General features: G+C 39.6%; 6 protein-coding genes across 11 annotated transcripts; 3 read left to right on the plus strand and 3 right to left on the minus strand.

The window, feature by feature from the left end:
* Positions 1-10,840: 10,840 nt before the first annotated feature.
* On the minus strand, positions 10,841-23,237 carry LOC117482806 (transcription factor E2F3-like). 3 transcript variants are annotated; one of them, XM_034130995.1, is made up of 7 exons: positions 22,980-23,237; positions 20,526-20,637; positions 16,902-17,142; positions 15,985-16,116; positions 14,983-15,097; positions 13,560-13,728; positions 10,841-11,389 (listed from the first exon to the last, which is right to left on the minus strand). In XM_034130995.1, exons 3-7 carry the CDS (start codon positions 17,045-17,047, stop codon positions 11,127-11,129), a joined length of 825 nt encoding a protein of 274 aa, XP_033986886.1. In that variant the 5' UTR covers positions 17,048-17,142; positions 20,526-20,637; positions 22,980-23,237; the 3' UTR covers positions 10,841-11,126. The 3 variants fall into 3 exon arrangements, with proteins under 3 accessions (XP_033986886.1, XP_033986885.1, XP_033986887.1); XM_034130994.1 differs by lacking the exon at positions 22,980-23,237 and adding an exon at positions 21,022-21,167; XM_034130996.1 differs by lacking the exons at positions 20,526-20,637; positions 22,980-23,237 and adding an exon at positions 17,282-17,300.
* An 8,763-nt stretch (positions 23,238-32,000) lies between these two features.
* LOC117482851 (major histocompatibility complex class I-related gene protein-like) lies at positions 32,001-43,329 on the plus strand. Of its 3 annotated transcripts, none has more exons than XR_004555930.1 (8): positions 32,001-32,171; positions 36,762-37,028; positions 37,723-37,998; positions 39,926-40,228; positions 40,471-40,566; positions 40,772-40,824; positions 42,808-42,841; positions 43,114-43,329. XR_004555930.1 is itself a non-coding variant. In XM_034131077.1 (6 exons), the coding sequence occupies exons 1-6, from the start codon at positions 32,111-32,113 to the stop codon at positions 40,798-40,800; spliced, it is 1,032 nt and encodes a 343-aa protein (XP_033986968.1). In that variant the 5' UTR covers positions 32,001-32,110; the 3' UTR covers positions 40,801-41,062. The 3 variants fall into 3 exon arrangements, 1 of the variants encoding a protein (XP_033986968.1); XR_004555931.1 differs by having other exon boundaries at positions 40,772-40,819; XM_034131077.1 differs by lacking the exons at positions 42,808-42,841; positions 43,114-43,329 and having other exon boundaries at positions 40,772-41,062.
* A 418-nt stretch (positions 43,330-43,747) lies between these two features.
* Positions 43,748-49,983, minus strand: srfbp1 (serum response factor binding protein 1). Of its 2 annotated transcripts, XM_034131076.1 has the most exons (4): positions 49,886-49,983; positions 48,326-48,802; positions 46,094-46,603; positions 43,748-46,024 (listed from the first exon to the last, which is right to left on the minus strand). In XM_034131076.1, the coding sequence occupies exons 2-4, from the start codon at positions 48,797-48,799 to the stop codon at positions 45,191-45,193; spliced, it is 1,818 nt and encodes a 605-aa protein (XP_033986967.1). In that variant the 5' UTR covers positions 48,800-48,802; positions 49,886-49,983; the 3' UTR covers positions 43,748-45,190. The 2 variants fall into 2 exon arrangements, with proteins under 2 accessions (XP_033986967.1, XP_033986966.1); XM_034131075.1 differs by having other exon boundaries at positions 43,748-46,603.
* A 2,314-nt stretch (positions 49,984-52,297) lies between these two features.
* On the plus strand, positions 52,298-59,306 carry LOC117482912 (keratinocyte differentiation factor 1-like). Its single transcript, XM_034131149.1, has 4 exons — positions 52,298-52,497; positions 55,304-56,170; positions 56,637-56,723; positions 58,273-59,306. Exons 2-4 carry the CDS (start codon positions 55,324-55,326, stop codon positions 58,350-58,352), a joined length of 1,014 nt encoding a protein of 337 aa, XP_033987040.1. The 5' UTR covers positions 52,298-52,497; positions 55,304-55,323; the 3' UTR covers positions 58,353-59,306.
* Positions 59,307-61,205: 1,899 nt separating this feature from the next.
* nudc (nudC nuclear distribution protein) lies at positions 61,206-72,062 on the plus strand. The gene is made up of 9 exons (XM_034131183.1): positions 61,206-61,398; positions 62,105-62,182; positions 62,266-62,469; positions 63,661-63,744; positions 64,426-64,539; positions 66,210-66,404; positions 68,610-68,693; positions 68,793-68,911; positions 71,798-72,062. The coding sequence occupies exons 1-9, from the start codon at positions 61,324-61,326 to the stop codon at positions 71,847-71,849; spliced, it is 1,005 nt and encodes a 334-aa protein (XP_033987074.1). The 5' UTR covers positions 61,206-61,323; the 3' UTR covers positions 71,850-72,062.
* Positions 72,063-83,836: 11,774 nt separating this feature from the next.
* tbxta (T-box transcription factor Ta) lies at positions 83,837-89,041 on the minus strand. Its single transcript, XM_034131161.1, has 8 exons — positions 88,764-89,041; positions 88,182-88,446; positions 87,499-87,633; positions 87,350-87,411; positions 87,010-87,071; positions 86,292-86,465; positions 84,786-84,909; positions 83,837-84,083 (listed from the first exon to the last, which is right to left on the minus strand). The coding sequence occupies exons 1-8, from the start codon at positions 88,949-88,951 to the stop codon at positions 83,837-83,839; spliced, it is 1,257 nt and encodes a 418-aa protein (XP_033987052.1). The 5' UTR covers positions 88,952-89,041.
* Positions 89,042-144,179: the final 55,138 nt, after the last annotated feature.

Below are 144,179 nucleotides of genomic sequence, written 5' to 3' on the forward strand. Positions count from 1 at the left end.
TAAAGACCATGTGACAGAGAGAGGAATCACTCTCTAATGCTCAGCTACACTATGGATTTCTGCAGATAGGAGCCATTCATTGATCCGCCTCCATCCCATCTCAAAACATCCGCATTCACCTTCTGTGCATTTTCAGAGACGCTTACTTCTTGTATATGTAAATGTTTAACTGACACTTTGAACTCTATACCAATACAGTTAATATTTATTAAGCAAAATGGTTGCTGTGTGCTGGAAGACTCCACACAATCTGTCCATCAGATCTTGCTCCTCTCAACACAGCCTACAATAGACTGCAGATTTGTTCTTGGTTGTCCTTTTCGTACACATCACTGCACAATGTATAACCAACTTAAATGGCCTTCATTAAATGTCAGAAGACACACGCATTGGCTCCAGCTGATATTTAAATGCATTTATCTCAACTATCCCTCTTATTTAAAGCAGTATTTTGTACCCTACTCACCAAATCATCAAGTTAGACTCTCTGTCCCCTCTGCAAAGAAACCTATTGTCAGAAGAGCGTTCATGTTCAAAGCCCCAACAGACTGGAACACTTGACCTGCTGCTGTTAGATCTCTTGCATCATTGGGTATGTTTGAACATTATCATCTCACTTTCAACTGGTCTGCACTGGTTATTGATTAAACTGTTATTGATTAAACTGATATTGATGAAACTGGTATTGATGAAACTGGTATTGATGAAACTGTTATTGATGAAACTGGTATTGATGAAACTGTTATTGATGAAACTGATATTGATGAAACTGTTATTGATGAAACTGATATTGATTTAACTGATATTGATGAAACTGATTTGCTCGACTGTCTCTCAAATTGTAATGATTGTATGTATTACTTGAATTTGACTTAATAGTGGTTTTGCTTTTTGTTTATGTATGTCTGTAAGTTGTTGCTATTGTCGGGACCCCCTTGAAAACGAGATGGTTTATCCCAATAAATAACATTTCTATATATTAAGCAATTAGTTTTAACTTTTCTTGATGCTGTTCAAATGGAACTAAATGCACACAATATCTGTTTGTTTTTGTATTACTGCACACATTTTATTCCATTCTATTTCAAGTTAAATACTGTTATATTTTACTATATTTTTTAATGTTATTATAGTTTTTTCGAAATAGCTTTTTATCTGTGTTTTTAATTTTTGTTTTACTTTAATGTATGACACAAGTCAAATTCCTCGTACGTGTCAACCTACCTGCAAACCTGTTCCTGATACCAATACAGTCAATATATATGAAAGAAAATGGCTGCTGTGTGCTGGAAGCAGCCACAAAATATATCCATTAAGCAATTAGTTTGAACTTATTGATGTTGTTCACATGGAACTGTAGACAGCCGTATCAATGGGGGAAAAGAGCTGGTAAAGCATTGAAAGGTCGGCTTTTATTCCTCTTGTTCTCCTATTTTCTGTGTCATTTTATTATGGTTTTAAGTTTGTTTTGTAATGGAGCTGCATGGATGTTCCTTCACGTTGTATGTATGTAAACTGTACCGTGTTGTACTGTGTTTCTGTCTTAAATGAAAGATTTTTCAAGTGCAGATTCTACCTCCATTGCAGCACGTCATGAAAGGTTGTCAAATATATCCCAATCCAAATAAGCTATCTCCAAATTAGGGCTGTGCAATTAATCGTATTTTAATCGCAATTACGATTTTGGCCTGCCACAATTACGAAAACAACATAATCGAAAAAAACAATTATTTTGCTTTGCATATTTGATCTAATTAATTTTGGTCTCATTTATTTGTATTTATCATATTTTTATATGTTTAGTAGCTTGTGGAAGTGCGCTCCAAAATATTTGTTGATCTTTTTTATTGGTATTTATTATTTTGATATTATTTATTTAAATGTATAATTTATTTAATTTATTATTAGTTTTTCAGTTGAATTATACGTTCAGGGTAATCAACAGTTAAAAATATACTGTTCAAATTATTATTTGTATTTGTTTTAAAGTTCAATAAATTGATTTTTTCAAAGTCAATGAATAATCGTATTTAATAATCGTGATATCAATTATTGACCCAAATAATCGTGATTATGATTTTTGCCATAATCGCACAGCCCTACTCCAAATACTTCCTTTTGTGTCGTGCACATTTGGAGTACAGAACCAGGTTTTCAGTAACAAAAGCTGGTCCTTTGTCCTTGCGGTGTATTCAAGTGAATCCAGTAACCACTCCTTCAGGAATGAAGTGCAGTATCAGCCTACTAGCCTTTAAATCTCTGAAGGCCACCCAGCTAAAGAATGTGAATGTTAACTTCTACCGTACTTAACTTTGTTGATAAGTGTACCAAACTGAAATAAAAATCCACATCCATTGTGACCTCAGGTATCTCTAGAGCTGCCGGTGTGAGAGTGATAAGAGAATGTGCTTTGTGAAGAGAAATGTTTGTAGTTTGTGTGCATGGCAACTATCAATACTTAAGGTCCACTTACACTAGCTTTACAGTAAATATAAACTGTCTGTTGGGGTTTAAACTTCTCCAAGTCTTGCTACTTGATGGCACAACGCTCTCCTGAATGAACTTGAAGTGTCCTCAATGGTGAACAGTCTTGTAGTAAATGTAATTGGGGTATAATCTTCTCCATTAAACCACAAGTCTTGCAGAGAGCTACTTGATGGCACAATGTCTCCTGAATGAACGTAGTGTCCTCAATGATGAACAGTCTTAAGGTCAAAATGCCGAAGCGGTGTAAACAACTAAGTGCTGAGAAAACAGAGAGAAGCTTGCTTTGAGGTATTATGACGAGCACTAGCATGTTTCAGCTCGGGGAAATATTAGTCATTATCTCACCAGCTGAGAGAGAGAGCTGTGAGGAGAGATGGCAAAAGTACACACATCCTTTACTCGAGTAGAAGTACAGATACTCGTGTTTAAAATGGTAAAAGTAGAAGTACTGACTAAACTTCTTTACTCAAGTAAAAGTAAAGAGGGCTTTGAAATGTACTTCAGTAAAAAGTACCCATAACTAGCAGCTGTTTTAAAGAGTACCTGACCTCCCTTTATATTAATAGAACAATAATGTCATTGTTAGCTAATGAATGTTTCCATGCTGAACAACGGCAACATGACAACGTTTTCATTGGTCCCTCTTCTTTAGAGAAGACCAGGAAATGATGGATACACGGATCGTGTTCAAATCAATAGGCACGCAATGACTCTAAATAATAATGATCACGCCACCAAACACACATTCAAACTAAAGGAACCAGCCTGTTTGGAAAATGTGAGAAGTAGAAAGTACAGGTATTTGTGTTCAACATGTGAGAAGTAGAAAGTACAGGTATTTGGGTTCAACATGTAAGAAGTAGAAAGTACAGGTATTTGTGTTCAACATGTAAGAAGTAGAAAGTACAGGTATTTGTGTTCAAAATGTAAGAAGTAGAAAGTACAGGTATTTGTGTTCAACATGTAAGAAGTAGAAAGTTCAGGTATTTGTGTTCAAAATGTAAGAAGTAGAAAGTACAGGTATTTGGGTTCAAAATGTAAGAAGTAGAAAGTACAGGTATTTGGGTTCAAAATGTAAGAAGTAGAAAGTACAGGTATTTGGGTTCAAAATGTAAGAAGTAGAAAGTACAGGTATTTGTGTTCAAAATGTAAGAAGTAGAAAGTACAGGTATTTGTGTTCAACATGTAAGAAGTAGAAAGTACAGGTATTTGGGTTCAAAATGTAAGAAGTAGAAAGTAAACAGTTGTCAGAAAAATAAGTATTGGAGTAAAGTACTGATACCAGAAACATGTACTTAAGTACAGTAACAAAGTATTTGTACTGCACTACTTCCCACCTGTTTCTGAGTAGTTTCACCAGCTAACACTAATCAGTAAGGAAGCTACGATATGGTAATGATGGTCCTTTTTAAAAGCAACATGCTGAGGGAGCAAAGAGGATGACATGCACCAAAGGATTTGAGGCTGAAACGAGCCTCACGGTTTGTGCTTTTCTCCCTGAGGATGCATGAACACCAAATGAGGCGCAGCAGTGGTTAAACTGGGATGAAGTGTTACTTAAAAAGGTCAATCTGTGTGACAAATACCGTGTTTGTACTCTATCATATCAAGGCTGTTCTGGATCAGCAGATGTGTTCAGCCACTCCAGCGTGACGTTGGGATTCTCAAAAAGTCGATTGTTTCACCTTTTTGCATCAGGTCGTGTGAAATACAAATGATGTGCAATATATATATATATATATATATATATATATATATATATATATATATATATATATATATATATATATATATAATATATATATATACTTATACTTATACTTTTACTCAAGTACAAGATCTGAGTACTTAGATCTTGTACTTGAGTAAAAGTATAAGTACTCAGATCTTGTACTTGAGTAAAGTATGAGTACTTATACTTTTACTCAAGTACAAGACCTGAGTACTTCTACCTTTACTCAAGTACAAGATCTGAGTACTTCTACTTTTACTCAAGAACAAGACCTGAGTACTTCTACTTTTACTCAAGTACAAGATCTGAGTACTTCTACTTTTACTAAAGTACAAGATCTGAGTACTTCTACTTTTACTCAAGTACAAGATCTGAGTACTTCTACTTTTACTCAAGTACAAGATCTGAGTACTTCTACTTTTACTCAAGTGCAAGATCTGAGTACTTCTACTTTTACTCAAGTACAAGATCTGAGTACTTCTACTCAAGTACAAGATCTGAGTACTTTTACTCAAGTACAAGATCTGAGTACTTCTACTTTTACTCAAGAACAAGACCCGAGTACTTCTACTTTTACTCAAGAACAAGATCTGAGTACTTCTACTTTTACTCAAGAACAAGATCTGAGTACTTATACTTTTACTCAAGTACAAGATCTGAGTACTTCTACTTTTACTCAAGTACAAGACCTGAGTACTTCTACCTTTAGTCAAGTACAAGATCTGAGTACTTCTACTTTTACTCAAGAACAAGATCTGAGTACTTCTACTTTTACTCAAGTACAAGATCTGAGTACTTCTACTTTTACTCAAGTACAAGATCTGAGTACTTCTACTTTTACTCAAGTACAAGATCTGAGTACTTCTACTTTTACTCAAGTACAAGATCTGAGTACTTCTACTTTTACTCAAGTACAAGATCTGAGTACTTCTACTTTTACTCAAGTGCAAGATCTGAGTACTTCTACTTTTACTCAAGTACAAGATCTGAGTACTTCTACTTTTACTCAAGTACAAGATCTGAGTACTTCTACTTTTACTCAAGTACAAGATCTGAGTACTTCTACTTTTACTCAAGTACAAGACCCGAGTACTTCTACTTTTACTCAAGAACAAGATCTGAGTACTTCTACTTTTACTCAAGAACAAGACCTGAGTACTTCTACTTTTACTCAAGTACAAGATCTGAGTACTTCTACTTTTACTCAAGTACAAGACCTGAGTACTTCTACTTTTACTCAAGTACAAGATCTGAGTACTTCTACGTTTACTCAAGTACAAGATCTGAGTACTTCTACTTTTACTCAAGTACAAGATCTGAGTACTTCTACTTTTTTTCATGCATGCTTCTTAGTTAACATTAAGCAGTCTTCGGCTCTTTTCTGCTGTAACAAAGTACATTTCCTCTCTGAGGGACGAACAGAGGTATTCTGATTCTGATCCTGAATGCACTAACAGCATTCAAATGAAATTGACGACGGGTGTTGTTACAATCTGATTTGGATGCAGTCTAAATGCCACATGGAGAAAGTAGACTTACGTAACAGATATATAAAATGCATTTCAACCCACAAACCTCCCGACTGACACTCCTCACATTTCAAACCCTTCATGCTGTTGCACTTGGTTGCACACGAGAAAAGTGATGGACACAGTTGCATGGAGAATAAAGAGAGCTTGAGAAGGAAATGGTCCATATTTTCTATCCTTCACTCAACATGCCGACCCTCGGTATGAAAGGGGTTGGACTGTCTGAGAAAGAAAGAAAGAAAAGGGTCTGATGTTCACCCACGGATCTTAGGTTTTCAGGGAGTTTTGAAGCATGCTGGAAACACACTGCGACTTCAACTTTAACGATGTAAAGGACTAACTTGCATCAGACTTTGGAGGGAGAAGGCCACCAAAAGGCCACAGAGGGAGGAAGACCAAGAACTGCTGGTAAACTAAACATGGAAGCGATTAATAGCGTAATAAAATGACTTTTCAAATCTCATGCCATCTTTGCTGATCAGGCTATAGGTTGGCTCTAAAATATCTGTTTAGATAAATCTCTAAATTTGGATCATACTTAGGAGAAACAAGGTCACAGAGAGGGCAGCACTGCTCCATGTTTTCCGGGAGGAAGACCAAGAACTGCTATTAAACTAAACATGGAAGCGATTAATAGCGTAATAAAATGACTTTTCAAACTGAAAAAGTCTTCACAATCTTACTCCATCTTTGCTGATCAGACAACATGTTTGCAGTTAGTTTAGTTAAACCTCTTTAAAGTTCTTCAGACAGTTTCTTATTTGCATGTCTGGGTCATCTGTTTATCTCTCCGTATATATCCAGAGTGCTTCACAGCGAAACAAGCGCACCTATCTCTTAAGTTTTCTCCGCACACTATGAGCAACGAGTGATGAATCAAGCTACTCCTGTCCTGCTCTCTCACTATTCATTTCATTCACAAAACCCAAAATATCTCCGCCGCTGCCGATTGGCCAGGAGCGAGCGAACGGCGTGCTCTCAGCGACCAATGAGAGGCGAGTAGTATACTCTCTCTCTCTCTCTCTGGTTTCACGCTGCCTCTTTAACCCTCTCTTATTTCGGTTCTCTCTCTCTTTCCCTCAGTGCATTACAGCAGTCAAAACAATAAGGCAGAGAGAGGAGAGAGCGTAGAGACAAGTCTATATTTTAGAGAGAGAAGACAGCTGGACAACACCATCAAGCGACACTTTCAGAATGGATTTCACTCTCCCAAAACCCCCTCAGGAGTCGAGTCTTAAGTGGTGACTTAGTCTTGTCTCGCCCTTTAAATCCAACCATCTGTGTATTTTGTCCGCTGCTTTTAAACCTTCCAACTGTACGTCGCTTGCTCACAGGTGACGGGGAAAAGCACTCTAAAAAAATGAAACTTTATTGAGCGATTGATTGGCTGATTGACAGCTGATGTTTAACTGTGGGCCCCTGGGAAGGGAAGGGTCTGACGTCAGGACTAATTCAATATGACCCGATTCAATATTCACTTTGTTGTTTTCATCTGCAAATCTTTTTGTGGCACAGAGACACAACAGAAACACACATGAATCAATAATAGCAGTGATCCAGTGACTCTATGAACCCTGCGTGTGTGTGCGTGTGTGTGCGTGTAGGGTTGAATGGGTTTAAAGGGGGTTTTTGAGGTACAACACTGCCATCTATAGGTGTGTCTGTGAACTGCAGTCTGCCAACAGATTACATCATCGTGTTGAGAGCACTGATGTGTTTTTCTAACATGCTGAGAATCAGACAAAGAGAAGCAAGGATGGAGAGAGTTGTATTCTACACATGGAAGATACAAGTGAAACATTTAATAAAGTGTATTTGGACTTAATCTGATAAAACTGTGGATTTATTTCAGTTTTTTTTTACACATTTTAATGAATGGGAGAACATATTGGAATAATCAAAATAAGTAAAAAAAAAATGACTTCTGCTGAAAACTATTTCTCCAGATGTCATCTTTGATATTTAATTTGAATATAACCACAATTACGATATAACAATACACCATCATTCATCATAACTATCCTAAATAGTCCACAAGTACCTTCTTATGTAAATGAATTCTAATCAGGTCAGCCGAACCAGTGATGTCATCCGAAACTGCTTCCTCTGCTGTTGCTTCAGATTACATGTTTTTATCCAAAGGTTGCATACACTTCGTTACCATAGACTTGCCCACAGTACTCATTTGAGTTTAGGTATCTAGTCTAAGTATAAATCGACATATTGACTGGATGGACCCAACGACCTTCTGATTGGTGCTGCATTAACACAGTAAGTGACACCATTTCTTAAGTTATAGACAGACGTTTATCCATTAGAAGTTAGACCTGATCTTCTATTTCAAAATGTAGTTCACTATCAATAATGCCTTAGAGGTTTGGGTTTCAACAAAAGGGTTAGACATTTTTTGTGTTGATTATTGAATTCATTTAGGTCTTCATATATTCTTTCTATTTAGGAATTTGTATTAAATTACATATTCTGAGAATAGTCTTCAGCACTGAATCGATAGTCTTTGACCTCACGTTACACTGATTCTTTTTGTCTATTTTTAAAAAAGAAGTACATTTATCAGCCAAATGAAGGCAAAGAAATCAGCGCCGACAGTTGGGTTAGGGTTAGGGTTAACCCGACAGTTGGGTTAGGGTTAGGGTTGACCCTAACCCTAACCCAACAGTTGGCACAGTTTTAAATATCTTACAAGAATGAGGGTTAGGGTTAGGGGTTACGACAAAGAGGACAAACTGCTCTACTCAAGACGTTATATGTTCCATAACTGAAATAAAAACCTACATATGGGCTAAGAGACACTTTCAGCACCACTGAGTCTGAGTGTCTTTCGTCAAAACCACGTGACGACCAATTCAGAGAAAAGCAGATTCCCAGAAAGAGATGGGACACACTTTGACACAGTTTCTAAAACATCACAACAGAGGGATTCTGTCAGGTTGTGTGGGATCACACTGCCTCCTAGTGGTTACATCATATATTGATATATCACTTCACTGGCTTCCAGTAACTGCTAGAATCCACTTGAAGACACTGGTACTAGTGTGTACCATGCTGTGAATGGATCTGGCCCTTCCTACATCCAGGACATGGTTAAACCGTACACCCCAGCACGTGCACTCCGCTCTGCATCGGCCAGACGGCTCGCTGCACCCGCACTGCGAGGGGGACCCAAGTTCCCATCAGCAAAAACACGTGGGTTTGCTATCCTGGCTCCAAAATGGTGGAATGAGCTCCCCATTGACATCAGGACAGCAGAAAGCTTACATATCTTCCAGAGCAGACTGAAGACTCATCTCTTTCGACTCCGCTTCGAGCGATAGAAGCACTAACAAAGAATTGCTAACAAAGCACTTATATACTAACAAAGCACTGGCTTATCTAAAGCCAGTTGAGTAGCACTTGAAATGTTTTGGCTCTATGAAACCTGATGTACTTATATGATTCTGTTTTCTTCAAGTTTGTATCTTGTTGGTCGAATGCACTTATTGTAAGTCGCTTTGGATAAAAGCGTCAGCTAACTGCAATGTAATGTAATATATTGCAATAACCAGAATAGATCAATGTTATTTCTTAATTTTATCAAGCTTTTTATGTCTATTTAAGTGAAATGTCTCAAACTAAATCATGTAGCTGCGTTTCAACTGCACCATGGTTGTATTATTTATTTATACATCATTTAGAATCAGTAATATTTGTGTGACACAGATTCATTTTGTATTGTATAATAATGTTCATGTTAGAGGTCCCATGTCACGGCCATTTCTACTGATCATAATTCCATTGTTGAGGTATACTAGAATACATTTATATTGTTCAATGTTCCAAACTCACATTGGTTTCTCATACAGCATCTCTGTATAGTATGTGTATTCACTCTCTGTCCTAAACGGCTTGTTGGAGCTCCTGCCCCCCCCCACTCCCTGTGTGAGCCCATTGGCCGTCCGCGAGACAGCGAGACCCAGCCCGAACACACACACACACACACACACACACACACACGCAGCCTGGCTGGGAGTTTGTGTGTGTGCCCAGGCTGAGTTCCGCGGTGTCTCGCCGACCCCACACCAGTGAGCCAGCTCAGTGTCCCGCTCCTCGTGGACAAGTCTGCGGATTGGTCCAAACGTAACGGCTCCGCGGACGTGACGTAACGGCTCCGCAGATTGGTCCAAATGGACCAATCTGCGGCGCCGTTGCGTCACTATACCCGAAATACGTTCCAAAAAGTGAAAGAGAAATCCCCAACGAGGCGTTCTGGGGCAGCATAGACAGGTATTTTCTGTGTTAGAGTTTTACTCACTACAGGGTGTACTTTGAGGGTTTGTGACTCTGCACACCGTTTACATGCAGAAAAAGCTACATAACACACAAGGGGACGGGTAATAACCAGAAAAGCATGTCATGGGACCTTTAAAACTTTGTATTATTGTTTTTTACATCCGAAATAAATCTAATCAAATCAAAACAAAATAATGTAGGAAGTCATTGGTCTTTGTTTTGCATTGAGAACCATCAAATTCCATTGGCCTAAACTATGAAAATCAGATTTAAAGTTGTTTTTAAGATTACTGTATGCATGCTATAATATTATATTGATTCTTTGAAGACTATATCTTCAGATATCAACGTCTGCCGAGATACAAATGGAATAGCTGGTCCACCTTAAAAAGAGCCTGGGTTGTCACTTTGGGGAAAAACCTGTTTAATTTAGTTCAAGCAGTTTGGGCATTTAATTACTTTAATTAATAATTCAGTACATGGTAGGTCTTGCTCTAAAATGGGAGCTAATGGACGGTCGAATTGAACGACTCATGAGAGGCCACAAACTCAGGTGTCATGTTTCACATCATATGCATTATTCCAGGGAATTCTACACAAAGAAAGAGACAGGTTTATGTTCACTAAAATAGGATCAGCAGATGGCTCCAGTTCAGGTTTTGGAATCGATTATCAGGCGAGAAAAGTTGCATCTCTTGCAGCCGAGTCAAGACAAGACATGTGGGTTCTTTGCATTTTAAACGCTTTTAATCAACACTTCTTGAAACTCCAAATGATCAGTGTTTGTTGTGAAGGCTCCTATGTGACGACAACACGAAATGTCCTTTTTTTTTTTTTTTTAATACCAGGGACCGGTCAGAGGTCAAGAAATAGTCCCGTGTTGAGACAGCGACGCTCAGATTCTGCAGAAGGACACTTATTGACTCGAGGAGGGTATAAAAAAGATCTCCTCCACATACCTGAGTGTCAGTAAATCACATCGTCCAGGATGTCAAATAAAATATAGAAATCTCTTCCGTCCGTCGTTTTTTTCCTCCACGATATCCCCGTTTTTTTTGTCTCCAAAATGACTTGACTTCCAGATCAGCTGTTCACAGAATCGGCACATCCATGGGCAAATGGTCCAGTTCAAAGGAAGAGAAGAGGTCAGTGATGCCCTCCTCCTCCTCATTCAGACTCAGGATGTACTCCCCCCTGTCAATGGAGAACGCTGAGGGGGGGGTGAGGGTCACAAAACTCTGGGATTGGAGGGAGGTTTGCATGGGGGAGACAGGTGAGACTGCAGGTGAGTTTAGGGTCATTCCGGACGGCGTGTTGGAGATATTATCGAGTCCCGAGGTGCGGTTATCTTTGTCTGGAAAGATAAAGGGAGTGTGGATAAGGGGGTATAGGGGGAGAACACAGAGAGCGGTGAATGTTTAAATACGCAAAGCAAGTATGAGCAGAGTAGAAAGTAAATACAGAAACCCAAACCCTCTCTACAACATTTGTTCACATCGCTTTTAAGTCATACTCTGAACTCTTTTCTGATGGCTTTATTTTCTTTAATAGCATTCCCTGTCAAATTAAAGTTATCTAAAAACCTACGAATTTGAATGTAATGCTCCATACACTCAGTTCTGTGCTTTACCTCCTGTCTTTCTATGTCAGAGTACCCTTCACCTTTAAGAAGGCATCATGCCGACGAGGAAACAGTTTGAATACAATCACTCCGATATTTTTTTAAACAAATGTGAGCAGAGTAAGGCACGGCACGTTTATTTATATAGCACCTTTCAACACAAGGCAATTCAAAGTGCTTTACACAAATGGGTAGGACATGAGTGGCAAGTAAATACAGTATGGGAAACCCTCTCTACTCGACACAACATTTGTTCACATCGCTTTTAAAATCATACTCTTTTCTGATGGCCTTATTTCCATTTAAAGCATTTTCTGTCAAATGTAAGAGTAAGTACACTCCCTCAGTTCTGTGCTTTTCTATGTTAGAGTACCCTTCACCTTTAAAAAGGCACCATTTTCATCATACGATACGTTTGCACAGATGCCCTTAAACCAGTCTTTTAAGCCGTTAAAAAAGACTCACACTGCCTCCTAGTGGTTACATATATATTGCAATAACCAGAACGGATTCAACTGGAGGTGAAATGGTATGTTAAATCTGCAGAACAATAAAAACATATATAATACATTTGCACAGATTATTCCAAAGCCTTTAAAAAACCAGATGAGGAAAGTGTTTTGAGTACAATCACTCAGATATTTGTTGGCAATTAGTTTGCATCCAACATTGTTTTATGTTACCTTTCTCCATCGCCACTGGACAACTCAAAGTGTTTGCTGAGGTGAGCTCTGTGGGCAACATCTTCAAATATATCTCTCACATGTTCAGCTCATGCAGCTGAATCAAGGACTTCTCACTAATTTCAACCTGCGGCGATAGACCAGTTCACTCTTTCCCTCTCAAAAGCAGAGGCTTGAACATTTATTGAATTGCCATGATACCTTACACCAGGGGTGTCAAACTCAAGGCCCGGGGGCCAAATCCGGCCCGCGACTTCATTTTATGTGGCCCCACAAGAGCTTGCAAAGAATATAATATGTTTATGATACGGTTACTTGCTACTTTACAGAAGCACGTTGCCCATAAACGACATGTCCCACAATGCATCTCAGAATTTGACTTTTTTTGTACAAATATGCCTTTTTTCTTAGAATTAGCCTTTTTCTCATAAATAGATTTTTTTTTCAAAATGTCACTTCTCTTTTTCAAAATGTCACAATCAATGTTTTTCCAGAATGTGGCTTTTCTTTTAAAATCATATTGTGACATTCTTACGGAAGAGACTTGCAATTATTTGCTCTAGACTTCTGCTTTCAGACGTAGTTAATTATGAAGTTATATTAATTAATGATATAGTCTTAAAGTTACAACCGGCCCTTTGAGTGCAACCATAATGCTGATGTGGCCCGTGATGAAATTGAGTTAGACACCCCTGCCCTACACAATGGGATCATGACTGTTCTTTGTTAGTCAACTGCCTCTTTAAGAGTCTTAACTGCTTTTTACACCACTTCTCCTACTGTGGGTTGTAAGGTCATAACCAGTTAGACTTAAATATACACTTATTATTATAGTTATTATTTATCGGGGTTCGTAGTGTCGAATTCTAAGATCTAGATGTGTGTTTTATTACAATTACTATTCATTTTCGTGTTGTTCTTCATATGTCGTTTGTATCTTCTGTAAACTAACTTCAACATCAAATGCTTTTAAGGTCATTATTTGTGGTCTTTTTTTCCCGAAAACTCGCCCAAAAAGTCAATTAAACCATGAGAAATGTCCTGATTTTCCCAACGTCAATGGATATGCGCCTCCCTCTCAAATGTAATACGATAATACTTTAATGGTCAGATAAGGTCTGAAATTTGACTTGCATCACAGCAGCTCCGTGTGTAACATCAACAAAGACAAATATATATGCTATGAGACGGACGATCGGATGTTAAAGTGTCAGACTCACCTTTGGAAGACACCTGGACGAAAGGTGAATAAGGCACGAAGGGGAAGGAGGTCTTTCCGTTTGTGGAGGAGTGAAAGTAGTTCCCCGTAGCCCCCAAAGGGAGGGAGTTTTCAGAGCAGAGGAACGCCTCGATGGGACCCTGAGTGCTGCTGAGGTGAACCTGCAGACTCTGAGAGGAAGAGAAACAAAGGGCTTTTATTAAAGGTCTCCCATCATACTATTTTTAGGCATATATTATAAGTCTCAGATGTATACAAATATATAAAAAACATGTCTCTGAAGTTTTTGCTCAAAATAACAAACAGAAAAGTACTACAAATGTAGTTTTATGTTAGAAAAATATCACTCGGCTCCGGCTTGAGCTTCAATCTCAGGATCCATGTATCTGTGATCCTCTCCAGAATGGAAGTAGTCATCACATACAGAGCATCAACTAGTTCCTGAACAGTGTCCTTCACATGCTGATATCCAAGAGAGGGAGTTACACAGTCACAAGATGGAGGAATACCGGTTCTTCTAGGTACTCATACATCCTGTCATGAACAAAATACATGACAGGATGCATGAGTTTTTTCTCAAAATGTTGGCTTTTTTCTAGAAATCTCAAAATCCTGACTTTTTTTCTCAAGATTCTGACTTTTTCTCTAAAATTATGACTTTCTTAAAAACTGAAAATGATGACTTTCTCAAAATCTCAAAATGACTTTCTCAAAAATATGACTTTCTTAAAAACTGAAAATGATGACTTTCTCAAAAATATGACTTTTTCTCAAAAATATGACTTTTTCTCAAAAGTATAACTTTTTCTCAAAAGTATGACCTTTTCTAAAAATCTGAAAATTATGACTTTTTCTCAAAAAACTGAAAATTATGAATTTGTCTCAAAAATCTGACTTTTCTCAAAAATCTGACTTTCTCAAAATCTCAAAATTCGTACTTTTTCTGAATACTTAAAAATGTTAATAATCCCTCGTCCCCGGCTTGAGCTTCAATCTCAGGATCCATGTATCTGTGATCCTCTCCAGAATGGAAGTAGTCATCACATACAGAGCATCAACTAGTTCCTGAACAGTGTCCTTCACATGCTGATATCCAAGAGAGGGAGTTACACAGTCACAAGATGGAGGAATAGAAAGCAGTATTCAATGTTTACTTCAGATTAGCTCCACGTCAGAAATGAGCATGCTTGTCATATGTCTATCTCCATAGAGGCTGAATCATCATGTTCATCACATAGCTATCATATGCCTCAAACAGTCCTGATGCTCTTCTAGGTAATCATACATCCTGTCATGTTCACAGCTACAGTTGGGATACCTTTGTTATCATGTTACTCTCATATTGGAAGAGGACATTCAGGATTTTCCCATCATTTTATTAAGAAAAGACACATGTGATGGAGTGATTTTGCTGATGTTTGTACCTCCTCTGGGTGGGGAACCTCCAGTTTTGTCTCAGCTGGAGCTCTGATCACGATCACAGTCTGTTCCTTCAGGCTGGGAATCTGTTGGACGTCCTCGTAGGTCAGATAGGCAAACGTGGTCCTCAAGGTTAAGGAATATAATGGACCTGGAGGAGTTTGTGCACAGCAGAGGATACATTTAATAACTAAAGTACATAATGGAAAACAGATTAGAGTAATGTAGAGAAATGAGAGTGTACAGTACAAGAAAAACGCTGTTGGTTTGGATTGGCATTTAGACAAACTACTAACAATGCCTTTGTTACAAGATACTCGTTTTATTTTTTTAATTTAGTCAACATATCCGGGATGCTGAGTCTATTGAACTTTTTAAATCTCAGCTAAAAACTCACCTCTTTGAACTGGCTTTTAATACTAGTTGAACATAACATTTTTACATTTATATGTGTTTTTATATGTTTCTAGTTATTGTGCTTTGTATCATGTTTTTAAATATCGTTTTATTATTTTATTTTTAGGGCTGTCAGTCGATTAAAATAGTTAATCGCATGATGTCCAAAGTTAATCACAAAATAATTGCACATTTTGTATCTGTTCTAAATGTACCTTAGAGGAATATTTTTCAAGTTTGTAATACTCTTATCAACATACGAGTGGACAAATATGCTTTATGCAAATGTTTGTTTATTATCATTTGAACAATGACAAATATTCTCCTGAATGACAGAACTGACAAATATGTAGTTGTCAGTTGTATCTTTAAAACAACAAAATTAAATAATTTATATTCTTAGAAGTTTTTATTTATTTAAAGCTCATTTTTTTATCAATTATATTGCATGTTGATATGGTAAATGATGTTGTGCAGCTTGGTAATTGTGTCATTAGTTATGAAATAAAAAGTTGTTGACAAAGTTATGTAGTGATAGTTGACTAAAGTAACATTTGGTAACAACAACAACAACAGCACAAATTGAAGCTGAATTTCAAAGTAAAGGATATTTCTGAGTGCTCTGGTCCTCATAGAGCCGGTGGACCTGCCTCCTGCAGCTGAGGATCAACTCGTCCAGGATCCTCTCCTGCTCCACCAGATCCTTCAGCTCCACATCTGCTGCTGAGTTCACCTCACCCCCCCCTATACACACACACACACACACACACACACACACACACACACATCAGTCCAGAAACACACACACATCAGCACAGAAACACACACATCAGCACACACACATCAGTACAGGTACTGTACAGAAACACACACACACACACACACACACACACACACCAGTCCAGAAACACACATCCAGAAACACACACACATCAGCACAGAAACACACATCAGCACACACACACATCAGCACAGAAACACACACACACATCAGTACAGGTACACAAACATCAGTACAGAAACACACACCCACACACCAGTACAGAAACACACACACATCAGCACAGAAACACACACACACATCAGTACAGGTACACAAACATCAGTACAGAAACACACACCCACACACCAGTACAGAAACACACACACACCAGTACAGAAACACACACATACAGAAACACACACACCAGTACAGAAACACACACCCACACACCAGTACAGAAACACACACACGTACAGAAACACACACGTACAGAAACACACACGTACAGAAACACACACACGTACAGAAACACACACACCCACACACCAGTACAGAAACACACACACGTACAGAAACACACACACACCAGTACAGAAACACACAGATACAGAAACACACACACGTACAGAAAACACACACACACACCCACACACCAGTACAGAAACACACACACGTACAGAAACACACACACACCAGTACAGAAACACACAGATACAGAAACACACAGATACAGAAACACACACACACACTGCCACTCATACTCACAACCACTCGATGTAGTTCTTGGACTTCTTCTTGATGAGTTTGACCCCCTCCAGGACGTTGGTGACGTCGTAGAGGCGTCTCTTCGGGGCGTTGAGCTCGTGGGCGACGAAGTTCAGATCCACGACGCCGTCATGAGAGCGCCTCATGATGTCTGCAAACCTCCGCGTCAACAAACCCAGAGACGTTTCAAAACGAGATTTCTCGCATATCGACCGGCGGGCTACGGGACTGGTGGAGGGAGCTGGGGAGAAAACAGGAGACATTTATTTGAGATGCTTCCTTTTTAAGAATCTACATGTCTATAAAAGGATACTCAGAGTGTTGACAGAGAGCAAGACAAGAGTTTGGAGAGCAGACTGTTACTCGATAATAAGACACACTTTCGTCTTAGCACGACACTTTATTTCAGCACACCGCCATCTTCGGATATCACATACAACACGTAACACTTCACAACATCCGGTAACACTTCCGGTTCTTCACAATAAAACTCCCAAGTGAACACATTAAACAGAAACAGAAATAGTGCATGTAAGTTAACACATACCTTAGGGGAAAGTTATGGCGGAAATATGGCGAGAGAAAAAGGGAAGTGTACAGGTATTGGGAATCATCAGAGAAGAATATATATAAATGCTACTTTGGAAAACTTTCCACACGAGACTACAAGTACTTAACAATATATAATGAATAGTGGTGCTGGAAAGTGCACATACAAAATATCTCAATCGATTTTAAGCGCAATTTCTCACACAGAGACCGGCGGGAAAACAGGTGACATTTTAGTTTTTATTTGAGATGCTACTTCTTAAAAAGATTTCTAAAATGGATACTCAACGTAAGACATGTTTGGAGTCTATTTAGGTCCAGACTGTTGACTGTGACAGAGACGAGACAGAGTTTGGAGAACATACTTGAAGGAAAAGTTATGGAAAGGTATAAGAGATAATCATAATCCAGCAGTTCACTGGAAATATGGCGAGAAAACCTCTGGGAGGTGATGGGTACTTCCAGAAAAACTGAGAAAAATAAATATAAATCCAACTTTTGAAAACTCTAAACACAAGACTACAAGTCAGCGTTTCCGCCAGGGGGGGCGTCTTGCCGTCGTTTGACGCCCTTATTCAGCTCGGGACGCCCTGAACTCGTCCAAAAATTGTAATAATCCGAGAGAAGATCGGGAGTTTTTATCGCTTGAAATGACGAAAAGGAAAAAGGACATCCCTCTGTTGGAGGGGCAAAGGAGTCTGGTGGGATTCTTTTCGGAGTATTGAAGATCGTTTCCCCGACATCGGCGGTGCCTGCCACAGGACAACACGGAACGTGCGCGATTTGGACGCGATGAGCGGTGCTAGTAGAGCACGCGCGTGAGCTGCGAGCACCAGAGCCTCGCAGCGGAGAAACTGAGGCTCCGTGGTAAACTGTGGTAACATGAAGAGCCGTTTGGGAGCCGGCGCTTTAAGAGAGCCGAGCCAAATGATCCGGCTCACTAACGTAAAAAGACAGTATCAATAAGGGACGGCTCAAGTCAAAATTCACCCGCTCTCGGGGTGGACGCCCTCTCAGCCCTGGTCTGGCGTAAACACTGCTTTATTGATTACTCTCTTATCTACTCTGGCATACGGAGGGTTCACTGGACCATCCTTTACGAAAAGAATAGAGATAATGCCTTCCCACAATTCATTGCGGCTGGATCCATTGAACCGTTGCGTGTCAAAACAACTGGTGTCCAATAATTACACTGCTCGATTCCTCTCCTAATTACTTGTGAACTTATACTACAATGCCTTGACCTCATGACATACGAGTGGTGCAGGAATGAGTCCTAAAACCTGGAAATGAGTTAGCATTGAACCACACACACACAGTGCCCTTCTCTTGCAAGTCTTTTTGAACAGGTTTCCGGTTAGATACCTGAAATAAGGTCTGTGGTAAACACAAGTTGAAGACATAAAGTAGGTCAGTAAATACCCCATTAGTAAATGTCCCACGCTTCTATGTGACCTAAAATGGAGGCTGCTTCTTGCCATGCGAAGTTCTGGGTTTGCCTGCAAAGTACGTCATCGCTGCGCCACTCTATTTTTGACGAAGGTTACGAAAAAGCCCTTAAAACAGAAAACATTTAATTTTATCGTTCATTTCTTCATATTTTTGCTTTTATTGCAATTGTTTATGCATTTTAAAATCAATTGAAATTGCTCTTTTTAACTTAAATGCAGATGCAGCATAATGGGACTTTGGCAGAATTCAAATTGAGGATGTGGCGCAGTGGGAAAGTGCATTGATCTTCAGATCAGAGGAGCACTGGTTCAATACCCACTGCAATCAGCATGTAATTGTGTCCCTGGGAAAGACACTTTACTGTTTGCTGTCATGTATTGTTGACAGTTATGTTTAGTGTTTCCTTCTGTTCTGTTATAACACCTTGTGCAGAATTTTTTGGCAATACTATGTTTAAAATGTGCTCATGCCAATAAAGCCCCTTTGTATTGTATGGTAATGTCAAGTCCCCCAGGTTATTTATCATGGTTCCTACAAAGTTTGAGTCACATGACAGTTTGAGACCCCGTTGGTCGCAGAGGACTAGAACATTGGCTATTAAATCAAAAATAAATAAAGTAATGAATGTACAAAGGCTACTTGTTGGTTATCTGTCGCTACTTTTTAATAGCGGGTAGCTGGCTCCTCCACATGAACTTTTTAATTTTTCCAAATAACAAACATTAATCCTAAGGGTTAGGGTTATTTCATACAAAAAAAGCGCGGATTTCGAGTCTGAAAAAAACTAAAAAAAAGTGGCGACAGATAACCCACAAGTACCGTAAAAGTCTGCAGTCAGCATGTCGTGGTGTCCCTGTGCAAGACACTTGAACACACCAACATTGCACATTTTGCAGCTAACAATTGACATGTGTATGACAAATGTAATGTCAAGTTCCCCAGGTTATTTATCATGGTTCCCACAAAGTTTGAGTCACATGACAGTTTGAGACAAAAATACAGACTGGTATCAAACACGTTGGTCGCAGAGGACTAGAACATTGGCTATTAAAAACTAAAACAAGAAAGTAATGAATGTACAAAGGCTACTTGTGCTTGGTACTTGTATCTGTCACTACTTTTTAATAGCGAAATTGCACATTTTGCAGCTAACAATTGACATGATGTAATGTTAAGTAATGTCAAGTTCCCCAGGTTATTTATCATGGTTTCCACACAGTTTGAGTCACATGACAGTTTGACACAAAAACCTGCAGAAGTACAGGCTGGTATCAAACACGTTGGTCGCATTGGACTAGAACATTGGCTATTAAAAACAAAAACAAGAAAGCAATGAATGTACAAAGGGTACTCGTGAGTTATCTGTCGCTACTTTGTAATAGTCAGCATGTCATTGTGTCCCTGGGCAAGACACTTAAACACACCAAAATTGCACATTTTGCAGCTAACAATTGACATGATGTAATGTAATGTCAAGTTCCCCAGGTTATTTATCATGGTAACCACAAAGTTTGAGTCACATGACAGTTTGAGACAAAAATACAGACTGGTATCGTTGGTCGCAGAGGACAAGAACATTGGCTATTAATTAATAAATAAAGTCATTAATGTACAAAGTCTTACCCTTTCCTCCTGTTTGGGACAGAGGAGCCACCAGTTGTTTGGATTTGGAGGTCCTGTCTCCATCCTGAAGGTCCTGGGTTTCTCCTGCTTCCAGCTCCAGCCTTCTTTTTACCTGAAAGACAACAAAAAAAACATGCTTTAAAAATTGCAATTTTAGACAAACATCTGATTCATCAATCAATGGTTTCAAGGCAGCCATTTTATTCAAAATACAGTAAAAAACAAGTGATTGTATTGACTTGTGACTGAACATGCATGTAGTTGGAAGCATTGTGCATGTTTCTGCATTATATTATATGTTTAAATATTCACCTGGAGCTGGTTAATGGTGGTTTTAAAAGGAGTGTCATTACCTGGGACAGCAGCTAGCTTCTTTCTGCTGTGTTTAGCTAGTTGGAGCAACATTTCCCCATCCCCCTCCCCACGCTCACCAAAAGGCCTAGCATTAGTTTGCTCGTGGACAGAATTAAACCAGTTAATTCAGTGAGTTTCTTACCAGTGTGTTCACAGAGAGACTCGGTGTTTTAAAGCACTGTCAGCCTGTGCAGCATTAATAGCGCAAAGTGTGCAAAAAGTATGTTCCGACAAGGCGCGGTGTGATGCCTCAAAGGTAAAATGACTGTCAAGCTACCGGAAATACAGAAATAGAGCCATGGCTGCAATGAGTCACTTTCAAAATAAAAGCAGTATTTATATTGAAATAGAAATATAGGGCAGTTTTCATGGGGAAATGTATGGAGCTATATCAGGGTCATGAAAAATACAATGATGTATTCAAAATAAAAATAAGTATTTGAAATAATTACTCAGGTTGAATATTATTTTTGATTCAGTTCAGCAAAGGGTGTTATAGTCTGTGTTGTTGTTGTGGGGTGTGTGTGTGTGTGTGTGTGTGTGTGTGTGTGTGTGTGTGTGTGTGTGTGTGTGTGTGTGTGTGTGTGTGTGTGTGTGTGTGCCATCAGGGATTTTGGGCCCCATGAAAAGATAATCAGATTGCTTAATTAAATATTTTTTTCTTAATGTTCTAAAATTGTTTGGGCCCCTGTCAGTCACGGGCCCTTAGAATCGTCCTAACTTTTCACCCCCTTACGGCGCCCCTGTGTGTGTGTGTGTGTGTGTGTGTATGTGTGTGTGTGTGTGTGTGTGTGTGTGTGTGTGTGTGTGTGTGTGTGTGTGTGTGTGTGTGTGTGTGTGTGTCTACTGGGCTCTGTGGTGGTTGTATAGTCTGACCGCTGCAGGAAGGAAGGACCTGCGGTATCTCTCCGTGAGGCAGCGGGGGATGGCGTCAGGTCCACCAGAACAACCTGCTGGCTCGTTGCGGATACGTAAATGACATGTAATGTAATTTCACATTCTAGCACAGTGTATTGCTCTTATACCGCGATTGTTGCCAACTACGATGCTCAACAGCTCACTTAACAGAACTTTGACGCTGGTATCAGTTTGGTTTCCCACCAATCACGGGAGTATTGTTTGTGTATAGAAAGTGTTGAGTTATATTTCTCGCGCTACCTAACATCCATGAAGGCAACATGACAGAGGGAGGCCAAACTACTCGCTGGTAAGCCCCGCCCCCCCCAAGCAACATCAGGGCCAAAAGTTTGTAGGTTGGACCACATGTAAAATAAAATGTCAGATTTTAGGGGAATAAACACGACAATTTCTATTTTCTGCTACTGTATAGTCCACTTGCTTGTTACTGATATTACTGCAATGCTTTATTTATTTTGTATGTGTGCATTATTCATTAACACACATCATAATAAATCAGATAATACATGTTTTTGTATATTAATCAAATCCAGTCCATGAATACATTAAAGCATATGATATAATCTGTATTATTCTGCATTAATTGGATTAACACACCCTTTGCATGGCCTTAATCCAATGGGTGTCAGGTGGTAATATTATGTTGTATTAAGCAGCACAGTTGTTTTAGTCACAGGTGTTTAACCAACCAGAAAAACAACATCTTCCCATCACCTATAGCCTATAATACCTTTTTCCTGTCAAGCATTCATCTTTATTTTGAAGAACGGTTTTGCACTTCCGGTAACAACAATGGTAGCCTCCGCGTGCTTGATGTAGCTAAATGAAGTTGCATTTCGGGTTACAAATGGTGCTAATGTCACTAAAATCACATACATCCTCCTCACCTAGTGTCACTATTTGATAAGAAGCTAGATAACGCTTAATGTTACCCAGCTTGTAACATCATTTGAATAAAATAAGCCTATCGAGAGCGACAACCTCCGACATTTTGACTAATAAACACGACCAAATGCATGATAAAAGGGTAATATTAAGTCTGTTAATGTACAAAATATCTTCCAGGTTACTACGGACAGCTGCTAAGGAATTAGATGTGTACCCACAACAACATAGCATATCAGCTTTCCATCTACTCTCCAAAACGACCCCAGATCCCCTTTTAAATTCCGCATAACGTACCTTAAATTGTTCCTTCTTCAATGTCTGCACTATCCCGGTTATTGTTGACAATCCGGGGGGTTGTTAGGTCATTTGGACCGTCAATCGGCTTGTGGAAAATAGGTTTAATGTCGACGGTGCTACCGATGTAGGACGAAGAAGAAGATCCGGTCGATCTATTCTCGGAACACTCCGCGTTAATATCCACCGAAAACCCGTTTCTCATGTTGTCCCGTTTTGCTTCCACTTTAATCATTTCAAACGATTCTAGAATATATATCCAGCTATCCATGTCCTTCTCATTCATTATTCTTCACAAACTATGTTAATAAATATGGTTTCTAGCCGATATCTGACACGGAGAGAGGATATTACGCGCGAAATTTAAGATTTCCCGGGAATTATTTTTGAATCAGATTTGCATGTATGCTGCTATTGGCTGTCACGCTGTGTGGACCTGTGACGTAACGTTAGCCGACCAATAGCAACACAGCTACTGGATTCTTCACAAAGGAAGTCTGTTCGTCTGTTTTCATCATGGATGTATAATAAGAACGGTTTTCATGATTGAAATAATAATAATAATTTATAAATGTAATTATTTAATGTAGTTTTCAGGGACTAAAGATAGACAAGACAGTATATGATGATCTGAATGACTTTTTCTGGGGTGGAAAGAGATATAAAGCTGTATATGGAATCATCTCTTTTTGGTCAATTAAATGTGTTGTACAAGTGACGGTGGATTAAAACATTTTAGACTTTTCTCTGCTTTTAATTTCCAAACCCCTGCCTCCAGCTCTGAGCTCTCTGAGAAACCAGATCCTCAATGAACCCGCAGTGAGGAGCTTCGTCTGAACTATTCACCTGCTGCCTTGAACTATGTGCAAAATCCTCTGTGATTTTTCATTTGTTGTATTCCTTAAAGGGGACCTATCATGCAAAATGCACCTTTGTACGTCTTTTCTACATGAATATGTGTCCCCGGTGTTCCAGGGAACTCACCAAGTGTCAGAAAACACAACCCTCTCTATTTTCCTCCATACCCAAATCTCTAAAAAAGGGGCTGTAACGGATCTGATAAAAACTGATCCAGATTTGAACACTGTCCTGACGTCAGGACGGTGGCGCTACGGCTATTGGGCCAACTCCACCAATCAGGAGGAGACAGCCACGGCCATTGCCGTTCGAAAGCGCTGGAGACGCTGTAGTGCATATGCCAGGCCTGTAGGTGGTGCTGTTCTCACTGAATCTGCCCTTGGAAAAACAGAGCTAAAAAATGTCAAATTGAGCAAAATGAGGCATGGCTAAAATGCATGATCTGTTTGGTATTTTGAAAAAATATATATATAAATATGCCTTATATAGTTATGGTCCTACACTATATTATTCAAATATAGCATGATAGGTCCACTTTAAATCTCTGTGACACGTTGTAGCTTCAAAGAATAACAAGCGGTGAAAGTGATATGATTTTTCTTTTAAAAGGGACATTTAGTTTGAGAAGCAGGTCAGATGAAGTCTCAAAATCAAAAATAACCTTTAGAAAGTCAATCTATTATACAAATTACTTCATAATCATAGTCGTTAAAGTTGTCTTTTACAATACACTTAAACAAATGAATCACAGATATTTTAAGAATGTACAAATGTGGCTTTAGGGAAATTCACACATTTATGTTACGTGGGGAAATGGATGAAGAGAGTTTTTCAGGATTATGGTGAATTATTGTGGTTTGTATGACATTACTTGAATGTATACTGAGAGGCTGTGGCGCAGTGGAATAGTGCGCTCGCTAATCTTCAGATTATGGTTCACTGGTTCAATCCCCACTGCAGTCAGCATGTCGTTGTGTCCCTGGGGAAGACCTGTGGGGAGTGTCCACAGTACAGAATGTATGTAAATCACTTTGGGTAAAAGCGTCTAGCAAGAGACATGTCATATATTTCCATCTGGTTGCTACGTCTCTAAAAGTGCACACACTCCTAAATATACGCCCCAGTACAAAATGTTGTTTCTCGTTGTGTAAATACTTTGTACATTTCTCTATGTCTGATAGATCATTTAATTTAGGTTTTTCTAAATTAATCAGGATTATGTTTTTGTTTCAAAATATCTTTCTTTGCTCTGTTTTGAACTATAATACATTTTAGCTGAGATCCTGACTGGCTGCTTTTACCTGTCGATGCTTTTCTGCTAGTATTTAGGAATAAGGGACCTTCTTTCTCTTAGTTTTGTAAACTAGACGTTCCTCTGATATTACATTTGTTTTGTACTTCTGTTTTCTCATTAATAAAGTCCCCGAAATTCAAAATTTCTGAGTTCTTTGTAATTTTACTTGTATGATTACACGTATGTGACTGGACTATGAATATTGTAGTCACATTTAGTTTGTACTCTCATTCCTACCATAAACCATGATCTTCAGTTCACTGATGTACTCTGTACTGAAGACTCACTTTGTCTGTTATGATAGTTTGAAAACAGACCTTCAAATTGGCAACTTGTAAGGGACATTTTGTCCTAATGATATAAGTATACCAGATGTAAAAACGATCTGATGTTGGTATGGTGTGCACTAAACCACTGGAGAACTCAGACCTCTTCACTGCATAGAAATGTGTTGAGTATATCTCCTTTAAAAAGTATTTCTCTGTTGGGTGAATTCATTTGAAACATCCTTACTTTTCACTAGGGTTCTGTTGTTGTGTGTGTTTTTAGCCCAGCAGCGGACAAAGATAAAGGAGTCTTAAAGGGTCTAGTGGGAGGTGAAGTGGAGGCGAACTCAACTAATCTGGGCTGAGTGTCAACTCACTTCACTCTCTCTCCTTACTCACACATATCCTTTCCATTCCTGCTTCTGTTTCTACTGGAAGATATTATAGGCCTCGTATCACCACAACAACTCCAACTCTCTCACAGGAGGCTGCTGAACTGCCAGTCTGCTACTCAGAAGAGTTCCTTTCTGGCTTTTCCTCACAACAGTCCCTGGTTCCCTGGCTCTGAGACTTGGACCAGACATCCAGCCCTGCTGCTCTTTCCACTGCGTCTCCTTCAGCCCCACAGAGGAGGTGCCACGGGTCTCCTCATCTCCCCTACATGGGATTTCTCTCTCTACCCTCTGCCACATTTCACTCTGTCTTCTTCTGAATTCCACGCAGTAACAGTAACTCACCCCATTCAATGAATCATTGTTATGGCGGTCTGTACTGAACTTGACGTTTTAAGGATATTTAATATTGTAAATCAAACCAATAAACAAACATAATTATACGGTCAACAAAAGATATCAGAGCTAAGATCGCCACACACACCAGGCGCCCTAAATACCATGAACCATGTGACAATCACCAGAAACACGCATTACAAGTGTGTGTGGTGTTAACAAATAATATTATAACTATAAACTCAGGCTACCACAGCATTGTGGCTCCTGCACTTGCTGTTGTCTGCCGCCCACCAGGTCACTAGGGGAGTTCATGGAGGAATTAGATGTCCTTCTTTCTAACATCCAGGACTCTAGGCCAGCTGCTGCTTCTTCTCAGTGACTTCAACATCCAGACAGAGAAGTCACAAGTCATCTCCTCATGCTCAGCTCACAATGATGCGGGAATATGACTCTGCAAGATGTATGGCATGGAGCACCATCCTTGTGTCTGCCTCCTCATGATGTCAAACTGCTGACTCCTGAGAGTCATTTTCCCACATAATTGTGAGGTCTGATGACACAGATGTGAAAGTACTGCTCATATATTATGCAAGCAATGAAATGTTTGGTTCATCTCTAGTGTACATGCATGCAGGCCATGGAATGAGAGAGAGATATGTCCCCATCAACACCCTATGTGAGAAAATTGGAAAAGACATGTCTAACTGTCTACCAGCATGTCATGCACTCACTGGCTGTGGCACAACCAGTAGTTTGTACAGAATAGGAAAGACAACAGCATTCACCAAACTCAAGACCCATCTCAGCGAGCTCAAAGATCTGGCCCATTTTGGACTCTCTGCCAGCTTGGAAGGATCTTTGCCAGTCGCAAGAGAATTTGCGCTTCTGCTATATGGAAAAAATAAAAAGGAAATTGGACTGATGTGCAAAAAGTTGGATGAACTGAGGTTCATAATTGCATCAACAACAGATGCAGCCTCGGAAAATCTGCCGCCAACAGAGGATGCATTTCAACAACATGTACACAGCGATATGGTGTCACAGCCCGAACCCAAACCCTTGTTATGGAGTCCTGTTGGCAAGGGGTGGATTGTCAGAGATGGGGCCATTCAACCAGTGCTATTTACAAAAAAAACTCAGCACCTAGAGAAGTGAGAGACATTACTCACTTGTATTGCAAAGATGCAAAGTGTGGAGAGAGTGGAAAGTGCCAGTTGGCCTTCCCTGTACTTCCCCTGCACCTGCTGTGCAGAATGTCAAAATGTGTCCCCTAACGTTTCTGAGGAACCTGACATTTAACATTATATTCTAGTATCTGTATACTTGACCTCTCACAGAGTTATTTGATGATTTGTATACTGTACTTTGAATTAAGGTTCCAGTTTCAATAAAACCTGTACTATTTACACCTATGTTTTAGAGGCTTGCAATTTAGAACTAATACACTTTATTGTATTGGGTTACTCTTATTCTGACTATTTGGTGATGTAGTTCAGCCACCTAGTATTTCCCTCTCCAGATATAATGACCATCAGAGTGAGCAGCTTCCGGTTTCGCTATGAGTGGTCGCATTTTCGAGAGCTCCCGCTTTGGAGGTTATTCCTCACGATTTTTTACATATTTCATCCTCCTGACAATATGGATTATGGACTCCTACCTCAACTCATCAATGAGGCAACATCACTTAGAGAAGGAGAGTAGTGAAAGCAGGGATAAAATGAACCACAATGACTTTTACCTTCTCAACGGCTGGGAAAGGAAACACCTCGCTTTTGGAAGTGCAAGCATTCATGCATTATTAACTGCAAACCCGACGCGAAAGTACTTACCCCCGTCAGGCAAACTAGACCGAAGAAGTATGATCGTCTTGGTCTTATTGTTAGCGGGAGACATCCATCTGAATCCGGGCCCGGTGCAGACAAGAAGCCATTCCTGCAGGCTCGAGGAGCTAGCATCACAACTAGCATCACAACTAGCATCTCTTCCGCTACAGCAACAACTACGCGACGACAACAGAGACCATGGAGACAGCGGAGACCGAGGAATCAACGGAGACTTCGACATTCCCCCGGGGACGCCTCGGCAGACAGACACGCATGAGGCAGTGACGAGAGGAAGAGAACCGAGATCCGAGGGAACAAATATCCACCATGTTGTTAGCCACCCTGCTAGCATATCGACGGCTAAAGCTACAACGGAGCCTCAAATTCTCAAATTCTCTGCAATACTCAATGATTTGGCCCCCCTAAGAACAACCAGGGTAAAAAATCGCGCTGAGCCGTGGATGCACTCCGGCATACTGACCGCCATGAAAACCAGAGACAAAAAATGCTCTGAGTTTCATAAAAGTCAGTCAATGCTTTCCAAAAGCACGAGCAGTGAACTCCAGGCCCACGTGACTGAACTAAAAATTGAAAGAAACAGACTAAGAAATGACGTAAGCTCCATGATCAAAACTGCCAAAAAGAATTTCATCAATGACAAAACTGAGGAAAACAAAAATAAACCCCGTGAACTTTGGAAATTACTCAATAACCAGCTTGGCTGCAGTAAAAAACTCAAAACGAGATTTTCAAACGTAAACATAAAGACAGATAACAGGCTCATCACAGACAAACTGGATGTGGCCAAGTACTTGAACATTTTTTTCACAAACATAGCCACAACTCTTGTAAATAAATTACCCTCCCACTCAGGGCTTTTTGGAGTAGATCACATCATGACCTACTACAAAAACCTAGGGGTACGCAAAGATGATTTCAGTCTAGCAAGGGTAACAACAGCAGAGGTACTCATTAAACTGAGCGCCCTCAAACCTAACAAGGCCACTGGCCACGACAATATCCCCTCCAAATTCCTCAGAGACACAGCAACCGCCATCTCACCAGTCATAGCTCACATAATTAACCTCTCCATAAAACAGGGAAAAGTACCCAAAGACTTCAAAATTGCAAGAGTAACCCCCCTGCACAAAAAGGGCAGCAAATTGGACCCAGGCAACTACCGCCCTGTTTCTATACTTACCTCCATCTCGAAAGTCATGGAAAAAAATAGTATATGAACAGGTCGAAAAGTACCTCGCAGAAAAGAAACTAATCTATGAATTTCAATCTGGCTTTAGAACATCCCACTCCACTGACACATGCCTTCTTTATTTGAACGACCACATCAAACAAGAGGTGGACGAGGGTAAATACTGCGGCATGGTGATGCTGGACCTACAAAAGGCTTTCGACACTGTCAATCACCCCATTCTGATTGACAAGCTAAAAGCAATTGGTTTTGATAAACTATCGGTGAGCTGGATGCAATCCTACCTGGAGGGGAGAGAACAGATGGTGGAGGTAAACGGTACTCTGTCCCCCCCCCTCCCAGTGAGCTGTGGTGTTCCACAAGGAAGCATATTAGGTCCGTTACTGTTCCTAATTTATGCAAATGACATGTCATCAGCATGTGACTGCAACTTGTTCCTGTTCGCGGACGACTCAGCCCTGCTGGTCTCTGACAGGAGCAGATTGCAGGTTGAAAAAACCCTCAGCTCCGAGCTCGGCAGAATCTGCACCTGGCTCGCCGATAATAAATTATCATTACACCTGGGTAAAACAGAGTCCATTCTCTTCGGTTCGAAACATAATCTCAGCAAATCCGACGACTTCTCAGTTGCAGTGGGTGACATTATTGTCACAAGTAAGAAGGAAATTACATACCTAGGATCTATTCTTGAGGCAAACCTCTCCTGTGACAAAATGGCATCCAATGTAATAAAAAAAGTCAATCAAAGAACTAGATTCCTATACCGGATCTCCTCTCTGGTAAACAAAAACACCCTGAAAACTCTGGCAGGAGCACTCATTCAAGGGTACTATGACTATGCTTGCACGTCATGGTACCATAGCACCTCCAAGGCGCTAAAAATAAAACTTCAAACATCGCAAAATAAACTGGTCAGACTACTGCTTGACCTTTCATCTAGAACCCACCTCACCTCTGCCCACTTTGACAACCTAGGATGGCTTAGAGTAGACGACAGAGTACAGCTACTTGCAATGGGCCTGGTCTACAAGATCCACTACACCTCTATGGTACCCATGTACATGTCAAAATTCTTCCCAAAGGTCAAGGAATACCATGATCATAACACCAGAGGGAGCTCCACAAATCATGTAAAACCCAGATTTGGCACAAAAAAAGGGGAATACACGTTTCGCAATTATGCCACATCAAGGTGGAACGCTCTTCCCACAACTGTAAAGGAAAGTAAAACTATACTTACCTTCAAAACCTCTCTTAAAGAGCACCTTCGGGGGAAAGCATTGCAAAACTGGCCCCGGTAATGGTACAAATCTCAACCTGTCGTACAATGGACAGCTTCCCCCCCCCATCTATGTATATACTCGCATTTTAGACTCTGTTACTAACTGTATATCTGTAGACTTGGTATGTCTTAAATGTCCGGTTAGGATGTATTAGAACGAAATCTAAAATGAAAATTGTAAATAAGCCATCTGTATGTAAAAAACCACCTGTATGTAAATTGTAAATAAGCCATCTGTATGTCAAATATGTCTTATATGTCTTAAATGATATGATGAATTGGAAATGGGGGACCCTGATGTAAACAAGACGAAAGTCTTTCTCTGGTCTGCATCCCCTTAACAATTGTATGTTTTGAGCTGTACTGTACTGTACCCAATATACAAGCTGTTAATAAACTTTTCAATCAATCAATCAAGCATTCTTAACTTATAGGCTATTATGCCACTTATCCCCCACTTGGAATTTGACTGTGTCAGAGAAGAGGTAGGCCTATGTCTAAAGAAATCTCATTTACAATAGAACTGTACCAGATATTTCCATACAACTACTGGTTAGTGTTCAATAGCACCTAGACAATTCAGTAATGGTATATTTTTTAGGGATTTCTGTTTTTCTGATAAATGAGAGAAAAGTGATTGAGTCCTATGTTCCTCACCAAAAGGTACAATTTCCGTCTAAACTAAAGCTAAGTTTACAGGACTATAATTCAGTATTCTTTTAGGAAGATAATTGTCTGACTATTTGGTGATGTAGGACAGCCACCTGGTTCATACCTCAGCAAATCTGAAGAGGAAAAGAGTGATCATTCTCAAGTTATGGGCTTTCTTGTCACCTTTCCCATTTTCGGCCAATTTGGCTCTTTTTCAGGGATTGGGGTAGTTCTAAAAAACAACCAAAAAAACGTTTTTTCCCCCAAAATAAAATGTGTCAACAATCAATTTAATTAATGGGAGACCCTAAAGATAAGAAAAGTCATTGTTGTCATTTGTTCTACCTCGGGTGGGGTATCTCAAAATCTGAGGGCCCTTCCTGCTAGACTATAAGGTCTGTGTCAAATAACAGACTGTCACATTACTCACTCTAAAGTCAATGGCACACAGAACAGTGAGACCCTACTGCCCCCCCCCCCCCCCCCCCCCCCCCCCCCCCCCCCCCAGACTGCAGGGTATCTGATCTGTAGCTCCCAGAAGATTTATAATAATATATATCATATTTCTGCACCTAAAAGAGACAAAATAGTGAAAGAGAATGGTGCACGGGACACTAATAGTGGTGCAAGTCAAATGTAGATTAAAGTGAACTATACATGTTTTAGAGTAGGATGAGATAAATACTGTTCAGTGGAATCAAATAAAGAACACAGTGTGTAATCCTACAGTGTGTGTGAGCAGCATGAGGACAGAGACAGCAGAATAAAGCATGTCTGCATCTTCTCACTCAGGCAGCACAAGATCAGCTTTCACTTTCGATACACAACCTGAGTGAGCCAGATTTACCGAGAAACACGTGGCGCGACGCTCAGACTGAATTCTCATTATTGGCTCAGACGGAGCTGGTGTTAACTCCTTCTGTGTGTCTCTCTCATTGACATCCCGCTCTGCAGAAAGGACGGCTGTGTTTCTGTGGATAAAGAACCTTTCACACAGAAAGCCTCGTGAGATCAAGATGAAGATGTTGCTGTTTCTGCTTCTCCTGGGAATAGTAGGCCCACACTGCACATCTGCACGTGAGTCTTTTTATTCTTTACGTTGGAACATAAGAAGTGCTTCATGTGTTTATGGGCTGTGTGAGTTTAAAGTGTGATAGTCTTAAATGGTGGTAAATAGTGTACTTTTACTCCACTGCATGTATTTAATCCCTTTAGTTACTTTACAGATGTGGATGAATGATGTGAAATATAATCAAGTGTTAAATCAGACTTTAGTTCCACCTGGAGTAAATTCACAAGCTACCCTGCAGTATACAAAGTCATTCAAACTAGCTGCACCTTTACCAGCTTTGAGAACACTTTCATGATCAATCATTATAAAACATATCATATATATTATTCTGAAATGGACCAATCTGCACAATGACTACTTTTACTGTCGCTACTTTCACTATATTTTGATGAGAATACTTTTCTACTTTTACTTGAGGAACATTTTGAATGCAGGACTTTTACTGTAACAGAGTATTCCTACACTCTGGTACTTCTACTTCTACTCAAGTACATGATCTGAGTACTTCTACTTTTACTCGAGTACAAGATCTGAGTACTTCTACTTTTAGTCAAGTACAATATCTGAGTACTTCTACTTTTACTCAAGTACAAGATCTGAGTACTTCTACTTTTACTCAAGTACAAGATCTGAGTACTTCTACTATTACTCAAGTACAAGATCTGAGTACTTCTACTTTTACTCAAGAACAAGATCTGAGTACTTCTACTTGTACTCAAGTACAAGATCTGAGTACTTCTACTTTCACTCAAGTACAAGATCTGAGTACTTCTACTTTCACTCAAGTACAAGATCTGAGTACTTCTACTTTTACTAAAGTACAAGATCTGAGTACTTCTACTTTCACTCAAGTACAATATCTGAGTACTTCTACTTGTACTCAAGTACAAGATCTGAGTACTTCTACTTTCACTCAAGTACAAGATCTGAGTACTTCTACTTTTACTCAAGTACAAGATCTGAGTACTTCTACTTTTACTCAAGTACAAGATCTGAGTACTTCTACTTTCACTCAAGTACAAGATCTGAGTACTTCTACTTTCACTCAAGTACAAGATCTGAGTACTTCTACGTTTACTCAAGTACCAGATCTGAGTACTTCTACGTTTACTCAAGTACAAGATCTGAGTACTTCTACTTTTACTCAAGTACAAGATCTGAGTACTTCTACTTTTACTAAAGTACAAGATCTGAGTACTTCTACTTTTTTTCATGCATGCTTCTTAGTTAACATTAAGCAGTCTTCGGCTCTTTTCTGCTGTAACAAAGTACATTTCCCCTCTGAGTACTTCTACTTTTACTAAAGTACAAGATCTGAGTACTTCTACCACCTCTGGGGACCATTTAATATCTAAGAAAAGTTATAAATGATACTAATACATATGAGTTGTCCATATAAAATCTAGTTGTTTTCTAAATCCAGAGAAGTGGAACTAAGTGAAAAAGTCCCTGAGTATCCAGGGGTTTGGTTTCTGATTGAAGAGCAAAAAGCAGAAGAAGAAATCATATATAACCTGCTCCCTGTCATTATACATGAATAACAGGGGGTGCGTTTCACTTCTCTTATTTTTCATTTCCTCTCCTCGGTCTCGGTATCACCGGAAGTTGATTTGTCTGCGCCATCTTGAGTATCGTCCCTGTGGCCTTATTTGTGCCGGAGGACCGAGGATCGAGGAGTGATAACGGAGGAGCGATAATCGAGGAACTACCAGACCATCCTCCGGTGAAATCCTCATACACTCGCCCCGCCCCCTTACTGTGTATCGCTCACTGATTGGACGATGCAGCCCATGCACTGATCTGGCTGCTGTCAGACGATCAGCTGTGCGACGTCATCACAAACAGACGTCGCTTCAAGTGACGCTCCGGAGGAAACGACGTCCCATTGCTCTTACGGTACATCCACACAGCAGCGTTAAAAAAAATCTTCCAACGCTTCTGCCCATTCACTTTGAATGGGGTGACGTCACTTTGCCTCACTTTTCGCCAAACTGCATTGTGGGAAGCAGAGCGGAGCTTTCCAGGCATCTCACAGCCCGTCCACACAGCAGCGTTAAAAAAATCTTGGAGGTGGGCGTATCTGAAGCTTGGGGATTTTTTGCGAGCAAGGCACCAACAACCAATCACATGAATCTCCCGCCCCTGACATACGAAGCAAAAAAGTTTGAAGTAAACTGGATATAAACTCCCCAAACAGGCGAAAACATACCACTGTCTCTGCCACCTCCCTCCATGCCTGGCTCCTCCGGTTTGTGTCCCGGTAGGTAAATAGGGACTGGTCATAAAGCACCGGGTGATTCCCTACCGCTAACTTCTCCTCCATGTTTTGGAATATGAGGAAATGACCTGCGGTATGTCTCTCCCAGCATACACGCGGTTTGATTGGCTGCCGCTTCCACCTCAGCTTCAAAAGTTGAACATTGCTCAACTTTGAATCCTGAAAATCCTGAAAATCTCCGCTCGCCTGCCCACAATGCAGTTCGGCGAAAAGTGAGGCAAAGTGACGTCACCCCATTCAAAGTGAATGGGCAGAAGCGTTTCAAGATTTTTTTTAACGCTGCTGTGTGGACGGTCCGTTAGGCTTCAAAAGTTGAGCAATGTTCAACTTTTGAAGCTTCTGAAGCTTTCGGTGGAAGTGTCAGCCAATCAAATCATATGCCAGTACAAGCTCTAGCCAATCAAACCGCTGCTTGTGTCTCAGGGGCGGGAGATTCATGTAATTTGTTGTTGGTCGAGCTTCAGACACGCCCGCCGGCAAGCTTTTTCCAAAGCCGCTGTGTGGACGGGCCGTTAAAACTCATTTCCCTGCTTCTCGTGGTTTCCTTGCGTCTCTCCATGCTTCCCTGGTGGGAGGGACTAGTCGCAGGGAAACGACGCAAGTGAGGGACGCAAGGAATCCATTTAATCGAAGTGAAACGCACCCATAGAGATAGATCTCTGGGAATCAAATCACAATTCAACGAGGTCAACATCAATATCAAGTTCCTGTTGTTGTTGTTTACATGTCTGCTTTACTGTAGTACTGCATACTGAGAGAACATCACACTGATACTGACATGTACTGTGAGAACTATATGATGCTGTTTAGTAGATCCATCAATCAGGAGCTGCTGTTAGTTCTGGATATTCATGTATTACAGATATATGTATCCATGTATTACAGATATATGTATTCATGTATTACAGATATATGTATCCATGTATTACAGATATATGTATTCATGTGTTACAGATATATGTATTCATGTATTACAGATATATGTATCCATGTATTACAGATATATGTATTCATGTGTTACAGATATATGTATTCATGTATTACAGATATATGTATTCATGTGTTACAGATATATGTATTTATGTGTTACAGATATATGTATTCATGTGTTACAGATATATGTATTCATGTGTTACAGATATATGTATTCATGTGTTACAGATATATGTATTTATGTGTTACAGATATATGTATCCATGTATTACAGATATATGTATTCATGTGTTACAGATATATGTATCCATGTATTACAGATATATGTATTCATGTGTTACAGATATATGTATTCATGTGTTACAGATATATGTATTCATGTGTTACAGATATATGTATTCATGTATTACAGATATATGTATTCATGTGTTACAGATATATGTATTTATGTGTTACAGATATATGTATTCATGTGTTACAGATATATGTATTCATGTATTACAGATATATGTATTCATGTATTACAGATATATGTATTCATGTATTACAGATATATGTATTCATGCAGGTGGATGAGCAGAAAGGCCACACTAGCTCTGAGAGATTCAGGGTTTCTCTGACACTTTGAACAAACACTTTATTTTAAACTGAAATGTCCCGCTCCGATAAAAATAAATAACGGCTGATATATTTTATTTTTTAATTCCCAAATATCTTTGATCCAGAAAATATTTGAAGTTTTAACAGGGAATTAGATTTTTGGGTACTTGCAGAATCTTTTATTATCTTAAATATTGGGAGTTTAACTTGAATATAATATTTCACATCAAGAGATGTGTCAGAGAGAGACTGGATCAGAGCTTTGGTATTCCTGATGGTTTTATAACATCATTAAAAATGTATTTTCAAAACCTCAGGAAGAAGAAACATAAGTTATAATTTAAAGTACAGAGCAGAGACCATAAGGGACGAAGTATAACTACAAATCTAATGTTGAATCTGTTGATTCTAGAAAACAATATTATAAAATCATGCAGTGTAAATATTACGGTCTGAGGTTTGTGATTTCAGATTTATAAATGATCTGATAATAAAGACTGTTTCACTACTGATTAAGAAATGATGTCTGTTTTCTATCAATGACATTCAGATCCACTCATGCAGGATTTAAACATTTCATAATAATAATAATCATTTCAAACTCACCAGAAATATTAAATATAATATTTTCCTGAACATAAATGTGTCAATACATTTATTTCTGTTTTAATATAATGCAAAAATAGATTATTTGATGTCTTTGCTGTACTTTTTGGTGATGTGTGCAGGGAGAGAACAGTTCATGTATACTGACTGAAGTAATTCTATTATTATTCTCTTACAGGGACTCACTCTCTGAAGTATTTCTACACTGGGTCCTCTGGAGTCCCAAACTTCCCAGAGTTTGTCACCGTTGGATTGGTTGATGAAGTTCCGATATCTCACTACGACAGCAACACCAAGAGAGTCGAACCCAAACAGGACTGGATGAACAAAATCACAGCAGAGGATCCTGAGTACTGGGAGAGGCAGACTGAGCTCCGTATGGATTCCCAGTTGGCCTTCAAAGTCAACATTGAAACTGCAAAGCAGCGCTTCAACCTAACAGGAGGTTAGTTCATGTTTCACCTTCTACTGATAATTAGTTGTTTATATCTTCATCCTGTACACACACACACACACACACACACACACACACACACACACACACACACACACACACACACACACACACACACACACACACACACACACACACACACACACACACCTCTCACACACACACACACACAGGCTCAGAAGGGTCAGGGCAGCAGTGGCTGTAACCCCGGCACACAGCAGTCTAAACCCAACTAACCCACACCCAGAGATAACAGCTGGAGAGTGAACTCAGTACTCATGTGTGCTCTGTAAACTATTAGTAATAATAATCAGAACAACCAGCAGGAGGTCAATGAGCCTTTGTCTCTCACACACAGTGAGGCTGTTCCTCACCACAGCTTCTCAGCAACATCCCTGCTGCTTTCTGAAAGGACGGAGCAGGAGCCGCTAACGCTGAGAACATGCTGACACTCTGTGAGAAGCTTTACCATGTCAAGAGAAACTCTGTGACCTCGCTCAGAACCTGAGACTCTGAAGGAGGAGAGAAATGCTGTGGAGTTCAGACATGAATCTAAAGATATCCTCTCATACAATGTTTGAATATATGAAATCAGATAAAAGCCGTTCTAACGATGAATAAACAAACACCTGATTAAGGCGGTTTCAAACGTTGTTTCAAATGTCTCTCCCTCTCTCTCTCTCAGGTGTCCACATTCTCCAGAGGATGTACGGCTGTGATTGGGATGATCAGACTGGTGAGGTCAAAGGTTATGATCACTATGGTTTTGATGGAGAAGACTTCATGATACTGGACCTGGAGACAGACTCATGGATCACTCCAACACCAGAGGCTGTCCTCAGCAAACACAGGGGGGGAGAGAACAAACCTAATATGGACCAGTGGAAGTACCTCTCCCAGTGGTGTCCTGAGTATCTGAAGAAGTATGTGCACCTTGGGAGGAGCTTTCTGATGAGAACAGGTAGAGTCACATGACCTGATGGAGTTTCATAAATACCTCCATGTTCATGTATCCTGGGTTTCTGACAGACACATTACAACACATGTCTCACACTGAGTCTCACTCTGTGTCTCACTCTGTCTCACTCTGTGTCTCTCACTCTGTCTCACTCTGTGTCTCTCACTCTGTCTCACACTCTGTCTCACTCTGTGTCTCACACTCTGTGGGTGTTTCTCAATGTCGAGTAAAGCTGCTCCAGAGCCACTATTTCAAGCATACTACGTCATCGAGTGCCGCCGAGGTACTGTTCCAATGTCCAGCATACTTGGAATTCTACCGAGCCCGGCGTACTTCGTTTGGAAAACTTTCGAGGCTGCACATGAGTAGACTCCGCGGTCTTAAAATCCCCACAATGCTTTGCGCACGGACCAATTTCCCCAAATCTGTGGCGGGAGATGTAAGAGGCGGGGCCTCTCATATGACGCACACCTGCACACTTGCTAGCCTGTTCCACTCTTCGTTTTCCGAATGCCAGGAAGTATTCTTGCCTCGCTTTTGAAATAAGTGACTCGGAAGACATGTGCTACCAAGCAAGCGTACTCGACATTGAGAAACACCCCGAGTCTCACTCTGTGTCTCACACACTCTCTCCCTCTGTTTTCTTTCTCTGCTGCATTTCTTTTTATTTTACCAGTTTTTCTGTCTTTCAAGGGGAAATGTTGCAATCGCATCTTTTGTCTAACTAACACTAAACAGTTTATGATTAGTATAACATTTAACTCCTATACAAAAAAAGGTATTATTATGGGATATGGAGACAGAAAACACAATTTTAAACCGAAATACTCATATTTAAAAAAAACTGGAACTACAAAATGTTCGGCATATATCTTTAATAAAGAATGAATCAGTGAATGGTACTATAGCACTACACAGTACAGTGGAGATAATCTAATGAGTTGCTCTTCTACTTATTTTGGGATCAAACTTAATATTCTTGTCAATATAGATTAAGTAATGACTATTTTTCAGATAAATAAATGAATTGTTTACACATTTAAATGTCAAGAAATAGAAAAAAATCTTGATTTAAAAAAAAAGTCTAAAGGCCCGGACACACCAAGCCGATTTTGGCCGTCGGTGGGCGTCAGGCTGACGATGAGCGTCGACACGCCCTACTCAGATTGGTGTGTCCCGCACCGTCGTGTCTTTTCAGCCGTGCCGACGCCTGTTCGGCCGAAAAGGCGTCGGCAAAAGAAATCACTCTGATTGGCTGTTCAGCTAGCGAATCAGTGCATGAGAAGCGAAACGGAAGTGAGGGACCCAAACAAACGATTAAGAAGGCAAATCTGAGATTTCATTTAACTCCAGCTCTCGACACAGGTTGGGGAAAGCCCCGTGAGCTTCTCGCTGTAGAGTGAAAATGGAACGCACGCTATTTGTTGTTTGTTTATATCACGCAGTCTGTTCTTCTTCTCTCGGTGTATCACGCAGTCTGTCTTCCGGTTGTTGCCTCTTTTGAATGACGAATACACACTACCGCCGCCTACTGGTAAGGAGAGTTATTGCCACTCACGCATGCGCAGTTCGTACGTGCTTCTTGGCCGTCGGCTGAAGTCTTTGCGGTGTGTTCCAGTGCGACACATGGCCAAGACGCAGGAGACGTGAGGCGACACAACAATCGTGTTCCGTCTGTGTCAGTTCTTTGGTGTCAGCTTGGTGTGTCCGGGCCTTAAGAGGAAATATTCAACTTGCTTCTTTAATCATAACAACAATAAACATTATTTGATATTAAATTATATAAAACAGAGAAAAAAGTCTTTATTTAACCAATTTCTCTGAAACACTGACTCTGTGTTCTCCTTCAGTGATGCTCACAGACAGTACATCATAACTGCCTGTAGTGATATTACTGTGAGTCAATAACCTCTAAAGTGTGTTTGTGCAGAGATCCCCTCAGTGTCTCTGCTCCAGAAGTCCCCCTCCTCTCCAGTCAGCTGCCACGCTTCAGGTTTCTACCCGGACAGAGCCGCCATGTTCTGGACCAGAGACGGAGAGGAGCTTCACGACAACGTGGACCACGGAGAGATCCTGCCCAACCACGACGGATCCTTCCAGATGAGCGTGGACCTGGACGTCTCCTCATTCCCCGCTGAACACTGGGACAAGTACCGATGTGTGTTCCAGCTCTCTGGGGTGAAGGAGGACCACGTCATCGTACTGGACCCAGCTGTGATCAGGACCAACAGAAGTAAGACTGCATCACAACGCCTCAACGGTTACTAACAATCAACAGACCCTGACAACATGTCATAGTCTCTCTCTCCTGAAACATGGGTCTCAGGGGAGAGAGACTAAGAATGGTTCAAGACAAACCCAGCATGACACCACGAGGAGAAAGGGGCCCTTCAGGAGCCTCAGACCTGATGCCCATCCTGAAGAAGCTTCCTTCCTCCGTTCAGATTGAGACTTCCTGTTGTTTCTGCTCCACAGGGAATCCCCTCCTCCTCCTCCTCTTCATCGGTGCTGCTCTCTTCATCGCTCTCCTCATCGCTGGGATTGTATTCCTGGTTTACAGGAAGAGGAACGGTGAGAGACCAATCAGAAACCTTGTCTCATGAGTTCTCAGGGTTTTTAATGTAAGGCTTTGAGGTAGCAAATCAAACTCAGAGCTCAGTGTAATGTTGATATGGAAAGCACTTGGTGTGTTTTCTACAGGGATAATCAGTGTTGTCTAGTTCCTTGTTGTGTACGGGGCGGTGGATTGAAACACTTTCTCTGCTTTTCCTTTCAGCCAATAGAAACAACTTCCGGCAGCTCTGAGACTGAACCAGCCGGCAGAGTGAGGTGCTTCACATCAACTTTCCACCTGTTGTTACAGAGCTCTTTCTCTGCTCTCAAACCTCTCCAGCTGCAGCATAGAGTTCAAACCCTTCTGCAGAGTGACCTCAGAAAGGCACGATGCTTTCAGAAACGCAAATATTAGAAAAATCAATAACAGCAATTCAATAAAATAGTGTAACACCAATTAGAAACATTCACCTGTACATCAGAAGCAAATCAAATAACTGACTCAGGCATATTTCAGGTCTGCATAAGGAGTGTGTGTGTGTGTGTGTGTGTGTGTGTGTGTGTGTGTGTGTGTGTGTGTGTGTGTGTGTGTGTGTGTGTGTGTGTGTGTGTGTGTGTGTGTGTGTGTGTGTGTGTGTGTGTGTGTGTGTGTGTGTGTGTGTGTGTGTGTGTGTGTGATCTAGTCAACATATATACACACACACACACACACACAGTACATGTATCCTATGTATACATGAGAGAGAGCGCACCAGTGATGGGGGTTGTTGTTAGCATTTGGTGCTAGCTCGGAGCTAACGGAGATTAGAAGCTGTTTCAACAATAAGGAGAGGGAGAGCTCTCTCCTGTGGGACTGCAGGGTGTCCGCGGGGTCTTAAAAAGTATTAAAAGTTGATAAATCAATCTAGCGAAAAAATTAAGGCTATTAAAAAGTATTAAAGGGCATTTTCCAAGGTATTACATTTTGTAGCTAGTTTTCAATAAGTATATAAATTGTCCAAAGAGGTTGTATTCTACAGTCTGCCTGAATGTAATGATTGCGTAGGTGTGTAGTGTGATTCTGTGTAGTTTAGTTATGGCATCCCATTGGGTTTGACGTCATCTGAACAGGACATCGCGCGCTCACTGCTTGATAGCGTGCGAAGCTCCGTTTACGCCGGTTGTTAAACATCGTTATGGGGAAATGCAAGTCTGCGTCCAAATGGTTGGAAGATAAGGAGGGAGGACAATCAATACTGAATATAGTCAATGTGAGGTAAAGTGTGTCGCCAATGAAACCAGTTAAAACTTGAAGTGGCGATGAGGTCTTAAAATGTATGGAAAGGGTCTTAAAAAAGGTCTTAAAAGGTGTTACATGTGACTTCAGGATTCCTGCATATACCCTGGACTGAGAGAGATAGCGTCAGCTCAGTGAGGTAAAGGACTCGCTGAGCGATTAGATTGTAAACTTTAGTCTAAGTTATCTCAGTGGGTCTCAAACGGTTTGGTCATCTAACAAATATTTCCATCTATTTAATATAGTTGTAAAAAATAAGTTTAATAAATCATTCCAATGTGTACTATAGGTCAGTAAAACATAAGTTAATAAATCATTCCAATGTGTACTATAGGTCAGTAAAAAAATAAAAAACACAGTTTGAAAGGAGAGTGATTAGTAAAATATGCATAAATATAAATAACAAGAAAGAATGCAGACTAGGTAAGTTTAAGATAGGAGAGAGGAGTTGATCAAATATGTGTTATTGCTTGTGAGCATATTCTAATGGTTTTTTGATTATTGAAATATATAAAGTTCTGTTTCATATGAGTGTTGAGAGCTGTATCCCAATGTTGTCCTCAAAGTGCCCCAGATTGACCTGAACTGTTGAAACAACATCCACAATATTCCACTGGCTGCTACTTTATTTATCTATTTACCTAATATATCATATTTCAATAACTTGCATATACTCTTATTGCACTATTTCACTTTTTTTAAACAATTTTTCTTTCTGTATTTACTTTTTAATATTTACTTGCACTATATTTTTCTGTTTATCTGTGTTTTGTGTTGCTCTGTTGGAGAAGCCTGTGACACAAGATTTTCATCAGCATATGTTCGTTTGCCAAAATAAAGAACCTTGAACCTTGAATTTAACTTCAATGTAAAGAAATAAATCTTCCCGTCTCTCTCTCCCTCTCTCTCTCTCCCTCTCTCTCTCTCTCTCTCCCTCCCTCTCTCTCTCCCTCCCCATGACATACACCCCCGGACCCCCCAAGAGGATGTGAGGTCCACCCACAAATACAAATATTTGTAGAAAGGCAGGAAATGGAATAAAATCGAGAAAATGTTTCATTGCGGAGGACCCCCTGTTTTGTGTCCCCCTATGGAAAGCCCAAAGTGCCATAATACGCGCGTATTCCATATCCCCCCACTTCTCAAACCAAAGTTACACCCTTGCATGTATCAGTGTAAACATTCAGCTTGTTTGTGTTTGGATCCGGCCAGGTAGAAGCGAGTGATATTGTTTTCCCTTTTTGAGCTTTTCTAAATTAATCAGAAGTATGTTTTTTTATTTATAACATGTCTCTTGAATTGGTTTTAAAACATAATAGTGTTTGTGATTTTGATAATGTTGCTATTATTTAGGGACAGGGAGGTTTTGTGTACAGAGCCAGCGGACTGTGACGTTCTACATACTTTAGTTTGGGGCTAAGAGGTGAACGTGACATGAAGTCGCTCTGCATTGTTAACCCTTTCCTGTCCGTGTTTCACTTTCCAATAAAAACCCATCTCCCAAATGTCCGTCTTCCCATAAACACATTTATTGGTTTCTACTAGCGTCTCAGACACTAGAGGAAAGTGGATTTGATGTGAAACTAAAGATCCAATGGTTTACTGCTTTCTAAAAATAAACAAATGAAAATGTTCTCTAATGGAGGAACATTTAACAAAATAAAGTAACTTTGAGTGATGTATTGATCTCTGTAATGTGTGTGTTATCAGTGTGTGTCGCTGCACTCAGCTGTTCTCAGAGCTCCTGCTTCAGAAACCTGTTGAGGTGAAATCTGCCCGGCAACTGATGACGTTACCATGACGACTGGGAATAATACAGTTCTGTGTTGTTAGGAACATTTAGTGAGGCTCAAACATTACCTTTGGGTTTCCATTGATCTGAAGTCATTTCCATCAGAGACATTTTCACTTACAAACTCAATCACATTTAGAAACCAGTCAATACTTCCTTTATTTACCTTTCCATATTGATCAGAGATGGATTTAAGAGACGGATCACGTTTTGTTCAGCCGGATAATATCCACATGTCTACCTTACTTTTATAATTTTCTAATCATAAATCTATCGATTAGATTTATGATTAGAAAATTATAAGGTACCCATGCGCAGCTTACTTCCGGGTTTTAGGACGCGTCGCTGCACCACTCTATAACGTGTCTGTTTTCACGATAGAAATGAGATTTATGATTGTAATTATTTAATGTAGCTTTCAGGGACTAAAGATAGACAATAGAGTATATCAAACCTGTGTCTACCTATACATTTTATATTGATTATTAATCACATATTAGTAAGGGACAAGTACAGAAAAACAAGGAAACAAATTTCGCTTTAAGATTTTTCTGCAAAAGATAATCATGTTTTTTTTAACCATACATCAATTTCTTCAAATGTTTATTATACGAAATCTGGAACAAAGCAGTGAAATGGCTAACCGGTTTATAAATTAAAGAAACAATTACAAGAAAGAACAACAATATTTCCAAAAGCCCTACCATTACATTTCTAACTTAAGTATTCTCACATCAATTGTTCCTCAAACTGTTGACTATTACATCTAATATATGGTAAAGCATTTCACAGTTAAGAATCAAATCATCTTTAGGAATAAAAATACTTTAATCTGTATGTTTTAAAAAAATAACCTCCAGGTTTGTTGTCTTTTGAGGATGGAAAAAGCCGTATAAAAACCTATAAATGTAATATGCATTTAACCTGATTGTGGAATAGAAACATATCATAACATAACTTACTAAAATGTCCTGACTGATATTGAGATGGAAATTGTGCCAATAATGTAAAAAAAATGTACAAGAGACGTCAAGTCGTTCATAGTAAACTCACATAACACCAGGGCCGTCCCTGGCCAACATGAGGCCCCATGCAAAATTATATGAGGCGCTCTGTTTAAGCGCATAGGTGCACCGCATTTTCGGCTCAGTTGAGGCACCCTCTGCAAGATGAGGCCCCCTCCGCGAGGTGAGGCCACACGCAGTCTGCATGGTCAGCCTGTAGGGAGGGACGGCCCTGCATAACAGTGTGATACATGCTGTTTACTTGCATGCTTCACATCTCCTAAGAAATCAAAGCATCCATATTTTACATTATTATATCATCCATCAAAACGATTTCATAAATATATTAGTAAAATGTTATAACAATGTCAGTCAGGACATTTTATTACAACTGTTGACGTTATGTTTTATTATATCAATCACGTTCAGTGCAAATTATATTACCGTTTAGGAAATGATTACATTCATGGCACAACACATTTGTCACTGAACCAGATATCCCGAATAACGCACGAAAGACGCGAAACCAAAAAGTATTCAGTGTCAATAAACAACAAAATGTTCCACCAACTAATCGTCAAACTTGATCTTCTTGCCCTGGAAAGCCAGGATCTGTCCTTGTTGCTCCTTCCTTTTCCGACTCGCCTCCCAAGATGGATGCAAAGCCTGTTCTGGTGGCTGCTGGGAGAATCCACCTCGCCCTCTTCGGTCACTTTGCCCCGTAAAGTCTCCTCTCCCTCGACCTCTGCCTCTGAAACCCCCCTCTGACGGCTTACTGTATTTGGAGCCTGAATTTCTTTCCCCTCCTCCTCCTCCTCCACCTCCTCCTCCGTCTTCCTCTTGATTTTGGAACTTGGACTCTCGTCTAAAAGCTCTATTTGGACCACCATCACCTCTTGGATTCCCTCGACTCATAAATCTTTCCCCACCTCTCCCTCTCCCTCTCCCTCCTCCAGACGAAGAAAGGGACGGACAGAAAACGGACTGAAACGAGTTCTTTTTCGACTTCAGCCTGGTCTCCAGCTCATCCAGCTCATTCTGAACTGGGTCTGAACTCTTCACCTCACTTTGTTTATGTGACTTCTCCCCATCTCCACTCTTCTGCTTTCTCTTCCTCTTGTATTTGTTCACTTTCCCGACGAAGAAGCCGCCATCGTCGTCGTCGCTTTCCTCCGAGTGAGAGGACTGTTTGTGGAATCGTTCCTCCGTGCTGTCGTCAAAGTACTCTTTCTCCTCATCGTCCGATATCTCTAAATCGCTCTCCACCTCCTCCGTCTTCCTGGTTTCCTGGAGCTCTTCAGGTGCCGGCTTCGTCTCCGGTTTCTTCTCTACAACGTTACTTTTAGGTGTGTTTTTCACATCGTCCTTTGCTTCACTTACTTTGATTGCAGCTGGTTTTACAATCTTAGACTCGGGCATTTCCTTTATTTCCACATCAGCTGAAGGAGTTGCTTTCATGGTTCCCTTTTCAATCTTAGACTCGGGCATTTCTTGTATTTCCACATCAGCAGAAGGAGTTGCTTTCACGCTTCCCTTTTCAATCTTAGACTCGGGCATTTCCTTTATTTCCACATCAGCAGTTTCACTTGAAGGAGTTGCTTTCACGGTTTCCTTTTCCGGCTCGACAACAGCTACCGTTTCAGTGTTTCTAACGATATCCTCCACTTTCTTATCCTCTATGATTTCCTGTCGCTCCACTTCAATATCCTCCTCTACTTTCTCACTCTTGCTCTCTACCTTTTTCTCTGGAGTCTGAGGCGTCACCTTGAGAGGTTTATTTTGTGGCTTTTCTTTAATTGCCTGCTTTCCTCCCTTCATCCGCTCTTCTTTGAAGGCTTTCACAGCAGCTTTGATGGTCTCGATCTTCTTCTTGAACTGAGGATGAGTAGCGATGCGCGCCGTGGCCCGATCAGATATATCAGACTTTGGGTTTTTACACACATGTTCAAAGTTCAGATTCTTCTGCAGAGCTGTTTTGGTCACCTGGGGACAAGGACACCGTTTATAAAGTTAGACATTTTAACAACAACATCTGTACTGCATATTAAAGTACTGCATACTACCCCAGTGTACATTTTGGCAGATATTTTAGATTTAGTCTTTAGACGAAAATAGTTAGTTATAATCACATTTTAGTCCTTTTTATCCTAGTTTTAGTCGATGACAACTCAAAACGTTTCAGTCCAGTTTTAGTCGATGAAAAATCATTACATTTTAGTCAACTTTTAGTCAAAATGTTGCCTCTCTTTAAAGGGGACCTATCATGCAAAATGCACTTTTGTACGTCTTTTCTACATGAATATGTGTCCCCGGTGTTCCAGGGAACTCACCAAGTGTCAGAAAACACAACCCTCTCTATTTTCCTCCATACCCAAATCTCTAAAAAAGGGGCTGCAACGGATCTGATAAAAACTGATCCAGATTTGAACACTGTCCTGACGTCAGGACGGTGGCGCTACGGCTATTGGGCCAACTCCACCAATCAGGAGGAGACAGCCACGGCCATTGCCGTTCGAAAGCGCTGGAGACGCTGTAGTACATATGCCAGGCCTGTAGATGGTGCTGTTCTCACTGAATCTGCCCTTGCAGAGCAGAGCTAAAAAAAAAGTGCAAATTGAGCAAAATGAGGCATGGCTAAAATGCATGATCTGTTTGGTATTTTGAAAACAGAAACGTATAAATATACCTTATATAGGTATGGCCCTACAATATATCATTTAAATATAGCATGATAGGTCCACTTTAAACTAAATCAGTTAAATACAAGTATCTGAAATTTAAATCAAGTCGACAGTATCAAGTGTTGAAATTCGTAAAGCAACATTTCACTGTTTTCTTAACACTTTACTTGTGTAATGATGAGTGACGTGTGCAGATTCCCAGAATCCCAACTAACTCAACCAATGACAGCGATGCATTTTGACAGACAAGACGGACAATTGGGGGAAAATATCCTGCATTTTGAATGTCCGATAGTCCACCATTAGGCGCTTTCACACCCAGTACTTTTCCCAGGAATAGTTCCCGGAACTTTTATTTCCTGGAACTATCTAGTAAATCGCGTTCACACCGGAATAAGTCCCTGAGGGAGCCGCTGACGTCACTTCTTCTTCTGCTTCTGCTTTGGGTTTACTGGCAGGCCGCAAACAACTTCACGCCGTATACTGCCACCCGAAGTCCCCGGCCGGAAGTCCCCGGAGTTGCGGACTGGCTTCAGTAGAAGCTGCTGGGACTCCCAGGGGAACTTCGGGTGAAAAGGGGAACCACCTCCGTAATTATTTTATCCAACGGTTAATTATGTTTTATAATTAATTAGACATATTCGCTAATCTGGTAAACATCCAGACATTTCTCACATACACAAAATCCACAGAGTGTGCAGTTTGAACTCACTTCATGCTCAACGTATAGGATATTAAGGTAAGCCCAAGTCTTACTGTTTAAAAAAAAGGGTATTATTTGAAAGTGTACTGGAAATATGAAGGAATAATTTATAACAATAGAAAAACAGAAGGGATTAAAAGGACTACATTGAATGGAGACATTTCTTGATGAATTTAAGTAATTTGGTGCCGTTTCAGCAGGACTTAGTATGCCTTAAGGCCCGGACACACAGAGCCGATTTCGGCCGTCGATAGATGTCTGGCCGTCGATGAGCGTCCTGTAAATAGAATTAATTATTATTATTATTATTATTATTATTACCACGTCAGGGGAGAGGCCCTTCATGGCGTGGACCTCCTCCAGCAGTCTGGCAGCTCTCCTCTGGTTTTTCTCGATCTCCATCTCCGTCCCTTTCTTCTTCTTCAGGGCGGCAACCTGTCGCGTCAACTTCCTGAAGATCAGCGCTCTCACTCTCTTCACCTCCTTCCTCATCCTCACCACCTCGTTGTTGAGGTTCAGGCCTTCGTCCGGCCTTTTCTCTTTGGTTTTCATCGGAAAGGGATTCTTTTTCTTCTTTTTAGCCGTTTTAGTTTGAGCTGCAGCCGGCGGCACGGCTTCTTCTTTCGTTTCCTTTTCAACTCCACTTTCCTGTGGTCCATCTTCTTCTTGTTTACCTCCTTTCTGATCTACCTTTTCTTCCTCCTTTTCTCCTGCTTCTTCTCCCTCCTCCTCTTCCTCCATCTCCTCCTCCTCAGCAGATGGCACAATGTTCTCTACTTTGTCCATGGTAAGCATGATCTGTTGAAACATTAACCCATCTTAACTCATTAACTGAATACAACTCACTTGTTCTCACAGGTAAAATCCATAACATGATTTAAAGGTAGGGTGGGTAAGAATGGAGAAACCAGCTCGAGTGCGCTGGAATTTGAAAATACACAGCCAAAAAAAAATCTGCCTCTTCCTTAAGACTTCCTTACAGAGCCCCTCCTCCAACACACACGAACGCGCACATGACCAATGAGGGCACGAGATAAGTTTGTGCACAGATGGAAGGCTGACAGGCAGGTAGGCCATCCAGTTATTTTAGCCGGGCCGGCTCAGATGATTGGTCGTGCTTTTTACAGCGCCACGGCTTCCACAGATGAAATTATTTTATGTATTTATTGTCAAAGCATTTCATATATTCATTGCTATCGGGATGTTAAGAGCATTCCATGGAATATAACAAGTGTTTCTGAAGTGAATTACCTACCTTACCTTTATTAAAATATTTAATTAGCAATAAATACTAAAAACCACAGAAAAAACCCACTTAAGATTAAGGTCAAAATTGCATCCATGCTGTCCATAAGATTTATCAGGAGACCATAATGACACACCTTTAAAAACATTATTTAAAACGTGTTTGTTGTTGTATTGCAATGATTTTACTCTGTTAACAGTACCAGCTACTTCTATATGTTTATATGGTCCTTGTTTTTTAAACTGTACTGCTACTTAGTTGTGTTTTACCATGGTGTACATATGTTAATTATCGTGTTTTTATTATTAATAACGTGTGCCTATTCTGACTTCAGACGTGCATCAAAACGTCCCTAAAACACATTACTATTAAACCATACTGCTTTATCGAAATATTACATTTAAAAATGTGATTTCGCAGCATAATAAAACTGAGTAAATACACTTATATACTGAGGGAGAGAAATGTGGTTTAATACCTCAGGAAAACAAACGTGGTGGAGCCAGCATGGATCACTTTTCACTTTTTTACGTTGTGAATATGGCCTTATTTTACGTATCAGTGACCTCAACACAACATGTATAGGCGTATTAAGTATATTACAACTCGCTGTCACGCAATAATATTACACTTACCGTTCAGAAGTGGATATTAAACACTTAAAATTAAGAAAAACGTCTCGACTCGTCGGGGGCAGCCATGTTTTTTTACCTCTCCTGTGACGTCATTCTTCTTCTTCTTCTGTTTGTTTAATGGCGCGTGGTAACCGGCGTTAAAAGTGCATTACCGCCACCTGCTGTATTCAGAATCGGAGGAGGAAATGTGCATTTGTTACAGCAAGCTAAAAGACAGCTTAATATTAACCAAGAAGTATGCATAAAATATATTTAAGATTTAAAAAAATTACACAACTTACAAAATACACATCTTGAGAGATATAGTAGTATATTATATATTATATACCATCCTATGTATGAAGAATTGGGAGGGATGAAACCCTCTTTAATGGTCACACATGCAGAGCACACAGCACACACAGTGACATTTGTTCTCTGCTTTTAACCCATCCTCGCACCAGGAGTCTAGTACTAGGAGTCTAGCACCAGGAGTCTAGCGCCAGGAGTCTAGGAGGAGGGGGGGTGTCCGGTGCCTTGCTCAAGGGCAACACGGCAGGGCAGGAGGTGAACTGGGACCTCTCCAAGTAGAAGTCCACACTCCATATTTAGGTCTGGTCGGGGACTTGAACCGGCGACCCTACAGCTCACAGTCCAAGCCCCTACTGACTGACACACTGCCCTATGTAAAGTATGTCTATGCTCCTGTAGTATTTATTTTCGACTTTTTTAAGAACATTTTTATCATCCAGAACATTTTATATTGCTTATATTGTTTGTATTTGATATACTATTTTTCATTTTCATTTAATTTGTAATTGTTAATTCTGTATTTCCCTGTTTAAGTATTTGTATTTTAATGTGGAACACAATGCTTCTGTAACAAAATAATTTCCCAAATTAGGATCAATAAAGTATATCTATCTATCTATCTAGCCAGGTATATATTGCACATCTATTAACGGCATATATATATATATATATTGCACATATTCATAGGTGTCATCCCCATCACCTTTTGAAATGGCCAATGTTGTCCCCACCACTTTTTTAAAGTATAACTTATAAATGTTCTGAAAAATAGCGTGCACAAAGAAACGTAATAAACAATAATACTGGTTTAGTTTTCAAATGTGCAATTTGGACATGTTAGTATGATGATTAGCACTAAATTAAAGTGCAGTGCCTCTCACATCCTCATTAATACACTAAATACTGAAAGTACTGGTAGTTTTTATTACCAACGGGTGATCTTTTTTGGTGCAGTTTCACATTGACATCATATTGCTTTCCATATCTTTCACTGAAGACACTTCTCCATGCTGGGATTCGAACCATCAACACTCTGATTCTTAGACATTTGTTTATCCCTTCAACCAAAGTACCTCACACGGAAGGAACATGACATAAGTATAAATAAATACATCAATAAATAAATGCATAAATAAATGCAGTTAACATTAAGCTCGATGGCTCTTTTCTGCTGTAACAATGTAAATGTCCCCTCTGTGGGACGAATAAAGGTATTCTGATTCTGATTCTGAAATGTATGAATAATAATGTGTGCGTACGCCCCCAAAAACTCACAGCAAGAGATATCATTGGGCGTTCAAACTCAGAGTATATTATGGTGGCCTAAAGGGTTCAGCATTGGTGTTACTTGTGGGGGCTTCAAGTACATTATATCTATGTTAAATCTTCATTATAAGTAAGCCATCAGAGGAAGATAAACCGCTAAAGCAGACTGGCATGTTGATGGTTTTACTGGTAGGGAACTGTAAAGGAGCATTAATGAACTACAGCAGTGCAAGTATGAAGAATATGACAAGTGATTAAACATAGATGTAATGTAAAATGTAAAATGACTGAGCACAGCAAAAGAATAAACAAGTTAAACCTGGGCCAACACATGTAAAACTATCTATCTATCTATCTATCTATCTATCTATCTATCTATCTATCTATCTATCTATCTATCTATCTATCTATCTATCTATCTATCTATCTATCTATCTATCTATCTATCTATCTTTCTATCTATCTATCTATCTATCTATCTATCTTTCTATCTATCTATCTATCTATCTATCTATCTACAGCAGCACTATTTCCTTTATTTATTTTGGAAAACAGCTCAAATTATGTTATTATGTTATGTTATTATGTTGCATTGTTGGAGAAGCCTGTGACATAAGATTTTCAACTGCATAATTACTCTGTAGCTATGTCAGATTGACAATAAAGAACCTTGAACCTTGAACCTTGAAATACAACACTTCAGATTCAGAGTGATGCTCTTGATTTCCGCTATGGAACTGCAACATTGTTTTTTACCGCTGTAAACACGTAAAATACATAATTCCAAAGTTAAACTCAGTGTCAATTTATTTTTAAGTTTTATTTTGGAAGTCAAAACCGGAGGTCCCGCCCCTTTCTGCAGCTACCTGTTGCTTTTCCTCCACCTTGACGCTCAGGTACGGATTCGGTCGAAAACTTTCCAGAAACTGTGACGTTCTTTGAGCGGATTTAACACATGGGACTTTGCAAATGGATTAAAAACAGAAATGTTTAATGTAAGGCGGCAGAGACAAGATTAAACTCGGGAATCAGTTGCTGGACGCACCGTGTGAAATGTAAGTAAGTCCTCTAATGGAGGAAAGAGCCATGACATGTCGCCATGAAAGTGAAAATAAGTTGTATACACTTAATTGCTTTTGCCTTCATGTGTTTCAAATGATAACACGTAGTTTATGGCACTATGTAAGGTGGAAAAACTGCAAAACAATGTATTACTTTGTCCATTACCTTGTCGCTTATACCTTACTGTTAACATTTGTACCAACACGTCACGAAACACCAGACCCTATTTGTAAATAAGGCAATATAAGGCTAATTCTGTCCACAAATCATATGTATTACTTGTAAAAGATAAATGAAGATACGTTTAGCTTCAATAAGATGTTTTTATTATTTCGGCTTTCATGCAACCTACAGCAGGTGCATGTTTAGTTTAGTGTAATGAAGGAAATTGTGTTGATAGATAGATAGATAGACATTTGGGAAATGTTTGCGTTGCAGCAGCATAAAAAACAAGGCAATGCACATCATAGAAATTAAACACATAAGTTTAAAAAAAAAAACTCATTGGTTTGCAGCAATGTTGTCTGTAATCATGCAAACTATATTGGATCAAATTCCAAGATTGTTATATTGGAATTGGTATTTTTGATTCAGCATCAAAATATAAACACAGGAGGAAATGGTTTTGCAAGCTTGTGGGAGAATATCATTTAAAAAAAGCATTTCATATAACATTTCTGTCTTTATTTAATAGTTGCAATGAAGCATTTTGCATTATAGAAATCCCCCTGACATCATTGAGTGACATGTTTATTGTCTTTGTCTGTGTGTTCGCAGAAGAGAACCGGTTGGGTGGCTTTACCTCCACCTGAGGATAGTAGTTTCACATTAGTTGAGAGGAGAGATGCCCTCAGGTAGCTTCAAGTGATTTAAAGGTCCCATGACATGCTTTTCTGGTTATTACCCGTCCCCTTGTGTGTTATGAAGGTTTTTCTGCATGTAAACGGTCTGCAGAGTCCCAAACCCTCAAAGTACACCCTGTAGTGAGTAAAACTCTAACACAGAAAAGACCTGTCTATGCTGCCCCAGAACGCCTCGTTGGGGATTTATCTTTTTCCATTGTTTACTTCTTGGGTATAGTGACGTATTTTGGGTATAGTGACGTAACGTAACGTAACGTCAAGCCGTTACGTTTGGGCCAATCCACGGACTTCCTCACACACACACACACACACTCGGCGGGACGTTGCGAGGCTCGCTGCTGCGAGGAGCGGGACACTGTGAGCTGGCTCACTGGTGTGGGGTCGGCGAGACAGAGAGACACCGCGGAACTCAGCCTGGTCACACACACAAACTCCCAGCCAGGCTGTGTTTCGGGCTGGGTTTCGCTGTGTCTCGCTGTCTCGCAGACGGCCACTGGGCTCACAGGGAGGGGGGGGCAGGAGCTCAAACAAGCCGTTTAGGACAGAGAGTGAAAACACATACTATACAGAGATGCTGTATGAGAAACCAATGTGAGTTTGGAACATTGCACAATATAAATCTATTTTAGTATACCTCAACAATGGAATTATGATCAGTAGAAATGGCCGTGACATGTTTCCCTTTATTTGCACACAAAAGCCAGATTATGAGAAAGTAAACAAAGGTCCTTTAATGCGCTCTATGTTAGATTGTGATTTGTTTTACATGTTTTAGCTGGAGGCTTCAAACAGTCCCAATGGGTTTATGCCTCTTGCTGCACTGGATATCGTGTGTTATCTTTATTTGTGTTTAATTGTGCAAATAAACCTAAACCATACCTTTTTTAATTGAGGATAACAAATTGAAACGTCATTAAGAAAAATGTATTAATAATTGACAACAAGAAGTTGAAAACTTTCCAATCAGTAGTCAACAATCTAAATAAACGCAAATAAATTATAAGTTAGCAGAATAATTACGGTTTTAAATCCTCAAGGGACCACCTGTAAACAATACAAATGTTTGAATTATTGATTGAGAAGGAAACAACTGGTTAAACAAAGAGCAACTCAAGAACACTGGAGCTAAGAGTTCTCTGAAGGGAATATTTTTGGTATATTGTGGCATCAGTAAACCATGCCCTAGTTTACTGATGCTATTTCAAAACTGGTTTACTCTTTACTTTAAAGGTCTCCTCTCAATCAAAATGCACTTTTTGATGTCTTTTATACATAAAGATGTGTCCCCGGTGTGTCAGGAAACTCACAAAGTGTCAGAAAATAAAACCCTCTCTCTTTTCCTCCGTACTCACATCTCTTAAAACGGAGCTGATCCAGATTTGCGTCCGATATGACGTAATATCTGAAATGTAGGCTGGCTTTACACCCACGGGCCTATCAGAAACGTTGCTATCAGAAACAATGCACGACGTGTTTTGGGACGTAATATGGTCTTTGTTTACATTAGCAAGCATCGCTAACACTCAGAGCTAACCTGTACTGGAGAGAGTATGTGTAAAGAAGCAGGAAATATAAAAAGGTTTCAAACTGTTTCAGAACTACTCCTTGATGTGCTTTTGAACAGGATGGTGTTTTATCACGGCAGCATTTAGCTGAGTTTCTGCTGGTAGAATTCTGATCAGGCATTAGCTCCGCCCCCTCTTTAAAAAAAAGAATCTACTGACCCAGAATCAGCACTTTAGTTACAGGCCTGAAATGGGGGGATAAGAGGGATGTCTAAAATGCATGATCTGTTTGGTATTTTCAGCAAAACACTTCATAGACATGTTATTTTATAAATTGTTAAATATCTGAGACCTATAATATATGCCTAAAAATAGTATAATAGGAGACCTTTAACCTAATTTGACTTAATTTTCTCTACTGCTTGTTGCAGATCTTTGAAAGCCGTCAGTCATGTCCACCGGCAGCAGCGTGAGATCGTACGAGGAGCGCTGCGTGGACCCGGTGGAAAACAGACTCCCTGATCCCAGAACAGTGAACAAAGCTCACCTGAAGGACTCTAACGGGAAAGAATCGGAAACCATCGGCTTCATCCCTGGTTCGGCTGATCCTTCATCTGCGACGCAAACCTGCAACCCCTGCTCCCCTCCAAACAGCTGCAGGAGTTTTGTGTGCAGCGTCTTAACATGTGGACTGTATCGAGTCTGCCAGAGATCCATTTTATCTCCGTGCATCAAGGAGAGATCCCCGGATGAACCAGAGAACGTGAGCCTACGATCTGTAAACCCAGGAGGAAACAAAGAAGAAGAAGTCGACGAAGGAGATTGGCTCGGAGACGTGTGCTTCGCTGGAGTAAAAGTCCACACTCCAAGAGAGTATTTAGATGAAGATCGATCTCAGTCGTTTGTGGTTTCAGCCGGTGGTCAGAAACAGGCGTCCCTCCACGAGTCCATGAGGTTTTTGGACTGGGATGACGGAGAGGAGAACGTGGATTCTCTGATCACAAAGAAGCTGCTGGAGCTTTACTCTGAGTATCAGATCGAGGAGTTGGCCAGGTGCACAACAGACTCTGTGTTCCTGAGGAAGAGCAAAGCCATCAACCAGCTCATCAACTCTCTGGCAGAGGAACATAAGATGGGAGAGCAGGAGGCAGAGTGCCGATTGGTGAAAGGAATCATCCGCATCAGCACCAGAAAGAGCAGCAAGAGGAGGCCGAACGTCTCTAAGGGGGAGAGGACGATGTCGGACAGCGGCAACGAGACCATGAGGGAGAGCGACTCGTTTTCATTCAGCAACAACAGTGAGTTTGGCTTATTTGACTAAAGAAATACCTCTGAAACGACGTATGAAAACACACATGAAACTAGGGCTGTGCAATTAATCGTATTTTAATCTCGATTACGATTTTGGCTTGCAACGATTACGAAAACAATGTAATCGAAATAAAACTATTATAAACTATTATTATTATTTTTATTAAAAAAAAAAAAAAAAATGTTTTTTAATTTTTTTTTATTGGTTTTTCAGTTTAATTATACTTAAAGTTCAGGATAATCAACTGTTAAAAACGTACTGTTCAATTTTTTTTTTCAATATATGGATGTTTTCAAAGTAAATGGATAATCGTTTTTAATAATCGTGATATCAATTATTGGCCAAAATAATCGTGATTATGATTGTTGCCATAATCGCACAGCCCTGCATCAAACCATCACAAAACTGCTTTTCTTCCGGCATGACTATGTTTTTCACTCTGTTTCCTCCAGATGACTACAAATCAAATCCAAACATCCAGATATCAGAGCTGACCTCCTCGGACCAGTGTGCCAGAGAGATGTGGAGGACCAACGGAGGTGTGGAATCACTCTTTCAACGCCTACTCTTGTTTTGATATGATAAGGGAATGTAGCTTTGGTTGCGTGTCATTCAATTATTTCCCAGTTGTTTGGTTAGCGGCTGTGAGCAATGTGAATGTTTTGTTTTGCATAACTTGGCTGGTATAACAGGGGAAGTCCGTCCTGCATGTGCCGTAAGTGGTTTGACTTCCTGGTAAATTCATTTCCAACTTAAATCATGTGCTTTTAGAGACATCGGGATACTTTTCTTTTTTTTTTTTTAATTCCCCTTGCGTCCTTTTTTAAATGATCTTCTCTCTAGTGTCTCTACTCTGACATGTCTCCATGCTTTAATGTTCAAAAAGCTCTTTATTTTTCTCATACAGCCAAAAAATGTGAAGCAGCGTTACTGTACTTCCCTTTTTCACCCCTTGTACATGATTACCCCTACAAAAACACAATTACAATACAATTTAAAATATTAATCTAATCATTTATCAAAATCAGACGTTAAACAGTAGTGTCTCTACTTTAAAGAGTCCTCTCCTGCTGATGTTCAGGTGTATATCAGTATGTAGTCTCTCTACTTTAAAGAGTCCTCTCCTGCTGATGTTCAGGTGTATATCAGTATGTAGTGTCTCTACTTTAAAGAGTCCTCTCCTGCTGATGTTCAGGTGTATATCAGTATGTAGTGTCTCTACTTTAAAGAGTCCTCTCCTGCTGATGTTCAGGTGTATATCAGTATGTAGTGTCTCTACTTTAAAGAGTCCTCTCCTGCTGATGTTCAGGTGTATATCAGTATGTAGTGTCTCTACTTTAAAGAGTCCTCTCCTGCTGATGTTCAGGTGTGTATCAGTATGTAGTGTCTCTACTTTAAAGAGTCCTCTCCTGCTGATGTTCAGGTGTATATCAGTATGTAGTGTCTCTACTTTAAAGAGTCCTCTCCTGCTGATGTTCAGGTGTATATCAGTATGTAGTGTCTCTACTTTAAAGAGTCCTCTCCTGCTGATGTTCAGGTGTATATCAGTATGTAGTGTCTCTACTTTAAAGAGTCCTCTCCTGCTGATGTTCAGGTGTATATCAGTATGTAGTGTCTCTACATGTCTCCAGGCTTTAATGTTCAAAAAGCTCTTTTTCTCATACTGTCTGTGCTGCAGCACCTCTTTTCACCCTCTGTCTGAAACCAGAGCCCAGTCTGCTCTGATTGGTTAGCTGGCAGGCTCTGTTGTGATTGGTGAACCACTTAGGCTAAGGGGCGGGAAATCTCTATCACGTACAATGTGTTGGAGCGCTAGCCAATAGAAGCGCTAGTGATGTCACTTTGTTCATGAAGTAAACAAAGGAGTCTAATGGAGGCATGTTGCAGGGATCTTAGCAGACTGAGCAGACCATTAAAAAAGCATAACAACAGAGCCTAGTTAATAAATGTTTTTTTCACACCTTCGCCCCACTTTTCAAGTCTTTTTTTCACCTCTAAGTGTTTAATGATTTATAGTTGGAATGCACTGTGAATAGTTGAGGAACTTATCGATATGCCAGGATTAACCTTTCTGTCTTTTTTTTCCAGGTCGTACCTCCAGCTCCCCCTCTCACACGGAAACGAACTCCTCAGGCGTGCCTCTCATTCGCACCTCTGTGAGAACATGAGTCCTGCAGATTCTACGCTTGAATTATTATTATTTGTCCTGCCGTGTCACCAAGGTCCCGCTATGGGGACGTTGAAATGCGACACTTCTTGCACTCAGGAGACTTTCTGAGGCCGGCTCTCTGCATTGAAAGAAAAAATGTGAAAAAGTTTCACATTGTCTGAAGGACGTCAGTGAACTCAGGGTAGCGTGTAGATATTTATGCTTGGAAATATAATGTGTATATTTGAAGGATTGCCTGATAGAGCAGGTAGATATCAGCAGCAGCAGTTTCACCGTGCCTTCGTCCTTGAAGGAGTCATTGCTCATGAAACCTGACTCGTTCGACTCGCTCCTTGTTTTGCAAAGATGCATTTCATCATCTTGTACACATCTGATATTTGATTTTAAACTCATTTGTGTGACTTTTAAACTGTATTCAAGGCTCTTAATTCAGTGGTTGTGCTTGACATATTTACAGTCTGTGATTCTAGAGGAATGATCGTAATTTATGCTTGGGTAGTTTTGCCATATCTCATATTAATGTGGCTAAAGTGTGAAAAAATGAAGTAATACTGTTTTGTTTGGAAGGAAAAAGCAGTTTTGTTGAATGGCTCAAATCCTGTTCTTTTAAACGTTTCTTTATGCCTGGAAGTACAGACAAAATAATAATGAAAATGGTCAAATACAGAAACCAAAGAAGTTGTACTTTAAGACATGGGACTTTCAAAAAAGCCAAAGAAGTTATACTTTTTCTGTGCGTAATGAACCAAACTTTGTCTTGGACACAATTTGCCTTGGTGTAATTGCAATAAACTGTAATTGCATGATGACTATTGCAAACCACTTTTAAAATGCTTGTTTCCTGAATGCAGTTTGAACACTTCATTATCCAGTGTCATCTAAATCAGGCATTGAAACGGCAGCGTGATCTTGTTTTAAATCATAGATATCTTCATAATGTGTAACTTTAATATGATATGAACTCACCGCCACTTACAATGTCTATTATTAATTAAGGTACAAAAGAAAATGCATACATATATCTTTGTGTCTTTGTTATAATTACAACCAATTCAATTAGCTTTTAGCACTAATCATTGTTGTCAAGACAAGTTCAAAGCTACAGAAAAAGTTAATAACTGTGCCTTGAGTGAAGATGTGTCTTCTGTGTCCAAACAATGTGTGTTTTTTGCTGTTTATCCTAAGTATAATAACATGATCCTCACATGAAGCGAAAATCAGTTTGCTGCATTTTCTATAGCCGTCCTGTCTGTAACTCATATCTCATAAAATGCTCTTAAATCTGGTGTGACCTGCAGCTAGACTTCAGGTTGTATCCTGAACTATAACTATAACTTATTAAGGACATTATCTGAGGCTGACTCATGAAGTGAAAGTCTGTTTTGCGTGTAGTGTTTGCTCCTGGGTGCTGATGGGAATTTTGCCAGCTGACTCTGTGGAATTTATCTGTGCTTCTTATCAGCATTAGCTCATATTGTAATGTTGCAGGTAATACACGTATACAGAACTCTCCAGATGTTCACAGCATCTACCCTCTTGTGCCATGTCTTAGCATACAGAATAAACTACTTATGTGACAGGATAGTTTAGCTAACTAAACCACACAGCATGTTTTTAGTGTGTCAGGAATTTGGCTTCAGCATCAGTGTGGTTTTTAATGAAATGATGTGAAACTGGTAGCTCTGGTTTTGATCCAGGAACATAAATGCAATGTCATAGTGATTAATGTGTCATATAAACTGTCAAATAATCGTTGGATTCATACTTTGCATTTTTGTTTGCGTTCAGAAGGTTTTGCTTAAATTGCTTGTACTCTCGCCAAGATTTCATATTTCCTGCAAAGATGTGTTGTGCCTATATTGCCAGTAACCTATCGTTTAACTGTAAAAACAATAAAGTAAATTTAAGTGAAAGTAAAAGAAGATTTTGTTGAGTTTTGTTTGCCACATATGACCACATGCAGGACTCAAAGTATGCAGCTTTTATTTAAGGTACTTTAAACAAATTCCACCATCTGGAGAGGACACCAAGTCAACTATAATTTTAGATAGGCTATTAGTAAGTTGTATATATTTACAATGCGTAATAACCATCATTGACACATGATAAAGCATTTTTTATGGTGACTTACGAGATCAGGTGTCATATAACTTGATAATTGCTGTACACAGATTTTTCTTTGCATGGATCAAGTCCCATGGTTGTAATACATTATATTTTTTGATTTTTCACTCTTACAATGCATTAAATGTGATTAAAGTTAAACAATATCATTTAATCTATGCATGAACAACACTTACAATTGCATTTGTTCAACAGAAACTGGAATCCCCCAATTTTAAACCACTTTTTGATGATGAACAAGACAATTATAGTTGTATGTTCATGTACATTTTACCCAAAAAACAATATAGTTTTCATTTTATTTTACACTTCTGAAAAAAAAGCCCCGAATAGCCTATATGTGTATGTTAATAATATGTTTTATTAACATCTTGAATCATATAATTACCAGTATGTTTTTTATACTATTGTTTTATATTAAAAGTATGAATTATTAATTACTTTAAGATCATTTTTAATGTTATTTTTCCACAACATTGTGGCCATAAACTCACTCAGCTCACATATAATAATAACGCGCTACTTTTCTTGCGTTTTCAAATGTAAAAAAGTGGTTTAAAATGTATATTTACGATGAAAAATCATAATGTTTTTGGTGTTCTCTAGTCTAGAATATTCTTCCTGGGCACCTTCATTTCCACCCTGAATCAACACTCTCACCTCATTGGATATTTCAGCTGTCATTCAAAAATCTTTCCTTCCAATTGGTCAAGTCTCACGTGGGCGGAGTTTGTTTCCAGGAAGCGAATAACGTGACTACGGGCCTCACGTTGTCGTTAAAATCTACTTTTTGCTTGTCATTCTCGCAACTAACGTTTAATTTAACCGGTGTTAAAGCCACCAACATGGGGGACGAGGAGGACAAGTATGACGGCATGTTGCTTACCCTGGCACAGCAACAAGAAGGAGGAATACAGGAGGTAAGTTAGCGTGTTGATAACATGTGGAAGCTACCATGCTAATATAGAAGCTAATGCAGTTAGCCTGTACGCTAACATGCGCCCCTCGCCTGTATGAGGAAAAAACAACTATATTACAGGTTTAAGCACGTTTTGTAATGATTATCAGTAGCTGAACAGATCATAACCTTACTTGTTTAATACATTGGATGTTATGTTAGATTTGGCATACAAGAAACAAACATTTTAGAACGGAAATTCTGTTAAATCTCGTTTTAGCTCTTGTTAAAATCAGCATTTATTATGAAGAAAACATCAAATTTACAGGGTTAAGCAAACATTATTATGAGTATCACTAGCTGAACACACCATTACCTTACTTTTTAAATAAATAGGATGTTATGTTAAATGTTGTATACAAGAACCAAATAAATTAGCACCACATTTCAATTTAATTTCGTTAAAACTCGTTTTTTAGGGTTAATATTCTTTGTGTGTGTGTGTGTGTGTGTGTGTGATTAACATTAGGCTGAGACAGTTGTGGATGAATATTTTCTTCTGCAGTAGTGTTCTACTATGCCACATTTTAATATAAGGATTAAAAAATATTTTGTGTAAAATGTAGAATATATTGTTCATATTCAAACTAGCCATGAAGATGATGAATGCCAACAATGCTCAGTATAAAATTCATCTGTGTGACATCCTTTTCTTCTTCTCTCAACAGCTAGTAAACACATTTTTCAGTTTCCTGCGCCGCAAAACAGATTTCTTCACCGGTGCCGAACCAGGTGCTGCAGAGAAGGTGAGAAATGCACAAAATGCGACTTTTAAGAACCATGCATCAGAGCTATACCTCAATTTATACCTAATCTCTTTGTTTTTCAGCTAGTCAAAGATGTGGTCGTCAAACACAATAAGCTAGCGATGAAGTCCCAAAAGGAGAAGCAGGTGAAACTGGAGAAGGAAAAGAAAGCAAAGGCTGAAAAAGCAGAAAAGTTAGCGGAGGAGAAGAAAACGAAAGAAGACGGTCCAAGGATTCAGGAACTGACCGATGAAGAAGCAGAGAAACTTCAGTCTGAACTCGACAAGGTGAAACCCCAAAGCCTTGAAGCTCTTGTCAGTGGAAACCATCTTGTATTACACAAGTCCATTACACTAGTGTCTCAGTCAGTAGGGGGCTTGGACTGGCAGCTGTAGGGTCGCCGGTTCAAGTCCCCGACCAGACCTAAAATATGGAGTGTGGACTGCTACTTGGAGAGTTCCCAGTTCACCTCCTGCCCTGCCGTGGTGCCCTTGAGCAAGGCAACCCCCTTCCCCCCTCAATCCCATTGCTCCCCGGGCGCTGTACAATAGCTGCCCGCCTAGTACTAGACTCCTGGTGCTAGACTCCTGGTGCTAGACTCCTGGTGCTAGACTACTAGTACTAGACTCCTAGTACTCCTGGTACTAGACTCCTGGTGCTAGACTCCTGGTACTCCTGGTGCTAGACTCCTGGTACTCCTGGCGCTAGACTCCTAGTACTAGACTCCTGGTACTAGACTCCTAGGACTCCTGGTACTAGACTCCTGGTACTAGACTCCTAGTACTCCTAGTACTCCTAGTACTAGACTCCTAGTACTAGACTCCTAGTACTAGACTCCTAGTACTAGACTACTAGTACTAGACTCCTAGTACTCCTGGTACTAGACTCCTCGTACTAGACTCCTCGTACTAGACTCCTCGTACTAGACTACTAGTACTAGACTCCTAGTACTAGACTCCTAGGACTCCTGGTACTAGACTCCTGGTGCTAGACTCCTGGTACTCCTGGCGCTAGACTCCTAGTACTAGACTACTAGTACTAGACTACTAGTACTAGACTACTAGTACTAGACTCCTAGTACTAGACTCCTAGTACTCCTGGTACTCCTAGTACTAGACTCCTAGTACTAGACTCCTAGTACTAGACTCCTAGTACTCCTGGTACTAGACTCCTGGTGCTAGACTCCTGGTACTAGACTCCTCGTACTAGACTCCTGGTACTAGACTCCTAGTACTCCTGGTACTAGACTCCTGGTGCTAGACTCCTGGCGCTAGACTCCTAGTACTAGACTCCTCGTACTAGACTACTAGTACTAGACTCCTGGTGCTAGACTCCTGGTGCTAGACTCCTGGTGCTAGGATGGGTTAAATGCAGAGAACACATGTCACTGTGTGCTCTGCATGTGACCATTAAAGAGGGTTTCATCCCTCCTGATTCTATCTATCTACATATTTATTAATTTGTTGTGTGTATTTTAGAAAAAGAACGAAGAGGAGAAAAAGAAGGATGAAACACCAACGCCTGAACCAGAAAAGACGGACAAAGTAGACAAAGAGAAGGGGGTAAGTGGACAGATCTACAGAGAAACTTTTGGTTTGAAGCACATGTGTCAAACTCAAGGCCCGGGGGCCAAATCAGGCCCTTGGTGGATTTAATTTCGGCCCGCAGGATAATTTCTAATTACTATTAGATCTGGCCCTCCGGTATATTGCACGCACACCTTCACTCCATGCTGAGGGTCTCCTCCGCTCAGAGCCTGACCCCAAACATTGATGACCTTGCACCCAAGATGAGATGCCAAGTATCTGAGCTAGCATCACAGAGCAGCACACTGAGTTTACATGGATGTTTCCTTCTGCACTTTTTCTCTCACGACAACAGGGCATGTTTGGTTTTCTCTTTGAGGGAAATAGTTTTCTTGAAGCTGTTGTTGGCCTGTGGAGAAATGTAATCATAAGAAATGACTCTGGAAAAGCTGCAGATAGAGCCATAAGAAATGAATGCAACTGATTATTTAATGTTTCATGTTGTTTTTATAGACAATCATTTAAGCTTTGTTAGTTCCAGGTTTAATATGTGCAATAAGTTCATTTCAATAAGTTCTGCAATAAACATTGAACCAGTCCGGCCCTCGACTAGTACCCATTTTTTTTATTTTGGCCCACTGTGTATTTGAGTTGGACCCCCCTGGTTTAAATGTTTGTTTATAAGCCTCTGCTGACATGTTGACTTTGTTTCCTCAGTCTGAGTCCGATGGAGAGGAGGACGAGAAGGACAAAGATAAAATGAAGCCCAACGCAGGAAATGGAGCCGACCTGCCGAACTACAAGTGGACGCAATCCCTGTCTGAAGTGGACGTGAGTGTCACACTGTTTTTATTTAACCAGAAACATCTCGTTTTCAAGAGAGTCCTGGCCTAGATGGGTAGGTTAAAACAATAGCAGAGAACATATCGGGACACAATCAGTACATCATCTTAAGAAGCATCTACAGACAGAGTTGATTTTCGGTAATTTAAGGTCCCCTATTATACAAAATGCACTTTTAAAGGTCTTTTATACATACACGTGTGTCACCGGTGTGTCAGGAGACTCACAAAGTGTCAGGAAATACAACCCTCTCTCTTTTCCTCCGTACCCACATCTTTAAAAACGGGGGTATACCAGAGATGTTTGGTATTTTGAGCAAAACACTTCAGAGACAGGTTTGTATAGATATGGCCCTATAATATATTGTTTAAATATAGCATGATAGGTGACCTTTAAGTAGCACTTTAATGGGGCATTTCCACCATGGCGCGGAGCGCGGTTTAAGCGTGCCGTGCCCGTTTTTGGTTGCGCTTCCACTAGGCCTAGTTACGGCCCGGCCCGGCCCGGGGCCACTTTTTCACCTCTTTTCTGGCCCGACAAAATTGTGGTTCTATCGGGGCCAACAAACAGGGCTGAGTCGGGCTGAGTATGCTAAACTAGAGAGAGAATCGCTGGCAAGGAGGCTACAACTACAACAAGATGAACATATTTGACCGTGATTTAATTGTAATACACGTTTCAAAATGATGCCGAAGTAACAACATACTGATACCGGTTAGTAAAAACCATGAATTAATGCTTTGTCAAGTCTGCAGACAGACGGCAGGCGAAAAAGCTTTTAAAATGCGTGTTTTCTAAATGGAGATTGGCTAAGCTAACGCAGTATATGCTCCGACCGTCCACACTCACAACAACGGCCTATACAGACATAAATAAAGCAGCGACTGTATTCGCCATGACACAGACAGTCTGTGGTTTGTACTTGTTTCACTTTTGTCTAGTTTCTGAACAGATATGAGGAGCTGTGAGCTCTGAGTGCTAACAGCTAACGGCTGTGTTGTTTTTCTGGGGTTCTCATTGAAGATGACGTCACGGCTCCGCCTACACTGCGTTACTATAGATACTACCCCAGTTCCTAAACTGTAATGGAAACGCAGCATGAAGTGAGCCGGCCCTGTTAAGGCCCAACGCGGCCAAGCAGTACCGAGCGTGGCCGAGGCCGACCGTGTGGTGGAAATGCCCCATAAGTCTGTTTAGAGAGACCAGCGCCCTGAGTTTAATGTCCTGTTCCAGCTGGTTAGATGCAAATGGAGCAGCGTAACTAAACGCCCTTTTTACCCCAGCTCCGTTTCAACTTAAAGGACAGTTAGCAGAAACAAATCCTCAGAACAAAGCGGACGGGGTTCCTGTGCTTTTCTGACTGATTTTAAATCTGCAAATAAGGCGGGAAAATGCCATGCATACAAAATGTGCTTCTGTAATTTGCGTGGCTTAATTATGGGTTATTACTTTACATTTCAACCAGTGTACATGTATAACATATTCCCGTAGCTAAGCATCTGCATCTGTACTTAAATGGCAGTACTAATATAGGAGCGGGGGAGATGAGGGGGGAGAGGAGAGAGAGAGGGTTGTCTTGCCGTCTTTTTGCTTGTTGTTGCAGTTTTGATAACCAAGAATAAAGCAGACTTTAACTCGCAGTATATATTTCCCTGCAGGTCGTCTTGCCTTTCGATGTGAGCTTCCGCATCAAGGCCAGAGACGTGGTGGTGGATATCCAGAGGCGCACCATCAAAGTGGGGCTGAAGGGACACCCTCCTGTCCTCGAGGGCCAGATGTACGGCGAGGTGAAGGTGGACGAAAGCAATTGGCTCCTTGACGACGGAAAAGTTGTCACGCTCCACTTAGAAAAGGTTTGTGTCCCCTCTTCTTCATGTCTCTTCTTCATCAACATGTGTCCCCTCTTCTTCATGTCTCTTCTACATCAACATGTGTCCCCTCTTCTTCATGTCTCTTCTACATCAACATGTGTCCCCTCTTCTTCATGTCTCTTCTTCATCAACATGTGTCCCCTCTTCTTCATGTCTCTTCTACATCAACATGTGTCCCCTCTTCTTCATGTCTCTTCTACATCAACATGTGTCCCCTCTTCTCCATGTCTCTTCTACATCAACATGTGTCCCCTCTTCTTCATGTCTCTTCTACATCAACATGTGTCCCCTCTTCTTCATGTCTCTTCTACATCAACATGTGTCCCCTCTTCTTCATGTCTCTTCTTCATCAACATGTGTCCCCTCTTCTTCATGTCTCTTCTTCATCAACATGTGTCCCCTCTGTGGAAAGAGACTCTGAAAGTTTCAGGAACAAAGATTCTCTCTCTTTTTGTCCTGATCCATTTCTATAAAAACCTGTCTGAAAATGAGCTGATCAGATTTTGGCCACTTTATGATGTCATCACGATGTCTTGTCTTGTGTAACCATTAGCCAATCAGCAACCAAGGTAACCTCCCCCCCCCCCCCTTATCACCTGAATCTCCTCCTAGAGCACCATTGAGTTCTTTGTAACCAAATGTCTCTCAGAGGGGCGTGGGGAGGGGCTCCTTATTTTCATCTAAAGTAACAGACAGAGGTTGCGTTCGAATACTCCAAAAAATCAGCTCCTAAGTTCTAACCCTATCGTCTATTCCTTGACCTCGGAGTGAAACGTCATGGGGTTAAGGAATAGTGGATAGGAGAATTCAAAAGGATTTAGGAGAAGAGACTGTGGTACTTTAGGGAGTCCGACTGCACTTTCACTATCCGACGTGTTTATGATGCGCCAGCGGAGGTCATAAATGTGCGCCTGCTGCTGTGGGGAAACTATGGAAACTACAGTTTTCTATACAGCGGACTACAACATGGATGTTTAATAAGAACGAGGGACTACTGTGAACTCATCTAGAGACTCTGCACCGTGCTCTGGTGCTGTTGTTTTATGCTTTATGAACGGGGACAACAGAGAAACATATTCTTCATGACCAAAGTTGGAATTGAAATAAAAAAGGAAAGTGAAACTTATGCTCGTCACCCTCTCCCTCCGGTCCACATTAATACAAATGATCCCAATACATATGATTGTATGAAAAGATCTTAAAATCAATACAAATGTATTTATTATAAACGTTAGTCCTTAACATCTATCACTGTGTATATCACCATTCAAACATCTTTTAAAAGTTGAACAAACCCCACACAGCTCAGTAAAGACTGTGAAATGTTGACTTTATTTGATCATTTCAGTAAAAACTAACGTTCATATTTCTCTTTTTGATTATAATACTGATGAACGTTCAAAACAAAGCACTTTGGCAACTTACCACATACGTTTTAAAATGCTTAATAAGCACCGTAACTTTCATGATATCATTTCTCGTTCATAATCGGTTGTTTCCGTGAACGGCCGACTGTTGTGTGACGGCAAATGCCGCGGCCGCAAGGCATTGTGGGGCAGCATTTTCTCCTCTCCTTTCGGTTAGGGAGGTCCAGTGGTTCCTAGGCTAAAGGAGGTTATAAAGGAAGTTTGAAACCTCCTTTCCTTTTAATTTAGAGAATTCGAACGGCACTTATCATGGCTGCCACTGAGGGACTTCCGGGTCATTTCACTCCGTTAGGAAGGTTCCTAAGCTAAATGGACTATTCGAATGCAACCAGAGAATCAGCACTTTGGAAACAGGGCTGAAACAGAGGGGATTATGGGTAATGCTGCAATGATCTGTTTGGTGTTTCAGCCAATCAGAGACAGGCTCTGTATATATCTGAGACCTGGAATATATTGATGAGAGTATAATAGGGGACCTTTTTAAAGGCAGTAAAAATTATTTGTTTATTTGATAAAAGCTAACGGCAAAATGTTTGATAGGAAATGTTTTTATTTTTGAAGTGCAAGTACGTGTCCTGCTCTTTCCTGTTATGATTTGAAATGAATACGAGTATGTCGAGTGCATTTTCTCCGTCTTCTACCGTTCCTGTTGGAAAATGTAATATTAATATAAAGTAAAAACGTGGTTCTTCATTCGAACACATCATGTGTAGATTAAAACCATCGGGCTGTTAAACCTAATGATATGCTTTCATTTCAGGTTAATAAAATGGAGTGGTGGAGCAAGATTGTGTCCACAGATCCAGAAATTAACACCAAGAAAGTCTCTCCAGAGAACTCAAAGGTAAGTGATTTGACGCTGACGTGTTTCAGGTGTGTTTTACCTGCTTGAATCTGTAGTTAAGACTCATCTGTGTGTGTGTGTGTGTTTTCTGATGAGCAGCTGTCAGATCTGGACGGAGAGACGCGTGGTATGGTGGAGAAGATGATGTACGACCAGAGGCAGAAATCAATGGGTCTGCCGACGTCTGAAGAGCAAAAGAAACAAGACATTCTCAAAAAGTGAGTTTATAGAAATACACAGGGTTCGTACGGGTGCTGGAAATCCTTGAAAATGCTAGAAATGTGGTGTTTTCAAGGTTTGATGGGTCACCCATTTAGAAATATTAAATGTCATCCTTTTGCAGAGTGCTATTACGTAACACACATTTGGTTATAGCATAAAGAACATCTGATTTAATGTGAGGTAGTGAAACAATAATTTGAGTTTAGGTATGTATATGTAATTTACCATAGCTGTAAGCTGCTTCAAAAGCTTTAAAATTCACCTTGAAAGTGCTTGAAAAGTGCTTGAATTTGACTTTGGAAAAGGTGTAAGCAACCCTGAATACTCCCGTTCCTGTTGGCTATCATGAAGCTCTTTTTATTGTCACCTGACCTCTGTGGTGTTTCTTATTGGCTCACACAGTTGAACAGAAACGTTATGATATAAAGGTTTTATATGAAGAGACACAGACCAGTCCAGGGATCTGACCACAGATTAAATATGACTCCATTAGTGTTACCAAGCAGTGCTTTAATCTGCTATAATATCTGAAACCCTCTTCATTGGTCACACGTTTCCATGCACACAGCACACACCGTGAAATTTGGTTTCTGCTTTTTACTCATCCTAAGCTAGGAGCAGTGGGTATTTAATAAAAACGTTATTTCGTCCTTATTGAGTTTTTTTGTATTCAAAGATATTTTGCACTGATATTGCTAGGTAGGCATCACTCTGAGGAATTAAGATCGGAAAGAACAGACGCTTGAGCTCACACAAAAATATGATATTGACTGAAATGTAATGAGGAATCACCTGGGCAGTATTCAGCAAATTTAAAGGGGACCTATCATGCAAAATGCACTTTGTGATGTCTTTTATACATCAATATGTGTCCCCGGTGTGTCGGGGAACTCACGCAGCGTCAGAAAATAAAACCTTCTCTCTTTTCCTCCGTACCCAAATCTCTAAAAACGGGGGAACAACGGAGCTGATCCAGATTTGTGTCCGATATGACGTAATATCAGAAATGTGGACCCACGGCCCTATCAGAAACGTTGCTATCAGAAACAATGCCCGACTGTTTTGGACGTAATATGGTCGGTGTTTACATTAGCATCGCTAACACTCAGAGCTAACCTGTACTGGAGAGCATGTGTGTGAAGAAGCAGGAAATAAAAAGGAACTCACCTTGTGGTATAACCGGCAAGAGAGAAAGCCTTTGAGCTCCATACTGTTTCAGAAACAATCCTTGATAATCCATGATATGGCGTTTCATCACGGCAGTATTTAGTTTAGACGGTAGCTGCCGGGTCCCGCATGAGCTCAGACCCCTCCTTTTTTATTTTTTAAGGCTTTATACCCAAATCAGCACTTTTGAAACAGGAAGTGAAACAGAGGGATATGAGGCATGGCTAGAATGGGTGATCTTTTTGGTATTTTGAGCAAAACACTTCATAGACATGTTTTTAATATCTTTTTATATATCTGAGACCTATGCTATTGCCTAAGAATAGCATGATAGGTGACCTTTAAAGCCTGTTTGTGAAGGGCGCTCTTATCATGCTGTTAGTAAAAAATCCTCCTCAGTTATTTTGAGCTCCACTTCCTGTTTCACGCTCGTTAAATCTGCCTCTAAAATCCTGTTTGGTTTTATTAGAGTTAAACAATACCTCTGTAGTCAGAAGGCTGCTCTCAGTTGATTTGTTGACATAAAGTTCACGTGTCTATAATAAGAACTGGATACAGCGTGGGAGGCGGGGCCTCGTTCATTCCTATGAGAGTTGCTCATTGGCGCATGAAGACAAAATGGCCCAACTTTTGAGAGAGCGAAACGTCACGAAAGTATTCATATAATCATATCATCCGTTCTTATTGTGCATCCATTGGTAAAGGTAAAACTCATGTAGTACTGAAAACGTCACATGAACGTGCCGGGCGGCGCGGTCCCGTGGGTTAGATCCACGTTCATAATGCAGAGGAAAATAACTCGAATAACTTTATTAGCACATTTTACAACAAACGACCGAATGTTTTTAATAAGGGCTATACAAGTGTTCAAACTAGGTAGTTTATTTAGTTTAAAAAAATTATCCAACGATTTACAGGCGTCTCTTTCCCAATGTTAGTCAATGGGAAAAAGTCTTTCCGGGCCCAGCGACTGATACGGAAGTGTAGTACCGCTGTTTGGCCACAACGAATATTTTCCTCAGAGTCCAGCGCACTTCCTGGGGGCTTGGTCTTTCCCATCAAACGTGTTGTCTGATGGAGACTTCTCATGTTTATTTACTCTTTTAAAAAACATATCTTTGGCCACATGGCGGCGCTAGAGGACGGACATGTTTTCGGAAATGTCAGAATTAAAAAAAATAAAATAATGCAACCTTTATTTAACCCGATTTTTCACATTCAGATGAGACTTATTTTCCAAATTGGGTCCAGGAATTAATTTAGGATGTGGATAAGGGTTGAACAATCAATCAGATATTATTGCAATATTGATTATAGACAATATCTAAATCGCAGAAGGATTTATTAAAAGGGGAAATGTGTGTTGATGCAGAAATATGACCACCTACAAATTGTATTTCACAGATTAATAAATCAAATGAATAACATTTTATTAATATTTTTCTAAAGGGAATACTACATACAAAAAATATATTTCCCTTTTTATATACTGTGAAGTTTATCCCAATTGTGAAAACTAGTAATTAGTTGTATAAATATGTTATCTTTTATTGAATATTCTTACTTTAAACTATTATGTTAGTATAAAAATATATTTTATTGTATTATTTAAGCGCTAATGTAGATCCTGTATTTAAAGCCGTTTTAAAGGTAATTTAGAAAATAAAAGATGTCATTTTTGATGATTTCTGACTCTGTACTCTCCGTCTCTGCAGGTTCATGTCTCAGCACCCGGAGATGGATTTCTCTAAAGCCAAATTCAGTTGAGACTGCAAGAGAAAAGCATCTCAACGCATCCCATAATATCACATCGGAGCGTCAGGCTCTCCTTACAGGACAGATTAACATGTCTCTAACATGTCTCTAGGTGCAGAGGTTTGTGTGTTTTTGTCAAAAGATTGAAATGTTCTCCCTTTGCATGTCGTCTCAATATTTAAAGATGTGTCTGGATTTTTTTAAATAAAGAAACTTAAAATCAAATGAATGTGATTCTTTTTTCTTTTTTTTTTCCACTGCACATTATTGTAGATATTAAGTGTATGAAAATAACTAAAGTGATGTTAAGAGGAACATCTTAAAATACTTTGTTCCTGCTCACTTGTGTTTTTATTTGTGTTATGAAATTGGAAGATTAAAACCTGAAAGAGTTTCGATCCAAGACCAAAGATTTTAAGTTTTAGGATCACATCCTAAAGTCTCAATGTGGACGGCACTCATGTCTAAACCATTAGGTCGGGGAAGAAAGTGCAATGACCTTATATTACTTGTGTGTCAATGAAATGTTAAGACGGGGTCAAAAGCACCTGATAGGTTGCAACCACAAGGGGGCAGTGTTTCCCTTTTTTATAAATCAGCAATGAGTACTAACTGACAGAAGACCAGAGGTGGGAGAAGTACTCGGATCTTGAGTAGAAGTACTCAGATCTTGTACTTGAGTAAAAGTAGAAGTACCCAGATCTTGAGTAAAAGTAGAAGTACTCGGATCTTGAGTAAAAGTAGAAGTACTCGGATCTTGTACTTGAGTAAAAGTAGAAGTACTCGGATCTTGAGTAAAAGTAGAAGTACTCAGATCTTGAGTAAAAGTAGAAGTACTCAGATCTTGAGTAAAAGTAGAAGTACCCAGATCTTGAGTAAAAGTAGAAGTACTCGGATCTTGAGTAAAAGTAGAAGTACTCGGATCTTGTACTTGAGTAAAAGTAGAAGTACTCGGATCTTGAGTAAAAGTAGAAGTACTCGGATCTTGAGTAAAAGTAGAAGTACTCGGATCTTGAGTAAAAGTAGAAGTACTCGGATCTTGTACTTGAGTAAAAGTAGAAGTACTCGGATCTTGAGTAAAAGTAGAAGTACTCGGATCTTGAGTAAAAGTAGAAGTACTCGGATCTTGAGTAAAAGTAGAAGTACTCAGATCTTGTACTTGAGTAAAAGTAGAAGTACTCAGATCTTGTACTTGAGTAAAAGTAGAAGTACTCAGATCTTGAGTAAAAGTAGAAGTACCCAGATCTTGAGTAAAAGTAGAAGTACTCGGGTCTTGTACTTGAGTAAAAGTAGAAGTACTCAGATCTTGTACTTGATTAAAAGTAGAAGTACTCGGATCTTGTTCTTGAGTAAAAGTAGAAGTACTCAGATCTTGTTCTTGAGTAAAAGTAGAAGTACTCAGATCTTGTTCTTGAGTAAAAGTAGAAGTACTCAGATCTTGTACTTGAGTAAAAGTATAAGTACCAGAGTGTAGGAATACTCTGTTACCGTAAAAGTCCTGCATTCAAAATGTTCCTCAAGTAAAAGTAGAAAAGTATTATCATCAAAATATAGTGAAAGTAGCGACAGTAAAAGTAGTCATTGTGCAGATTGGTCCATTTCAGAATAATATATATGATATGTTTTATAATGATTGATGCCGACAGATTTCACACAGCTTCCTCTGAAGAAACAAAATACTTTATACAACCTTTACCTCATATTGTAGTATTTCATAACACGTGTCTACAGACTTTACAATGTGAGGATTTTGTGACTGAAAGTAAAACTTAAGGATCTTTACTATCAGTCTCCCCAGAAATAAAAGAAGTGGAGTTAGCATCATTCTGACATTAAGACTCAGTAACTTCCTCCTTTTTAAATCCTTCCCTGTGTGAATGCATTGATCAGAGGTGGGAAGTAGTAGAGTACAAATACTTTGTTACTGTACCTAAGTACATGTTTCTGGTATCAGTACTTTACTCCACTACTTATTTTTCTGACGACTTTTGACTTTGACTTCTTACATGTTGAACACAAATACCTGTACTTTCTACTTCTTACATGTTGAACACAAATACCTGTACTTTCTACTTCTTACATGTTGAACACAAATACCTGTACTTTCTACTTCTTACATGTTGAACACAAATACCTGTACTTTCTACTTCTTACATGTTGAACACAAATACCTGTACTTTCTACTTCTTACATGTTGAACACAAATACCTGTACTTTCTACTTCTCACATTTTCCAAACAGGCTGGTTCCTTTAGTTTGAATGTGTGTTTGGTGGCGTGATCATTATTATTTAGAGTCATTGCGTGCCTATTGATTTGAACACGATCCGTGTATCCATCATTTCCTGGTCTTCTCTAAAGAAGAGGGACCAATGAAAACGTTGTCATGTTGCCGTTGTTCAGCATGGAAACATTCATTAGCTAACAATGACATTATTGTTCTATTAATATAAAGGGAGGTCAGGTACTCTTTAAAACAGCTGCTAGTTATGGGTACTTTTTACTGAAGTACATTTCAAAGCCTCTTTACTTTTACTTGAGTAAAGAAGTTTAGTCAGTACTTCTACTTTTACCAGAGTATTTTTAAACACGAATATCTGTACTTCTACTTGAGTAAAGGAAGTGTGTACTTCTACCCTCTCTGCATTGAGTGACATGCTGTCTGAACCCTGAGGATAATCAGCATGCTGCCACCAATGAGCAAAGACACACTTTCTCACTCTGCTCACACTGGATATCATGCTGTTCTGCTAAATGTACCTTCAGTGAGGACCAGTTTGCTAACAAGTCTTTCTGCTGGTGTGACTGAGAGGCTGTCACCATCACTGTGGCGACTGCAGGAAACATACATTAGCTTATACCGGCTAGCAACTCCTCCTAATGTGTGAAATTGCTCATGTAGTTCAAAAACACTCCTCGGACAACTGTCGCATCTGGATAAGAGTTTACTGCAAAAGGCTGGATGGATGAAGACAGAGTGAAGTGAAGGCTTTTTGATCTTTAGGTTGTGAGTTTTTGTTGCAATATGGAGCATGGTAGATGTGGTAGGGGACATAGAAAAATAGAAATGGTGTCACATACGGTGACCAACATGTGCAAATGTGCTATAACCCAAAACGTTTACATTAGGAGAAACGCACTACCGTTTAAAAACACACATTTTGCCGAAACACATGGAATTATAGAAACATTTTCACCAACTTGGTCCTAAAGTTCCTGAGTTTCTGTAAATATATCTGGGTTCCTGCAAAGGTAAAGGGCCACAAATTGCGCAAAATAAAAAAAAAATCCAACTTGTATTTATTGACACACGTGGGATCAGATCGCTTGGTGGCGTTCAGCGTTGTCAGTAATATCAGAATGAGTCATGTGATCACATTGTTAAAATAAGCCAATAAAACGTACATATCAGTTACGTTTCCAGTGACGGTGACATCTGATCTTATTGTTAAGTTGCAAAATGCAATATATTCTGGGGATAATAGGAGCCTAACTTCCCAAAATATATCCAGGGAAATTGTGATACTCTAATTTGACAGTACCAGTCTTACCTAATAGGGCAGGCTCTCAGCAGTACTTCACTATGAGATATTTACACATTTTATGAATTTCATACTCGTTAATTTCATCAGAACTGGCCAGAAACGTATCTGAAAGAAGAAATACATGTCAATGAAAATCTTAAGTCACAGGCTCCTCCAACAGTTCAACACAACAAACAGATACAAATAGTGCACGTAAATACAAATAAAAGAGAATAGAAGTAGTATCTTAACTTCCCAGAGGCCTGATGGGATATATTTCTGTGTGATGGTGCGTTCAGGAGGGCAACGAGGAGGCAAAGTCTGCTCAGCTGACAGCAATTTCTCACCCAGGTACCAGAATTTCTTCATTAACGAAGACACACAGACATCACAGGGTTTTTGGGAGGCGGTCTGCAAACATTCCCCCCCCCCCCAAAAAAAAATCATCCTCCTTCGCTGACTCGCTGTTCCAGACTTGACAACTTGTTTTTTGGCAGCAGCTCGTCGTAAATCAACTCTGAAATGTGACTCACCGTCATAATGGTGGTGTTTGCGGAGGCCTTCTGTCTTCTTCCAGAGGGGTGAGCGTGGTTCATTCCTGGAAGAGGAGGACGGGACGTGAGGACAGAGATGAGACACTGATATCATCCGTCAGATTTAGATTTGTACTTATTGGTCTCACTTGTTAAATGGCGTATTGGGGGCTTTTGTAGTCATGAAAGACTTAAATAAAAAACACTAATATAGCATCACCTGATTACCGTACATGTTACAGTTATTTGAACCTTGCATGAGGAAGCAATGTAGTGACTTGAGAATAATAAACACCATTTTACTAATCAGTTTTCTTGTTAATTTGAGACTTTCATGTCATTTTTAGTTTTTTTACTTCTCATTAAACTAATGCTTTTTTCTCATATTGCTCTCTTTTTCCTCCTTACACCATTTGTTTTTACCCATAATGACCCTATAGTGAACATATATCACTACTATTACTCTTTTCTTTAAACAATTCTTATTCAATTCTGTATTTATTACTGTCACTAAAACTGACGGAAAATTTAGTTTTGGTCAGAGATGTCAAAAGTACACACATTCTTTACTCAAGTAGAAGTACAGATTACATTACATGTCACTTGTTAGACGCTTTTATCCAAAGCGACTTACATACTCAGTACTGTGGACAATCCCCACAGGAGCAATTTGGGGTGAAGTGTCTCAGGGACACAACGACATGCTGACTGCAGTGGGGTTTGAACCTGTGCCCCCCTGATCCCAACACCAAGGCTCTCTCCACTGCGCCACACGCCTTCCCACACAGATACTCGTGTTTAAAAATACTCTGGTGAAAGTAGAAGTACTGACTAAACTTCTTTACTCAAGTAAAAGTAAAGAGGGCTTTGAAATGTACTTCAGTAAAAAGTACCCATAACTAGCAGCTGTTTTAAAGAGTACCTGACCTCCCTTTATATTAATAGAACAATAATGTCATTGTTAGCTAATGAATGTTTCCATGCTGAACAACGGCAACATGACAACGTTTTCATTGGTCCCTCTTCTTTAGAGAAGACCAGGAAATGATGGATACACGGATCGTGTTCAAATCAATAGGCACGCAATGACTCTAAATAATAATGATCACGCCACCAAACACACATTCAAACTAAAGGAACCAGCCTGTTTGGAAAATGTGAGAAGTAGAAAGTACAGGTATTTGTGTTCAACATGTAAGAAGTAGAAAGTACAGGTATTTGTGTTCAAAATGTAAGAAGTAGAAAGTACAGGTATTTGTGTTCAACATGTAAGAAGTAGAAAGTACAGGTATTTGTGTTCAACATGTAAGAAGTAGAAAGTACAGGTATTTGTGTTCAAAATGTAAGAAGTAGAAAGTACAGGTATTTGTGTTCAAAAAGTAAGAAGTAGAAAGTACAGGTATTTGTGTTAAAAATGTAAGAAGTCAAAGTAAAAAGTCGTCAGAAAAATAAGTAGTGGAGTAAAGTACTGATACCAGAAACATGTACTTAAGTACAGTAACGAAGTATTTGTACTCCACTACTTCCCACCTCTTTTTGTGTGTTTTACCCTTCGTACACTCCCCCTCTGCCACATTTAACCCAAACCCAACATCTGCATCTGTTGTTTGGACTCCTCCGCCTCTCCACACCTGGGTGCTGGACACACTCTGTAAAGCGTATTTGATACACACACTTCCAGGGGTGGAGAGCAGGGCGGTGTGCAAAGGCAAACTCCAATTGTCAATTAGTGAAGACCAACACAGGCTGCAGGCTGCGGTGTACCGAGCACCAAGATGGAGAACAAAAGAGATCAACACACACACACACACACACACACACACACACACACACACACACACACACACACACACACACACACACACACACACACACACACACGCACACACACACACACTCTGGGCCCAGCAGGATCTGTTTATCGCTCCAGACTGAGCAAAGACCATCAGCAAACATCCTGCCCACTTGGTCTGGACTTCTGCTCATAAACAGGTACACACACACACACACACACACACACACACACACACACACGCACACACACACACACACACACACACACACACACACATACACACACACACACACACACACACACACACACACACACACACACACACACACACACACACACACACACACACACACACACACACACACACACACACACACTGGAGATGAAACACAGGGGCCCAGTGACTCTGTTTTTCGGCTTTTCTTGTTCATTGATAATAAAGTAATTCAACTCCAACTCTATCTCTCGTCTCAATCCATTCTATATGTATATTTATAATTTTTAACTACTTAATTAATGCTGTTTTAAAATAAACGTTTGCTCTCTTGGTATACTGCATTGTTGGAGGAGCCTTGGAGCTGTGGTTGTTCTGAAAATGACAATAAAGCCTTCAAATGTTGAATCTGTTATAAAAAAGTACCTTCATCAGGAAGTTGTTTTTTACCAAAGAGACCCTGATAAACTCTACCTTCCTAGCACAAGCAGAGAGACAAGGTCAGGGATAAACTGTAGAAAATATTGCAGTATTTAGCCTCTAATTATCTAGGTAGATGGTGAACACCAAAATGAAAAACTTAATTTCAAGGTTTTTCAGGCAAAACATCTCATCAATATTGTAAAAACAGGATATCATTTTGAAGTAGCGAGTAGGTAGAGTGACCTCCACCTCAACCAGCATTACACAGGTCCATATCACCAAAAGGCGTACGAATAACACGTTAATTTCTTACGTCTTTTTGGCATTTTATCACTAGTTCATGCAGTATTAAACGCCTGAATTTCCCCATGGGGATAAATAAAGTTCCATATTATCTTATCTTATCTTATTAGACGGGCAGAGCAAGTGTTCAAATAGTCAGGTGACTTATGGCGCATTTCCACTACAGCGTGGTTTAAGCGTGCCCGGACCTTTTTTGGTTGCGTTTCCACTAGGCGTAGTTCCGGCTAATGGGTACTTTTTCACAGTTTTCTGGCTCTCCAAAATCGAGCTTCTTTCTGGGCCAACAACCGGGCTGAGTATGCTAAACTAGTGAGAGAATCGCTGTCAACTACAACACAATGAACATATTTGACCGTGATTTAATTGTAATACACGTTTCAAAATGATGCCGAAGTAACAACATACTGATACCGGTTAGTAAAAACCATGAATTAATGCTTTGACAAGTCTGCAGACAGACGGCAGGCGAAACACCTTTTAAAATGTGTGTTTTCTGAATGGAGATCGGCTAAGCTAACGTTGTATATGCTCCGACCGTCCACACTCACAACAACGGCCTACAGACATAAATAAACCAGCGACTGTATTCACCATGACACAGGCAGTCTGTGGTTTGTACTTGTTTAACTTTTGTCTAGTTTCTGAACAGATATGAGGAGCTGTGAGCTCTGAGTGCTAACAGCTAACAGCTAATGTTGGTTTTGTGTTTCGCATTGAAGATGACGTCACGGCTCCGCCTACACTGTGTTACTATAGTTACTGCCCCAGTTCCTAAACTGTAATGGAAACACAGCATAAAGTGAGCCTGGCCTAACTATACCGTACTAAGCCGAGCGAGGCCCTGCAGTGGAAAAGCGCCATTAGACTCAAGAGTCCTGTGTTCGTGTATGAAACCAAACCCCATCCCCATTTACTCAGTTACCTTCTAAATGTACTTCCACAACTTATTTTACTTGTCAAACATACTTATTTCAATCATAATCAGTATCCTGGGTTTTTAAGCATAACCAAGAGGGTTTTCCGAACTGTTGTCAAAAGTTGCAAACTATTTATCCTCCTTTTCATGATATCACATTGCATCAAAGTGCTGCCTAAACACCAAGGCACCTTTAACAGTATATTTATTTTATAATACGTCACTTTAGGACATTTGGTTCTGTACGTTTGAATACTAAAAACATGTAAATGAACTCATCTGAATATCCTTAATCTTTTAAATGCTCGTCCCCATCTCATCCGACAGTTGAAACAAAGACAGCTACTGTATTTCGAGCAAACGGAGATGAATTCCTAGATTTGTAGAGGCAGTAAAGTGAGTTATTTTCTTCCTGAGGGACCTCTGCCAGCTGCAGGTCACATTTCTGCTTCATTACTGTTTGCTCGTGGCCTCGTGACCCTCCCTCCTTCATTTGCACCTCCGTGAGGAACCGCTCCATCACTGCCGAGGAACCAAACTCTGAAAACACATCACACATCTGACGTCAGGAGGGCCAAACCCCCCCCCCCTCACTGTGAGCAGAGCCAGGAAATGTCCTCTTATTCAAAAGTGTAATTTGACATAGTCATAGTTCTGTTATATAACATTATGATTGTTTTTTGTTAGTTTTTTGTAAGTTTCAGCTCCTTATACAATAACATTCACCTTTCTACCAAGTGGTATGAAGATAAGGGTAATAATAGCGTTAGTAAAGTTAATTTGAGTTGTACACACTCTTCATGATGTATAGAATTATTTACGACATCTCAGGTTGTGTAGATAAATACTTTGAGATGAGTGTGTGTTCGTACACAACACAAAATGTCCTCTTTTGCTATCGTTCACACCTGACTTTATTATTTTCCTCCCCCAGGTGTGATACGTTTTGGGTCTGTTTCAGTCCCTCGGTCTTTCCTCACATGCAGATCTGAATGTGTCGGCCGTGCGTCACACCATAACGCAGATTCTAACAAACGGGTGCCAGAGATAGAGAGAGACCCCGATGGATGTCTTAAAGATTCTCCGTCACCTCGTCGTTTCAATAACATGTCAGAGAAAACCACATTCACTTAGCGAGGCCGTGAGGACGCCGTTATTTAAAGAAAACTCATAATGCTCGGGGGCCAAAAGGTGGATTATTGTTTGATCTACGAGAGTCACACCTCCACTACAAACCTGAGGCGGCAAAATGAGAAAATATATTCTTGATTAAAACCATTGTGGCCCCTCTTTGACCCTAAAAAAACCCCTATTATGCTTGTTAGGGATTTCCCTCTCCTGCAAATTCTAAAATCCCAAAGTTCAGTAACATAGTGGAATCACGATGTTACACTCACGCTCCTATTGGCTAGCGCTACAACACATTGTACGTGATAGGCTAAGGGGTGGGACATCTCTAAGCGGTTGACCAATCACAACAGAGCCGGCCAGCTAACCAATCAGAGCAGACTGGGCTCTGGTTTCAGACAGAGGGTGAAAAGAGGCTGAACATTAGCAGGAGAGGACTCTTTAAAGTAGAGACACTACATACTGATATCCACCTGAACATCAGCATGAGAGGACTCTTTAAAGTAGAGACACTACATACTGATATACACCTGAACATCAGCAGGAGAGGACTCTTTAAAGTAGAGACACTACATACTGATATACACCTGAACATCAGCAGGAAAGGACTCTTTAAAGTAGAGACACTACATACTGATATACACCTGGACATCAACAGGAGAGGACTCTTTAAAGTAGAGACACTACATACTGATATACAACTGAACATCAGCTGGAGAGGACTCTTTAAAGTAGAGACACTACATACTGATATACACCTGAACATCAGCAGGAGAGGACTCTTTAAAGTAGAGACACTACATACTGATATACACCTGAACATCAGCAGGACAGGACTCTTTAAAGTAGAGACACTACATACTGATATACACCTGCACATCAGCAGGAGAGGACTCTTTAAAGTAGAGATACTACATACTGATATACACCTGAACATCAGCAGGAGAGGACTCTTTAAAGTAGAGACACTACATACTGATATACACCTGCACATCAGCAGGAGAGGACTCTTTAAAGTAGAGATACTACATACTGATATATACCTGAACATCAGCAGGAGAGGACTCTTTAAAGTAGAGACACTACATACTGATATACACCTGAACATCAGCAGGAGAGGACTCTTTAAAGTAGAGACACTACATACTGATATACACCTGAACATCAGCAGGAGAGGACTCTTTAAAGTAGAGACACTACATACTGATATACACCTGAACATCAGCAGGAGAGGACTCTTTAAAGTAGAGATACTACGTACTGATATACACCTGAACATCAGCAGGAGAGGACTCTTTAAAGTAGAGACACTACATACTGATATACACCTGAACATCAGCAGGAGAGGACTTTTTAAAGTAGAGACACTACATACTGATATACACCTGAACATCAGCAGGAGAGGACTCTTTAAAGTAGAGATACTACGTACTGATATACACCTGAACATCAGCAGGAGAGGACTCTTTAAAGTAGAGACACTACATACTGATATACACCTGAACATCAGCAGGAGAGGACTCTTTAAAGTAGAGACACTACATACTGATATACACCTGAACATCAGCAGGAGAGGACTCTTTAAAGTAGAGACTCTACATACTGATATACACCTGCACATCAGCAGGAGAGGACTCTTTAAAGTAGAGATACTACATACTGATATACACCTGAACATCAGCAGGAGAGGACTCTTTAAAGTAGAGACACTACATACTGATATACACCTGAACATCAGCAGGAGAGGACTCTTTAAAGTAGAGACACTACATACTGATATACACCTGAACATCAGCATGAGAGGACTCTTTAAAAATAATGGGACTTCTAGTTAATCTTCATGGTATTTGATGCTTTATATATATATTTTTAAAGTAAATAAAACAACAAAAATGATATTTAAATCACTCTTATTTCCCCCTTTAGCAATATATCGTATTAAAACGTAAGAAAATTGTATTAATTATAACTCAAAGTACAAAAAATACACTCCTGGAGACATTTCTCGTGTGCAAAAAACAGACAAAATCAACTTTTCTTTTGAGAAAACAAACACTTTAATTTATTATTAAATGACATAAATAAAACTCACAGTGAGTCCAAATACAAATAGATAGTTATGTACACTTGTTTGTTCAGGGGAGGGGGAGGGGGAGGGGGAGGAGGAAGAGGGGGGTGAAGAAGGCACTTTCGGTCTTTCTTTTGAACAGTTATTACAATCAGTAAAGGCACATTCATTTGGAAAACACTGGACGTTAATTTATTCTATTTACACACATATACACATTTATGTTAGCAGAACCAAGTGTTTTTTTTTATCGCATCTTATATATTTAAGAATGAAAACAGGAGGGCTTTTTATTGTATTATATTTTCCAAAATGGAAGGAGAAATAGATTTGCAGACTGACTTTTTTGACAAAGAATACGTTCATTTTCAGACACAAATGTGGATATTTCTATCTCATATTGAAGAGAATATCTTTGCTTTTGGCACTGTCCAAAGAAGATATTTAAAGATAGCCTTGGACATTGAGAAACTTGCATGGACATGTTTCACTATCTTCTCGACCAAACATTCGATATGTAATGAAATTGGTGGCTAGTCGCAGCCAATATGAAGATTGTCTTTGCACGTTGTTCAGTTACGACTCCCCGCTGAACTTCACACTGGAAGGACTATTTAAACTTCTTCACAAGCAACACAAGCAAGAACAGACTCTTGCAGGTCTCAGTCCTCTTCTCCAGGATGTGTGTCTCTAGTCTCCATTCTTCTTCAGATTTGTTCCAGCTCAGTAGCTTTTGTAAAAGGCAGTGAGCCGGGCGATGGAGCTTTTTTTATGCAAAAATGTCAGAAACCGCTCTTTTTAGACGCAAATTTTGATATTTTCTCTTATTTTCGTCTGTTTTATCTTTTATGAAAGAGAATATCTTTGGTTTTGGCACTGAAAAAACAATATATTTAAACATAGCCTTGGACATTTTCACAATTTTCTCGTATTTCAGTGACCAAACGTTTGATATGTTATGAAATTGGTGGCTAGTTGCAGCCAATATGAAGATGATTGTCTTTGCACTTTGTTCGGTACGACGCCCCGCTTAACTTTACACTGGAAGGACTATTTAAACTCTTGCAGGTGTTGTGACATGTCCTCTGTTTCCATCTCAGTAGCTTTGTGCCACCGGTGCCCAGGATGCAGTTAATCGGGCGATGGAGCTCTCAAACTGCGCATCTCCGACGCTCACCTCGCTCAGACTGGGGTCGTACATGGAGGAAGGCGAGGAAACGGGCAGCGAGGAAGAGTAGGAGGAGCCCCTCAGGAACTGGGAGGTCAGACCCCCGGGGATGGAGGAAGAGGAGCCTGGAGAGGTGAGGGCGGAGCCGGAAACTGACCACAAGCTGGGGTACTGACTGTGGAACCAGAGGGAGAAGAAGGGGGTTATTATTAAGTTAGGGTTCAAAGACGGCGACGTCACGGATTATTTTGCAATCCCTAACAAATTAAGCGTCTTTGAGTTCATGAAAAGCACTAACTTGTATGCTTTTATTCTATTGTATTCTATGTTTTGATTGTGTATTGTGTTTTTAGCACTTCCTAACACGTAGTTGCGTGGTCATTTAATCTTTTATGATTCCTATGATGTTTTAATGCTTTGTCGAGCACTTTGTGACTATGTCTGGGAAAAGCGCTTTATACATACATTTGACTTACTTACTTACTATTATTAAAATGTACCCAGAAATGTCTTACAATTTCAAATCATCTGATCAAGTAAAACAAACACAAAACATGTCTGTGCCTTCTTTATCCAGTAATGTCTAAAAACCTAAATTCTCACGTTGTTTATTTGTATTCTGAGAAGTATGGTGTGTTCGTTTGTCTTATTCTGTAATGTAAGATCTTTAATTGTTGTATCTCATGTTGCCTTTTGTCCAAGTCAATTGTAAATCTTTGACCTTTGCCGTTTTGTATTGCCCTTTAAAGTACATTGAATTCCCATGGGATATGAAATGTACTAAACAACAAAAATCTGAGGGTTTTTTTATGTGCATGATATTCAACTTGTGTCCAATTTAGAGCAAGACTGCATGGTTGAAGATGGAGATGCGTACCTGGAGTTGGAGGTGGAGTTGGAGCTGTGGGAAAGCGGTCCCATGCCAGAAGAATTTGGGATCTGAAGAGCGGACCAGCTGTCGTGAGACGGAAGAGACCCGGAAGTATTGTCCATGTAGTTATCTGGAGAAAACAGCATCAAATTAATACATATCCTCATATTTATTTTTACTCCTATCATGATATTATAGAATCAGAATTGAGTGTTTTCCCAGGTATGTTTACACACACAAGTAAATTGATTTTGTGCAAACTTAAACACAACATCATTCACATTCTTTTAGTCTTCATCATGTACCTACTTTTATATTGTTTTATTTACTTAAAGGGTTTTATCTTATATTATTTATTTAACAGTTTCAATAGCAACATTACTTTTTACACTCTGGTAATGTCAACACCCAGAGGTGGGAGAAGTAGTAGAGTACAAATACTTTGTTACTGTACTTAAGTACATGTTTCTGGTATCAGTACTTTACTCCACTACTTATTTTTCTGACGACTTTTTACTTTGACTTCTTACATTTTGAACACAAATACCTGTACTTTCTACTTCTTACATGTTGAACACAAATACCTGTACTTTCTACTTCTTACATTTTGAACACAAATACCTGTACTTTCTACTTCTTACATGTTGAACACAAATACCTGTACTTTCTACTTCTCACATTTTGAACACAAATACCTGTACTTTCTACTTCTTACATGTTGAACACAAATACCTGTACTTTCTACTTCTCACATTTTGAACACAAATACCTGTACTTTCTACTTCTTACATGTTGAACACAAATACCTGTACTTTCTACTTCTTACATGTTGAACACAAATACCTGTACTTTCTACTTCTTACATGTTGAACTCAAATACCTGTACTTTCTACTTCTTACATGTTGAACACAAATACCTGTACTTTCTACTTCTTACATGTTGAACACAAATACCTGTACTTTCTACTTCTTACATGTTGAACCCAAATACCTGTACTTTCTACTTCTCACATGTTGAACACAAATACCTGTACTTTCTACTTCTTACATTTTGAACCCAAATACCTGTACTTTCTACATTTTCCAAACAGGCTGGTTCCTTTAGTTTGAATGTGTGTTTGGTGGCGTGATCATTATTATTTAGAGTCATTGCGTGCCTATTGATTTGAACACGATCCGTGTATCCATCATTTCCTGGTCTTCTCTAAAGAAGAGGGACCAATGAAAACGTTGTCATGTTGCCGTTGTTCAGCATGGAAACATTCATTAGCTAACAATGACATTATTGTTCTATTCATATAAAGGGAGGTCAGGTACTCTTTAAAACAGCTGCTAGTTATGGGTACTTTTTACTGAAGTACATTTCAAAGCCCTCTTTACTTTCACTTGAGGAAAGAAGTTTAGTCAGTACTTCTACTTTTACCAGAGTATTTTTAAACACGAGTATCTGTACTTCTACTTGAGGAAAGGATGTGTGTACTTTTGCCATCTCTTACAGGGTGGGGGTCTTACTTGAGGTGGGGGTGCGGTGGGGGTAGTGCGTCGGGTACGGAGCCGCTCTGTGGCTCCTGAGGCTTGAGTAACGTTCACAATACGATCCGGAGGAATGACCCGCGGAGGCGCTGAACTGAGGCGGGCTGCTGCTGGGGCAGAGGGGGCTCTGACCGGGGAGGAACCAGCCTCCAACTGAGGGAACACAGGACACATAACGTCAATTCAATTCAAAGGTTTTATTGTCCTGTTATTATCACAGATAAGCTACAGTGTAGAAATGGCAATGAAATTCTTATCAGAATCAGTTTGACACGTACGAGGAATTTGACTTGATGTCGTGGTGCACACATAAAAGTGAAACAACAATTTAAAAAACACAGATCGCGAACTATTTTAAGAAAACTATAATAACTTACAGTGTTCTTAAAATAGTTCGCTATTTGTGTTTTTTTAATTTATGTATGACCTGAGCTCCTCCAACAATGCAACATATATAATAAATCACAAAAATACAAAATACAAAATAGTGCAAGAAGTCTATATATACATGTAAATAGAATATGATATGTACAAGAACAGAATTTGAAATTAAATAATGTACATTAAGATAAAATTAAATATGGTTAATTATGTATATGAATAAATAGATGGCAAGATACATTTCTTATATCAAAGCATAGTTTTATTTGATGTACTATGATAGCATTTTAGAAGAGTAGGAATGAAAGAAACTCACGCTGAGAGTATCCAGACTGTTGGATGTCTGCAGTGTGATCGGAGATGTCTTTGTGGTCACTCCTGCAATCAAACACAAAACTAATTAGAAACGTTTTCAACATAGAACTTAAGAAAATAAGTGGTTTGCAAGATAATGAAAACAACAGATCAAAAACAATCAAAGATGTCAAATTAAACAATATAAAAAATAGGTTTAAATTAAACTGGCTTTAAGGATGTAAGTTAAAGTGAATTAGGGCGACAAACAGCTCGAACGTATAATAAATAATTGATTTTAAGTATTTTCTCAGGGACCAGAAAAGGTCTTAGGAAACTCTAAGGAATGATTTGACTCTAACCTTTCTTTGGCGTCCAAGAAGGCTTTGGCGAAGGGGTTGTGCTTTATTTTCAGAGCTGTAATCTGTAAGAAGGACATGAGTTAGCATTTTAATTAAAATTCAAGACGAATGAGTGTAAAGAAAGGTTTTGTCTTCTCCTCCATGCATACCTCTTCATTCTGGTAAGCAGTGACTGCGATGAACTGCGTTTCGGGGAAAGACTGACTGCTGATCATCTTCTGGACGCCTCCAACCTTCACGATGTGGATCCTCGGCTCGTATTTGTGCAGAGAATTCAGCATGATCTGTGGGAAGACACCAATAAATGTTATTATTTATCAGTATGACAAAGAGCAGGATGAATACTGTAACCAGGCAATGCAGTACTTTAATCGGATGAAGTGAAGGTGGCAATACAAAATAAAAAGTAAGCGCCTTTTTTCAGTTATCTAAATTATTTTGTGTGTTTTCGAAATGTGAGTACATCTTACATTTCCTTAAATAAGGGGAGGGTTTTGGAAATATGTATTATTATAAAGGGGAATTTAAAAGCATTTTCATATCAAATAACATCATGACATTAATATATTCTTCCCTTGTAAGATGAGATAAGATCAGAAGTACTTTATTGATCACAATTTGGGAAATGTCTGCGTTGCAGCAGAATAAAAATACATGGCATTGTACAATCCAAATTAAAAGAGTAGAAACAAACATTCCAAAATGTCAACATCTCAATATAATTACATGTTGTGTTTTTTGTATCCAGTAAAGCTGATTTGGCACAGCTGAAATAGTATAAAAAGTGTTTTTCAAATCACTTAAATATTAATATAATGAATCCGTTTCCCACCTGTCCGCCGCCGTTCAGTTTGTTGGAGAGTTTCACTTTGCTGAAGGATACTGGAGCTTTCATCCAGTGCGCTCCGAAGTTTGGAGAGTCCGGATGGATGTACACGCAGCTCGGGCTCTGGGGCTCCGGTTTTCCGCCGGGAACCCACTCCCCGTTCACGTATTTCCACCGGTTGTTGTCCGCGGCCACGAAATCCAGCAGCACCGAGTACATGGCGTTGGGGTCCAGGCCGCTGACACTGGCTCTGAGCACCGGGAACATCCTCCTGGAGAAAAAAACAACAAGGATGCGATTTGTAAGGATGTGTTTGTGGGAGTTTGATTTTTACGCACGTCCTTTTTTATTTAGTTCTGTTTTAACCAAGGCTTCTGAGGCCTCGGGAGCTTTTGACAGATCATTGAAATACACGCAAGCTTGTGTGGTATCAAAATAAACCCCAATTTAACATTTAAGAACTTTTTTACAAACGAACTAATACTCCTCACACTGAAAACTCCGTGCGTAAAACGCGAGCAAAATGTGCACACATCGGAAACCATTGGTGCCGCTTCTTCCAGAATGATCTATTTCTTTTTGACTTACCTTCCAGTTTTAGTGACAATCATCTCGTTGGTCAACTCTTTGAACTTGGTCCATAAGTCTGCATCATCCAGGGTGAGTTTAATATCCCTCTCCGAGGCGTCTCCCTTCTCGCTGCCCTTCTGGAACTCGCTCTCCACGGCGCTGAGGAGGTGCTCCAGGCGCTGGTCAGTGTTGGAAGAAGTAGTCATATTTCCAAGCAAAAAAAAAAAAAATCCCAAGATGTTTAAAGTGTTTGTAGAGGGCTCAGAGACTCTGACAGAGAAAGGCCCGAGAGATACTGCTGCCCAAAACCCGAGGCCTCATGCTTTAAGGGCCCCCAGGGACCTCATGGGGATAACGGGCGTGGCTTGTGCTATGAGGGGCGTGGCCTGTGCGCAGACATCGTCTCTCAAACCCCTCCCACCAGACTGAACCTCCCTTTACTGTATATATTACATATTTTGTGAGTTTTTAAACTTCCCTCTCAAACCAGCGCCATTAAAAAAACGTTATCTTTTACAGTTTCCACAGATAGGTTATATTATATTTACTTTGGTTTTTGGAGAGATTTTAGGGATTTATAGTGGAATTCCTACACATTTGTTTTTTAAAGATAAGATAAGAAGTACTTTATTGATCCCATCCACATGTACAAGTTAAAAGACTAGAAATAAACATTTCAAAATGTCCCAAACCAACTCTTTTTGGAGTGATTTTAGGGATTGGTAGTGCTGCAGTTGTGATGCCCCCTAACACATTCAAAGCTCTGCGTTCAGACAAAAGAAGGGAAGCGAGGCCGCGGAGCCGTGCCTTTGAACTCAGTTGTATATTTGCAAATAGTGCTAATCTTTTGTTGTCTCAAATCCACATGGGAGAGGGCTTGTGTTTACTGAGTGTGGGCCATTAGGAACGACTCTGTGTTCCTGTTGTGCCAAAGTGTGGACGCCTTCAAGTGAGGCCTGGATTTACATAATGGGCCTTTGCAACACTCTGATATTTAATATTTCTGCCAGTTGGAGGCCGAGTGCTCGACAGAGAGGATTTCAATAGAGATGCAGGGAGAATAAAGCACGTGGAAAAGTCTCTCTGTTTGATATCAAGAATCTGCTTCTGTTTCTGGACTGAAGATTGGACAGAAGTCTTTGAACTTCATCAACATTTAAAAATTCATTTCCACCTTGTTTTGGTTTGTCTTTGTGAGGAAAAATGATGGAAACTAAGTGTTGAAGAACTGACTTAGGTTACAAAAAGATCCACAAAAGAGGTTCTTGTTTTACCTTTCGCTTCTTCTCCAACAGATGTCACAAGGAAATGTAGTTGTATCTTATTTTGGACAAAGAGCAAAGGTTTGTTATATTTTGAACAAGAAAGAGATGAGTAAATTAAACAAGAACAACATTAACTTTGCTTTAATAATTATCATGATTTATGTAACACAGACGTTGCAGATTGAGAACTAACCTTCAAGTCAACACTATGAACTTATAAAGTACCATTTAAACAAGCAGGTAGACAGCAATTATTGACAAAGAAATCAAGACTAAAACTTACGACAATGAAACAATATCAAATCAAATAAGCAGCGGGGATAAAACATAATGTGAACCCAGTTATCAAAGCTCAAACACTAAGGCTATAGCCTGGCTCAATAAGTGTACTAGAATAAGACTGAAGTTTAATTGAGTAAGTTGGTTTTATTTTGAAAGTCTATTGGTATCTTCTTGGCGAGGGGACCTTTGGAAAATAAAATGCTCTAATCCAAATGAGACTGAACTGGTTAAATAAAGGTTTGTTAATAACAAATATTTAGTCTTTTCCACCCAGTTTGTTTTCTGAGGCATGTGTGGTTCTTATTTCTTTGGGTGCAGTTCTCTTTTCATGTATTAGCACTTATACACTCTACATATATACGTTTCTGTGATGAGCGTTAGTCTTGTCTTGTTCTTGTTTAATGTTTAGCTCCTCCCTGTCGGTGTGTTTCTCAATGTCGAGGAAGGCTGCTCCAGAGCCACTATTTCAAGGATGCTACGTCATCGAGTGCCGCCGAAGGACTGTTCCAATGTCCAGGATGCTTGGAATTCTACCAAAGCCGGCGTCCTTCGTTGCGGGAAATTTCGAGGCTGCACATGTTTATCCTCCGCGGTCTTAAAATCCCCACAATGCTTTGCGCACGGACCAATTTCCAAAATCTTTGGCGGAAATCGCGCTCCATTTAAGGCGGGGCCTCGCATATGACGCACACCTGTTAGCCTGTTCCACCATTCTTCGTTTTCCGAGGCTAGGAAGGATTCTTGCCTCGCTTCTGAAGGACCTGACTCATCATGTGCACCCAAAACTGGGATTAATAAAGTACATCTAAGCTCATCTGATCTTTTGTATAATTATCAAGTTTTGATATAGTTGTTCATCCCACCCACAGAGGGGATATGTTCATTGGTACAGTAAAGACACAGTACCCATAACAACAAAAAAGCCCTAATATGGTCATGAAAGAGGAAATATGAAGTGATGATGGATAAAGGAAACATTGCTAACTGTTGGCCATCTCGGTTTTTTGTTTTATGAACACCTTATTTATTGGCTTTTCCACACATCACACAGTTACAGGAGGAAATACAGATTGCAAATGCAGGTGCTGTAAAAAAACAACAATAAGGAGACAAAACAATAGTAATACTAAAGACTCTCATTGTCTCGTTGATCCTGAGGAAGTTTTCAGATCTGAGTTTCTTCCCGTCGTGGACTTGGAATTGAGCTCGAGCTCCGGAGCGTGACTCAACTTTACTGCTTCACTTCCTCCGTAAAGTGAAGGGCTCTCTCACACCTTTCTGTGTGTGTGTGTGTGTGTGTGTGTGTGTGTGTGTGTGTGTGTGTGTGTGTGTGTGTGTGTGTGTGTGTGTGTGTGTGTGTGTGCGTGGTGTGTGTGTGTGTGTGGTGTGTGTGTGTGTGTGTGTGTGTGTGTGTGTGTGTGTGCGTGCGTGTGTGTGTGTGTGTGTGTGTGTGTGTTGTGTGTGTGTGTGTGTGTGTGTGTGTGTGTGTGTGTGTGTGTGTGTGTGTGTGTTGTTTGTGTTGTGTGTGTGTGTGTGTGTGTGTGTGTGCAGGGTTTTGTGTGCATTTTGCAAATTCATTATCTCTTCTTCACTATTTCTATTGTATTTGTATTTACTTGCACCATCTCAAAACATTCTCTTGCACTATTCTATCTGTTTTATTTGTTCTATGTCCTATACATATTCATGTTGCTCTGTTGGAGGAGACTTAAGTTTTCCATTGCCATATCTACACTGTAGCTAATGTGCTAATGGCAATAAAGCCTTGAATCTTGAACAATCTTGAACAGAAAGCCATGAGTCAAAACAGGAACGTCCCAAATAAAGACAGTGTAGATTCCAGAGGAAGGAAAGTCCCAAGTTTCAAGTCAGAGAGGAAACTTGTAAAGACAGTTAAGTCCAGAGTCAAGACTTCAAAGAGTCGTATCTCGTCTGTTTAGCTATTGTTGTGAAAGTTTAAATCAAATTGCGATTTTCTTTAGATTTGGAGTCTAAAGTCATAAACTGTGTGACTCGATACCCAACCTTTCGCTGACAGGAAGCTGCGTCATAACTCAGAGTTACTGTAAGATATAATTCACTCATCGTGTCTGTTTAATGGATCAGGGATGAGTCTTCTGTTTCTGCAGCAACAACACACACTCAGGAGGAAACCAGCTGCGTGTGTGTGTGTGTGTGTGTGTGTGTGTGTGTGTGGTGTGTGTGTGTGTGTGTGTGTGTGTGTGTGTGTGTGTGTGTGTGTGTGTGTATGTGTGTGTGTGTGTGTGTGTGTGTGTGTGTGTGTGTGTGTATGTGTGTGTGTGTGTGTGTGTGTGTGTGTGTGGTGTGTGTGTGTGTGTGTGTGTGTGTGTGTGTGTGTGTGTGTGTGTGTGTGTGTGTGTGTATACACCTTGTAACCCACTTGGAAATAAAACAAGATTCTGATTCCAATTTATTAAAATGATCCGTAAACGTAATATATCTTTTGGAATTTAGAACAGTTTAAAATTGACAAAATCACTAACATTTGAAAGGATATTAAAAGTTTTAACTAAATAAAGAAAATAGATTTAATAAAAGTCATTCGGACATTTTATTAATGTAAAATATAAAAAGACTTGATGAAAACCATTAAATGTAAAACAAACGTAATAAAATGTTTTTAGAAAAACACGATAAAGTCACAATAAATCCCAAACATTTCATTAATTATTTTTACATTTTATCCGTAATTGTTTTTAGGATTTATTGGCATTTATCAAATCGTTTTTTTTTTCTTTGGCAGCTTCTGTCCTCCATACTCATGGCGTTATTTTACCAGAAGGAGAGTCAACTTTATGCAATAAGATGCACAGAAATAAGCTGGAAATAACCACATTACATAAACAAATATGACATGAACAGAAGAGACTGTTTAATTTTTAAGCAGATAGAAAACCATTGAAAGGTCTTGAATTTTGGTCCATTATATCACATTACATGACATTACATGACATGACATTACATTACATTACATGTCATTACATTAGACGCTTTTATCCAAAGCGTCTTACATACTCAATACTGTGGGCAATCCCCAGAGGAGCAATTTGGGGTGAAGTGTCTCAGGGACACAACGACATGCTGACTGCAGTGGGGTTTGAACCTATGACCCCCTGGTCCGAACACCAACGCACAACCCACTGCGCCACATGCCTCCGACCGATCTGAGAGGAGTGTTTCTGAGCGACTGTCTGCCTGAAATATGAAGTTATCTTGAAAAGCTAGCGCCGGTTTTCCCACATCTTTCTCCTCCCTGTTCAGTTTTCCTCGGAGCACTGCGGGTTAAACGTCCAAAACCTCTCCGGCATCGGCACACACACACCTAGGTGAGAAATATTGCAGAGGCCTGGTGCTTCACAAAGGGACAGTTATAACCTGCATATTTTCCAGAGGACTTCTCCGGACTAAATAGGTAAACACAAGTAGGCGGATGAGTCAGCCCTGGGAAAGAAACACACACACACACACACACACACACACACACACACACACACACACACGTACAAACACACACGCTGACAAAGTGTGTGTTTTTTCATGAGTTATGACATAAGCTGGTTACTGGACAAAACAACACAACAACACTGGCTGCACGTTTACTGATAAAGATTAAAATATAAGACAGTATTCCAGGTGTAAACAGCCTGAAGTCATAACAGACATCCAATAATGAAAACACAGCTCAGAGATGTATTATAAGTGTATATGTTGTAATAAATGCTATATGTAAAAGCACACATCTTTTACATGATTCTTATTGACAGTTTTTTGGCTTTTTCTCACCTTATTCACCTGTAGCGTGTTCAGTAGCTCTTACACACATCAAAGCTAACACACTCATATTCTGAAGTGTTTATCAGAGGGCTTTGTTCACAGAGCATTCACTACCTCATTATAGTGGAATTTATTTCGAAAAACATGGCGAAAATGTGTTTTTTAATGTATTTTGATGTGTGATACGGATAGATATTAAAAAACCCCTCTTTACAAAATGTTGGCTCTAATATGGTGTCAAAATAAATCAAGATTTTAAACTATATTTAACCAATAGTCAGATTTCTGCTCTGGAAATTAGCAAATTAGCACATATTCAACTGTAGCATCCAAGGAAGACAGTAAAAGCAAAGCAGCAGCCATCATTTCCTTTCACACACAGACACACACACACACACACACACACACACACACACACACACACACACACACACACACACACACACACACACACACACACACACACACACACACACACAGACACACACACACACACACACACACACACACACACACACACACACACACACACACACCCTCCCTGATGTGGATTGGGCCCTGAGCTTCGTCTGTCACGTTTGCGTTTCCACTTCAAGTTCAGGAAATCTAAACTTTCCTCTGCTAATCACCCGTCCCTTTGAAAGGGATAAAAAGAATTAGTGGGGACAGTAATTGCCCCCCCCCCCAATAGTGGTCTTTAACATGTTAATGACAGCAGACTCAGATCTGCAGAGGAGAGGAACTGCTGAGGAAATAAAAAAACTGTTTAACAGTAAATCTGAAGCCATGCAGAGACATCCTTTACTCAAGTACAGATACTCGTGTTTAAAAATACTCTGGTGAAAGTAGAAGTACTGACTAAACTTCTTTACTCAAGTAAAAGTAAAGAGGGCTTTGAAATGTACTTCAGTAAAAAGTACCCATAACTAGCAGCTGTTTTAAAGAGTACCTGACCTCCCTTTATATTAATAGAACAATAATGTCATTGTTAGCTAATGAATGTTTCCATGCTGAACAACGGCAACATGACAACGTTTTCATTGGTCCCTCTTCTTTAGAGAAGACCAGGAAATGATGGATACACGGATCGTGTTCAAATCAATAGGCACGCAATGACTCTAAATAATAATGATCACGCCACCAAACACACATTCAAACTAAAGGAACCAGCCTGTTTGGGAAATGTGAGAAGTAGAAAGTACAGGTATTTGGGTTCAACATGTAAGAAGTAGAAAGTACAGGTATTTGTGTTCAACATGTGAGAAGTAGAAAGTACAGGTATTTGGGTTCAACATGTAAGAAGTAGAAAGTACAGGTATTTGTGTTCAACATGTAAGAAGTAGAAAGTACAGGTATTTGTGTTCAAAATGTAAGAAGTAGAAAGTACAGGTATTTGTGTTCAAAATGTAAGAAGTAGAAAGTACAGGTATTTGTGTTCAAAATGTAAGAAGTAGAAAGTACAGGTATTTGTGTTCAACATGTAAGAAGTAGAAAGTACAGGTATTTGTGTTCAAAATGTAAGAAGTAGAAAGTACAGGTATTTGAGTTCAAAATGTAAGAAGTCAAAGTAAAAAGTCGTCAGAAAAATAAGTATTGGAGTAAAGTACTGATACCAGAAAGATGTACTTAAGTACAGTAACGAAGTATTTGTACTCCACTACTTCCCACCTCTGAAGCCATGCAATCTGAGTTGAATGCATGAAGGTTGACACACGTGTGGATTGTAGAACCAGCTTTAAATATGAAGGTCATTATCAGTATTATGTCATATAGTGTAGGGGTGTCCAAACTACGGCCCGTGCATTTTGAATCGGCTCTCACCAAATAAGTATAACCAAAAGTATAATGAAATATTGCCATATATATTACCATTAACTCTATACTTTATTCCAACATATAACACAGTAAAACATGAACAATTTAAGATGAGATAAGATGTACTTTATTGATCCCAATTTGGGAAATGTTTGCGTTGCAGCAGAATAAAAAAACAAGGCATTGCACAGTAGAGAAATAAACATATGGAAATACCAATTTACAGAATACAAAATATAAACCAGGATATTATGTACAATTTCAAACCTTGTAGTCAGTGAAGTTGTTTTATCAGATGTTATTCCTCACAGTTGAGTTTTTCCCTTTTTCTTCCTCTTCCTCCACTTCCTCCTCCTCTTCCTCCTCGTCCTCCTCTTTCTCTTCTTCTTCTTCTCTTTTTTTCCACAGTGATCAGTGCTGCCTGATGTAAATATGAGCAGCTGAGGTCAGCAGACACCAGCGTGTGAGAAAACATAGTTAAACCCCCGCAGCCCCCAGCTGTGTGCACACACACACACACACACACCCACACACACACACACACACACACACACACACACACACACACACACACACACACCACACACACACAGTGAGATCACCCTTCAGACGTCTCCTCTGAGAGGTTAGACTTCTTCTCTGCAGCTGGAATGACATTTGTAAACATTAGCAGAAATGAATCCTGACTTTAAGCTTTCTGCTCAGGGAGGAATTTAATTTTACTTTATTAAAACAACAACAATAACAACCACTTTGCACACTTTCAAAATGTGGTGGAGCTTTTATGCAATTTGCACAATAGCTACAGCATCGTTTTCCCGATTACAATCTTAAGTCTAAGGCACTACTTTAATAATAATAAACAAATATTTAATTTTTTATTTTATTTAACCTTTATTTAACCAGATAAAAACATTGAGATAAAATCTCATTTTCAATGCTGACCAGAGGCCTGTACTACGAAGCTGGATTTTCGCTTAGCCGGCTGACTTCAGGAAAAACTCGGGCTTTCCGGTCCTACGACGCTGGTTCTCTTTTTAGCGGGCTAGATCTCCATGGTAATTTATGCTGAGCGGCTAACCTCCTCGGGAGGAGGTTAGGTTGCAGGCTAAGAGATCAACTCAGTGAAAGCACCGCCTGCTGACCAATCAGAGCTCCGTGTGCGGAGTTTAAAGCGATCAAGTCATATTACAGGAGAAAGGAAATACAGAAAAACTGCCGTTGCAGGAAAGACGGCCGGCAAAAATCAACTGACTGTGTGAACGTGAAAATGAATAGAATATCCCCTCCCATCTTCAGAGCAATCTGACTATTATAACATTAGCGTTAAGAAAGCTTACTTAAATATCTGCCACAACATAAGTAACCGGATCAGAGTAACATTAAGTACAGTCCGCGGCACTGTGAGTGCAGACGTCGATGTGTCCCATTATCATTCATATCACATCACATCATAATGTATCATATATTTCCTTATCTGAGTCAGCTGAGCCGTATCTGGCCGTGCAACACTCACAGTGTCACATACTGTATGCAGAAGTATTATTTTAAGCAACACATTAAGTTGACGAAACACTCGAGTCAAATGTAATTAAAAGTCAGATCCACTCGTGTCTTAGACGGGGCAGTGATTTCATAAACCTGTTAATGTACGCATTCAAACGCTTTTTCTGTTACCAGCTGTATTCACCTTGCAGGTGCAGCTATGTGGCTTTGATCCTGGATAAAGTGTTTAAGTCATGGATGTTTAAAGTTTAACTTCTTCATATTTGACTAATATTATAGTTCACTTTTCATTCAGGAAGTATTACGCTGCGCTGTCAGTACGCTTGTCCATGTTTGTGATTGGTCGAATGCTCCAGATACCACCCCTTTCATGTGAACGCGCACCTAACTAGATAGGACACGGCTGGCTTGAGCGATCCACTTGATAACCAGCGTCGTAGTACAGTTTAGCGAGAGCGCGTATGTTTTGGATTGGGCCAACCGGCTAACTCAAACATATCCAGGTTAGGAAAATCCGGCTTCGTAGTACAGGCCTCTGGCCAAGAAGGCAGCAACGTTACACATAACACATAACACAAACATATAAAATACAGAGAACATAACTAAGAAAACAAAAGACGAAAAAGCAGTCACTACATTGAGCACATTAGGACAGTAAGAAAAGTACACTACTTGTTACTGCAAGAGCAGCTGGTGGTAAGGACTTCAGACAACTTCAATTTAAAACATGCTATAGAGACAAGTGCCATCAGTTTTAGGCTTGATTGAAGGTCATTCCAAGACCAAGGACCATAATAAAAAAGACTGACATGTTATCTTTTTGTATTATTATATAGCTACAGTATATAAATATACAAATATTTGGCATAAGCAGATATTTATATTTGTACTGTCCTATGATAATATTTAAAGGGGACCTATCATGCAAAATTCACTTTTTGATGTCTTTTATACATAAACATGTGTCAGGGAACTCACGCAGCGTCAGAAAATATAACCCTCTCTCTTTTCTTCCGTACCCACATCTTTTAAAAACGGGGGCTACAACGGAGCTGATCCAGATTTGCGTCCGATATGACGTAATATCTGAAATGTGGACCCACGGCACTATCAGAAAGTTGCTATCAGAAACAATGCCCGACTGTTTTGGACGTAATATGGTCGGTGTTTACATTAGCATCGCTAACACTCAGAGCTAACCTGTACTGGAGAGCATGTGTGTGAAGAAGCAGGAAATAAAAAGGAACTCACCTTGTGGTATAACCGGCAAGAGAGAAAGCCTTTGAGCTCCATACTGTTTCAGAAACAATCCTTGATAATCCATGATATGGCGTTTCATCACGGCAGTATTTAGTTTAGACAGTAGCTGCCGGGTCCCGCATGAGCTCAGACCCCTCCTTTTTTATTTTTATCAATTCTTTTTTTTTTTAAAGCTTTATACCCAAATCAGCACTTTTGAAACAGGAAGTGAAATAGAGGGATATGAGGCATGGCTAGAATGGGTGATCTGTTTGGTATTCTGAGCAAAACACTTCATGGACATGTTTTTTATATATTTTTATATATCTGAGACCTATGCTATTGCCTAAAAAAAGCATGATAGGTGACCTTTAAGTATATTATATTATTTTCTAACCTATTTATTTTTAGTTTTTTAGTTCTTTATGTTATTTTCTTAATTTTATTATTTTAATTTCTTTATTTTAGGTTTATTTTTGTATTATTTCTAAAAATATATATCTTATTTTTAACTAATGAGAAATGCCCTGAAACAAGACCAGTTGTCCAGGTGTAAGCAGCCTGAAGTCACAAAAACATCAAATAACGTGTAATATAATAAAGAAAACACACCTCAGAGATGTATAAGAAGTGTATCAATTGTAATAAATGTTAGGCCAGCGGTTCCCAACCTTTTCCAAATCAGGGCCCACTTAAGAATCACAAGTTTTTTCGCGGCCCACATTCAACCATAAACAATACGGAGGTTAAATAAAGTTCTAATTGGTCAATTCAGAACATGTGACACGTTGTTTATCCAATAGAACCACGCCCCCAGGAAGTGCGCCAAACGGCGGTACTGCAACTTCCGTATCAGTCCGTGACGTCACCCGGCCCAAAACAACTTTTTCCCATTGACTAACATTGGGAAACAGACGTCTGTAAATCAGCGGATACTTTTTTTTTAACTAAATAAACTACCCATGATGAACTATCTTATAGCCCTTATTAGAATCATTCGGTCCTTAAAAGTTGTAAAATGCACTAAAAGCCGAATCTAGATTTATTTTCTGTCTCCATTCATTCTACTGAGCCGAGAGTGGGAGCTCCGAGGGCGGGGCTTAAGGGACGCATGCTCTGTGAATGCACATACGGGTTCTTCTGCTCTGACAGCTAGGCATGATGGGTAATCTGTGACGTTTCGCTCTCTCAAAAGTTGGGCCATTTTGTCTCCATGCGCCAATGAGCATAGGAAAGAACGAGACCCCGCCTCCCACGCTGTATCCAGTTCTTATCATACATCCATGAGTAGAACAGACCGTTGCTAAGGACTGTAATGACCGTTGCTAAGCAGGATCAAGAAAGAGAAAAGAAAGGAGGTTCAAATTAAAAATAAATCTTAATAAGGAAAATGTTTCCACACAAATCATAATGTTTTGCGAATTATTTGGCGGCAAATATTGAATTTGCATTGCATTACATTTACACCCTTTAATATTTTATTTGGGATTTTCGATGAAGACCGCACACAGTTATTAAATACAACTATTCTTCTGGCGGCCCACTTGCAATGCCTTCGCGGACCACTAGGGGGTCGCGGCCCACAGGTTGGGAACCGCAGGCTATATGTAAAAGAACAAATCTTTTATATGATTGTTATTGACAGTTTTTCTTACCCTATTCATCTGCAGTGTGTATAACTGTACTCTGCTGCTGCTGCTGCTGCTGTAACAAAACCTTCCATCTATTTTTCTAGCACCACCTCTAGTGGGAGGGTAAATGTTTTGGGGAGTGTGGGGGAGGAGGAGGGGAGATCAAAAGGAGAGTCGGGGTCTCCTCACAAACAGAGAGTGTTAAAGGATTACTGCAGCAGGATCAGTGTTGACGGAGTCGGTGTGATCATCACCTCTTCCTCAGACACTTCCTCTCTCTAGAAATGCACAATTAAAATGAGACGTTCACACAGCCGCTCATCTGCATATTCACCTGCTGCAGCTGCAATATGGAGGGCATGACAACACCTTTATATGCACACAACAAGGAATAAAGTGATTAAAAGTAAAGGTAAAAGACATTAAAAAGTACTTGTAATTGAACATAACGGGGTGTAACTTTGAGGTACTTGTAATTTATTCATTTATTTAACAGGGACAGTGCACATGAATCAACATTTCTGTAAATGTGCCAAGAGGTTTCTTTTATCTGTAGTCCCTGGACAAATTTTGTAAGTCAACCTAAAACAAATGTTATTTTAAACAAGTGAATACAATCAAATAAAAACATGCAACATACAGACAACAATTGTTTTCTGTATGTTCTTCTTCTTCTCCACTGCGTCTCGCAGGAAAATAATGTACCTTTTTACTGCATTTATTCAACGCTTGCTTTACTTTTCACATTTCAACATGAGGTGTTAATGTTTATGACACATATTTGTACTAAATAAAAGCACCGTGTGCAAAGAAATCTGGAAATACACGCCTAAAAGAGTCAACAGACAACAAAGTACTTTTACTACAGGTGCCAATTGTCATTTCAGCCCCAATCCACAACATCTCCATTTAGACCTGTGGGTGTCAATCTAGGGGTCGAGGCCCCCCCCCCCCCCAGGGTCACAAGATAAACCTCAATAGCAGGCGCTTTCACACCGGAGTACTTTTCCCAGGAATAGTTCCGATAGTTCCTGGGATTTTGCGTTCACACCAAAAAGATCTGGAACTAGAACTTTTTTTTGCGAACCTTTTCACCCCTTTTCAGTCCCTGCTAGAGAGGTGGGACTTTCCTGGGGAGGAAAAGGTTCCCATTTCTGATTGGCTGGAAATGTAGCTTCTTCAAATATTCACTTCACACAAATAACAACATCGTTTTCTTTTTCTGTCCTCTCCCAACATCTCGGCTCTGCAATGTCCGGCAGTGGCTCAGTCAGTAGGGGCTTGGGCTGGCAGCCGTAGGGTCACCGGTTCAAGTCCAGACCTAAATACGGAATGTGGACTGCTACTTGGAGAGGTCCTCCTAGTACTAGACTCCTGGTACTAGACTCCTGGTGCTAGACTCCTGGTGCTAGACTCCTGGCACTAGACTCCTGGCGCTAGACTCCTGGTACTAGACTCCTGGTACTAGACTCCTGGCGCTAGACTCCTGGTGCTAGACTCCTAGTACTAGACTCCTGGTACTAGACTCCTGGTACTAGACTCCTGGTACTAGACTCCTGGCGCTAGACTCCTGGCGCTAGACTCCTGGTGCTAGACTCCTGGCACTAGACTCCTGGCGCTAGACTCCTGGCACTAGACTCCTGGCACTAGACTCCTGGTACTAGACTCCTGGTGCTAGACTCCTGGTGCTAGACTCCTGGCGCTAGACTCCTGGCGCTAGACTCCTGGCGCTAGACTCCTGGCACTAGACTCCTGGTACTAGGATGGGCTAAAAGCAGAGAACACATGTCACTGTGTGTGCTGTGTTCTCTGCATGTGTGACTGTTAAAGAGGGTTTCATACAACACACACAGCCTCCCTGTTCCCCAGGAAGTGTGTGTTCGGCCAGCGTCTGCCTGCAGAGTCTGGGGGCCTTCGGGGACTAAAGAGGGTCCGAGCACCGTAAAGTGGAGGTGGTGCTGGTGTTTGGGGGTAAACAAAGGGGGCCGGGCTGATTTTACTGCCTTCCCACGCCAGGCAGCAGCAGCTCTGAGAGGAAAGTGTTACCTGGATTATCCTCCAGGTGAACAAACAGCAAACACATCAAAGGCTCTCATTAAAGGACAATAGATGCTGCCCTCCTACTCATCTCCCCTGAACCCCCCCCCCCCCCCCCCCCTCAAATCCTGCAAGGGACTTACCCCAACACACACACACACACACACACACACACACACACACACACACACACACACACACACACACACACACACACACACACACACAGTGAGATCACCCTTCAGACGTCTCCTCTGAGAGGTTAGACCTCTTCTCTGCAGCTGGAATGACATTTGTAAATATTAGCAGAAATGAATCCTGACTTTAAGCTGGATCATAGCTTTCTGCTCGGGGAGGAATTTTATTAAAACACCAACAATAACAACAACAACAACTACTTTGCAAAATGTGGTGGAGCTTTAATGCAATTTGCACAATAGCTACAGCATCGTTTTCCAAATGTAAATCTTAAGTCTAAGGCTCTACTTTAACAATAATGAACAAATATGACATGTTATCTTTTTGTATTATTATGTAGCTACATATACTATACTATATAACATAACATCTAATATAATATATATAAGGCAAGGCAAGGCAAGTTTATTTATATAGCATATCTTCATATCTTACACTGCACTGTAACTTTTATACATACATTTGTCTTTATTTTAATGACTGTTTTTAAATGCCATTTTCTTAATGTCTTTCATTTTTGTAAAGCACTTTGAATTGCCTTGTGTTGAAAGGTGCTATATAAATAAACTTGCCTTGCCTTGCCTACAGCACCTTTCAACACAAGGCAATTCAAAGCGCTTTACAAAAATGAAAGACATTAAGAGCATTAAACACATTAGAAACATCAAAAGGTAAAGATAATAGAACATGAATAACATAGTGACATGAATAAAAGTTACAGTGCACACACACAAACACACACACACACACACACACACACACACACACACACACACACACACACACACATACCATGTATACATCATTTCAGGGGACATTACATTGACTTACATGCATTTCCTGGAGACTTACCCTAACCTTAACCATAACCAACACATTCTAACCCTAACCAAGTCTTCACCCTAAAATTAATGATTCCCCTTATGGGGACCTCCATTATGTCCCCATAAGGGAGACGAGTCCCCACACGTGACTGTGTAAACAGATTTAGGTCCCCACAAGTATAGTAATGATAGGCCACACACACACACACACACACACACACACACACACACACACACACACACACACACACACACACACACACACACACACACACACACACACGCACACACACACACACACACACACTGCCCACTTCTGTCAATCACTGCAGGAAGAGGAAGATTGCTTCATCCATACTCAGAGTGGGAAATACTAAACTTTGTTTTTATATTTCTTTATGAGATATTTATTTGTTTACTTTAACAACGTCTGCATCGATGTTATTATCTAATTTCTTTTTCATTATTTTGTACTTTCTTTTCTTCGGAGGGCTATAAATGGTCATTTAACGGCAAGATATAATGCCAATAATGATCTATTACTGTATTAGATACTATATATTACTATAGAGTAATAAAATAATTCACAAACGGGTAGATTAGTAAACCTGGTGTTTACCCTTCAGACTCATCAAGATCCCTCCGCTTGGCGTCGGGTTCCCTGATCCGCCTGTCGGGTGTTCTTTTCCCCATAAGGACCGCCTCGCTGCACATTATCCCGCTACACGGCCATATACTAAACAAACTACAGAGCCCATTCCGTGTTCCTGTTAGTGTTTCCTCTCTGCCTTCTTCTGGTGATTTATCTGACGTCCAGCGCTCCGTCTTTTAACCTCTTTTCCTTTCTCTTTCTTGATCCTCCTTAGCAACCTTCATTATAGCCCTTGACAGTGGTCTGTACTAGTGTATTAACAACGTGTCACATGTTAAGAATCAGAATCGAGTATTCAACCAAGCCGTGTAATAAAAGTTGTTAGTAGCCTTGGCCTACACCACATGTGTCAAACTCAAGGCTCGGGGGCCAAATCAGGCCCTTGGTGGATTTAATTTCGGCCCGCAGGATAATTTCTAATTACTATTAGATCTGGCCCGCCGGTATATTGCACGCACACCTTCACTCCATGCTGAGGGTCTCCTCAGCTCAGAGCCTAACCCCAAACATTGATGAACTTGCACCCAAGATGAGATGCCAAGTATCTGGCTTGAGCTAGCATCACAGAGCAGCACACTGAGTTTACATGGATGTTTCCTTCTGCACTTTCTCTCTCACGACAACAGGGCATGTTTGGTTTGTTCTTTGAGGGAAAGTGTTTTGTTGAAGCTGTTGTTGGCCTGTGGAGAAATGTAATCATAAGAAATGACTCAGGAAAATCTGCAGATAGAGCCATAAGAAATGAATGCAACTAATTATTTAATGTTTCATGTTGTTTTTATAGGCAATAATTTAAGCTTTGTTAGTTCCAGGTTTAATATGTGCAAAAAGTTCATTTCAATAAGTTTTGCAATAAACATTAAACCAGTCCGGCCCTCGACTAGTACCCATTTTTTTATTTTGGCCCACTGTGTATTTGAGTTTGACACCCCTGGCCTACACAGTTGTTATGCTACAGTATACCACATTGCCCGTCACTGGATGTATAATGAGCTGCACTAAACTACATTTTAGCATTTAAAATACCTAGCCATTCTTTTGCTGTTTTTAACTCAAAAGTAATATAAAAGTAGTGTAACTCATTACATTTCAGAGACAGTAATATTGTAATGTAACTTATTACTTAAAAAAGACAGTAATAAGTAATATGTACTGTATTACATTTTGGAAGTAACTTGCCCAACACTGATTCTACAGATATGTGTCTTTCTTCTGTTGACATGCAGACATATACAGTGTATTTGTATTGTATTATTATTATTATGTTAACTCATGTGCATTTCCTTGTAAACATGCTGCTGCAACAAAACCATTTCCTAATTTCAGACGGGTTAAGATCTTATCTAATCTTGTAATAGAGTCATTATTCATACAATTATTATATGCAAACATTTCAAAATGCAGTGAATCACAAACCCTTATTTTAGATCTGACACATTGCACGATCATTTCTGCAGAACAAGAAGACGTCATTACAGTTTAAAAGGAGTGTTTTTAAAGCGCCGTTAGACGGCCTGGGAAAAGCCTATATATCGGTATATACACATTTTATCTCATGTGCAATGCCTTGTAAACATGCTGCTGCAACCAGATCATATAATCTAATCTGACCTCTGTAATAAAGTCATTATTTCCCCCTTGAGATGTCAGCGTTCATTATAGGAAAAACTTAAAAATTCATGCAATCCAATGTCTGTTATGCAAACTTATTTTAAACCTGCGTTGCTGCAGCAGAGGAAGACGTCATTTCAGTTTCAAAAGGAAAACAGAGTGTTTTTAAAGCGGCGTTAGATGTGAGCCTGGGAAAAGAAGCCTATCAGTCGTCCTCAGACAGCTCAGCTTTGATGGGGAGTCCTCTTTGTAGTTGGCCTGGAGATGGCTTGTTAGTCAGTAAAAGTGAGGGCTAAATGGCTCCCTAACAGGAAGCAGTTTACACGGTGACACTCAACCTGCCTGTGGCCTCTATTGTCCCCGGCCCCATGTCCCACTTCATTACCATTTCCATAAGAAAGGAACAGTAATTGCCCCTTTTCTTCTGCTGCCCCTTCATCTTGGAGTCTTTTTTTGTAACCTTTAAACCCCCCTCCTTCTTGCTCAAACCCTCTGTATATATGTGTCTGTGAGAAGTCAATGCAAACAGGCTGGAAAATACTTCATATTATGCAATTTAAGTATTAAATGTGCACTGAAAAACTCAAACGTTGGCTTTAATTGAATGTTTTATGTCAGCAAAATTCACATAACTGTATTAGGTTAGTTGAAAGCAATACTGTTAAGTTGAACATAATATTTGTTATGTTATGTGAAATCTGCTACATAATACATTTCATTAAAGTCAACATTTCAGTTTTTTCAATGTGGATTATTAAGAAATCAAATTCTCTATACGCTTTTTAAAGTATATTGGAAGTAAATGTTCTCAATGGATTATATAGTCGACTGCAGTTCGTCATATATTCATTGTACTAGTTTTTTTTATATATTTGTATTTGATGTAAATATTTCTATTTGTTTTTAAAATGTTAAATAGTTCTTTTTAAATATTTTCTTTTTATAATCGTTATATTTTCAATCTTCTCTTACAACTTATTTCCTCATGCTGTGTTTATGTTTGCACCACCAAAGCTACTTCCTGTATAAACTGACCTGGCAGTAAACTCTCATTCTGATCCTGATTCCTTTATACAATAATAACTTTAACGTATCCTAAAAGGTTGAAAGTGTCAGAGCAGTGTTTGTCCTGGAGGTCCTGAGACTCTCCTGACCTTTGACCTGAGACGATGACTGATCAGATCTGTCTCCCTGGTGACTGGAAAAACACGACAAGAAGAAGAAAAAGCACAGGTTAAGCAACGGCACATCCAATGTATACTTTTGATACGATAAAATATGACCATACAATATGCATCAACGCAAAACAATACTGTACGATACAATATGAAACAATTCAAAAACGATACAGAAAAACACTCCAATACGATACAATACTATATGATATAATATGATACAATACAATACAATACTATACGATAAGATACAATACGATTCTCTACAATATGTTACAACGCAAAACAATACAATACAATACAATACGATACGATACGATATGAAACAATTCAAAACGATACAGCAAAACACTACAAGAATGATCAGATAATACGATACAATACGATATGAAACAATTCAAAACAATACAGCAACATATTACGATACTATACAATTCAATACAATATGAAACAATACGATACTTTAGACTACAATATGACATGGGACAAAACCATGTGCTACAATACGATACAAAACAGTCTGATTCACATCACAATAAGATACAATGCAGAACATTAGAAAATGATACAATACTATTCATAACAATACAATAGATACAATCCAAAGCCATCCGATACCATATGTTACAATATAAAGCGCTACAATACATTAAAGTACGATACAGTGGGTTCAGTACTTTGCATTAGTTCAATATGATACAGTACAAATTGATACAATACCATACTTATAATACAATATGACCCGATACAGAGCGATACGATGCTATATGATTCAGTACGGACGATATTGTTCCTGAGGATTAACTATGTTTTTGAGAATATGCTCCCCCCTATACACAGCAGTATGGCTGAGTTATAACAAGCCAAATAATGTGTTGTTATGTTAATAAAATCAGAGAATGTGATGTTTTTCTTAACAAACTTTCACTTTTTCATAGCGTTTCTTATTTTGTGCACGTTTGTTTATTTGGCTTAGTACTTTTTCTTTTCTTTTACAGCTTGTGCCTACATATGAATATCTATACTAGACTAACAAGGACACAGGTCTATGTTTCCTCTCAAAAAATAACTTCTTACTATTATTTGCAACAACAACAAAAATACACAAAAACCAAACCAAAAATCGTTCTTAAACAAACACTAACCGGATGCAGCAGATAGAAGATCCAAGAAAAACAGGCCTTGAATAAAAGTCAAATACATTTGGAGCGAGGGTGCCTGGAATCCACACTGGTGAATGAGAAGCAGAGGATACACACTCGCTCACACTCAGCCTCACTTTGAACTTCTGAGGTGACAAGAAATGCAGAACAGAGTGAATCTATTCGGAGAGAACGATCCACAGCCTCCGTGTCACTAATCCTGTCAGAAGCAGCGAGGAAACATGCAAACAACCGACATGTCGTTTCACACGTCGAGATCCCACTGATAACTGCAGACTGGTTACCTCCAGAGCTGCGAGGTTACACTTTAATAAGTTGTTGTGGCACTTAAAATAGTTTGACTTGTTCTTTATTAGGATCCCCATTAGCACTAGCATGAGTTGGCTATTCTCCCTGGGGTCCGCACACACACAAAACATACTTTTTTTAGCCATCATAAGGCCAAACAAAAAAATACAAATAATAGTACAAAATAATACATACATAGCCACAGGCACAGTTCAGCTCGACTTATTAAAGGCTAGGGTACTTGAAGGATTCTTGCTCTTATGAATGTGTATCCTCACGGTTGATTGCACTTCCATGACGTTACGTTACGATGCAATCAGACACACTATGTTATAATATGAGACAATGTGATACCTCAAAATACAATAGGACATCATACAGAACCACGAGATACCATGCAATATAAGTATAATATTATACACACTGGACTAAACAAACATTATGTAACAATATGATTCACAAATCTACTACACTGTATGATAACAGCATGGTTAGGTCATGTAATAGTAGGTTAAACATTGATTTGAATATCATTTGTGGGGTGTTAATGGCTTTCCATGTCTTCATAGTGTGATATGATATGATGTAATACAATTTATTACAATACCATAAGATATGATACCGAACAGCATGCTTTGATATGATGTAATATCATACAAAACCTTACAATAGGGCTCTTAAATCTACAATATGATTCTGTCCCAAACCATAATTCACCATACGATAAATGCACGATACAAAACAGCACAAAAAGATACACTTTGTTACAAAACATATATATATAATACAGTGCGAACCAGTACAATATGATACTATATAATATGATATGATACAATATGGTATGATACGATATGATACAATATTATATGATGATATATGATACGATTATATACTAAACAGGGCGATACAATCCAATCCAATAAGATACAATATGCAACAATACCATATCATGTGATATGACCAAACCATGTGATAGCATAGAATACATGTACAGTAATAATAGGTTATACATTGATTTAAATATAACTTCTATGGCTGTCTTTCCATGCTCTTCCACCTGGATAAAGACAGTCAGGATCTTCTGGTGTCTGCTCAGTTTCCTGAAGGCCTCCATGGGACCCCCCTCTGTGAGTTGAACTGTTTTAATCAGGCCCCCATGTGGCCCCCGACAAAAGATCCAGGTCAGAATCACCGTCTGCTCTTTTGTTTTGGGGGGAGCCAGCGAGGCTGCATCACCTCAGCAGGCCGCCGCTTTATTTGCTTTGGAGTTTGTTTTATCCCAGGTGACAGTGAAGGCAGCGGCTTCCCGGGATGATATATTGCACTGTAATTTTTACCATTAACAGCTGTCACACACACACACACACACACACACACACACACACACACACACACACACACACACACACACACACACACACACACACACACACACACACACACACACACACACACACACACACCCTGCTCATACTGGAAGATGACAGTGATAATTACACATGAAGCCCACATGTCTGGTTTAGTCCACTATACATAATGGCGATGCTAATGATGAGCAATGTGTATTCAGATGTCATTCATGTTTAACAGTATATAAATAAGGGATGCATATAATATGTTGACATAACCCCAGATGTTTGTAATATATCCTATTATTATTTTAACATATTATTATCGTTATTAGTTATTGTATTTTGTTTTGCTTCAACTGACTGCACGTAACCCTTTTGTTAATCTGAGGTGTTTATGAGCAATGTGTTTTCAAATGTTATGTATTTCTTGTAGTTCATATATTCCTGATGCATAAATTATGTTGACATAATATTTTTGTATTTGTATTTGATTGCATTAGTAGTGTTTAAAATTGTCTCAACGATTTTGATAATCAAATCATGATAAGATAAGATGAGATAAGGTAAGAAGTACTTTATTGATCCCAATTTGGGAAATGTTTGCGTTGCAGAAGACATAGAAATAAACATTCCAAAATGTGAACATCTCAATAGAAATAAAATAACATGGTTAAGGTACGTACCTGAGAGACCAGTGAGTTGAACACAATCTGCTGATCCATTTTCTAAACAATGTTTTACTTTTGTGTTTTATGTTATGAGTCGTGGCTGAACGTGTCTCTGTGGTCCTTTCTGATTCTCACCTTACTGCTTCTTCTCTGATGGCTCCCACACGATTGTTGCCCTCCTCCTGGATTCATTATTATTATTTACAGACACATGCATTCTCCAGCATCTGGACTACCTATGTTGTAAATGTATTATCTTTTTAATTTACACACGGCATCTATTGCACGTCTGTCCGTCTCTGTTGCTCTCCCCGATGTTTCTTCCATTTTTCCCCGTTAACTGGGTTTGTTTTAGGGGTGTTTCCTTGTACGATGTGAGGGTCCAAGGACAGAGGGTGTCTTATTCATAATCTGTTCAAACTGTAAAGTCCACTGAGACAAATGTCAAATGTGTGATATTGGGCTATATAAAAAAACTTTGATTGATTGATTGATGTCTTCAAATTAAGAGTAACTTAAGTTAATATTTTGAAGTTCCTAGTATCTTAAAACACATGGGAAAAGGGAAATAGGTTAGGGTTAGGGTTAGGGTTAGGGTTAAAAAAATAAACATGGCAAAAATGTTTCACCTGGCAACCTTTCATGTCCACCTGTTTCACAGACACACACAAAAGGTATTTGGGGATCGACCCTGGAAAATCCCTTTTTCACCTGTTCTTAAATCACAAGTCTCAGCTCACTCCCTTCATCTGCTGGACGCTGTCTACCATGGGGCTCTGAGGTTCATAACCAACTGTAAGCCTCTCACACACCACTGCACGCTGTACTCTTCAGTCAACTGAACATCACTATCAATGCGCAGATCACTGCACTGGTACAAACTCATCTATACCGCTATGCTTGGACTGCTGCCCCTGTACATATCCACTTACATATCACACAAACAGTACAGCTATAGCCTACCATCTCAAAATGACTTCACTCTGTCCGTCCCCTCAGTACGCACGGTGCTTGGGAAAAAAGCCATATCATACTCTGCCCCCTCGACCTGGAACACACTTCAGCAGGAACTTAAGCTGACCACTTTGATACCCATCACAGATTTTAAACTAATTTAAAAAAAAGCTGTAGAAATCATCTGTGGGTGTTTGCACCTGCTTTATCTGAATACTGTATGGATTTCAATTAACACTTTTTACGATGTTTTATTTGAGTGTTGCCTCTGTGTTTAGTGTCCCGTCTGTCTGTAACTTTGTGTGGTACCACTGAACAGGTCTCTCTTGAGAATGAGACCTTGTGTCGGATAATTTTAGTCTTTAAAAAATGGATGGCAAAAAAAAAAAGAACAGTGGTCTTTAATGGATTCTTCTATAAATACAAATGTGTTTTCTTTACTGACTTTCAAATGTGCACATGTTCTAATTGTGTATGTATTTATTTATCATTATCATGTTTACATCAATATTTAAATGTAGTCTCCTATGTGCTTCCATATATCTTAGAACCAGAACATCAATGGATTAGATTCAGATGTGTTTTTCAAGGTGCATTTTACCTGTGTGAAAACAGCATAGATGAACCTTCTGCAGAACAGTGGTTCATGATACAATAAATGTTAGCATTCAGATAACCCTGCTTTAAATATCAAAATGTGGGCACAGCCTCTCTTAAATCTCCTGTCGCTCCTCCACAGCTTTTAAGAGACACAGCTGCAGGCACTCTTTCTACGTTTGGTGACATTTCCATTGATCCTCGCAGTGATCTCTGGCTAAATGGCCCCCTGGTGTTTATTACAGAGGGAAACATCTGTACAAATGAAGAGTTAGGATATAGGAAAAGCCAGCTTAGACATCAGATACAGCTGTGCAGAAATACGAGGAAAAGGTGCAAACATATCAACAGGGTTTGAATGATGTGTTGTTTTGGGGGCTGCTGCTTAATGTTACATAATAATAATAATAATTATAATATATCATTTTAAACTGGTTTGCATTGACTTTTTGCCTCTTTTGCCCATTGGCTAGCCTTTAAATAATGCATGGACACCCTCTAGTGGCTGCAACAGTCACAGCTTGTATAGCAGAGGTGTTTTCTCTGCTTTACTATGCACTATGTTGGATAATGTAATCTTCTCTGAATGTGAACTCCAAACAATGTACAATATGTTTTTCCTCCAGATGATGAATAAGCCACAAATCCTAAAATTGCACGTCTCCGCATTTTCCCTCTGCTTTTGTCGCCATGAATATTGGACTGAGAATCAAATTACTGGGCGCAGGCTTTGTGAATGATTGATAGAATGCAACAGCATGCAGTAAAATATGACGACTGGATGTGTTATTCATGAGGGGTTAAATAAACAATAAAAAACGTGGGTCTGAAACACCAACCCAACAATGGACGCATGAGAACAGCCTCAGACTGTCGTATAATCGCTCATTCTTACCGTGAAAAGGCCTGAAGATTTAGACATTTTTCAACAGGAATTTAAATAAGTGGGTTTGCATTTCCCTCTTTCAGGTGTTTTCATTCTGCACCAGTGTCTCAAACTATAGACCTGTTAGCTCTCTAATTACCCAGACTACCAGTGAGATGCTGTAGAAGTAGAAGTAGAAGTAGAAGTACTTCAAAACATTCATCTGCTACTCAGTAATATATATCTAATATCTAATATATATCATTCCAATAACTTGTATATAGACTCGTACTGCACTATTCCACATACTCACTTTATTTTAGAACTATTTTTCTTTTTGTATTACTTTTACTATCTGTATTATTACTATGTTGCATTGTTGGAGAAGCCTGTGACATAAGATTTTCAACAACATAATTACTCTGTAGCTATGTCAGTTTGACAATAAAGAACCTTGAACCTTGAACCTTGAGTAAAAGTAGAAGTACTCAGATCTTGTACTTGAGTAAAAGTAGAAGTACTCAGATCTTGTACTTGAGTAAAAGTAGAAGTACTCAGATCTTGTACTTGAGTAAAAGTAGAGGTACTCAGATCTTGTACTTGAGTAAAAGTAGAAGTACTCAGATCTTGTACTTGAGTAAAAGTAGAAGTACTCAGATCTTGTACTTGAGTAAAAGTAGAAGTAATCTGATCTTGTACTTGAGTAAAAGTAGAAGTACTCAGATCTTGTACTTGAGTAAAAGTAGAAGTAATCTGATCTTGTACTTGAGTAAAAGTAGAAGTACTCAGATCTTGTACTTGAGTAAAAGTAGAAGTACTCAGGTCTTGTACTTGAGTAAAAGTAGAAGTACTCAGATCCTGTACTTGAGTAATAGTAGAAGTACTCAGATCTTGTTCTTGAGTAAAAGTAGAAGTACTCAGATCTTGTACTTGAGTAGAAGTAGAAGTACTCAGATCTTGTACTTTAGTAAAAGTAGAAGTACTCATGTCTTGTACTTGAGTAGAAGTAGAAGTACCAGAGTGTAGGAATACTCTGTTACAGTAAAAGTCCTGCATTCAAAATGTTCCTCGAGTAAAAGTAGAAAAGTATTCTCATCAAAATATAGTTAAAGTACCAAAAGTAAAAGTGTTTTTGCGGCAGTGAGTACTTTTACTCCTAATACTTTAAGTTCATTTTCTTCATCATACTTAAATACTTTAACCTAAGTACCATTCTCAATGCAGTACTTTTCATCCCACAGGCCATTAGACTGTTAAACACCTGAACTTTGGAAAGAACATCTATAACATTCATCTGTTTGCAACTTAAACATTATTTATCTAATATATCATATTCCAATTACTTGTATATAGACTCTCCTTGCACTATTTCTATTCTATTTTATGTGTATTTACTTGCACTATTGTATCTGTTGTATTGTGTTGCACTGTTGGAGGAGCATGTGACCTCAGATTTTCATTGACAAAACTATACTGTAGCTACGTACACATGACAATAAAAGCCTTGAATGCTGCTGCAACAAAAGAACTTCCCAAATTAGGATTAATAAAGTGCATTTTATCTTATCTTATTTATACAGTGTGGTATTCCTACTTTTACTCAAGTAAAGAATCTGAATACTTCTTCCAGCCCCGGCCAATTTGCATGTGAGGTAATTGAATTTCCTGATGATAAGGTGACCAACCAATCAGCTTCTCTGAAAAGCCGTGTTTAAGCCCTGAATGCTAAGGGTCTGCTCTCTCATCCACTCCAGTGTTTCTCTCAGACTCATTGAATGGTTTTTGTTGCATTCAGCTCTTTTGGGAAATGACCAATTGCTCCTTCATCTGGAAATCCTGAGAAGAGTCATTGAAAAAGTGTGAGGAAGAAGAGGAGGAGGAGGGATGAAGGTGTGGGAATAAGATGCTGCACATTTCTCTAAAGCAGGAATGTCAAAAGAAACAGACGGTGACTTTGCAAAGGGTAAAAATGACATGGTAAGGGTATCATTTAAGTTCTTCCTGAATAGTTCCCACTTCAGTTTGTATGATGTGAGTCAGGATTACGTCACAGATGTTGAAATGAATGTAAAATCATTTCTAGATCTTGTTCAAGTTGTTTTGATCATAAAGTAAAATACTATATTGTTTAGCTCCAGGTATGTTTTATAGATACACTGTGATCTGTAAGGTGTTGTGTAAATGATAAACTGAGGCATAACATTGTTGAAGTTACACAAGAAATGTCAGGTTGTTCCTGACAAACGATAGTTCATTAAATGTGAACATTTGAAGAATGTAGTTGTACTTTTTTGGCACTAAAACAAAAGGAACTATTTCGATTTGTGGTTATTTATAGGGTACTTCTCTTTGATTTGTACTCGTCCGGCCCACTTTAGATCAATTTGGGCTGTTTGTGCGAGGATGAGAAATGCATCTGGACAGCGGGGAGAAACTAATGTTATACGTTATCTGCATGATAAACACACACACACACACACACACACATCCACACACACACACACACACACACACATCCACACACACTCAGCCACCGTGGACATTTGTATTCCCTGTTAATGCAAATATTACACCCTTTTTTATGCAGGAATCCCTTTGTGCTGCCACTAATGTGCCTCCTGAATATTATTCATTGATATTTTGATACGCTGACATACTTTTCTCATTTAATTCCTGCTGCAATATTTCATATATTTAGCTTATTTGCATATCTTCTGTTTCTGCCTCATATTATAATGCTGACATACTCTCATAACGCTGGTCTCATACATTTTATTCAAGCGTCGGATTCAATATGAATATATAATGTGAAATTACAGACATACACATACACTTTATGGCCAAAAGTATGCGGACACACAGACCTACGTATTTCCAATCTGAGGCTGTTTGATGTTCACGGATTAGGAAACGCCTAAAAAACACAGCTCCAAAGTGACCTTTACCTTTACCTACAAGAAAAGACACATCAACCAGAAAGAAACATAACACCACCACAAAGTGACAAACACAACAACAAGGAGATACGAACAGAGGTGGGAGAAGTACTCAGATCTGGTACTTGAGTAAAAGTAGAAGTATTCAGATCTGGTACTTGAGTAAAAGGAGAAGTACTCAGATCTTGTACTTGAGTAAAAGTAGAAGTACTCAGATCTTGTACTTGAGTAAAAGTAGAAGTACTCAGATCTTGTACTTGAGTAAAAGGAGAAGTACTCAGATCTTGTACTTGAGTAAAAGTAGAAGTACTCAGATCTTGTACTTGAGTAAAAGTAGAAGTACTCAGATCTTGTACTTGAGTAGAAGTAGAAGTACTCAGATCTTGTACTTGAGTAAAAGTAGAAGTACTCAGATCTTGTACTTGAGTAAAAGTAGAAGTACTCAGATATTGTACTTGAGTAAAAGTAGAAGTATTCAGATCATGTACTTGAGTAAAAGGAGAAGTACTCAGATCTTGGACTTGAGTAAAAGTAGAAGTACTCAGATCTTGTACTTGAGTAAAAGTAGAAGTACCAGAGTGTAGGAATACTCTGTTTCAGTAAAAGTCCTGCATTCAAAATGTTCCTCAAGTGAAAGTAGAAAAGTATTCTCATCAAAATATAGTGAAAGTAGCGACAGTAAAAGTAGTCATTGTGCAGATTGGTCCATTTCAGAATAATATATATGATATGTTTTATAATGATTGATCATGAAAGTGTTCTCAAAGCTGGTAAAGGTGCAGCTAGTTTGAATGACTTTGTATACTGCAGGGTAGCTTGTGGATTTACTCCAGGTGGAACTAAAGTCTGATTTAACACTTGGTTATATTTCACATCATTCATCCAGATCTGTGAAGTAACTAAAGGTATTAAATACATGTAGTGGAGGAAAAGTACATGATTAACCTCTGAACTGTAGTGGAGTTGAAGTACACAGTAGCAGAACATCAAGATACACAAGTACCTCAAAATTGTACTTAAGTACAGTACTTGAGTAAATGTACTTAGTTACTTTACACCACTGGTCACAGATCTGTAACAGAGAGCCATGAAGACCGACGCTCAAAATGACCCACAAAATAAACACGTAAAATGAATTTAAGACCCATTTGACTGCAATGATACAAAGAATGACTACAAAGAATTATAAAATGAACACACATAGGGAACTATGCAAAATAAAATAAATGGTGCCTTTTATGTAGATGGTTTTGCAGCAATGAAAGGAGTGTATCAGTCAATACAATATATATTTCTGATGCCTTTCAGTATGCATGGACACAGACGAGGGTCCCTTCCTTTCTCACTCCCTGCATCTGCATCTCTTTTGTCTCCAAACCACAGGAAAGGGAAAGATACTCTGCTATTATTTATTTTTAGTCGCGGAATGAGGCCGATTACATTTCCAAGATTGACAATTTTATGCTGGCAAATTAAAAGAACCCTCTGAATTAGGGAGATAATTGCATGCAATCTCCCTTTAATGGACCTGTCAGTGATTACGTTTTGCCTCCGCCTGTCAATCATATTAGCATAAATGAGTAAATTAGTGTGTGTGGAGCTCATTGTCAGAGCGAATCGGGTCCCAACGTGTCACCCTCACTCTGAGAAATCACATGTGGAGACGACTGCTTTTAAGATGTACAATTATGATCTTCTGATGGCGCTGTAGCGACGAAATTATTCCTCTTCATCTGTTTCGTTTATAGAAGAAGATTGTCTGAGAAGAAATGTTTTTAAGAGGACATATTTTCCTCATTTTCAGGTGTATATCAGTATGTAGTGTCTCTACTTTAAAGAGTCCTCTCCTGCTGATGTTCAGGTGTATATCAGTATGTAGTGTCTCTACTTTAAAGAGTCCTCTCCTGCTGATGTTCAGGTGTATATCAATATGTAGTGTCTCTACTTTAAAGAGTCCTCTCCTGCTGATGTTCAGGTGTATATCAGTATGTAGTGTCTCTACTTTAAAGAGTCCTCTCCTGCTGATGTTCAGGTTCATATCAGTATGTAGTGTCTCTACTTTAAAGAGTCCTCTCCTGCTGATGTTCAGGTGTATATCAGTATGTAGTGTCTCTACTTTAAAGAGTCCTCTCCTGCTGATGTTCAGGTGTATATCAGTATGTAGTGTCTCTACTTTAAAGAGTCCTCTCCTGCTGATGTTCAGGTTCATATCAGTATGTAGTGTCTCTACTTTAAAGAGTCCTCTCCTGCTGATGTTCAGGTGTATATCAGTATGTAGTGTCTCTACTTTAAAGAGTCCTCTCCTGCTGATGTTCAGGTGTATATCAGTATGTAGTGTCTCTACTTTAAAGAGTGCTCTCCTGCTGATGTTCAGGTGTATATCAGTATGTAGTGTCTCTACTTTAAAGAGTCCTCTCCTGCTGATGTTCAGGTGTATATCAGTATGTAGTGTCTCTACTTTAAAGAGTCCTCTCCTGCTGATGTTCAGGTGTATATCAATATGTAGTGTCTCTACTTTAAAGAGTCCTCTCCTGCTGATGTTCAGGTGTATATCAGTATGTAGTGTCTCTACTTTAAAGAGTCCTCTCCTGCTGATGTTCAGGTTCATATCAGTATGTAGTGTCTCTACTTTAAAGAGTCCTCTCCTGCTGATGTTCAGGTGTATATCAGTATGTAGTGTCTCTACTTTAAAGAGTCCTCTCCTGCTGATGTTCAGGTGTATATCAGTATGTAGTGTCTCTACTTTAAAGAGTCCTCTCCTGCTGATGTTCAGGTGTATATCAGTATGTAGTGTCTCTACTTTAAAGAGTCCTCTCCTGCTGATGTTCAGGTTCATATCAGTATGTAGTGTCTCTACTTTAAAGAGTCCTCTCCTGCTGATGTTCAGGTGTATATCAGTATGTAGTGTCTCTACTTTAAAGAGTCCTCTCCTGCTGATGTTCAGGTGTATATCAGTATGTAGTGTCTCTACTTTAAAGAGTCCTCTCCTGCTGATGTTCAGGTGTATATCAGTATGTAGTGTCTCTACTTTAAAGAGTCCTCTCCTGCTGATGTTCAGGTGTATATCAGTATGTAGTGTCTCTACTTTAAAGAGTCCTCTCCTGCTGATGTTCAGGTTCATATCAGTATGTAGTGTCTCTACTTTAAAGAGTCCTCTCCTGCTGATGTTCAGGTGTATATCAGTATGTAGTGTCTCTACTTTAAAGAGTCCTCTCCTGCTGATGTTCAGGTGTATATCAGTATGTAGTGTCTCTACTTTAAAGAGTCCTCTCCTGCTGATGTTCAGGTGTATATCAGTATGTAGTGTCTCTACTTTAAAGAGTCCTCTCCTGCTGATGTTCAAGTGTATATCAGTATGTTGTGTCTCTACTTTAAAGAGTCCTCTCCTGCTGATGTTCAGGTGTATATCAGTATGTAGTGTCTCTACTTTAAAGAGTCCTCTGCAGACCGTTTACGTGCACTAAAACCTATAGAACACTACAGGAGAGGGAACCCCCTAAAAGCAGAACATGGCCTCTTTCAGGAAGTTTTTGAAGAGCTGCTTCTCAGTGCGTTTCCCAAATATTGACTTAAGATTAAGTCTCTTCTCTTACAGACTGCTCTTTGTTTTTCACAGAGGAATTCCTCAAACACTGGCCTTAACTTACTAATGCAAACATGAATCAAAGAGGGACTTTCCACTTGAGTTTACATGCAACACACACATTGATTTCTTCATTTTAGCTGTTAGATTATTATTAAATGTCTGTCTCACTTCTGTTTTTGAGCAAACAGCCATAAATACGGAAGTAAAAACGCCTGAAACATTTTGCAATAACTTCATCTGTGGTCGTGCATTTCTAAACGTGAATTCATTGTATTTTTGAAAACCAATGCTTAGACCTCTAGTGCACTGTCAAGTGTTTTGACATGTGAAAAACAGGCATTTTATCGCAATAGAAAAAGCTGGAAAAGGCATTTTAAACTATTAAATACGCAAATCTTGAGTGTTACTTGTTAGACGCTTTTATCCAAAGCGACTTACATACTCAATACAATGGACAATCCCCACAGGAGCAATTTGGGGTGAAGTGTCTCAGGGACACAACGACATGCTGACTGCAGTGGGGTTTGAACCTGTGCTCCCTTGATCCGAACACCAACGCTCTATCCACTGCGCCACACTCAAGTTAAAATAGTAGCATATTGTGGCACAGTCTCTTTATCTATAGGATTTATGCAATTGTATTTTGTAGAAAGGCTTAAACACTTCCAATTAGCTTCTTAATTGCAAAGTTGAATGTTAACTGTGGATTTCTTACTTCTCACATGTAGGCATTTGATTCATTGTGAACGTGAAACTATTGACCAATCCAGCTTCAAAACGCCTAGCTTGTAACACACACACACACACACACACACACACACACACACACACACACACACACACACACACACACACACACACACACACACACACACACACAATTCTGACAAAAAAGTGAGATTCTCAGAAAGAGACTCTAAATTTGACTTTTGGTCGGATCTAAAAAAAGATTCACATGTGACACTAATCCTCTTCCATAGAACAGAAACCAATAGAACCTGAAACCAAGAACCAGTTGTTAAAAGAGGCTTAAACACTTCCAATTAGCTTATTTCAGTCAGACAACTCACGTGTTTCTTAACATGTTTATTAGAAGCAGCATATAGTTGAGTTTGGCGTCTAGGCTCGGGCCTCATCACTCCACAGATATACATAGCACGATGAGTGATGATTAAATAACTAACCCCCCGAGCCTACAGGTGGAAGCTGGGGTGGAAGCTGGGGTAGAAGCTGGGGTGGTGGTGGGGCAGACAAGCAGCAGCGACGTGAAGTAGCTGCAGCAATAGCAGCAGCAAGCAATGCATAGAGAGAGATCTGGCAGGTTCAATAGAGCGGCATATTAAGGAGACTCTGTTTGGTTGGTTGTAGAGTGGCAAGGGGCGTTATGTATGAGTGCAGCTAAGTGCTCGAGTTGACTGCCTGAACTAGCTCGCAGGCTTCGCCCCATTAATTGCAAAGTTGGATGATAACTATCAGTGGATTCTTTCCCTTCACACATTTGATTCATTGTGAATATGAAACTATTGACCAATCCAGCTTTAAAACGCCTAAAAGAGAGTAGGCTTATTGTAATACTTGTGACATCCTCTTAACATTATAGTCTTTCCAAAATGCAATACACAGGACAGAAAACGCTTGTAAAGTTGGTGCAGTAAGCCTTTAAAACTTTTTATAAAAGAATAGCATTTTTACCAAGGGAACAGTTATAGAAGTGTTTTTGGCTTCTGGTGAACAAAATACACCGTATACAATTTGATATCTTCCATCACTCTGCTTCTGTGTTCATCACACACACACACACACACACACACACACACACACACACACACACACACACAAACACACACACACACACACACACACACACACACACACACACACTTTCACACACTCAGCCCCTTCCCTTACGATTTCCCACAGGCGCTGGGAACTGAGTGTAAATCAAGGCAGAAATTCCTCCACTTCGACAATTCATTTGTCCACAGGCTTGTTAGGCAGGAAGCAGGAGGAGAGGCAGCGCGTGTCAATAAATCATCTGACACACGGCTATATTTATGCCCTCAGCAATGAGTTTAACAAGAAGAGCAGTCCTTGAAGCAATATCCTAAGTGGCACTTCATCCTCATCTCCTTCTTCTTCTACACTCCCCTCCCCCTCCCCCTCCTCCTCTTCCCTCAGGAGGCTTTCTGATTGTGAAGTGGCAGAAGATGCTTCACCAGAAGAAGAAGAACAGACGAAACCCCAGACACCGGCTGCCGTCTCTGGGCTAAAAATGATCCAGAGATGTGGAGGACTTCATGTCCTTGTTCATAATTAAACTCCTCAACCTTAATCTGACCCAGTCTTTCTGCTGCTGCGCTTATTGAGCCTCTGCTTTATTACAGGGATCAGAATCCATCCTTCAGCTGCAAAGTGAGGGTCATCCTGTTCAATTATTATTCCATGCAATTCACAGGATAAGGACATGATGGATCCTGCAACATAACAATCAAACACTGCAGGGAAGGTGACAAGGAGGGCACCAAATCATTGCAACCTGTAAACTGTCAACTGCAAACGTTGATAATATGAACCTGCAAAGTTACTGATCTTTTCAAATAGAACTAGTGGAGTTTGGGTATAAAGTTGCATAAATGGAAATACTCAAGGAAAGTACAATTACCTTAAAAGTGTAGTACTTTCCACAACTAGGTGTAACACCCTTTGTAGTGATATTGTTGCCTACTTTCTTTAACATAGTGAAAATATAGTTAATTGTACTGCATGTGGATGTGTGAATACATAACATTTCAACATAAATAACTGAAGTCTTTCATGCAGATGATTCACAGCAATGAAAGCGGAACAAGTGGTGAATGGACGGGAATTATATGAGGCTTTTCCATTCTTTGCAACTACACATTACACATCATGAATGGTGACTCAAAATCATTGCAACCTGTGTACTTTAAAGGTCACCTATTATGCAAAATCCACTTGTTCATGTCTCTTCTTCATCAATATGTGTCCCCTCTTCTTCATGTCTCTTCTACATCAACATGTGTCCCCTCTTCTTCATGTCTCTTCTACATCAACATGTGTCCCCTCTTCTTCATGTCTCTTCTACATCAACATGTGTCCCCTCTTCTTCATGTCTCTTCTACATCAACATGTGTCCCCTCTTCTTCATGTCTCTTCTACATCAACATGTGTCCCCTCTTCTTCATGTCTCTTCTACATCAACATGTGTCCCCTCTTCTTCATGTCTCTTCTACATCAACATGTGTCCCCTCTTCTTCATGTCTCTTCTACATCAACATGTGTCCCCTCTTCTTCATGTCTCTTCTTCATCAACATGTGTCCCCTCTTCTTCATGTCTCTTCTTCATCAACATGTGTCCCCTCTTCTTCATGTCTCTTCTTCATCAACATGTGTCCCCTCTTCTTCATGTCTCTTCTTCATCAACATGTGTCCCCTCTGTGGAAAGAGACTCTGAAAGTTTCAGGAACAAAGATTCTCTCTGTCTGAAAATGAGCTGATCAGATTTTGGCCACTTTATGATGTCATAACGATGTTTTGGCTTGTGTAACCATTAGCCAATCAGCAACCAAGGTAACCCCCCCCCCCCCACCTTATCACCTGAATCTCCTCCTAGAGCACCATTGTGTTCTTTGTAACCAAATGTCTCTCAGAGGGGCGTGGGGAGGGGCTCCTTATTTTCATCTAAAGTAACAGACAGAGAATCAGCACTTTGGAAACAGGGCTGAAACAGAGGGGATTATGGGTAATGCTGCAATGATCTGTTTGGTGTTTCAGCCAATCAGAGACAGGTTCTGGATATATCTGAGACCTATAAAAACAGTATAATAGGGGACCTTTAACGCCAAAAAAGCTATAAAACAAAGCATTGTTTATACTGCATTATGCATGTCTCACCACTAGGTGGCAGTCCTGAATCAAGGCCTCTCTCAGCTCTTCTTTCCCACACTCTTCCACCCACTGCTGCTTTAATTCCTGCCATGAAAGAGGGAGCTGTTTATTGTGTTCGGCCCTCATGCACCACCATCATTCCTCTGACTGAGATGCACACTGTTGTTTTGCACAGTATCAAATAATAAATGTGCACAATATAGTCTTTATGAAATGGAATACAAGATTGTCTAACGTCAAGACAGATGCATTTTCAGTCTTTTACATTACATTACATTACATTGCATTTAGCTGACGCTTTTATCCAAAGCGACTTACAATAAGTGCATTCGACCAACAAGATACAAACTTGAAGAAAATAGAATCATATAAGTACATCAGGTTTCATAGAGCCAAAACATTTCAAGTGCTACTCAACTGGCTTTAGATAAGCCAGTCCTTTGTTAGTATATAAGGACTATACACAGTCTTGCTTTAAATACAAATGTAAAAATATACGTGTTTGTTGGATATACTGTATTTGAATGCAAACATCTTTCAAACTCCACGCTCCAAGTGTTGCATGAGCTGTATGTGTAAAATGTAATATTTTTAAGCTTTAATTGACATCTTCAAGGTTATATTCAAAGACTCCAGAGTGCCAGAAGACAACTAAAACTGATCGTTATGTTTAAAGTTGGTGCAAATCCCTTTTAATAAAGAATTACGTTTTCAAAAAACCCTGAATAGTTGAAGACTTTTTGTATTTTAGTCTAGTAAACAATAATCTATACGCTTTATCATCTTGCTCAAAGACATGTTTCCAAATCAAGAATATTCTAGGTCGATCTCTTATTTGATTAAACGTATAAAGAGTGCACTAACACTAGAATTCTATACATATTTTGTTGCACATTGGCCAATAAAATACTTTTGACATTTGAGACTAATGCCCCAGCACTTACAATGTTTTCTTACTTGAAGCAAATGTTTCTTGCTGTTCTAAGTTTGTATCTCTATAGTTAATTGCACTTACTGTACATTGCTTTGGATAAACTGATGTTGTCTGCCACGTATCCTTCAAAGGGATCTAATTAAGGAAGAATGAAAGAAAACCAAACATATCTCTGCACTCGATCAGCTGACGGTAACCACTCTAAGAGAAGCACTACTTATTCATTTTGCAGGTAAACTAAAGGTGAGATAATCAGTGTCATCGCCGCCTTTCTGCTTCTTCTTCACCGTGTTTGACCTCCAGACAACAGCTGAGAGGAAAGAGTGCATGCAGGTTATCACACACTTTCCCAGGATGTGACACACTGATAGCCTGGAAGTGTGTCTGACACCAGGTCAGTATGAGAGGATATGTCAGTGTCAGGTTTAATATCACGGAGGAGGATACAAAAATAAAAGAATACGGTGTGATGCATCTACAACTGTGCAGAAAATCCATGTGCAATGAAGTCAGATATTCTACTTAAAGTGGACCTATCATGCTATATTTGAATAATATAGTGTAGGACCATACCTATATAAGGCATATTTATACTTTTTTTTTTTCAAAATACCAAACAGATCATGCATTTTAGCCATGCCTCATTTTGCTCAATTTGACATTTTTTAGATCTGTTTTTCCAAGGGCAGATTCAGTGAGAACAGCACCATCTACTGGCCTGGCATATGTACTACAGCGTCTCCAGCGCTTTCGAACGGCAATGGCCGTGGCTGTCTCCTCCTGATTGGTGGAGTTGGCCCAATAGCCGTAGCGCCACCGTCCTGACGTCAGGACAGTGTTCAAATCTGGATCAGTTTTTATCAGATCCGTTGCAGCCCCTTTTTTAGAGATTTGGGTATGGAGGAAAATAGAGAGGGTTGTGTTTTCTGACACTTGGTGAGTTCCCTGGAACACCGGGGACACATATTCATGTAGAAAAGACGTACAAAAGTGCATTTTGCATGATAGGTCCCCTTTAAGTTAAAGTAGTAATATCACAGTGTAGAAATATTAGATAACAAGTAAAAGTCCTGTATTCTTAATGTTACTTAAGTATAAGCATCAAAATATACTAAAATAACAAAACTCAAAGTACTCATCATGTAGAATGACCCTTTTTTTTGACAAAATACAAATTATATTGATGGGTTATAGTTTGTTATTGATCAATGGTTAAATCTTAATATTAAGGTGGAACAAAATGTCATGACTTTTATATTGCAAGGTATATTTATCCATCATCGTACATCAACTAAAAGAAGTGGAGTAGAAGTATGTAGTAGCATAAAATGGAAATACTCAAGTGCAGTACTTGTATCTGAGGACATATATTTGAAACCCTATTAGTAGAGATCTATTTGGCTTCTTTTCCTTTACATAGTGATCATTAAGTGTCTTTATATAGGAGTGTTTCCCTGCATATAGATGTGTTAATATATACAATGCAACATACATAAATGGAGCCTTTTATGCGGATGATTCACAGCAATGAATGCGAAGCAAACGGTGAATGGACTCCACATTCATATGGAGGCAGAGGCTATAGTACAAGGTTGCTCATCCGTTGTAATAATTCACACACACACACACACACACACACACACACACACACACACACACACACACACACACACACACACACACACACACACACACACACAATGAAGGCCCTCCCCTTAACACAAGGGTTAAGTATCTTAACGTAACACTACATTTCCAAAGAGACTCGCAATAAATGCAATCAATATAGATACAAACTCAAGAATCCTGCAGATGCATTAGCCTTCAATGGGACAAACCATTTTAAGGGCATTGGCAACAAAAAGAGCCAAAGTAATACACAGTGAGGAGGTTTTTGGTTCTTTTTGCTCAAAGTGCATTGGAAACAGTTGGGTTTTTTCTTTCTGCAACAAAGATGTGAAGACATTCTGATGTCCCGATACCAGAGATGGCAAAAGTACACACATCCTTTACTCAAGTAGAAGTACAGATACTCGTGTTTAAAAGTACTCTGGTAAAAGTACTGACTAAACTTCTTTACTCAAGTCAAAGTAAAGAGGCTTTGAAATGTACTTCAGTAAAAAGTACCCATAACTAGCAGCTGTTTTAAAGAGTACCTGACCTCCCTTTATATTAATAGAACAATAATGTCATTGTTAGCTAATGAATGTTTCCATGCTGAACAACGGCAACATGACAACGTTTTCATTGGTCCCTCTTCTTTAGAGAAGACCAGGAAATGATGGATACACGGATCGTGTTCAAATCAATAGGCACGCAATGACTCTAAATAATAATGATCACGCCACCAAACACACATTCAAACTAAAGGAACCAGCCTTACGGAAAATGTAAGAAAACAAAATGCAGGTATTTGTGTTAAAAATGTAAGAAGTAAAAGTAAAAAGTCGTCAGAAAATTAAGTAGTGGAGTAAAGTACTGATACTAGAAAAATGTACGTAACGAAGTATTTGTACTCCACTACTTCCCACTTCTGCCCGATCCCAATAAGAAAGCGGTTCTACCATTTTGGAGCCATCAAAACAAACAACCGTGTTCTTGTGGCCGAAAGAAACGTTGACATGTTGAATCTCCAACCCTCCAGCTGGTGGACTCTACCTCCTGAGCCACAGGAGATCAGCTCTGTTTCCTTTGTGGTGGCACCCTTTATGAAGCTGATTTAGTGTGAGCCCAGAAGTGTGTCTTGTGCTCGAGCTACATGATTTGAGCCGGGGTGGAGAATAGGATACAAGCAGGGCTCCTTTACAAACAACCCCCCGAAACTCTGGTCACAGCGTTGAGCCTCTGACCTCTCGCTCTCAATGGGCATTGTGTGGGTCCCGTGGATCGGATGGTAAAAACAATCCATATAGGTTTAACAGGCATGAAGCAGGACGGATAAAAGCCGGGGACTCTGGAAGAAAGAGGACCTCGTCCAAGCCAAAGGGCGGGTCAAGGGCACGAGGGTAATCTGAGGGGGGTGAAAGGTCACAGACGTGTAGACAGGAAGTGGGCTGAAGCACCTGAATGAACTTCAAGCAAGCTATGGTCACGTGTGCAGAATTTAGCCTTGATTGTTGTCTTCTTGTTCTGACAGATGGTTCCAATATATTGATTTGGAAAACACAAGAAACGTCAAATTAACACTTGGGTGCGACCTGGTGCAGATTAGTTACAATAAGGACATTTTTCTACGGACCAGGACGCGTGTTAATTTGTTTTACGTGACAAAATATTCTCTGTAAGAAGTCTTAGGAATCTGTTTGCTAATTGGCTGCAGGTATGCTTTGCTGTAAGAAGTTAAACTACTAGTTTGACCGAACTTGGTTGCAGAAACAAGAATCTGAGAACTGACCACACTTCTGAAAATGGCGTAAACCTCAAGTCTTTGGACTCAAGTACCAAGTCCTTAAACCAGTTAAATATTGTACCATTTTCAACCTGGAGGTTTTGCAAAATGCAATTCCGTTTTTGTTATATATTTTTTTCAACTGGAGCTCAGTAACGTTACGTCAATTGTCCATGGTGCTGTTCCACCACTGGATTGGTTCAAACAAAGTGGATTGAGGGAATTAAGTGTTGACTTGCTGGAAATTGAAAGGGTAAACGTTCGTAGACTCAGGAAATTAAATGATTCGTGGAATATGTTTTAATCTTTTGGTTTTGAGGGGAAGTTATCAAGTACTCTTCAAGTCAAAATGAAGGCATTGGTGTTCAAAACAAAGTTGATTTGCAAGTCTTTTTGGATTCTGTCTACTTGAGAAGTAAATTGTGTGACTAGAATCCATGCCATGTCACTCAAGTCCCCCAAATGTTGTTAAAGGTTAATCTGAATAGCAAAGAATAAATAAGCGTTGGATGAGACAAGGGGATTAGTATGCAATGACCTGCTTTATAGCACAAACAATACCATCTCCTTTGTTTTTCAATCGTCAATTCAAAGTGTAATGCATCCCACTTTTGTCCAATTGGGTTTTTTACAACAGAAAAGATGTGACTTAGAAATCTCAACATCACTATGATCATTGATTCAACGTAGTTTATCATTTTTGACCATTTTTGTATGAAAAAATGAATCCATGTACAGCTGAATTCCAGGATTAGCCCCTGTGTGAAATTAATTCCGTTTCACAGGGTCGTGGAACAGATGGCTGTTTCATTCAGGACTCGGGGTAGTTTTGTTGCCTGGCAATCTCCAGCAAAACCAAATCAAAGACCATAAACTGTCACTTAGGGCCGCTGGAATCTGGTTTTCCACGCAATCTGACCACGAGAGCATCGGTCATCATCATCATCATCATAATACACCACTCAGAAATTAATTGGTGGTTAAGATGCAAAGCTGATAAGGAGATGCTTCAATGAAAGAAGCACAAGTGTAAGGCTAACTAATTCAGAAATCCAATATTATGGGAATATCTCAGTGGCATAAAGTGGTTACAATTTAAGACACAGGTGTACTTTAAAGACCCTACAGGACTATCATAGGAGTGTCTTTTTTATTAGGGAGGCTTATTTATGATAGTCTATCTACTATATTCAGGTTATCGTCCCCGAAATTGGTCGGAAATTAAAAGATTTAAACATTTAACAGCTATATTTTATGTCTTAAAGTCAGTTGAACGCTAGTGGACTTATAACAATGGGAATTAAACAATATATTACTTTGGATTTCCATTGCAATTCTTTATATCTTATCATTTAACCATATAAGTGTTGTAATATCTCCTGTTCAAATTAAATCCTTTGCAATATCATATTTCATACATGAACAAATGTGTATGTTTTTGGTTTTAAAGCTTTACTTTTGTACTTCCTCTTGTTGCACTGTCCCTTTTCAGCTATAATTTGGCACATTTCCCCATTGTGAGACTAATAAAGCATTACGTTATCTTATCTTCAAAAAGGGTCATTGTTGCTTGAATATGCAGCACTCGTGTGTTTTATGTTAATGTGTTGCACAATGAGCACTGACTAATTTGTTATGTAGGTCATTTTCTTCAGTAAATTGATATTTGTCCACTCTGATTAGTGTGAGTCGTTATTGTTATTGTACCCAGCATACTTGATACGTGTTTTAAAATGCATTATTAACTCCAGTGTGTTGCTGGAGGCTCGTTTTATAGCGCTTTTCCACTCTCTCTTTCTCTTTTTATTTCTTCTCTATGTCTCCTCTATGTCTCTCTCTCAATGAGTCAAGGCGGGAGTTTACAGGAACAGCAGGCAGGCAAGAGCCTTATCACACCGCGGAGCGACACAGGAATGTATTGTATGCGTTAGAAAGACAGGACAGATGGGGCAAAATAGTGCGCCAAGTTCCCTAAACCGGGCCTTTGGGTGTCAAAACACGTTGTATTAACCTACCCGTGAAAATACAGCCAGAATTAAATATAACTGTTCGGTTTATGTGACGTTACGTGTTAAGTTACGTGTCGTTTTGTGCTGTAAAACAAGACTCACATACACGCACACATACACAAGTGAGCCGCGGAGGAATCCTTAAGGTTGCCAGTGAGTGCTGCGGCGCTGAAAGCACACACAGTAAATTGAGGCTGCGGATGAAGGGAAAACCCGGACTGGATTTTGATGGTAATCTCACGCAAAAACACGTTTTAAAAGTGGAAAAATACAACAAGTAAGTATGATAGTGTTTTACTCTGCCTGATAAATATGTTACACGAAATTGTGGCATTAAAAACCTTTATATTTGATTACTTTTGGGGTGTTTTTGATCCACTGTTTGCTAATGAGCTGCCTGTGTATAGAGGGAGCGGTTGCTGTACTATGACCTCTATCTGGAGACTCAGATATAAGAGCCCAGACACCAGCTACATAGGGACTGGTTGTACTGGTGGTGGTAAACTGGGACATCCTTGTGCTGAAACATCCTCTAAACTCAGTTAGCAGTCCAGAAAATGACCCACAGAAAGAAAAATCTGGATGTTCAGGTCTGAAATACCCATATTCCTCTGCAGGCTTCTGCAGCATGGCAGACATGTTGGGGGAAAGTTAGCATGACGTTAGCCTCCTTGCAGCATAACAACTTTAAGCCTAGTTTCTTATTAAAGTGAATAATTCTAACACCAGATATCTACTTGTTAGCTTATCTTAATCATAGACTACAAAATATGTCTTGTTCAAAATTCATGCAGTGTTTTCCCCCATTGCTTTGAGAATAAAGACAGGATTTATAGTGCACTTCATTCTTGTTAGATTTGCAAAAACAATGGCATGGTGCTTGAAATATGATATGTAGTTCCTAAACTTGCTAATATAATGTTAACTGTATGTATCCTTTGATTATTGTTGTATTGAATGCTAGTCTTTGTTTATGGAGCTGCTGTGACGCAAGAACATTATGACCTAAATCTATATTAAGAAATGATATGTTGACTAACGCTTGATTAGTTGATATAACTGTCCCTGCCAAAAGCATCATGCAAAAGTATCACTTTAAATCTCGCGTTTACTTGAGATATGGTCCTACGTTTCTTCAAAATAAGGCATTTAGCACGAAACAGCATTACAAAATGACTGTTTGACTGAAAGAATCATACCAAGTGTACTGAAAGGAGGCAGCCTGACTTATTGTATAGTTCAAGGCTGCTTTTCCTTAAAAAATCTTTGCCACCCTTATTCCTTTAATGTGTGTGCATTTCATTATTCATGAAATAATGCTCCATGTGCTGCTGCATCAGTCTACTTTCATTTTAAGGATCGTATAGAAAAACTCATGTTTAAGTCATTCATTTTGCAGAGCCTAAACAACTTTGTGCATACAAACAAGCTGCTGTGTTAGGTGTTGTACAAAACCAGAGATAATTTGCCTACAAAGAGCGGGTTGAAGGCCAGCTCTATGTTTCACAGACGTGTTTAGATCCTCAGTATCTCCATGTTGGTCCTTCACAATTTCTCCAGTCGTCCGGCGCAGGAATGCCTCCGCTGACGGCGATTCTTCTCTGGAACAACAGGGAATTATTTGGAAAGGATGGCAAAATCAACACACCGTCTGTCGAGTATGCCCCTGCTATTCTGGGTCCTTTTGGCTCCACTGTGTGTTGTCGGAGGATCAAAGACCCGCCGGAGATGTCAGCCTGAAGGGACGCGATGCACAGTTTAATCAAACATTTGTGGGCCTCTGTGTTCTGTGTCATGTGCCACCGGTTCAAAGAAATGACACATTAAGAAAAACCATGGGGAGAAATCACCCCCTTTGGAGCGAGGAGACTTCAAACCCATGCACATGTGCTCATTCCCGCTTTTCTTTTTTTTGAAGACACACAAATCTCCATTGAGGTGCAATTGAAATGCAACCAAGAACATTTTGGGTGCATTTAAAAGACAGAAAATCCTCTAATCAATTTTTGCATCATAGACGGAGACGTAATTTCTGCTTCCCCCGGGATGCCGCATGTAGCCAAAATAGGTCTTTTAAAAGAAAAATACTATTCTATGGATTGCATTAACATTATTTACCCCTTTCTTCGACAACATCACGTTCCCATTCAACTCAAATATTCTTAATTAGGTTTTGAGGAAAACGTATCTCTCCCAGATGACAGTCGCAGTTTAAAAGACATGTTTAACATTGTAAATGGAAACAAAACAGAACTTACACAAAAAAAGGAACTATGCTAAGGCTTCAAAACTACTTGGTTATGTTTTGGTTTATCTTTGGCATAAAAAAGCGTTAAAACCAAACCCAAAAAATGTATAACGTTAAGGCAACAACAAAACGTATGTCAGTAGTTATGCATGGCGTAAGCATACAAAATGTGAAGGACACAAACGTAAAAAATGAATATGTTTAGGCAACAAAAATACTTGGTTAAGTTTCGGTTTACGGTTAGCGTGAGACACAGTTACAAAAAAAGGCAGAATAAAAACATTTCGGCAACAAAACTACACGGTTAGATATAGGGTGAGGGTTAAAAAATGTAGAATAAACGGCTTAAAATAAGTATGTTTGCTATGTTAAAAGTGGGGTAGGTAAGTTTGAGAAACCGGCTCGAGATACACTTTTTGTTATATTCCATGGAATGCTCTTAACATCCCGATAGCAATGAATATCTGAAGTGCTTTGACAAAAAATCCATAAAAAAATGTCATCTGTGGAAGCTGTGGTACTGTAAAAAGCACGACCAATCATCTGAGCCGGCCCGGCTAAAATAACTGGATGGCCTACCTGCCTGTCAGCCTTCCATCTGTGCACAAACTTATCTCGTGCCCTCATTGGTCATGTGCGCGTTTGTGTGTGTTGGAGGAGGGGCTCTGTAAGGAAGTGGCAGATTTTTTCCGGCTGTGTATTTTCAAATTCTAGCGATCTCGAGCCGGTTTCTCAAACTTACCTACCCTACCTTTAAGTCAAGAAGGTGATTTAAAATAAGTTGAATTTTCGGTTTAAAAAAAATCCACAAACCCCAGTCTCCTGCCTACATAGATCTTGTATAAAAGGATTAAAAAAAAAAAAAAAACAATTTCCCTTGGAACCAAATCGCCCCCATGCACTTTTAGTTGTATTACATTACATTACATGTCATTTGTTAGACGCTTTTATCCAAAGCTTGCTATCCCCTGATTCGAAGTCCAGCACACTATCCACTGAGCCACAGCCTCCCCCATGTATTCAGTTATGTTTCAGTACCACAGGCTACTGGTGTCCCGGCACTTGTAATTGAGTGTCCCACAGTTACACCATGTTACATGACATTTGATAAAGGCTCTGGAGGAAATGTCTCTGCTGTTTTGATTTGGACTCCATCACTGACGGGGTGTTTGCTATTTGGGGGTCTGCCTGGCCTGATAATACCCTTTCTGTCACGTCTGCCTGACACAAAGTGCTGCCACTCGGATGGGGGTTCACCGTCCCCTAAAAGCCCAGCTGTCAGCGGTTACATAATAGCGGAGGCTTGTTGGACTCGCTGGAGGCTTTGTGTGCTTGTCACTGAGTGTGATTGTGGGTAAGATTAAGCTGCGGGTGAGGAGCCTCAGTGAAGGGGTTCCTACCTGCTGTCCTGCTGAGGAGAAACTGAGATCTTTAATGCACAGAGACTGAAGAATGTCCCATTTGATTTCTTCCTTATCAGATTCAGAACACTTTGTTTATCCCAGGAGGAATATTTGTATAATTTTTCTGAAATGAATAAATCTAAAAACTGTTGGACTGTTTGAACATTTTTGAAAATAAAGTATGTTTTAAAAAAAAACATGTTTAAATATTTTTTTAAATAAAAGTAGATTTTTGAAACGTTTTGATACATTTTTTTAAAAGTATAATTATTAAAAAATGTGTTTAGATTTCTCATAATTATATCATTTTTGAAGTGAGGTAAAAGCACGTTTGCAATCACAGCCAAGTCAAGGACATGCATTCCAGTAAACATGATTTAATAATCAACGAGCGTGAAACCATTAAAATCATGAATAAAGGGGTTTTGGGGTTATACAGGGACTGGGGGGGGGGGGGGGGGCTATTTATTGTAGAGAGACCTGATTTCCCCAGGGCTCTCGTTGTTAATTCAGTGTATTATAGCACTGTTTATCCAAAGAGGGGCCGAAGCTGCTCTAAAAGGGGGAACGGAGAGAGGGTCCGGGGATTTCTGAGGGGCTAAATAGCCTCGTTTAGATCACAGTAACACGTGGGTAATGTACATCTAGAAAAAACACAACCAGTTGGATAGGTCAAAAGATAGGAAAATAAAGTTAGGTTTATTTAAACATGGATTGTCTTGAAGTAAATTAGTTGGTATTTAAGTTACCAGCTTAACTTTAAATAAGTGAACGCTAAAAAAAAATATAAAATTCCAACAAAATGTTTTGGTTAGGTCTAATGTCAGCAAAGCACTATTAGGAAACAGTTCTTCCTCCTTTTCTTCCTCTCCCTCTCCTTCCTCCTCCTCCACCTCCTCCTCTTCCTCCACCTCCTCCTCCTCCACCTCTTCCTGTTAATCCACACCAGTTTTTTCCTCTCTCCACTGCTTTGAACTGAGAGCCTTACATTAAATCTGTGTTTCTGCATAACCGGCCTTGTATGTTTTTCTTCTCTCGTAGTCTGCTGGGCCCTCTCTCCTCTCTCTCTCTCTCTCTCTCTCTCTCTCTCCTCTCTCCTCTCCTCTCTTCTCGCTCTCCTCTCTCTCATCTCATCGTCCTCTCTCCTCTCTCTCTCTCCTCTCCTCTCCCCCTCTCTCTCCCCCTTTTTCTCAGCTTCACTATCTCCCTGAATTCTTCCAACACAACAGCAAATAAACAGCATGGCAGAAAAAAAAGCGAGGGTGGGGGTTCACTGTGTACAGCACGACGTTGCCATTTGAAAAAAAAAACTGTGGCTATGGAAACCCCTCAGTCTTCCCCCTTAATGTGTGTTTACGTTGCCAGGCTTGACTGACAGATAAAGGCACACTGGGGGAAGAGCCTCTTTTAAAATGCATTGTTTTCAGCAGCTCCTCCCTCCCTTTTTTTATATTCTCTTAAAATAGGCCTCAGTGGCAGGTTCAAATGAGGCAGAATAAATTACTTTAACTATATTTTGCCCTTTTTCCCCCCCCCACACGGTCTTGATTTGTACAGAAATTGCTCTCCTCGGTGCCTGAAATTAGCTGTTGTCCCTCCATGTGTTTCTACAGCCTTTTTTATTATAACAGCATTGCGTATGTGGCGCCTGCTGCGATCAAATCAGGGATATCCAAATCTTGTTCAGCCAAATCTTTCTGTAAAAATATCGGAGTTATAGGATCATAATGCTGTAGGAGACAGGGTTATATAATATCAATGCAATCTATTAAATAATATAAACAAAAACATGTTTTCTTAGCTACAGGATGCATCACATTCATCCCAGGAGCCACAGAAATTGTGTCTCGATTATTCAGAATGGTATGAGAGGTTTTTATCGCTTTTAAGTGAACAACAAAATGTCTTGTATGCATTTCAATTGCACCTTAATGCAGATTCATGTGTTTTAAAGAGGCCCTATTATAAGCTAAGGGGCGTGTCATGCTAACCAATCAGAGCAGACTGGGCTCTGGTTTCAGACAGAGGGTGAAAAAAGGTGCTGCAGCACAGGCAGTATGAGAAAAATAAAGAGCTTTTTGAACATTAAAGCATGGAGACATGTAGAGACACTACATACTGATATACACCTGAACATACAGCAGAGAGGACTCTTTAAAGTAGAGACACTACATACTGATACCTATCAGCAGGAGAGGACTCTTTAAAGTAGAGACACTACATACTGATATACACCTGAACATCAGCAGGAGAGGACTCTTTAAAGTAGAGACACTACATACTGATATACACCTGAACATCAGCAGGAGAGGACTCTTTAAAGTAGAGACACTACATACTGATATACACCTGAACATCAGCAGGAGAGGACTCTTTAAAGTAGAGACACTACATACTGAGATACACCTGAACATCAGCAGGAGAGGACTCTTTAAAGTAGAGACACTACATACTGATATACACCTGAACATCAGCAGGAGAGGACTCTTTAAAGTAGAGACACTACATACTGATATACACCTGAACATCAGCAGGAGAGGACTCTTTAAAGTAGAGACACTACATACTGATATACACCTGAACATCAGCAGGAGAGGACTCTTTAAAGTAGAGACACTATATACTGATATACACCTGAACATCAGCAGGAGAGGACTCTTTAAAGTAGAGACACTACATACTGATATACACCTGAACATCAGCAGGAGAGGACTCTTTAAAGTAGAGACACTACAAAATGATATACACCTGAACATCAGCAGGAGAGGACTTTTTAAAGTAGAGACACTACATACTGATATACACCTGAACATCAGCAGGAGAGGACTCTTTAAAGTAGAGACACTACATACTGATATACACCTGAACATCAGCAGGAGAGGACTCTTTAAAGTAGAGACACTACATACTGATATACACCTGAACATCAGCAGGAGAGGACTCTTTAAAGTAGAGACACTACATACTGATATACACCTGAACATCAGCAGGAGAGGACTCTTTAAAGTAGAGACTCTACATACTGATATACACCTGAACATCAGCAGGAGAGGACTCTTTAAAGTAGATACACTACATACTGATATACACCTGAACATCAGCAGAATAGGACTCTTTAAAGTAGAGACTCTACATACTGATATACACCTGAACATCAGCAGAATAGGACTCTTTAAAGTAGAGACACTACATACTGATATACACCTGAACATCAGCAGGAGAGGGCCCTTTTAACACAAACAATAATGAGAACTGGCCTAGAGGTTAATAATTGAGAGATCTCACGTCTTTAATTCCGTTTTTCTAGTGAGAAGGTTATTTTTGTGTGAGTCCACATGATTAAAGCTGTCATTCCTTATTGATTTTTTGTTTTCAATCCAAGCAAACAGCTGAGGATTAAGCAAGCGACGATATATATGGCATGGATCCACAATATTTTGCACCTTTCCAGTATGTTTTTTTTTGTAATTGATTTTCTTCCGTCTCAGGCAAACAGCTTTTTCTAATGAATCACTTTTGCTTTTGTAATGCTACTGTAACCTAATGCTAAGTTGTGTTGGGGCCAGTTGTCTGGAGGAGAAGAGCCATACTACGGAGACACATGCCAAACAAAAAGCCCTTGGTTGGCACTATGTTGTGGGCATCATGCCTTCGCCAGCCTTCACTCTGCAGAGCTCCGTGCCAACCTTTTATAAATGCCCTATTTGGCAAAGACGTGCCCAGCAGTGTCTCTTAAGGTTCTGGTTCAAACACCCTCTTCAAATGTGAACCTGATCCAAATCCTTAAACGATCCAAATGATGCGTTCCAAATTGTAAGCTCTCATATCGCATTCAGAGGAAAACCGTGGATTATGTTTTATCAACTCGACTGGCAACAGATGGAGAAAAACTGGAAAGTCATATGCACGGTTTCGTTTTACTTTATTGTCGCACATTATGGAGGATTTCGTTGGTTAATCTCAGCATCCTCATGCGTCTAAACACACAGAGAGAGAAAAGGTAGCAGCTGCTGCAGAACCACGGCACTCAGGGTTTGTTTTCTGTAGCTTTGGAGGTGTGTCACCCAAAGCAAAAGGGGGTAATTACGGCTGAATGTCCTCGCTCTTTCATCAGCATTTCAATGCAAAGATTGGAGATCCCACCCCCAGCCCTGCACCACCCCTATCTTTAACCCCTCGGGCCCATAATCAGCCCCAGAGAATAGTTTTCTATCTCAAAGCCTCCCCACAGAGGCCAGATAAAGTTTTGTTTTCACAGTCGACTGGTGGGTGGTGTTGGACCCCGTCAGCCCACCACCTGCATATGCAAAAGGTCATTCCTGAAGTGTGCCGCCCAACACATGAACAATAGGGACTTCATCATGGCCGTAGGTGCCTTAAAGTCCCCTATTCTACTGTTTTTCATCAATATATTATAGGTCTCAGATGTATACAGAACCTGTCTCTGATTGGCTGAAACACCAAACAGATCATTGCAGCATTACCCATAATCCCCTCTGTTTCAGCCCTGTTTCCAAAGTGCTGATTCTCTGTCTGTTATTTTAGATGAAAACAAGGAGCCCCTCCCCACGCCCCTCTGAGAGATATTTGGTTAAAAATAACTCAATGGTGCTCTAGGAGGAGATTCAGGTGATAAGGGGGGGGGGGGGGGGGGGGTTACCTTGGTTGCTGATTGGCTAATGGTTACACAAGCCAAAACATCGTTATGACATCATTATGACATCATAAAGTGGCCAAAATCTGATCAGCTCATTTTCAGACAGGTTTTTATAGAAATGGATCAGGACAAGAAGAGAGAGAATCTTTTTTCCTGAAACTTTCAGAGTCTCTTTCCACAGAGGGGACACATGTTGATGAAGAAGAGACATGAAGAAGAGGGGACACATGTTGATGTAGAAGAGACATGAAGAAGAGGGGACACATGTTGATGTAGAAGAGACATGAAGAAGAGGGGACACATGTTGATGTAGAAGAGACATGAAGAAGAGGGGACACATGTTGATGTAGAAGAGATATGAAGAAGAGGGGACACATGTTGATGTAGAAGAGACATGAAGAAGAGGGGACACATGTTGATGTAGAAGAGATATGAAGAAGAGGGGACACATGTTGATGTATAGAGACATGAAGAAGTGGATTTTGCAGAATAGGTGACCTTTAACTTTGAGGTCTTGTCTGACAACCTTGCTGTAAACTAGGGTTGCATGTTCTTAGATTGAAGTAATATAAGTTGCAATATGAAAAAGGATTTTTTTTTACAAATCTGGTCAACCATTATCCTTTTATTCTCTGGTTTTAGCAGATTTTTTTAACACTTTTTTTAACACTTTATTTATTGGTTTTTCCCACACATAAAATTAGGTAAAAGGCTATAAACAAACATGACGGTCACATGACTTCACGTCACCACGACTAAAATAGCAAACTAGTGTCCGGCGTGATGACGTCTAATAGCCTCATTTAGCCTCTTGTTGGCAAAAACAACATTTTTAGGACAATGGGTTAGGGTTAGGAAATGCACATGTTGAATATATTTAATGACATCTTTTATTTAATAGGACAAAACCTAGACCTTCTTTCAGGAGTCTTACAAAAACCCATTGAATTTGCGACGAGGGCACCAGATTGCTAAAATGCTAAATGTTTGTTTTAAGCCTCATTCCAGCAGCACTATATGTCAACATTGAAACAGTACATATTGATATATATGTTGTGCAACTGTATACCTTGTGTTTTGATGTTGACGCTTTTTTATCCTCCTCCAAACACCACTCTCTTGCTGTTTCAGAACCGACTCCAACACCTACATCATATGAAACTGCCATGCTAATGTTTTCCAATTTCTCTTCATCGTCGCCCTTTTGTAAGTTAAGGCACTCATGCTTGAAACAGCACCAACATCAGAGGGAGGCACAACGAAAAAAGGTGCATCTGTAAACAATAGGCTTAAAGAGTGGGACAAGAAAATGATCCCACTGGTAACAGCTGAAATACATCCAATTTCAATATATGGGAAGATTGGTCTCTTGAGCATTTCGGGGGGCCCAGGGAGTGAATTACATCAGCCGTTTTTCAATATAATGCCTTGTATCAACACACTGATATTACACACAGAAAATTGTTTTCTCCATATAATGCTCCTTTGGTTTATACATGGACTATATTTTCCTTTGCCGCATAAGTACAGCACTGCTTGCAATTCTTTATTTATTTTCACATCCATTTATTCGCGTCCAATTCATCTTCTCAGGCTGCCACGGTTCATATTGATATATGCTCAGGGCTATTCTCTAACAGGTAACTTAATCACTCCGTCTTCAACGTGTCAATTTGGTCCATCTCTCTGCCAGCGAACTGCTGTTCATCATGTCTGCGTTACAGTTAGCTATTTCACTTCTCAACAAACCCAGGTCCCCAGACTGCCACCATTGATTGCAAACCTATGGCTTCTGAATCACTAATTCACACACACACACATATTTGGTTCAATTATAGTTTGAAATATTCATAGGCCTAGTCTATCTTTCTATCTTGACTTCATGAGCAGAATCTGAAAGGTCTGGTGTTAAATCCACAGCAGTATAAACACCAAAATACAGCTTTGTTTTTAATTTCTGACTTTTTATTTTGAAAATAAAAGTATTATCCAATGTGTAATGATAAGCAGACAAATGTGTTTCATTTTCAAAAACATTTAGAAACTGAAAAATTCCTGTCATTTGCATTGTTTGTGAGCACAAAAATGTTTACGTAAGGGTAAAGTGTAGACGATTATATAGGACGTGAAAAAACCCTGCTTTTTATTGACGTTTTCCAATACCTTTTAAGACTTTATTCACTACAATAAAATGCTATTGTCATATTTATCTTAATTTCACACATTTTTATTTTACAATGTCCATTTTCCAATGCTACTATTTCAAAATGCAGTTGTTTTAATGTGTTTTATTATCTACAGAAAACAGAAATGTCCTCTGTATTCATATGAACTCATATTACAACACAGTCTCACGGCATTTCGTGTTATAGTCACAAAATTAATGTAATCTATTGATTCGTGTTCACCAACACGATTTCCCCATTTTTTTCGTGTCACACAGAACGATTTTAAAAGCAATGTAAATAATAACAACTTAGAAGGAAAAAGAGATTAAAAAAATACAGATTTCAGTATTCTGACACAGAAGGATTTTAGAAGCAATGTATTTCTATTGGTAGTATGTTTCGTGCCTGCACCAAATAATAACAAATTAGTATTCTGAGGCTCTGAGCCCCATTTCTTTTCCTCGCAGACGGCAAAAAAACTCCGACATTATACAATTTAAAATAAAAGGGTTAGGGTTAGGCTTAGGGTAAGATATTGAGTAAGAAAATGTTTTCATGAACCACACAGCATCCGGTCTTCCAAGACCCGACCGGACAAAGAGACGTGGTGCCGGCACGAGACATACTACCAATAGAAATACATTGCTTTTAAAATCGTTCTGTGACACGAAAAAAATGCAAAAATCGTGTTGGTGAACACGAATCAATAGATTAATTTAATTTTGTGACTATAACACGAAATGTTGTGAGACTGGGTTGCATATTAACATTGATTTAATAATTTATTGATAATTTAGCTAATTTAGAATATATTAAAGTAGCCTTATGTCTTTGCAAAGCTCTGAGTAAAGGCACCAGCATTTTGCAGCAAAATCAATGCAATAACAATTGTCTGCGAATGGCGACCAAACTAGCGAGCTGACAGTTAGCAAGCTAGCTAGCTCAGAGAGCTTTTCCCTATCCTCATTTTCTAGTGACCAACAAGTGCTAGCATGTTCAGAGCTAGCTAGTGTATTAAGACTTTAGCTAGCTCTGAACATGCTAGCATTGGTCAGTCACCAAACATTGTGTAGTAGAGAAACCTCTTTGAGCTAGCTAGCTTGCTAACTGTCAGCTAACTTAATTGGACGCCATTTGCAGAAAATTGTCATTATTACATTTTTTTTGCGAGTGCGTAAGCTTTGAACTTGCAGACACCTTTAGCCTTTAGCCTACCAGCTAGCAAGACCTGTTTTGATGGATGTACGGAAGACTTTCCATCATTTCTGGTGTGACTGGCCTAAAAACTGAATACATTCAGTCAAAATATGGTTAGTGAGGAATCAGCTCTGCCAACACTGACACAATCATCTGCTCCTTAAAACCCACTGACTGTGTTTTAACATGCTCTTTTGTTTTGTTTAATTTGTTCTGTCTTTTAAATTGTTTTATTTAAGTATTCCAGTAATGTGTGTTGCATGTTTTAAATGTATTGTATTTACTTGTTTAAAATGAAATGTGTTTTAGGTTGACTTTTAAAATCTGTCCACGGACTACAGATGAAAAATAGCCTCTTGGCTAACTCTGGCACATTTACAGAAATGTTAATTAATGTGCACTGTCCCTGTTAAATAAATGAATCAATAAAAATAAATATTTCTAAAGTAATGAAACAATATATTTAAAGATGAAGTAAAGTATTTCCCTCCTCTTTATTTTGTCCTTTTATTGCAGCTGTAGCGCTGACCAGATGCTCTGTGTGATTTTCAGGGATGGGACGGTTTGCCTGTCGAGGAGGAGCTCACACACTAGGCTCTGTGACCCACAATGCATCAGTTCCCAGTACTCACACTGATGAACTCCCTTACTGCAGGAATGATTCCCAGCACAGTTTCTTTCCTCTCTGCTGTAAAGCCAGCACGCTCTTTTCTGTCCTTGCAGGGTGGACACCATCATGAATGACTGCTCTTAACCTTGCCTTGCTTTGTTTGAGATCAGGGGGTCTTTCCCTACTCTTCAGCACCGGTGTCTGTGTGACTTCATGAATTCAGAGATCTTTAAAGAAGAATCCCCCTAGCAAAATATGACCTCACACACAAAAAAAGGTAGATAAAAGTGCTCCTGTGTAACTTGTCATATCTCTGCTTTGATTTGAAAGCCTGTCGCGAGGCGTTGAGGTCCTCCAGACTATTTTCACCTAAGGAGCAGAGAGGATTTCTCTGTAGGGGAGGGAATAAAACAAGGTGAGAGGAGAAACTGATTGAATGTCTGCTAAGCAGTTCAGGGTGAGCTGTGGCTCTTAAAAAAAAAGAAAAGAGTTTGATCCCATTTGATCAGATCAGGTAAGAACAAAGGCTGAAAGATTAATCTGAAATATGACCTTATAAGGCTGCGGAATAATTCCACAAGTGCTTTTTAATATCCTTTCATCTATCCAAGCTGTATGTTTGGATAACATGTGAAGAGTGTTTTTTCTTCTTTAAAGCCACTATAAAACTGACATTTATTAAGGAACCCCCGGAGGAAACCATGTGTTTTTTAGATTTAATAGCACATTCCTTATCCCTGCACTGTTTACAAAGTGGTGGGTGGGTGTGTGTTTGTCAGGTGTAAATGTAAGCGGCAGGTTCCACACACACACACACACACACACACACACACACACACACACACACACACACACACACACACACACACACACACACACACACACACACACACACACACACACACACACACACACACACACACACACACACACACACACACACACACACACACACACACACACGGCGTCTGGGAAAAAGCCGGATGCACTTCGCAAAGTGGCACTTCCTTCCTCTACACACTCCACACTATGCGTTGAACTGCAGCCTGGCAACCATCTGGACAGGACCCAATTGTTGTGTGTGTGTGTGTGTGTGTGTGTGTGTGTGTGTGTGTGTGTGTGTGTGTGTGTGTGTGTGTGTGTGTGTGTGTGTGTGTGTACAACTTCACTGTGGGATTGCCAATGATGTTTGGAGCAAGTATGCAGACTCTTTACGGTCATAAATTCTCCCTCTGTGCGTTATTGTCAGGTATGAGCTGTGCTTGACTGTTGCCCACGTGGGTGTGTGTATAACCGTGTGTGTGTGTGTGTGTGTGTGTGTGTGTGTGTGTGTGTGTCAGAACTCCACTCTTGTTAGGAAATTCCACGCCACATTATTGGGTTGTCTTGGTGATTGTATGGCTTCATTCCCAGACTGGATCCCGAGGGATTATAAAAAGAAAGTCCTGAGTGATCAGCCATCAGTTAACGCGCTCACCAACAGTGACACTTCTACTGTTCAAAGCTGGGAATTAATTGAAGAAAGTTGCTACATTAAAAATGCATATTTAAGAATATCAAGGGCTTACATGAATTAACAGAAGTAGAATATTTTGGCTTGGTTAACATCGTGAAATATTTATGGCCCTCGCCCAGGGGTGTCAAACTCAAATACACAGTGGGCCAAAATAGTCGAGGGTCGGACTGGTTCAATGTTTATTGCAAAACGTATTGAAATGAACTTATTGCACATATTAAACCTGGAACTAACAAAGCTTAAATGATTGCCTATAAAAACAATATTAAACATTAAATAATCAGTTGCATTCATTTTTTATGGCTCTATCTGCAGCTTTTCCTCATTTCATTTCTTATGATTAGATTTCAACAGCTTCAAAAAAACTATTTCCCTCAAAGAACAAACCAAACATGCCCTGTTGTCGTGAGAGAAAAAGTGCAGAAGGAAACATCCACGTAAACTCAGTGTGCTGCTCTGTGATGCTAGTTCAAGCCAGATACTTGGCATCTCATCTTGGGTGCAAGTTCATCAATGTTTGGGGTCAGGCTCTGAGCTGAGGAGACCCTCAGGATGGAGTGAAGGTGTGTGTGCAATATACCGGCGGGCCAGATCTAATAGTAATTAGAAATTATCCTGCGGGCCGAAATTAAATCCACCAAGGGCCTGATTTGGCCCCCGGGCCTTGAGTTTGACACATGTGACCTAGCCTGTCCACTGAAATTGGCGTTCATGTCTAGTATCGACAACTTAGAAAATGTAGTCTTTAAATGCAGTCTTACAACATAGCTTTAAATGAAAATTTGAAAATCAGAAAGAGGTTTACACATCCAAGGAAAATACTTTGGTGTATAATGGTGCATGCATAGAAACAATAAGGTAAATAAAGTTGTAAATAGGAACAAAATTATAAAAAGTAAGCACTATTTTACTTAGCTAGATGGCTGCCTGGGTCCGTTGTGATTGGTCAACTGCTT

The sequence above is a fragment of the Trematomus bernacchii genome, unplaced genomic scaffold, assembly GCF_902827165.1.
Source record: "Trematomus bernacchii unplaced genomic scaffold, fTreBer1.1, whole genome shotgun sequence".
In the NCBI taxonomy this organism is placed as follows: domain Eukaryota; kingdom Metazoa; phylum Chordata; class Actinopteri; order Perciformes; family Nototheniidae; genus Trematomus; species Trematomus bernacchii.

Bases quoted from the DNA above. Each gene is read 5' to 3' on its own strand.
- srfbp1 (XM_034131075.1), bottom strand. From the start codon at position 48,799: ATGCTTACCATGGACAAAGTAGAGAACATTGTGCCATCTGCTGAGGAG. The intron at 46,604-48,325 runs GTAATAATAATA...CCTTGTCCCCAG, and splicing joins AGGGCCTCTCCCCTGACGTG to GTGACCAAAACAGCTCTGCA.
- LOC117482851 (XM_034131077.1), top strand. From the start codon at position 32,111: ATGAAGATGTTGCTGTTTCTGCTTCTCCTGGGAATAGTAGGCCCACAC. The intron at 37,999-39,925 runs GTAGAGTCACAT...GTGTTTGTGCAG, and splicing joins GAGCTTTCTGATGAGAACAG to AGATCCCCTCAGTGTCTCTG. The intron at 40,567-40,771 runs GTGAGAGACCAA...TTTTCCTTTCAG, and splicing joins GGTTTACAGGAAGAGGAACG to CCAATAGAAACAACTTCCGG.
- tbxta (XM_034131161.1), bottom strand. From the start codon at position 88,951: ATGACTACTTCTTCCAACACTGACCAGCGCCTGGAGCACCTCCTCAGC. The intron at 87,412-87,498 runs GTATGCATGGAG...TCCTTCTTACAG, and splicing joins CTGCTTACCAGAATGAAGAG to ATTACAGCTCTGAAAATAAA. The intron at 84,084-84,785 runs GTACGCATCTCC...CTGGTTCCACAG, and splicing joins AACTCCACCTCCAACTCCAG to TCAGTACCCCAGCTTGTGGT.
- nudc (XM_034131183.1), top strand. From the start codon at position 61,324: ATGGGGGACGAGGAGGACAAGTATGACGGCATGTTGCTTACCCTGGCA. The intron at 62,470-63,660 runs GTGAAACCCCAA...TGTGTATTTTAG, and splicing joins TTCAGTCTGAACTCGACAAG to AAAAAGAACGAAGAGGAGAA. The intron at 68,694-68,792 runs GTAAGTGATTTG...TCTGATGAGCAG, and splicing joins TCTCTCCAGAGAACTCAAAG to CTGTCAGATCTGGACGGAGA.
- LOC117482806 (XM_034130995.1), bottom strand. From the start codon at position 17,047: ATGAGGCGCTCTCATGACGGCGTCGTGGATCTGAACTTCGTCGCCCAC. The intron at 15,098-15,984 runs ATATCCTTTACT...CTTGAGGACCAC, and splicing joins GAGGACCAGAGCACTCAGAA to GTTTGCCTATCTGACCTACG. The intron at 11,390-13,559 runs GTGAGTCTGACA...TTATCTTTCCAG, and splicing joins CGTCCAGGTGTCTTCCAAAG to ACAAAGATAACCGCACCTCG.
- LOC117482912 (XM_034131149.1), top strand. From the start codon at position 55,324: ATGTCCACCGGCAGCAGCGTGAGATCGTACGAGGAGCGCTGCGTGGAC. The intron at 56,171-56,636 runs GTGAGTTTGGCT...TGTTTCCTCCAG, and splicing joins GTTTTCATTCAGCAACAACA to ATGACTACAAATCAAATCCA. The intron at 56,724-58,272 runs GTGTGGAATCAC...TTTTTTTTCCAG, and splicing joins GATGTGGAGGACCAACGGAG to GTCGTACCTCCAGCTCCCCC.